We start from the raw sequence: 144,179 nt of genomic DNA, 5'->3' as shown, positions 1-144,179 counted from the left end.
GGATCCTTTAGGGCTGACACCTGACACAGGAGACGGAAGCACCACCTTTTTGGATAGACGCGACAGAGCTTTGTCTACCGTGGGGGTTGACTCCCACTTTTCCCATGTCCCCAAAAGGAAACGGATATGCCACTGGAATTCTTTTGGGAACCTGTATCTTCTTGTCAGGATATTCCCAAGCCTTTTCAAAAAGAGCGTACAGTTCATGAGAGGGAGGAAACGTTACCTCAGGTTTCTTTCCTTTATACATACAGACCCTAGTATCAGGAACAGCAGGGTCCTCTGTTATATGCAACACTTCTTTTATCGCCACAATCATGTACTGAATGCTCTTTGCCAGTTTAGGATTCAATCTGGCATCACTATAGTCGACACTGGAATCAGAGTCCGTGTCGGTATCCGTATCTGCTATCTGGGTAAATGCACGTTTCTGTGGCCCCGAAGGGGTCTGAGCTTGTGACAATGCATCCTCCATGGATTTCCTCCATGTCTGGTTCTTAGACTCTGATTTATCTAATCTCTCAGTCAACCGAGCCACATTTGCATTCAAAACACTTAACATATGTACCCAATCAGCCGTCGGTTGTGCCGACACGGTCACTCCCACAGCCTTTTCTGTCCCCACTCCAGCCTCCTTCTGGGAAGAGCACTCAGCCTCAGACATGTCGACACACACGTACCGACACCCACAACCACACTGGGGCTATAGGAGACAGACCCACAACAAAGCCTGTTAGAGAAACACAGAGGGAGTTCTGCCAGCTCACAACCCAGTGCCTATCCCGGTTCTGAAGCGAGTAATTTACTGCTCAGATCTGTTAGCGCTTTTACTTTCAAATAATTAGCACCAAATCTCTTGTGCCCCCCCCCCCGTTTTGCACCCTGTCACTTGTACAACAGTGTGGAAGGCCAGGCTCAGCGTCTCTGCAGCTTCTGTGAAGAGAAAATGGCACTGGTCAGAGCTGTGAGGGCTAAGCCACGCCCCCTTAATGGCGTGCTTCAGTCCCGCTTAATTTGATATATTTATACTGGGGGGGGTCTGTAATTAGTGCCCAGGCACTTTATACACTTCTGCCAGTTGCTTATTTGAGGATTTATGCTGCCCAGGGCACCCCCCTGCACCCTGCACCCTGCAGTGCCGTTCTTATGTGGGAACATGGCGCGCAGCACTGTACCTCAAAAGCCATCTTCTGCCGTCACTGAAGTCTTCTGATCTTCTTTTACTCCCCCGGCTTCTGTCTTCTGGCTCTGCAAGGGGGGTGACGGCGCGGCTCCGGGAACGAGCAGCTAGGCGTACCAAGTGATCGGACCCTCTGGAGCTAATGGTGTCCAGTAGCCGAAGAAGCAGAGCCTTTGAACTCACAGAAGTAGATCTGCTTCTCTCCCCTCAGTCCCATGATGCAGGGAGCCTGTTGCCAGCAGGTCTACCTGAAAATAATAAACCTAACAAAGTCTTTTTTCTGAGAAACTCTGGAGAGCTCCTCAGTGTGCATCCAGTCTCACTGGGCACAGAATCTAACTGGAGTCTGGAGGAGGGGCATAGAGGGAGGAGCCAGTTCACACCCCTTTTAAAGTCTTAAAGTGCCCATGTCTCCTGCAGATCCCGTCTATACCCCATGGTTTTTGAAGCATCCCCAGCATCCTCTAGAACGTATGAGAAATTCAACTTTCCACTAAATCAGAGTTTCCCAAATGCTGCCATTACTGTCCAGATTTTAAGAATATCCATGTTTGAGAACAGGTGACTTAATTATTTACAGAAGTCATATCCACATAGAAACAAAGAAAAAAGTAAAAAATGTTGGTACACTAGAACAAATCATGTACAATGTGTTATAGGAAAAATTACACAAATAACTTATCACGACACATAATCTTGAAAAAGATTCAGAGAGAAAGGGTTATGTCTTGTAAATTCATGCAAGTCTCATACCATAGAGGGGTATGGAAGCTACGGTGTATAGATTTTCTTGTGGGATAAGGGAAGTTATTACCCAAATTGCCTACACCAATCTTGCATTATGCTTGCTGTGCGCTCTAGGTTTTCTTTTTTATGTCTCTGTGACTTGTCTATTGCTGTATTGCTTCAATCTTCTAAAGCTTTCCTAGATAGCAAATACATTTTTGTATGAGTTTCCTTCTTGAGAGATTTCTCCAACCAATCCATATGAAATAGAAAAATATTTTTATCTTAAATAGCTCCAGAGAAGGTGTATTACTCAAGTACTATAGATAGAATCCCTGTGCGACAAAAGGATAGGACGCACTTGGAGGGGATATAATTATGGTGGCCAATCCCGGGATCGGGATCAGCGGGATCCCAGGATTTAGGGCCAAAAACGTCCGGGATTCAATCCTGGTATTGGAAGGTCCAATCCTGGGGATTGAGGGATCAGCATTGAGCGTTCTCAGGACGCTCAGACACTGCCCGGCTAACTCCTTCCGGCTTCGCCGGCGCAGTGTGATGTCACGCTGCGCCGTCAGCCGTGCACTGAGGGAGTGCAGGAAGAGATCCCCACCCGCCTGACCTCGGTATGTGGTTAGTAATGTGTGCAGGGCGGGGTGGGGCGAGGGGGCGGCCACACAGTTAAAAGCCAATCCCGGGATTGCCCATTTTTCAATCCTGATACCCGGGATTGAAAAAATGTCCCAGGATTGGCTTCCCTAGATATAATAGCTTCAGAAAGTAGACAATTGTCAAAAGGTTTGCCCATCCCAGATAATACAACCAGAGATGGCTCCATTCCCCAATGTCAAAGCCAATCCTAGTCCAAATTCTCCCAATATTACATCAATAATGGTTATGAATATTTGTTTGGGAAGAATAATACCTAAATAAGAAATCTGATTTGCCCATTTTATTGGTAGAGGTGATGCCTTAGAAAGATGAGTAAAAGCATGCTTTAAATATAGCTCCACTGATTTTTCAAAATTAATAAAAAATCCTGAAACAGGGCCAAAGCTTTCCAATGATGACAGACGATTTGAAATATGGATAAGCACATCATCAGCAAATGTCTTAAGTTTGACCTGAGTGTAACCAACGCCAATGCCCTCCAGTCTAGACCAGGACTGTAATAGCTAGAACAAAGGACCTACAGTGCATCCGGAAAATATTCACAGCGCTTCACTTTTTCCACATTTTGTTATGTTACAGCCTTATTCCAAAATGGAATAAATATTTTTTTTACCCTCAAAATTCTACACACAATACCCCATAATGACAACATGAAAAGTTTTTTTTTGAGATCTGTGCAAATTTATTAAAAATAAAATACTAAGAAATCACATGTACATAAGTATTCACAGTCTTTGCCATGAAGCTCAAAATTTAGCTCAGGTGCATCCTGTTTTCACTGATCATCCTTGGTGTCCACCTGTGGTAAATTCAGTTGATTGGACATGATTTGGAAAGGCACACACCTGTCTATATAAGGTCCCATGCTTGACAGCGCATGTCTGAGCACAAACCAAACATGAAGTCAAAGGAACTGTCTGTAGACCTCCAAGACAGGATTGTCTCGAGGCACAAATCTGGGGAAGGGTACAGAAAAATATCTGTTGCTTTGAAGGTACCAATGAGCACAGTGGCCTCCATCATCCGTAAATGGAAGAAGTTCGGTCCCACCAGGACTCTTCCTTGAGCTGGCCAGCCATCTAAACTGAGCGATAGGGGGAGAAGGGCCCTAGTCAGGGAGGTGACCAAGAACCCGATGGTCACTCTGTCAGAGCTACAGTATTCCTCTGTGGAGAGAGGAGAACCTTCCAGAAGGACAACCATCTCTGCAGCAATCCACCAATCAGACCTGTATGGTGGAGTGGCCAGACGGAAGCCACTCCTTAGTAAAAAGCACATGCAGCCCGCCTGGAGTTTGCCAAAATGCACCTGAAGGACTCTCAGACCATGAGAAACAAAATTCTCTGGTCTGATGAGACAAAGATTGAACTCTTTGGCGTGAATGCCAGATGTCATGTTTGGAGGAAACCAGGCACCGCTCATCACCAGGCCAATACCATCCCTACAGTGAAGCATGGTGGTGGCAGCATCATGCTGTGGGGATGTTTTTCAGCGGCGGGAACTGGGAGACTAGTCAGGATAGAGGGAAAGATGAATGCAGCAATGTACAGAGACATCCTGGATGAGACTAAGGCGACAGTTCTTCTTTCAGCAGGACAATGACCCTAATCGCAGCCAAGATATCAAAGGAGTTGCTTCAGGACAACTCTGTAAATGTCCTTGAGTGGCCCAGCCAGAGCTCAAACTTGAATCCGATTAAACATCTCTGGAGAGATCTGAAAATCGCTCTGCACCGATGCTTCCCATCCAACCTGATAGTGCTTGAGAGGTCCTGCAAAGAGGAATAGGCGAAACTGCCCAAAGATAGGTGTGCCAAGTTTGTGGCATCATATTTAAAAAGACTTGAGGCTGTAATTGCTGCCAAAGGTGCATCAAAAAAGTATTGAACAAAGGTTGTGAATACTTCTATACATGTGATTTCTTAGTGTTTTAGTTTTAACAAATTTGCACAAATCTAAAGAAAACTTTTTTCACGTTGTCATTATGGGGTATTGTGTGTAGATTAGAATAGAATTTTTAGAGGAAAATGAATTCATTCCATTATTGAATAAGGCTGTAACATAACAAAATGTTGAATACTTTCCGGATGCACTGTAAATAGATGTTGAACAACAAAGGGGAAATGGGACATCCCTGACGTGCGCCATGACTCATCACAATAGGACAATAGGATCACTCTGCGTTCCATTAATCAGGAGGGAGTTAGAGGGAGCTGTTGAGGTAGCAGGTTAAAAAAAAAATATTAAATGAATGAAGTCAGAACTAAATGCCTGAGATGTCAAAGTCTCAAAGAGAAGAAGAAACCAAGAAACCATGTCAAACGTCTTATGGGCATCTAGGCTCAGAAGCGCATAGTTTAAGGTTCGATGCCACTACTGATGCTATTGTGGCGCAGATCCCCCTAACTGAACTTAATGATGTTCGCTAATAAAATCTAACTGATGAGGAAACAAAATAGAAGAGAAGAAAGATTGCAATCTGGTGGCCATGTATTTAAAGAGCAACTTCAAATCAAAAGTGTGATGGGGCAATAGGAATCCATAGAAGCAGTATACCTTCCAGATTTAAGAATCAAGGTAGTAATTAAAGGTAGGGTAGATGAGGTGTTGAGTGTGAATAGTGCGATATAATTCCAATAGGGTAGGTAGGGTAATTTTAAAATATTCCCCAGATGAAACTAGTATTCACCCCCTTTCTTTATATATACTATGCAGTCTATTTACTTGGGTGGAGATAAAGTGGACCAAGATAAAGTACTCCTAACTGCCATGTTACAGGCTGGGTTTGAAAAATGACCGGAGCTGGTTGGTTGTTACTTTATCTCCACCCAAGGCTAAGTAAATAGACCTCTAGATTTCCTATGAAGTATCCAACTTTTTCAAAAGTCACATAAATAGTTTATTGGAGTTCACACGTGTGCAGGTAAGGTGTGTCACATAACTGCACCATAAAGACACCTGTTTCAGGTAACATCCCCAAGATAATTGGTACATTATAAGCAAAGACTGCAAATTGAAGACAAAAGAACATTATAAGCAGATCTGATCTGGAAAAGAGTAGAAGCATTTTTCCAAGCCATTGAATATACCCTGAAACCAGGGCCGGATTAAGACTATGGGGGGCCCAGGGCGCACTTCAGTCAGGGGGGCCCCTAATAAAGAGGCAGGCACACACATACACACACATATCCCCACACGGTGCAGCACTCTAGGCAGCTGAAATAAATACTATAACAGCAGCATATATTTGGTAACGTTTCAGTGCCGTTTATAGGTGACACTTTCTATGTGCTGCTGTTATAGTGTTTATTTTAGCCGCCTGGAGTGCTGCACTATGTGGGGATGTGTGTGATTCAGAGTCTGCGGGCACCCGGCGCTGATGGCTTTATTCTACAGAGAGAGCCAGACACCTTGCTGTGATGTGTGTGTGTGTGTGTGTGTGTGTGTGTGTGTGTGTGTGTGTGTGTGTGTGTATATATATATATATATATGAATATTGTGTATATATATATATATGAATATTGGTCAGTTGACCTCATATTTTTGCATATATTTAACTGGTCCTATGATCTTACCCGAATAAAGGTCTGCTGACCTTATACTTTTTTTCATGTACTAAATTGTCTACTTTACCTAGTATTTGTTGTGTAATACACAGTTTTAATTAAGTGATAATAAAAGTTAAATTTTAAAAATAATATAGAATAAAAGCGTGCCCCGGGTCAGGCTGTTTAGTCTTTTCTTGCCCTACTCTCTTGTAGGTCTATCCTTTTCATAGTTTATTGAACTAATTTCCGGGAGCACCACCAACCCAGTGCCATAGGTATTTTACTCAGAGCCTCTATGTTGGTTCAGACATCATAATACAACTCCTAGTGAGTTAAAATTGTCTGTGGTCACTTTCCACAGGTCTAGTGCGGTTTCACACTTTCTTTATATATATATATATATATATATATATATATATATATATATACACGTGTGTGTGTGTGTGTGTGTGTGTGTGTGTGTGTGTGTGTGTGTGTGTGTATTTATTATAATGGGTGGGTGGGTGCATGTTAGAGCTACTTACTGAGAGCATCTGCTCCAATCCACTGGATCCTCTTCTAGATACTTGGTTTTCGATGTCCGAGCCTTCAAATCTGTAGACATGTAAAAGTACAGAATCCTATGAATGTATGAACCCTAGCACTACAGTATGTCAAGTCGGGCCAATATAATATGTCCCAGTCGTTACCACCAGGAGACACATATCTGCATTGCATGGATAGCCATGCAATTTCGTTAGGTGTTCCTGGGAGGTGATTGGATAGTGGTTAATGGCGGTAGACGTGTCAATGTCAGGGACTGCGTCATAAAATGCAGTTCCATTGGCACTGGCAGCCATGATCCAATGGACATTCTGAGCACCAAAGGGATTCTATAATGTCTGATGGTGCAACCGATGTTTGATCGATGGCCCGTCTTCATGCACACATCGACAGATTTGCATTACAGCTGGTGGACGACACATAAGGGCGCCCACCGACTGCGGCATTAGCATAAAGACGTAGTAGCAGCTGCTGCAGCTACTTTAAATCTACCCACCTCCAAATCAGGCTCAAAGGGATATTCAATCACCCCCCGAAGAGACATCTGGAGTAAAACCCCCCGATGTTTCTTCGGGTGCTGCGGTTGGGCTATTTGATTTAGTCGGCTGGTAAAAAGTGCATTTTCACCCGAAAACACACAGGTTCAGTGAAACCTGTGTGTTTACGGGTTTACGGCAATACAGTGTTTACGGCAGTGTTTACGGCAATACAGTACACCCGACAGCAAGTCAGGGTAATTGAATATCCCTTTCAGTATTATATAACCCCACCCCACCACCCAGATAACAGTAATATACCCCCATATTATTAATACACCCCCATCCCCAACTCACCACCCAGATAACAGTAATATACCCCCATAATATTAATACACCCCCACCCCAACCCACCACCCAGATAACAGTAATATACACCCATAATATATATTAATACACCCCTACCCCAATAACAGTAATACTGTATAGTCCCCATAATGTTAATACACCCCCATCCTCTTAACATAACCCCCACATATAACATTAATACAACCCCAGACTGTATTAATATACCCCCCTACACTTCCCCATATACTTACCTCAGTAGGAAGTAGGCTGCCTGTTCTCAGCAGACTGCGGAGCTGGAGCTCATGGGGAGAAGGAGAGACAGTCACAGATAGGGTAGAAGAGAGGAGGAGAGGGAAGGGGTGGAGACTAGAGCAGGATAAGCAAAGACATAGGGTTAGAGGTGAGAAGGGGGCGGGGCTTCACGGAGCATAGGGGGCGGAGTCTCAGCAGGGGGGGGGGGGAGTGAGCAGAGGCATCCTCACCGCAGCCCATTGGTGGCAGTGGGAGATGACCAGTTCAGCAGCTGTGACTGGCTGCTGCACTCAGTGCTGGCCCCGATGACAGCAGCAATGCAGCAGCAGAAGCTGCATGATCTTGGAGCCTAAGTGAAAGATTCCTACGGATCCTCCAGGGGGCCCCTGAGATTTGGGGGGCCCAGGGTAACGTACCCCCTGGGCTCCCCCCTTAATCCGGCTCTGCCTGAAACACAGTCAGGTACATGATAAAGAAAAAAAATCAAATCCTGAAATACAGCGTGGTCATTACATAGCCCAAATAAATAAATACTAGAGAATATGGGTGTACCCTTTAATTGACAGAACAACAGAGAAATCAGTAGCAATGGATATTTATTGTTCATGTGAAAATGTTGGACTCTTGAGAGTCAGACTATAAAAAGGTAGACCAGGACCCCACAATTTGCTCTTCTGTAAGCTCCTGGCTGTGGGTGTGATTGTGCTCACCATCTCTTCCACATATACTGTAGGTTTAGAATTACCTTTCTATTATTCTAAAGATTTTCATATGGTTTTAGGTGAGTTATCAGTTGAATATTTGGGAGGTAATTCAATTGTTTTGTGGGTGCTCAAAACATAATGGGCACTCACCAGAGCTATTCAGTTGTTCCCCCATTGGGCGTGCATGCCCGTGTGATCGCCCATTAGTACTGGGTCTAGCCGTGCAAAGCGGCTGGGTGCAATCTAGTGGCAGCCGGGGGGAAAACAATTGAATTCCGCTCTTAGTGTCATTTTAATTTCCTCTAGATTGTAAATTATTTCATGAACAGGACCAACCCTATAGTTTTCTTAATGTATGTTTTTATGGAATGTGCTTTGTATATCCCTGTTGTACTGTATGTATTCTCAATTTCTCTGACGTCCTAGTGGATGCTGGGAACTCCGTAAGGACCATGGGGAATAGCGGGCTCCGAAGGAGACTGGGCACTCTAAGAAAGAATTAGGACTACCTGGTGTGCACTGGCTCCTCCCTCTATGCCCCTCCTCCAGACCTCAGTTAGAATCTGTGCCCGGCTCGAGCTGGTTGCACACTAGGAGCTCTCCTGAGCTTCTAGTAAAGAAAGTATTTATTAGGTTTTTTTTTTCAGTGAGATCTGCTGGCAACAGACTCACTGCAACGAGGGACTTAGGGGAGAGAAGCGAACCTACCTGCTTGCAGCTAGCTTGGGCTTCTAGGCTACTGGACACCATTAGCTCCAGAGGGATCGAACACAGGCCCAGCCTCGGTCGTCCGGTCCCGGAGCCGCGCCGCCGTCCCCCTTGCAGAGCCAGAAGCATGAAGATCTTCACGGAAATCGGCGGCTGAAGACTCCGGTCTTCATTAAGGTAGCGCACAGCACTGCAGCTGTGCGCCATTGCTCCCTGTGCACACCACATACTCCGGTCACTGATGGGTGCAGGGCGCTGGGGGGGGGGGGGGGGGCGCCCTGGGCAGCAATTAGAGTACCTTAAAGTGGCTAATCACACATAATATAGCCTAAGAAGCTATATATGTGTAAAATACCCCTGCCACATTATTATTATAAGAGCGGGAGAAGTCCGCCGAAAAAGGGGCGGGGCTATCTCCCTCAGCACACTGGCGCCATTTCCTCTCACAGCTCCGCTGGAAGGACGCTCCCCAGGCTCTCCCCTGCAGTTTCCATGCTCAATAGGGTAAAAAAGAGAGGGGGGGGGGCACTAAATTTAGGCGCAAATACTATATATATAGCGGCTATAGGGTAAATCACTTGTGTAGTGTAACTCCCTGCATTATATAGCGCTGTGGTGTGTGCTGGCATACTCTCTCTCTGTCTCCCCAAAGGTCTTTGTGGGGTCCTGTCCTCAGTCAGAGCATTCCCTGTGTGTGTGCGGTGTGTCGGTACGGCTGTGTCGACATGTTTGATGAGGAGGCTTATGTGAAGGCGGAGCAGGTGCCGATAAATGTGATGTCACCCCCTGCGGGGTCGACACCTGAGTGGATGGATATGTGGAAAGAATTACGCGACAGTGTCAACTCCTTACATAAAAGGTTTGACGACATAGCAGATGTGGGACAGCCGGCTTCTCAGCCCGTGCCTGCCCAGGCATCTCAAAAGCCATCAGGGGCTCAAAAACGCCCACTATCTCAGATGGCTGACACAGATGTCGACACGGATACTGACTCCAGTGTCGACGACGACGAGACTAGTGTACATTCCAACAGAGCCACCCGTTACATGATTACGGCAATGAAAAATGTGTTGCACATTTCTGACATTAACCCAGGTACCACAAAAAAGGGTATTATGTTTGGGGAGAAAAAGCAACCAGTGGTTTTTCCCCCATCTGATGAGTTGAATGATGTGTGTGAAGAAGCGTGGGCTTCCCCCGATAAGAAATTAGTGATTTCTAAAAAGTTGCTAATGGCGTACCCTTTCCCGCCAGAGGACAGGATACGTTGGGAGACATCCCCTAGGGTGGATAAAGCGCTCACACGCTTGTCAAAGAAGGTGGCACTACCGTCTCAGGATACGGCCGCCTTAAAGGAGCCTGCGGATAGAAAGCAGGAGGCTATCCTGAAGTCTGTATATACACACTCAGGTATTATACTGAGACCGGCTATTGCTTCAGCATGGATGTGCAGTGCTGCTGCTGCGTGGTCAGATTCCCTGTCTGATAACATTGATACCCTCGACAGGGACACTATATTGCTAACCATAGAGCATATTAAAGACGCAGTCTTATACATGAGAGATGCACAGAGGGATATTTGCCGGCTGGCATCTAGAATTAATGCAATGTCCATTTCTGCCAGGAGAGGATTGTGGACTCGGCAGTGGACAGGTGATGCAGATTCTAAAAGGCACATGGAGGTTTTGCCTTACAAAGGTGAGGAATTGTTTGGGGACGGTCTCTCGGACCTCGTTTCCACAGCAACAGCTGGGAAGTCGACATTTTTACCCCATGTTCCCTCACAGCCAAAGAAAGCACTGTATTATCAGGTACAGTCCTTTCGGCCCCAGAAAGGTAAGCGGGTTAAAGGCGCGTCCTTTCTGCCCAGAGGCAGAGGTAGAGGGAAAAAGCTGCACCATACAGCCACTTCACAAGAACAAAAGTCCTCTCCCGCTTCCTCTAAGTCCACCGCATGACGCTGGGGCTCCACAGGCGGAGCCAGGTGCGGTGGGGGCCCGTCTCCGGATCTTCAGCGACCAGTGGGCTTGCTCTCGGGTGGATCCCTGGGTTCTACAAGTGGTATCTCAGGGGTACAAGCTGGAATTCGAGACGTCTCCCCCTCGCCGTTTCCTCAAATCAGCCTTGCCAACAGCTCCCCCAGACAGGGAGGCAGTGCTGGAGGCGATTCACAAGCTGTATTCTCAGCAGGTGATAATCAAGGTACCCCTCCTTCAACAAGGACGGGGTTACTATTCCACAATGTTTGTGGTACCGAAACCGGATGGTTCGGTGAGACCCATTTTAAATTTGAAATCCTTGAACACTTATATAAGAAGGTTCAAGTTCAAAATGGAATCGCTCAGGGCGGTTATTGCAAGCCTGGACGAAGGGGATTACATGGTATCACTGGACATCAAGGATGCTTACCTGCATGTCCCCATTTACCCTCCTCACCAGGAGTACCTCAGATTTGTGGTACAGGACTGTCATTACCAATTCCAGACGTTGCCGTTTGGTCTGTCCACGGCACCGAGGGTATTTACCAAGGTAATGGCCGAAATGATGATACTCCTTCGGAAAAAAGGAGTTTTAATTATCCCGTACTTGGACGATCTCCTTATAAAGGCGAGGTCCAGGGAGCAGTTGTTGGTCGGCGTAGCACTATCTCGGGAAGTGCTACAACAGCACGGCTGGATTCTGAATATTCCAAAGTCGCAGCTGGTTCCTACAACGCGTCTACTGTTCCTGGGGATGGTTCTGGACACAGACCAGAAAAAAGTGTTTCTCCCGGAGGAGAAAGCCAAGGAGTTGTCATCTCTAGTCAGAGACCTCCTGAAACCAAAACAGGTGTCGGTGCATCACTGCACGCGAGTCCTGGGAAAGATGGTAGCTTCCTACGAAGCAATTCCATTTGGCAGGTTCCATGCAAGGATCTTTCAGTGGGATCTGTTGGACAAGTGGTCCGGATCGCATCTTCAGATGCATCGGCTGATAACCCTGTCTCCAAGGACCAGGGTGTCTCTGCTGTGGTGGCTGTAGAGTGCTCATCTTCTAGAGGGCCGCAGATTTGGCATACAGGACTGGGTCCTGGTGACCACGGATGCCAGCCTTCGAGGCTGGGGGGCAGTCACACAGGGAAGAAACTTCCAAGGACTATGGTCAAGCCAGGAGACTTCCCTACACATAAATATTCTGGAACTAAGGGCCATTTACAATGCCCTAAGTCAGGCAAGACCCCTGCTTCAACACCAGCCGATGCTGATCCAGTCAGACAACATCACGGCGGTAGCCCATGTAAACCGACAGGGCGGCACAAGAAGCAGGTTGGCAATGGCAGAAGCCACAAGGATTCTCCGATGGGCGGAAAATCACGTGATAGCACTGTCAGCAGTGTTCATTCCGGGAGTGGACAACTGGGAAGCAGACTTCCTCAGCAGACACGACCTCCACCCGGGAGAGTGGGGACTTCATCCAGAAGTCTTCAAAATGATTGTAAACCGTTGGGAAAGGCCACAGGTGGACATGATGGCGTCCCGCCTCAACAAAAAACTAAAAAGATATTGCGCCAGGTCAAGGGACCCTCAGGCGATAGCTGTGGACGCTCTAGTGACACCGTGGGTGTACCAGTCGGTTTATGTGTTCCCTCCTCTGCCTCTCATACCCAAGGTACTGAGAATAATAAGAAGGAGAGGAGTAAGAACTATACTCGTGGTTCCGGATTGGCCAAGAAGAGCTTGGTACCCAGAACTTCAAGAAATGATCTCAGAGGACCCATGGCCTCTGCCGCTCAGACAGGACCTGCTGCAGCAGGGGCCCTGTCTGTTCCAAGACTTACCGCGGCTGCGTTTGACGGCATGGCGGTTGAACACCGGATCCTAAAAGAAAAGAGCATTCCGGAGGAAGTCATTCCTACACTGATTAAAGCTAGGACAGATGTGACCGCAAAACATTATCACCGCATATGGCGGAAATATGTTGCTTGGTGTGAGGCCATGAAGGCCCCAACGGAGGAATTTCAGCTAGGTCGATTTCTGCACTTCCTACAGTCAGGGGTGACTATGGGCCTAAAATTGGGTTCCATTAAGGTCCAGATTTCGGCTCTGTCGATTTTCTTCCAAAAAGAACTGGCTTCACTGCCTGAAGTTCAGACTTTTGTAAAGGGAGAGCTGCATATTCAGCCCCCTTTTGTGCCCCCAGTGGCACCTTGGGATCTCAACGTGGTGTTGGATTTCCTAAAGTCGCATTGGTTTGAGCCACTTAAAACCGTGGAGATAAAGTACCTCACGTGGAAGGTGGTCATGCTGTTGGCCTTGGCGTCGGCCAGGCGTGTATCAGAATTGGCGGCTTTGTCTTGTAAAAGCCCTTATCTGATTTTTCATATGGATAGGGCGGAATTGAGGACTCGTTCCCAATTCCTTCCTAAGGTGGTATCAGCTTTTCATGTGAACCAACCTATTGTGGTGCCTGCGGCTACTCGGGACTTGGAGGATTCCAAGTTGCTGGACGTAGTCAGGGCCCTGAAAATATATGTTTCCAGGATGGCTAGAGTCAGAAAAACTGACTCGCTATTTATCCTGTATGCACCCAACAAGCTGGGTGCTCCTGCTTCAAAGCAGACTATTGCTCGCTGGATCTGTAGCACGATTCAACTTGCACATTCGGCGGCTGGACTGCCGCATCCTAAATCTGTAAAAGCCCATTCCACGAGGAAGGTGGGCTCTTCTTGGGCGGCTGCCCGAGGGGTCTCGGCTTTACAACTTTGCCGAGCTGCTACTTGGTCGGGTTCAAACACGTTTGCAAAATTCTACAAGTTTGATACCCTGGCTGAGGAGGACCTTGAGTTTGCTCATTCGGTGCTGCAGAGTCATCCGCACTCTCCCGCCCGTTTGGGAGCTTTGGTATAATCCCCATGGTCCTTACGGAGTTCCCAGCATCCACTAGGACGTCAGAGAAAATAAGAATTTACTCACCGGTAATTCTATTTCTCGTAGTCCGTAGTGGATGCTGGGCGCCCATCCCAAGTGCGGATTGTCTGCAATACTTGTATATAGTTATTGCCTAACTAAAGGGTTATTGTTTGGAGCCATCTATTCGAGAGGCTCAGTTGTTGTTCATACTGTTCACTGGGTATAGTATCACGAGTTGTACGGTGTGATTGGTGTGGCTGGTATGAGTCTTACCCGGGATTCCAAATCCTTTCCTTATTGTGTCAGCTCTTCCGGGCACAGTTTCCCTAACTGAGGTCTGGAGGAGGGGCATAGAGGGAGGAGCCAGTGCACACCAGGTAGTCCTAATTCTTTCTTAGAGTGCCCAGTCTCCTTCGGAGCCCGCTATTCCCCATGGTCCTAACGGAGTTCCCAGCATCCACTACGGACTACGAGAAATAGAATTACCGGTGAGTAAATTCTTATTTTTTCCCCTCTGTCCAACACTTTGCAAATCTATGTACCTATTAATAATAATGTTGGTTATTAGAAACAGTATAGGTGGTGGATAGAAACAATTGGTTATAAACAATTATATGTTTTTAGAAATTTCTGTAATTGTAATTTTGTCATAACATTTAATTACATGGTTTGGATAGCACACTTGGTAGTTTGGAAGCTTTTCTCTATCAAGCCGCTGTGGGTGGATTGGGTCTACTATTCAGTTAATATGCCCAATTCCTTGGGGTCTCTATTTCTGCTGCGGGGTACACTGGGCTCCACAAGGATAGATATTTGGATGTAGAGTAGGATCTTGATCCGAGGCACCAACAGGCTCAAAAGGTTTGACTGTTCCCAAGATGCATAGCGCCGCCTCCTCTATAACCCCGCCTCCCTGCACAGGAGCTCAGTTTTGTAGTTGGTGCCGCAGATAGCAGGAACTTAACAGAGGGGCTGCTCCTAGCAGCCCTAAAGAAGAGCTTTTTAAGAAGAAAAGTGAAGACTTCAAGGGCTGCAGCAGTGTGTAGATGTCAGGAGACATTCATTGCTGCAGCTCCATCTCTCCCTAGCGGCGCTGTACACTCCCGCGCCCTGGTTGCCGGGTAACTACAGCGGGAGGCTCTGGTTTTCTTCCTGTCAGGCACACACGGCTGGGGCTCTCCGGGATCGCGTGGCCGCGCTTCGGGAGGTGGTGAGTGGGTCCCACTCGCGGGACCCGTGCTGTATTGCGATCCGGCGCGGTCGGTGGGAGGCGGGCCGTGCGCGCTGGCGGTGGACACTGTGGCATACAGACGATCCCACTAGATCACCAGGGCATGGGTGCAGGTCAGGTTTTCTCTCTAAACCGTTTTACAAGTAGCCCGCAGTACCAGGTGGTTTTTCCAGCAGGGGGAAAAGGCTTAGACCTGGAGCCCCTCCCCCAGCCCCAGGGCGCCATTTACAGTAAATGTTCCCGCCCTGGAGCTGCATATCTGTCTTTCCCTCACTCCCTGTCAGTGTTTGGGCGCCATTTTTCTCAGCACTGTTCCTGGGACTGCTTGGGCAAATCCTCCTTTGTAAAGACCCCTTATAGTCAGCGCTGTGACTTTACAAGACACTTAAGTATTCTACATGTCATTTAGACAGTGATAGTTAAGAAAAAGTGCAGGGTTCTCTGGTACAAGTGCCCTGTGATATACATCCAGTTTTTTTTTTTACTGTGCAGTGTTATATCTATTGACTACATAGCTATATATAAGCTAGTCCAGTGCAGTATTATTGTTTGTAATAACCTCTGCATTGTACAACTGTGACTACATGTGTATGCATTAGCTTTGCTGGGTGAATTTAATTTCGTGTCTCTCACTCAACTTGCTATCCCTATATCCTATAACCTGAGGGGGCTTGGTGCGTCAGGTTTATAATACTGTAATATAGGATATTCACAAGATATACTGTAATTGTATTTTTCTCTGTGATTTAAGTCACCATATCTCTCCTATATCCCTGCTTGTGCTGACTACACTGCGCAGGGGTTTGGGCAAGAGGTATTGTGCTGCTGATAATTGTACTGTGTTACCTGATATTGCAAGTTATATCATCTCTGCTTCTGAGGGTAATGGTTCCGGGGCTGAACACACTACCGGTGTTGCTGACGCCACAGATCCCTATGAGGATAATATAGCAGCTGAGGGCTCTGGTACTGGGGGCTCTATGCCCCCCAGTGGGACTGTGGCAACGGGGCTCCATAATGATCCGCCGTGGGCTGCTTTCTCCACACTTCTGAATACGCTAGTTACTAAACTAACGCCCCCTATGGGACCTCCTATGCCAGTTCAACCGTATGTGGTCCCGGCGGCTAACCCGCCATGGGCAGATAACTTGTCTGCTCAATTGAAGAAATTGAACCAGTCTTTAACTACTAAAAAGTCTGACCCTCGCTCGCCTAAGACCAAGGGGTCCTCTAAGCGAGCTATTACCTCCTCACAATCCACTGCTGTCACTGACACCTTGTCTGATGAAGATGATGCTTACACTGACCCCACAGATTCTGACACAGATACTGCTGATGGGGAGGGTAGTTCGCAAGTGGATGTTCCTGATCTTTTGGAGGCTATTAAGTTGATTCTACAGATTACGGATGATCCCGAGCCATCCGTCCCTCCTAAGAAACCAGATAGGTTCAAGCGTCAGAAGGTGGTTAAACAAGTTTTACCTCATTCTGATCACCTGGTGGATATACATCAGGAATCCTGGGAAAATCCAGGGAAGAAGTTTGTGCCTTACAAGAAGATGCTGGCTCGCTATCCCCTCGCACCAGAGCTGTCAAAAAATTGGGAGACGCCTCCTCCAGTGGACTCGCATGTGTCAAGGATGGTAGTTTCCTCAGCTCTACCGGTCACTACCATCACATCTCTGAAAGAGCGTACGGATAAACGTGTGGAGGGTTGTCTGAAAGCGATTTACACCTTCACGGGTGCTGAGCAGAGGCCCACTATTGCAGCGACATGGGCTGGTGAAGCTATTGAAGCGTGGACCCTAGAGTTGGAAGCTGAAATCTCTTCTGACCATGCTAGACAGTGCTTGTCATATATTGTCACAGCTTCTCACTATATTAAAGAGGCGGCTTCTGATGCCGGTATTCTAGCAGCCAAGGCTTCTACTACGTCAGTCCTGGCCCGCCGGATATTGTGGCTGAGATCCTGGTCCGTGGATCTGGATTCTAGAAAAACCCTGGGAGGTACTCCCTTTTAAGGGAGATATTTTGTTTGGGGAGGACTTAAATAAGATAGTGGCTGATTTGGCTACTGCCAAAACTGCCTATCTGCCAAGTACCGCTCCTTCTGTGCCGAAGGCTAAAAGTGCTTCCTTTCATCCCTTTCGTCCTTCAGGTAAAGCAAAAGGTCAGGCGTACCACAAACAGGCCCGCACTTCCAAACCTGGTAAGCCGAAGCCCAAAAGAGCCTGGGCTGCCCGTCAGCCAGCTTCCAAGACCGATAAGCCTGCCGCATGACGGGGTGGGCCTCCCCTTGGGGGACCCCAGGGTGGGGGGCCGGCTATTAGGGTATACCCAGGAATGGTTGAAGACCACTTCAGATGCCTGGGTACGGGAAGTCGTCACTCGAGGTTACGCCATAGCCTTCAAAAACCGTCCCCCTCGACGATTTTGCCTGACAGATGTCCCTTCGGATCAGGTGAAGGCAAAGACTCTACATTCGATGGTACAGACCCTCCTGGACACAGGAGTGGTAGTACAGGTGCCTCATGCTCAGAGGGGCCAGGGGTACTATTCTCCGCTGTTTCTAGTCCCGAAACCGAATGGGTCCTCCCGGCCCATTCTCAACCTCAAGGCATTGAACAAGTTTGTGAGAATCTCCAAATTCCGTATGGAAGCCCTTCGCTCTATAGTTCTGGCCTTGGAACCTGGGGATTATATGGTCTTCCTGGATATACAGGATGCTTACCTGCATATTCCTATAGCAGCGTCGCATCAGCAATACCTGAGGTTTGCGGTTGGCAACCTCCATTATCAGTTTCGGGCGTTACCTTTTGGTTTAACCACAGCTCCGCGAGTCTTCATCAAAGTTATGGTGGTGATGACGGCGGAACTCCGCCGTCAAGGGGTCAGGATCCTACCGTATCTGGACGACTTGTTGATCCTGGCAAATTCCTCAGAAATTCTCCTACGTCAATTGGATCTGACTGTCCGGTTTCTGCAAGCCCACGGGTGGCTCATCAACTGGAAGAAGTCCTCCCTGGTCCCTGCTCAGAGCATGGTGCACCTGGGAGCGATATTGAACACTCACAACCAGCAGTTGTTCTTGTCTCAGGAGAAAGTCCTGAAGCTCCAGGACAAGATTCGTTGCTTCCTGTCTCGTCCGCAAGTGTCGATACATTCGGCGATGCAGGTGCTGGGCCTCATGGTGTCAGCATTCGACATGGTGGAGTATGCTCAATTCCATTCTCGCCCCCTCCAGAGGCTGATTCTGGTCAAGTGGGATGGCCTGTCTCACCGGATCAGGTCTCACATGATCTCATTGACTCCGGAGGTCCGTCTGTCGCTGTACTGGTGGCTCTAGGACCAACGATTGTGCAGGGGCCGTCCCTTCTGGATATCCGACTGGGTCCTGTTGACGACAGATGCCAGTCTAAGGGGATGGAGTGCGGTGTTGCAGCAACACTCCCTTCAGGGTTGATGGACCAAGGAAGAGTCTCTCCTCCCGATCAACGTTCTGGAATTGCGGTCGGTATTCAACTCGTTGAACCTGGCCCAGCATTTAATACAGAACCGACCTGTTCAAGTACAGGCGGACAACACCACAGCAGTGGCTTACATAAACCATCAAGGCGGCACTCGCAGCCGATTGGCAATGAAGGAAGTTTCACGGATTCTTCAATGGGCGGAACGCCATCTACTGGCCATATCGGCAATATTCATTCCGGGAGTCCTGAATTGGGAAGCGGATTTTCTCAGTCGTCAGGACGTACACGCCGGAGAGTGGGGCCTCCATCCAGATGTGTTTCAACTCATAGTGGAAAAGTGGGGCCTTCCAGATGTGGATCTGATGGCGTCTCGACACAATCACAAGGTTCCGGTCTTCGGAGCAAGGACAAGGGATCCTCAAGCAGCATTCGTGGATGCGCTGGCGGTGCCATGGAACTTTCGGCTGCCATATGTGTTCCCTCCGGTGTCACTCCTGCCCAGGTTAATTCGGAAGTTCAAGCAAGAAGGAGGAATCCTGCTTCTCATAGCTCCAGCGTGACCCAGACGGCATTGGTTCTCAGACCTGCAAGGCCTATCACCAGAGCATCCAATTCTACTTCCACAATGCCCAGATCTCCTCGTTCAGGGCCCCTGTGTCTACCAGGACCTGGCCCGACTGTATTTGATGGCATGGCTCTTGAAGCTTCCGTCTTGAGGGCTAAAGGTTTTTCTGAGGCGGTCATTAAAACTATGTTCCGGGCCCGGAAACCGGCTTCTGCTCGGATTTACCACAGGGTCTGGTATTCTTACTTTGGTGCGCATCTAACAATTATGACGCTTCCAAGTTTAGTACAGCCAAACTTTTGGCTTTTCTTCAGCAGGGCCTGGACTTAGGCCTGCGTCTGGTCTCCCTCAAGGTTCATATTTCTGCCTTGTCGGTGTGGTTTCAGAGAAAAATTGCGACCTTGCCTGATGTTCATACCTTTACTCAGGGTGGGTTGCCTGTGGCTCCTTGGGACTTGTGGGTGGTGTTGGAGGTGTTGCAAGAGTTTCCGTTTGAACCTCTGGGCTCAGCTGACCTTAAGTGGCTTTCCCTTAAGGTGGATTTGGGTGCCTTGTCCTGTTATTCACCGTGACCGGGCGGTTCTTCGAACTCGTCCCGGATATTTACGTAAGGTGGTATCTTCGTTCCACCTAAATCAGGAGATTGTGGTTTACGGCCCTGGTCTCTCCTGACTTGTCTCCCAAAGAGCGGTCTTTGGATGTGGTACGGGCTCTCCGTATCTATGTGAAGAGAACTGCTTCTATTAGGAAATCTGATTCTCTCTTTGTTTTGTTTGGTTTTCACAAACGTGGCTGGCCTGCTCACAAGCAGACTTTGGCCAGATGGATTAGAATGGGGATTGCACATGCTTATGTGAAGGCTGGTCTGTCAGCTCCTGCTCAAATTACTGCCCATTCTACTCGGTCTGTTGGACCTTCTTGGGCGGCCCACCGTGGTGCGACCCTTGAACAATTGTGCAAGGCGGCTACGTGGTCCTCAGTGAACACGTTCATAAGGTTCTATGCCTTCGATACTGCCCTTCCCAGGATGCTTCCTTTGGACGCCGGGTTCTTGTGCCCACTACAGTGCATCCCCTCCCATAAGGAACTGCATTAGGACATCCCCAATGTCTATCCTTGTGGAGCCCAGTGTACCCCGCAGCAGAAAACAAGTTTTATGGTAAGAACTTACCTTTATAAGATCAGTTCCCCAAAGAGAGGGGAAAGAAAAGAGAAATCAGTTACTAATGCGGTGCACACAACCCAATATACATATAATTTTAAAATAAATTCTTTATTGTAAATTCGTTAAAACCCCTGTCATATTCTCAAATATAGGCAGAATGCCACAATAGATGTTTATTTATCTTATATATAATTAAATTGATTTACCAGACTTATATTGTCCTTTATTCAGAGTCAAGCAAAGTATTAAAAAATAGTAAGGAAAGTGAATAAGAATGAAAATAAAGTGAATAAAGATTAAAAACAAGGCTAGTGTGTCATATTCATTATGTGTTATTGATATTAAATAGTCCCACATGTTGATTTCTTTCAGGGTTTTCCGCTCAGAGTCACTGAGATTGTTTCTTCTGTGGTTTCTTGTATTGTATACAGTGTCCAGTTCCTTGGACACTAGATCCATAGATATTTGGACTTGTGGACATATTTGTGGGTTGGGAAAAAAGGTAGATTTTTTTCGTAGAATGGGTCTCTGAGGATCAGCAGTATCCACATTCTGTTCCTCACATTCTTCTGCTAATTCCTGTAACATATTGATAGCATCATTTTCTTCATCATTCCAAATTACATCCCTTCCGGATTGGTCCCTTTGAGGGTACCCTTTACTGCGATTACTATGGAACTTTTTTAAGAGAATTTTTCTGGCAAATAATTGTAAATCTTTCTGAATTTCAAACCTATCCATATTTTTGTCCGGGGAAAAACTTAACCCTTTGGAAAGAACCGCAATATGAATGGGATCAAGTATACGTTTGGTAAGGTTAATGACCTGCAGATCTTCCTGAATCAATTCCTCTTGTATGGCCGTCTGGTTCTCTGCGGTCTTCTCTCCCACTCTCCTTTGGTCTTTTTTCTTTTTCCACCTCTTTCCTCCTCTTCTGATTTTCTTAAATCTGAATGGTCTAGATTGTTTTCTCTTGCTCTTGGACCAAATCCTAAAAAATGTGCCCTTTGCCATCTTAAAGAGGTGTTATCATTATTACCTTCACCTTCAGAAGACTCCAGTTCCGATGAACTGTAGTTGGATACACTGCCTGGTTCCATTCTTTTAGGTCTAGTGATCCATTTGTATACTGTATTGTGAATATAATCATTTTTGTCCCTAATAAATTTTCCCCGTTTGCGTTCCAATAGGTCTTTTTCAAATTTATCTAAATCTAGAACATATTTCTCATATGATCTTTGGAATTCTTCCTTTTCGTAGGATTTAAGCTTTTCCCCTAAGGCATCAATTTCATTAGTATATTGGTTAAGAAGTCTTGTATCATGTTTAATGAGTATTCCAATTAAGCTTTTGGAACATTTTAACAACTCTGTTTCCCATTCCTTTTTAATGTCATCTTCCAAATCAAAGGAAGGGAACAGTTTAGGTCTAAGACCTCTAGGGGTCATATCGAATTCAATATAATTATCGAACGTTGTCTTGTTCCAATAGACCTTAGTTTGTTTATACATCAGATTTTTTAGATCAATGAGATCCTCCATCCATCCACGAGATTTAGTACTTAGATTTTCCTCCCCAAATATATCTTTTTGTTCGTTATTCCATTTGTCACGCCTGTTACCAAGATCTTTGCTTAGGCTAAATCCAGCCATTGTGCCACTTAGTACCGTAATATAAGGGGATATTAACTGAACTAATATTGTCTGTATATATGTATAACTTTAATGTAATCTTGTGCTGGGTAAGAACAGAGAGGTTCCAAGACCGACTCTACACGATTTGCAAATTTCCAAACAATGGAGAGAGTACAGCTCTAATCCAAGTTGGAGGGTAACCCGCACCAAGATATGAGTAATCCAAATGTTTTATAAGCTTGGGATACCTTTTCAATAGTCAGTACCACTCTAACCAATGAGTGGATGAATCATAAAGAAATATCAAGGTCATTAAAGGTGCTACCAACTGATTTAGGTTGAAGTATAAGGTCAGTTCCCCAAAGAGAGGGGAAAGAAAAGAGAAATCAGTTACTAATGCGGTGCACACAACCTAATATACATATAATTTTAAAATAAATTCTTTATTGCAAATTCGTTAAAATCCCTGTCATATTCTCAAATATAGGCAGAATGCCACAATAGATGTTTATTTATCTTATATATAATTAAATTGATTTACCGGACTTATATTGTCCTTTATTCAGAGTCAAGCGAAGTATTAAAAAATAGTAAGGAAAGTGAATAAGAATGAAAATAAAGTGAATAAAAATTAAAAACAAGGCTAGTGTGTCATATTCATTATGTGTTATTGATATTAAATAGTCCTAATATGTATGGACCGTTTTGCTCTCTCTATAATATGCTAAAGCTTCTGCTCGGATTTACCACAGGGTCTGGTATTCTTACTTTGGTGCGCATCTAACAATTATGACGCTTCCAAGTTTAGTACAGCCAAACTTTTGGCTTTTCTTCAGCAGGGCCTGGACTTAGGCCTGCGTCTGGTCTCCCTCAAGGTTCATATTTCTGCCTTGTCGGTGTGGTTTCAGAGAAAAATTGCGACCTTGCCTGATGTTCATACCTTTACTCAGGGTGGGTTGCCTGTGGCTCCTTGGGACTTGTGGGTGGTGTTGGAGGTGTTGCAAGAGTTTCCGTTTGAACCTCTGGGCTCAGCTGACCTTAAGTGGCTTTCCCTTAAGGTGGATTTGGGTGCCTTGTCCTGTTATTCACCGTGACCGGGCGGTTCTTCGAACTCGTCCCGGATATTTACGTAAGGTGGTATCTTCGTTCCACCTAAATCAGGAGATTGTGGTTTACGGCCCTGGTCTCTCCTGACTTGTCTCCCAAAGAGCGGTCTTTGGATGTGGTACGGGCTCTCCGTATCTATGTGAAGAGAACTGCTTCTATTAGGAAATCTGATTCTCTCTTTGTTTTGTTTGGTTTTCACAAACGTGGCTGGCCTGCTCACAAGCAGACTTTGGCCAGATGGATTAGAATGGGGATTGCACATGCTTATGTGAAGGCTGGTCTGTCAGCTCCTGCTCAAATTACTGCCCATTCTACTCGGTCTGTTGGACCTTCTTGGGCGGCCCACCGTGGTGCGACCCTTGAACAATTGTGCAAGGCGGCTACGTGGTCCTCAGTGAACACGTTCATAAGGTTCTATGCCTTCGATACTGCCCTTCCCAGGATGCTTCCTTTGGACGCCGGGTTCTTGTGCCCACTACAGTGCATTCCCTCCCATAAGGAACTGCATTAGGACATCCCCAATGTCTATCCTTGTGGAGCCCAGTGTACCCCGCAGCAGAAAACAAGTTTTATGGTAAGAACTTACCTTTATAAGATCAGTTCCCCAAAGAGAGGGGAAAGAAAAGAGAAATCAGTTACTAATGCGGTGCACACAACCCAATATACATATAATTTTAAAATAAATTCTTTATTGTAAATTCGTTAAAACCCCTGTCATATTCTCAAATATAGGCAGAATGCCACAATAGATGTTTATTTATCTTATATATAATTAAATTGATTTACCAGACTTATATTGTCCTTTATTCAGAGTCAAGCAAAGTATTAAAAAATAGTAAGGAAAGTGAATAAGAATGAAAATAAAGTGAATAAAGATTAAAAACAAGGCTAGTGTGTCATATTCATTATGTGTTATTGATATTAAATAGTCCCACATGTTGATTTCTTTCAGGGTTTTCCGCTCAGAGTCACTGAGATTGTTTCTTCTGTGGTTTCTTGTATTGTATACAGTGTCCAGTTCCTTGGACACTAGATCCATAGATATTTGGACTTGTGGACATATTTGTGGGTTGGGAAAAAAGGTAGATTTTTTTCGTAGAATGGGTCTCTGAGGATCAGCAGTATCCACATTCTGTTCCTCACATTCTTCTGCTAATTCCTGTAACATATTGATAGCATCATTTTCTTCATCATTCCAAATTACATCCCTTCCGGATTGGTCCCTTTGAGGGTACCCTTTACTGCGATTACTATGGAACTTTTTTAAGAGAATTTTTCTGGCAAATAATTGTAAATCTTTCTGAATTTCAAACCTATCCATATTTTTGTCCGGGGAAAAACTTAACCCTTTGGAAAGAACCGCAATATGAATGGGATCAAGTATACGTTTGGTAAGGTTAATGACCTGCAGATCTTCCTGAATCAATTCCTCTTGTATGGCCGTCTGGTTCTCTGCGGTCTTCTCTCCCACTCTCCTTTGGTCTTTTTTCTTTTTCCACCTCTTTCCTCCTCTTCTGATTTTCTTAAATCTGAATGGTCTAGATTGTTTTCTCTTGCTCTTGGACCAAATCCTAAAAAATGTGCCCTTTGCCATCTTAAAGAGGTGTTATCATTATTACCTTCACCTTCAGAAGACTCCAGTTCCGATGAACTGTAGTTGGATACACTGCCTGGTTCCATTCTTTTAGGTCTAGTGATCCATTTGTATACTGTATTGTGAATATAATCATTTTTGTCCCTAATAAATTTTCCCCGTTTGCGTTCCAATAGGTCTTTTTCAAATTTATCTAAATCTAGAACATATTTCTCATATGATCTTTGGAATTCTTCCTTTTCGTAGGATTTAAGCTTTTCCCCTAAGGCATCAATTTCATTAGTATATTGGTTAAGAAGTCTTGTATCATGTTTAATGAGTATTCCAATTAAGCTTTTGGAACATTTTAACAACTCTGTTTCCCATTCCTTTTTAATGTCATCTTCCAAATCAAAGGAAGGGAACAGTTTAGGTCTAAGACCTCTAGGGGTCATATCGAATTCAATATAATTATCGAACGTTGTCTTGTTCCAATAGACCTTAGTTTGTTTATACATCAGATTTTTTAGATCAATGAGATCCTCCATCCATCCACGAGATTTAGTACTTAGATTTTCCTCCCCAAATATATCTTTTTGTTCGTTATTCCATTTGTCACGCCTGTTACCAAGATCTTTGCTTAGGCTAAATCCAGCCATTGTGCCACTTAGTACCGTAATATAAGGGGATATTAACTGAACTAATATTGTCTGTATATATGTATAACTTTAATGTAATCTTGTGCTGGGTAAGAACAGAGAGGTTCCAAGACCGACTCTACACGATTTGCAAATTTCCAAACAATGGAGAGAGTACAGCTCTAATCCAAGTTGGAGGGTAACCCGCACCAAGATATGAGTAATCCAAATGTTTTATAAGCTTGGGATACCTTTTCAATAGTCAGTACCACTCTAACCAATGAGTGGATGAATCATAAAGAAATATCAAGGTCATTAAAGGTGCTACCAACTGATTTAGGTTGAAGTATAAGGTCAGTTCCCCAAAGAGAGGGGAAAGAAAAGAGAAATCAGTTACTAATGCGGTGCACACAACCTAATATACATATAATTTTAAAATAAATTCTTTATTGCAAATTCGTTAAAATCCCTGTCATATTCTCAAATATAGGCAGAATGCCACAATAGATGTTTATTTATCTTATATATAATTAAATTGATTTACCGGACTTATATTGTCCTTTATTCAGAGTCAAGCGAAGTATTAAAAAATAGTAAGGAAAGTGAATAAGAATGAAAATAAAGTGAATAAAAATTAAAAACAAGGCTAGTGTGTCATATTCATTATGTGTTATTGATATTAAATAGTCCTAATATGTATGGACCGTTTTGCTCTCTCTATAATATGCTAAAGCTAAATGTTTGCTAAGAGAGATCTATGGGTAATCAAATCAATATGAGACTTTCAAGAGAATGTAATCCAAGAATACAGCATGATAAGATGATAAATATAGTAATAGGTATAAACGTTTAATATTTTATATCGTCTTTTAGATAGCTTAACAGATGATGGTTACTGTATTCCGAGATGTTATCTGGTATCTCTGGTAATCCTACCCATAGGATGTTAAGTACTATGCCTGCATTATTATAATGCTTAAAATAAACACGTGTTTTGCTGCTATAAATTAATCACATATGATGTGAGCAAGAGAACACTAGACATGCCATCTTATGCTGTATTCTTGGATTACATTCTCTTGAAAGTCTCATATTGATTTGATTACCCATAGATTTCTCTTAGCGAACATTTAGCTTTAGCATATTATAGAGAGAGCAAAACGGTCCATACATATTAGGACTATTTAATATCAATAACACATAATGAATATGACACACTAGCCTTGTTTTTAATCTTTATTCACTTTATTTTCATTCTTATTCACTTTCCTTACTATTTTTTAATACTTCGCTTGACTCTGAATAAAGGACAATATAAGTCCGGTAAATCAATTTAATTATATATAAGATAAATAAACATCTATTGTGGCATTCTGCCTATATTTGAGAATATGACAGGGGTTTTAACGAATTTACAATAAAGAATTTATTTTAGAATTATATGTATATTGGGTTGTGTGCACCGCATTAGTAACTGATTTCTCTTTTCTTTCCCCTCTCTTTGGGGAACTGACCTTATACTTCAACCTAAATCAGTTGGTAGCACCTTTAATGACCTTGATATTTCTTTATGATTCATCCACTCATTGGTTAGAGTGGTACTCACTATTGAAAAGGTATCCCAAGCTTATAGAACATTTGGATTACTCATATCTTGGTGCGGGTTACCCTTCAACTTGGATTAGAGCTGTACTCTCTCCATTGTTTGGAAATTTGCAAGTACTTACCTTTGTTAAAACTCTTTCTGCGAGGTACACTGGGCTCCACAAGGCGCCCACCCTGACGCACTTAGCTTCTTTGGGTTGGTATGGCATTACCCGCTGACACTTCTCCTGTCATGAGAATGTGGTGTTTGTGGCTACTAACTGTTGTCGTCTCTTTTCCTGCTACTGCATTGGGCTGGTGTCATGACTGTGGTTTTGTGAACCCGGTGTTAGTGAAGTCTGTGCGGGCGACTGGAGGATTATATGAATACTACCACTGACCTGGTTGGGAGTGTTGTGAACTCGGGGTTTCTTCCGGTGACTGGGAAGAGGAACCGCAGCAGAGATGGCCGAATCTAGGTTCTCCTCATGCAGGATTAGGTCGGCAGACAGGAGGCACGTGTGGACGCTGAAGGTCTCCTGAAAGACAGAACTGGAAAGGTGCTGATGAATCAGTGAAGATACCAGGTACAACTGTGCTAAAGTGCACTGTTGCTTGGAGACACTGAGATGCTTGGAGAAACTAAGGTGCTAGGAGGCGCTTGGAGACACTGAGGTACTTGGAGGTACTGGGGTGCGTAGAGACACTGGGGTGCGTAGAGACGCTGGGGTGCGTAGAGACACGGAGGTGTTGGAGGCACGAGGTGCTGAGGCACGGGATGCTGAAAGCACAGAGGCACTGGAGGCACGGAAGTGCTTGGACGCACTGAGGTGCTTGGAGGTACTGGGGTGCGTAGAGACACTGGGGTGCGTAGAGACACTGGGGTGCGTAGAGACACGGAGGTGCTGGAGGCACGAGGTGCTGAGGCACGGGATGCTGAAAGCACAGATGTACTGGAGGCGCGGAAGTGCTTGGACGCACTGAGGTGCTTGGAGGTACTGGGGTGCGTAGAGACACTGGGGTGCGAAGAGACACTGGGGTGCGAAGAGACACGGGTGCGTAGAGACACTGGGGTGCGTAGAGACACTGGGGTGCGTAGAGACACTGGGGTGCGTAGAGACACGGAGGTGCTGGAGGCACGAGGTACTGGAGGCACGAGGTGCTGGAGGCACGAAGATGCTGGGGGGAAACGGAGGTGCTGAGGCACGGGGTGCTGAAAGCACGGAGGTACTGAGTCACGGAGATGCTGGAAGCACGGAGGTGCTGAGGCACGGGATGCCGAAAGCACAGAGGTACTGGAAGCACGAGGTGCTGAGTCACGGAGATGCTGGAAACACGGAGGTACTGAGGCACGGAGGTACTGAGTCACGGAGATGCTGGAAGCACGGAGGTGCTGAGGCACGGGATGCCGAAAGCACAGAGGTACTGGAAGCACGAGGTGCTGAGTCACGGAGATGCTGGAAACACGGAGGTACTGAGGCACGGAGGTACTGAGGCACGGAGGTGCTGAGACACAGAAGCCACAGGGATATGGGAGCTCTGGAGATCACAACTACAACAGCAGTAAAACTGAAACACGACAGCTGTGGTTTTCAGTGGAGAATACGGAATTCAGTACTGTGCCTTTAAGACGAACCACTGCAGCTGTGCCTTTACATTGAGACTCATGGAAATGGTGAAATCAATGGCAACACAAAAGTAAACCAAACGGTAACAAGGGAACAGAGTTTCCACAGGAACTTAGGTACAAAGATTACCTTTAGGGAGCTCAGCTTGAAGACTCACACAAAGCTGTGTGTGACACGAGGAACTGGCCCAGTTTCTAACTCAGCCTCCTGATTTATACTTCCTGGTCCTTGGTGATTGGTGAGCAGGATTAGGTGATGCAGAGAGTCTCAGGCTGGCAGAGGATTGAACAACTCTGGGTCAGGTGAACAGTCACTGTCATGTGACTACTCTAGCCAAGGCTGTGATGTAGAATGAGGCCTAGCAGGCCGAGAGAACACTGAAGCCTGAACTTCTGCAAAACACAGGATGCTTGCTTTTAGACCTAAAGTTCAGATTACTGAATTCAGCCTCACACAGGAGATCACCACAGGTGGAGCTAATTAACTATTACCTCTCAGGCAGAGAACTCAGGAAAACTCATAGTGCTGACAAGCTGTTTAACTCCGTGAGTGAAAAGACACAGGATCCAGGACAGATGGCAGGGGTAAGTCACCAAATATAAAACCTACAGTCAGGATTGTGACAGCTGGTTAACTTAAAACTGAGCTCCTGTGCAGGGAGGCGGGGTTATAGAGGAGGCATCTTGGGAACAGTCAAAGCTTTTGAGCCTGTTGGTGCCTCGGATCAAGATTCTACTCTACACCCCAATGTCTATCCTTGTGGAGCCCAGTGTACCTCGCAGAAAGAGTTTTAACAAAGGTAAGTTCTTACCATAAAACTCGTTTTTGGTACATGGACACCTCTCAGAATTTTGGATATGGTGAACATTGATCCACTGGCTGTTATGTAATTCCAAAGATGAGCAATGCTTCCGCTCCTGTTATAACATTGCCAGTATATGTTCCCACTCTTTATAACTGTCAGGTGCTGAAACGTTGTGGAGCATTTATGGTGGTATACCCTGACGTCTCAGTTGCGTCCATGGGTGACTTAAGTAACGTGCTTGTTTCCCAGATTTGTTAATTGTGAAAAATGAGAACACTAAGTCCTCTCAGAGCTTTAGATTCTGTGATGTCAGAGTAAGGGTCTGTGTATGTGGGGAGGCTGAAACTTCTGGACCAGATTCAGTTTTCATGTTTCATGCATTCTCATAGGGTATTTTCCCCTATAGACTTGGCAAACCTTTTGATTGATTTGGCTCTATTGGTTGTGAATGTATACATTAAGTCCCACAGCATTTCTCGCCATGCTACCTCCCGCATTGCCGACACTGCCAGCACCCCCGCACTGAGGACACTGCCGGCATTCCTGCATTGAGGACACCTCTGGCACTCCCGCAATTTCTGACAATGCAGGCACCCCTGCACTGAGGACACCTCCGGCACTCTCGCATTGCCGACACTACCACCACCCCTGCACTGAGGACACCTCCGGCACTCCCGCAATTGCCAACACTGCAGGCACCTCTGCACTGCCAATACTGCTGGCACCACCACACTGAGGATACAGCTGGCACCCCTGCACTGCCAGCACCACCGCACTGAGGACACTGCTGGCACCATTACACTGCTGACACTGACAGTACCACTGCACTGAGGATATCGCTGGTACCCTTGCACTGCTGACACTGCCGGCACCACCACACTGAGGACACAGCTGACACTGTCGGCACCACCACTCTGAGGACACCGCTGGCACCCTTGCACTACCGACACTGACGGCACCACAGCATTGAGGACACCACTGGCACCCCTGCACTACAGACACTGCCAGCACCACAGCATTGAAGACACCGGTGGCTCCCTGCACTGCTGGCACCAGCACACTGAAGACACCGATGACAACCCTGCACTGAGGATCCTCTGTCACACTGTTGGTGTATCTAACCTGCACTGTATCAGACCTGTACTGTAACCCATGCTGTATCTGACCCACACTGTATCCAACCCATATTGTATTTGACCTGCGCTGTATCCAACCTACACTGCATCCGACCCGCATTGTATTTGATCCGCAGTATATCCAACCCACACTGTATTTGAATTGCACTGTATCCAACCCAGACTGTATCCAACCCACATTGTATCTGAACCGCACAGTGTCAGACCTGCGCTGTATCCAACCCACGCTGTATTTGAGCCGCACTGTAGCCTGCACTTTATCCGGCCCACGATGTATCTGACCCACAATAAATACAATTCACAGCGTATGCGGCCCCTACTATATCTGACCTGCACTGTATCTCGCACTATATCCGACGCACACTGTATCTGACCTTGCACTGTAGACAACCCTCACTGTATGCAACACGCACTATATCCAGCCTGCACTGTAGCCTACACTGTATCCAACCCACACTGTATCAAACCCACACTCTGACCTGCACTGTATCCGACCGAACTGTATCCCGCACTGTATCCGTTCTGCACTGTATCTCACACTGTATCCGACCTTGCGCTGTAGCCAACGCGCACTGTATCCAACCCGCACTCCGACCTGCACTGTATCCAACTCACACTGTATCCGACCCGCACTGTGTCCGATCTGCACTATTTACAACCCGCAATGAATTCCACGTACACTGTATCCAACCTGCCTTGTATCCACATGCACTGTATCTGACCCACACTGTAACCTGCATTGTATCCGACCCGCTTTTTATCCAACCTGCGCTGTAACCGGGTCAATATTTAACTGTGTGTCCCAAAGTATTCCGCAGGTACGGAATGCTGTTTTTTGTGATTGGGGAGAATTTGGGGAGCTGCTCGACAAAATGGCTGATTGATCGGGGCTTTACATGGGCACAGAGTGCCAGTCATCAGTGACCCAGGGCCCCCAGGAGGGAGGTACAGAGAATAGGCATGTGCACTGGTGTAGGGGGCATAAATATCTGCTATTGCTATTTTACACATGGTTTCATTTTTTTTCTTTGCTGTTTGATAACTACTTTAGAGCAGTGATATTGTACACACGATTCTCAGGAAATTTCTATGTTGGATTGTTTTCTATTGATAGTACTTGTGAGTTGGTTAGATTGGTTATTGCTAATACAGTACTAATTTGTAAAAAATTTTTAAACAGAAATAACTGCCGTCTGTTTGTGCTGCTGATTAGTTTAGCCAGCCAGGCTTTGGCCTACTGTATGTTGGGTGAACAATATTGTGAGGTGTGAGGTGGTCAAAATTGACTGGAAATGAGTGGAAATTAATGTTATTGAGGTTAATAATACTGTAGGAACAAAAATACCCCCAAACTCTGTTATTTTATCTGTTTTGATGATTTTTTCTAAAAACTCCAGATCCAAAACCAAAGCCTGAAAGGGCTGTTTTGGAAAAACCAATCCAGATACAAAACACGAAAGGAGATCCAAATCCAAAACTAAAACAGAAAACCCAAAAAGTGTCCGGTGCACATCTCTATAAAAAAGGGGCAGACTGGATGGGCCAAATGGTTCTTATCTGCCGTCAAATTCTATGTTTCTATCTGTGTTTTAGAAGTGGAGATGTTGCGCATAGCAACCAATCAGAGTCTACTTATCATTTATCAAGTTCCTTCTAGATAATAGCTAGAATGTGATTGGTTGCTTTGTGCAACATCTCTACGTCTAAAACACACACTTTAGTAAATATACCCCTTAGTCTTACGTGTTGCTTATAACTAGAGATGTGCACCGGACATTTTTCGGGTTTTGTGTTTTGGTTTTGGATTCGGTTCCGCTGCCGTGTTTTGGATTCGGACGCGTTTTGGCAAAACCTCCCTGAAATTTTTTTGTCGGATTCGGGTGTGTTTTGGATTCGGGTGTTTTTTTACAAAAAACCCTCAAAAACAGCTTAAATCATAGAATTTGGGGGTCATTTTGATCCCATAGTATTATTAACCTCAAAACCCATAATTTCCACTCATTTCCAGTCTATTCTGAACACCTCACACCTCACAATATTATTTTTAGTCTTAAAATTTGCACCGAGGTCGCTGGATGACTAAGCTAAGCGACCAAGTGGCCAACACAAACACCTGGCCCATCTAGGAGTGGCACTGCAGTGTCAGACAGGATGGCACTTCAAAAAATAGTCCCCAAACAGCACATGATGCAAAGAAAAAAAGAGGTGCACCAAGGTCGCTGTGTGACTAAGCTAAGCGACCCAAGTGGCCGACACAAACACCTGGCCCATCTAGGAGTGGCACCGCAGTGTCAGACAGGATGGCAGATTAAAGAAATAGTCCCCAAACAGCACATGATGCAAAGAAAAAAAGAGGTGCACCAAGGTCGCTGGATGGTTAAGCTAAGCGACCCAAGTGGCCGACACAAACAACTGGCCCATCTAGGAGTGGCACTGCAGTGTCAGACAGTATGGCACTTCAAAAGATAGTCCCCAAACAGCACATGATGCAAAGATAATTTAAAGAAAAAAAGAGGTGCAAGATGGAATTGTCCTTGGGCCCTCCCACCCACCCTTATGTTGTATAAACAGGCATTTAACAAACCCATCATTTCAGCGACAGGGTCTGCCACATGACTGTGACTGAAATGACTGGTTGGTTTGGGCCCCCACCAAAAAAGAAGCAATCAATCTCTCCTTGCACAAACTGGCTCTACAGAGGCAAGATGTCCACCTCCTCCTCATCGTCCGATTCCTCACCCCTTTCACTGTATAGATCCCCCTCATCACAGATTATTAATTCGTCCCCACTGGAATCCACCATCTCAGGTCCCTGTGTACTTTCTGGAGACAATTGCTGGTGAATGTCTCCACGGAGGAATTGATTATAATTCATTTTGATGAACATCATCTTCTCCACATTTTCTGGAAGTAACCTCGTACGCCGATTGCTGACAAGGTGAGCGGCTGCACTAAACACTCTTTCGGAGTACACACTGGAGGGGGAGCATCTTAGGTAAAATAAAGCCAGTTTGTGCAAGGGCCTCCAAATTGCCTCTTTTTCCTGCCAGTATACATACGGACTGTCTGACGTGCCTGCTTGGATGCGGTCACTCATATAATCCTCCAGCATTCTTTCAATGGTGACAGAATCATATGTAGTGACAGTAGACGACATGTCAGTATTCGTTGGCAGGTCCTTCAGTCCGGACCAGATGTTAGCACTCTCTCCAGACTGCCCTGCATCACCGCCAGCGGGTGGGCTCGGAATTCTTAGCCTTTTCCTCGCAGCCCCAGTTGCGTGAGAATGTGAAGGAGGAGCTGTTGACGGGTCACGTTCCGCTTGACTTAACAATTTTCTCACCAGCAGGTCTTTGAACCTCTGCAGACTTGTGTCTGCCGGAAAGACAGATACAACTTAGGTTTTAAATCTAGAATCGAGCACGGTGGCCAAAATGTAGTGCTCTGATTTCAACAGATTGACCACCCGTGAATCCTGGTTAAGCGAATTAAGGGCTCCATCCACAAGTCCCACATGCCTAGCGGAATCGCTCTGTTTTAGCTCCTCCTTCAATCTTCCAGCTACTTCTGCAAAAGCCTGATGAGGGAATGACCTGACTCAGGCTGGCAGTGTCTGAACTGACTTCACGTGTGGCAAGTTCAAAGGGTTGCAGAACCTTGCACAACGTTGAAATCATTCTCCACTGCGCTTGAGTCAGGTGCATTCCCCCTCCTTTGCCTATATCGTAGGTAGCTATATAGGCTTGAATGGCCTTTTGCTGCTCCTCCATCCTCTGAAGCATATAGAGGGTTGAATTCCACCTCGTTACCACCTCTTGCTTCAGATGATGGCGGGGCAGGTTCAGGAGTGTTTGCTGGTGCTCCAGTCTTCAGCACGCGGTGGCTGAATGCCGAAAGTGGCCCGCAATTCTTCGGGCCACCGACAGCATCTCTTGCACGCCCCTGACGTTTTTTAAATAATTCTGCACCACCAAATTCAATGTATGTGCATAACATGGGACGTGCAGGAATTTGCCCACATGCAATGCACGCACAATATTGGTGGTGTTGTCCGATGTCACAAATCCCCAGGAGAGTCCAATTGGGGTAAGCCATTCTGCGATGATGTTCCTCAGTTTCCATAAGAGGTTGTCAGCTGTGTGCCTCTTATGGAAAGCGGTGATACAAAGCGTAGCCTGCCTAGGAACGAGTTTGCATTTGCGAGATGCTGCTACTGGTGCCGACGCTGCTGTTCTTGCTGCGGGAGGCAATACATCTACCCAGTGGGCTGTCACAGTCATATAGTCCTTAGTCTGCCCTGCTCCACTTGTCCACATGTCCGTGGTTAAGTGGACATTGGGTACAACTGCATTTTTTAGGACACTGGTGACTCTTTTTCTGAGGTCTGTGTACATTCTCTCGGTATCGCCTGCCTAGAGAAATGGAACCTAGATGGTATTTGGTACCGGGGACACAGTACCTCAAGCAAATATATGTTTCCTGTGAATTAACGGTGGATACCGGAAACACGTTTAACACCACCCAGGCTGCCAAGGCCTGAGTTTTTCGCTTTGCAGCAGGATGACTGCTGTGATATTTCATCTTCCTCGCAAAGGACTGTTGGACAGTCAATTGCTTACTGGAAGAAGTACAAGTGGTCTTCCGACTTCTCCTCTGGGATGACGATCGACTCCCAGCAGCAACAACAGCAGCGCCAGCAGCAGTAGGCGTTACACTCAAGGATGCATCGGAGGAATCCCAGGCAGGAGAGGACTCGTCAGACTTGACAGTGACATGGCCTGCAGGACTATTGGCTTTCCTGTCTAAGGAGGAAATTGACACTGAGGGAGTTGGTGGTGTGGTTTGCAGGAGCTTGGTTACAAGAGGAAGGGATTTAGTTGGCAGTGGACTGCTTCCGCTGTCACCCAAAGTTTTTGAACTTGTCAATGACTTCTGATGAATGCGCTCCAGGTGACGTATAAGGGAGGATGTTCCTAGGTGGTTAACGTCCTTACCCCTACTTATTACAGCTTGACAAAGGCAACACACGGCTTGACACCAGTTGTCCGCATTTCTGTTGAAATAATTCCACACCGAAGAGGTGATTTTTTTTGTAATTTGACCAAGCATGTCAATGGCCATATTCGACCCACGGACAACAGGTGTCTCCCCGGGTGCCTGACTTAAACAAACCACCTCACCATCAGAATCCTCCTTGTCAATTTCCTCCTCAGCGCCAGCAACACCCATATCCTCATCCTGGTGTACTTCAACAGTGACATCTTCAATTTGACTATCAGGAACTGGACTGCGGGTGCTCCTTCCAGCACTTGCAGGGGGCGTGCAAATGGTGGAAGGCGCCACCTCTTCCCGTCCAGTGTTGGGAAGGTCAGGCATCGCAACCGACACAATTGGACTCTACTTGGGGATTTGTGATTTAGAAGAATGCACAGTTCTTTGTTGTGCTTTTGCCAGCTTAAGTCTTTTCATTTTTCTAGCGAGAGGATGATTGCTTCCATCCTCATGTGAATCTGAACCACTAGCCATGAACATAGACCAGGGTCTCAGCCATTCCTTGCCACTCCGTGTCGTAAATGGCATATTGGCAAGTTTACGCTTCTCCTCAGACGCTTTTAATTTAGATTTTTGGGTCATTTTACTGAACTTTAGTTTTTTGGATTTTAAATGCTCTCTTCTATGACATTGGGCATCGGCCTTGTCAGACGACGTTGATGGCATTTCATCGTCTCGGCCATGACTAGTGGCAGCAGCTTCAGCACAAGGTGGATGTGGATCTTGATCTTTCCCTATTTTACCCTCCACATTTTTGTTCTCCATTTTTTAATGTGTGGAATTATATGCCAGTAATATATCAATAGCAATGGCCTACTGTACCGTACTGCTATATATTATATACTAGTGGTCAGCAAAATTATGCACTGTCCTCCTACTTTATATACTGCGCACAACAACTAAAATGCACCACAGGTATGGATGGATAGTATACTTGACGACACAGAGGTAGGTAGAGCAGTGGACTACTGTACCGTACTGCTATATATTATATACTGGTGGCCAGCAAAATTATGCACTGTCCTCCTACTACTGCGCAAAACTTCAATGCACCACAGGTATGGATGGATAGTATACTTGACGACACAGAGGTAGGTAGAGCAGTGGACTACTGTACCGTACTGCCAAATATTATATACTGGTGGTCAGCAAAATTATACACTATCCTCCTACTACTGCGCAAAACTTAAATGCACCACAGGTATGGATGGATAGTATACTTGACGACACAGAGGTAGGTAGAGCAGTGGACTACTGTACCGTAATGCTATATATTATATACTGGTGGTCAGCAAAATTATGCACTGTCCTCCTACTACTGCGCACAACAACTAAAATGCACCACAGGTATGGATGGATAGTATACTTGACGACACAGAGGTAGGTAGAGCAGTGGACTACTGTACCGTACTGCTATATATTATATACTGGTGGTCAGCAAGATTATGCACTGTCCTCCTACTACTGCGCAAAACTTAAATGCACCACAGGTATGGATGAATAGTATACTTGACGACACAGAGGTAGGTAGAGCAGTGGACTACTGTACCGTACTGCTATATATTATATACTGGTGGTCAGCAAAATTCTGCACTGTCCTCCTACTACTGCGCAAAACTTAAATGCACCACAGGTATGGATGGATAGTATACTTGACGACACAGGTAGGTAGAGCAGTGGACTACTGTACCATACTGATATAATACTGGTGGTCACTGGTCAGCAAAATTCTGCACTGTCCTCCTACTATATACTACAATGCAGCACAGATATGGAGCGTTTTTCAGGCAGAGAACGTAGATATTTTCAGCACACTGAGCACAGATATTTGCAAGCACACTGAGCACAGATATTTGCAGCACACTGAGCACAGATATTTGCAGCACACTGAACACAACTGAGAGAACACTGCACACGTCCTCTCCCTATCATCTCCAATGCACGAGTGAAAATGGCGGCGACGAGCGGTTCCTTATATAGAATACGAATCTCGCGAGAATCCGACAGCGGGATGATGATGTTCGGGCGCGCTCGGGTTAACCGAGCAAGGCGGGAAGATTCGAGTCCGCCTCGGAACCGTGTAAAATGGGTGAAGTTCGGGGGGGTTCGGATTCCGAGGAACCGAACCCGCTCATCACTACTTATAACATTCCTAAGGGTCAGTCATATTGGAAACATAATCCATTTTGGCTGACTAAAATGATATTGAGTTGGAGATGGTTGCTCAGTGGGAGGCATACTTTGCAGTAAATGTGGATATGGCTTGCCCTCCAATACTATAGGATGCCTTTATGGCCTTTATAGTTAAACTGTAATTAAACGAGTGTTTCAGCTTTAGAGATCTTCATCTTGTGAGGAGAGGAACCTGGAGCTTCTTGGTAGGGATCAGGAGGAGGTATATATATATACTGTTGTTATGCACACCAGTGCCTGCAGGAATGTACTGGTGTCTGAACTGTTATGCACACCAGTGCCTGCAGGAATGTACTGGTGTCTGAACTGTTATGCACACCAGTGCCTGCAGGAATGTACTGGTGTCTGAACGGATAGGGATGCAAAACAAATGAACTCACAGACAGACTGGGGAATATGACATTACATACACAGAAGGTGATAGGGTAACAAAATAAACACAAAGTGAACAGAGAAGCCCAGAGGCTAAGAAACTAGGTGTCTCCCTAGTATTAGGAATGCTCAGATGGAAAAAGCAAGATGTTGTGTTTTAATACGTAGAGAACCCGAAATGCTGTTGCTAAGGGCAACAGCAAAACCCTAAAGGGTTACCAACGGGTGTGGCAGTAAACTCCTTGGTCAGAGATGGAATGATAGACACAAGGAGAGTCTCCACAATCCTAATCCTCACTTGCAGTGCACAGGTTCAGCTTACTGCCACTAAACTGACACCTGAACACATTGCACAGTGAGAAAGGATTTAGGCAGGCAAGTCTGAGAATACAGCCGCAAACTTGCTAAGTTCACCGAGTAGCAAAAGAACCTCAGCAAGTTAAACGACTGACTCCAGTTTTACTGCTAGGTCTGGATTGGCAGAGTGTAGTACCAAACCCCAAGGCCTATTTGCAGTAAGCAACAACAAATACAAAGCTACACAGTACTGGCTAACTTTCAGGAACTGACTAACCAACAAAGATTCAGCAGCATCTGCTTAACCTGAGAAGTGGCCTTATATAGCAGGTGCTGTCCACGCCCCACTCAGACCTCACAGACTGTGAGCACAAAAACCAGCACCGGATCCCCTGCCGTGCACAAAGCCTGTAACCACTGCACAGCAAAAGACCCGAACCGGAGTATCAGCTGCGCTCAGGCCACTCCGCTAGCACTTGTCTCCCGGTTGCCATGACGACGTGGCAGCACAGGGCAGGAGACCCTAACAGTACCCCCCCTCTGACGAGGGGTCAAAGAACCCCTACCACCGGGTTTATCGGGGAACTGCGAGAAGAAAGAGCGTATCAGTCTGGGGGCATGAAGATCACAACTGCGCACCCACGACCGCTCCTCCGGGCCATACCCCTTCCAGTGCACCAAAAATGACAGCCGACCCCGAACCATCCTGGAGTCAAGAATCCTTTCAACAACAAACTCCCTCTGGCCACGTATCAGAAGAGGGGAAGGTCTTCCACTGGAAGAAGGATTACTAATCGCCCGTTTTAAAAGGGAACAATGAAATGTTTTATTGATACCCAAAGAACGGGGCAGATCTAACTGAAATGCCACCGGATTGATAACCCTGGTGATCGTATAAGGGCCGATGAACCGGGGGCCTAACTTATGAGATGGCTGTCTCAACTTCAAATTCTTGGTAGACAACCAGACGAAGTCTCCTAATTTGAAGCTGCAGGGTCTTTTCCGCTTATCAAAAACCCTTTTGGTCACTAATGACACAGACACAAGGGCTTTCTTCACTTTCCTCCAAATACCTCTAAGGACCGAAACCACAGAGGAACCACCAGGCGTGGAGTCCAGGGGGTCAAAAGAATTGGCCTTAGGATGATGCCCATACACACAAAGGAAGGGAGAGATCCCTGTAGCAGAGTGAGCCGCGTTGTTATAGGCAAACTCCGCCATGGACAGATGAGCAACCCAGTCGGTCTGACACTTGGAGACATAACACCTGAGGAACTGCTCCAAGGACTGGTTCACCCTTTCAGTCTGCCCATTAGACTGCGGATGGTAGCCTGACGACAAGCTGACAGAAATCTGGAGATCGGAACAAAATGCCCTCCAGAATTTGGCCACAAACTGGGATCCGCGGTCAGAGACCACATCAAGTGGCAACCCGTGGAGACGCACAACATGCAGCATAAATAATTCAGACAGGCGTCTGCCCGATGGCAGCCCAACCAGTGGAACGAAGTGCGCCATCTTCGAAAACCTGTCAACGACAACCCAGATGGCTGTCATCCCCGAGGATTTGGGCAAGTCCACCACAAAATCCATTGAAATGTGGGTCCATGGCTTAGATGGAATAGAGAGTGGATGTAATGGGCCAACAGGAACCCCTCTAGGAGTCTTATTTCGGGCACAGATGTCACATGCCCGAACCCACTGATCCACATCCTTAGCCACCGAGGGCCACCACACCACCCTAGATAGCAACTCCCGAGTTCTGGCAATACCCGGGTGACCTGCCGACTTCTTGGCATGGAATTCCAGGAACACTCGCTGTCTTAACCTAGGAGGCACAAACAAAAGACCTACCGGAAGGTCAGGAGGAGCCTGCTCCTGTGCTCTAAGGACTAATGACAAGAGGTCCTGGGTAATGCCCACTTTAATACATGATGGGGACACAATGGGCAACGGCTCCTCGGTGGTCTCTGGATTGGAGCAAAACTCCGCGAGAGCGCATCAGCCATGATGTTTTTTGACCCAGGGCGATATGTTATCAAAAAATTAAAGCGAGCAAAAAACAAAGCCCATCGTGCCTGCCTGGCATTGAGACGCTTCGCTGACTCTAAATATGCCAGATTCTTATGGTCGGTGAGAATTGAGACCACAAACTTAGCCCCCTCAAGCCAGTGTCTCCATTCCTCGAGTGCATCCTTAATAGCCAACAATTCCCGGTTACCCACGTCATAATTCATCTCGGCAGGCGAAAATTTACGGGAAAAGTAAGCACAGGGATGAAGGCGATTATCAGACACTCCCATCTGAGAGAGCACTGCCCCAATACCCATCTCAGAGGCATCCACCTCCACCACAAAAGGACGCTCTGGATCTGGGTGTCGCAGCACCTTGGCCGAGACAAATGCCCTTTTGAGACGGGCAAAAGCCGCTTTAGCCTCACAAGACCAGTGAGCAACATCCGCCCCTTTCTTAGTGAGTGCCACCAAGGGCGCCACTATAGATGAAAATCCAGCGATAAATCGTCTATAAAAATTCGCAAAGCCCAGGAAACGCTGAAGCGCCTTCAAACTAGTGGGCTGCACCCAATCCAGGACTGCCTGTACCTTGGAACCCTCCATTTGGAAACCTTCTGGGGAGATAATATATCCTAGAAATGCGATTTGCTGAACTTCAAATTCGCACTTCTCCAGCTTCGCCCCAAGCCGGTGGTCTCTGAGTTTCTGGAGGACTAAGCGTACATGCTTCCGATGTTCCTCCAGGGAATGGGAGAAGATTAGGATGTCATCTAAGTAAACAACTAAGAATCTATCCAAATATTCCCTGAGTACATCGTTCATGAAATCCTGGAAGACTGCCGGGGCATTACAGAGCCCAAAAGGCATCACCAAATATTCATAATGCCCTGAGTGGGTATTAAAGGCAGTCTTCCATTCATCCCCCTCTCTTATTCGGATTAGATTGTACGCCCCGCGTAGGTCAATCTTAGAAAAAATGGTGGCAGTACGAAGCTGGTCAAACAAGACCGAAATGAGAGGCAGTGGGTATGAGTTTTTAATCGTGATACGGTTCAATTCCCTGAAGTCGATGCAGGGTCGCAACGAACCGTCCTTTTTACCCACGAAGAAGAACCCCGACCCAACTGGAGACTGTGAAGGTCTGATAAATCCCTTAGCCAAGGTCTCCTGAATGTACTCTGCCATAGCCTGAGTCTCAGGACGTGACAGGGAGTACAACCTGCACTTGGGAAGCTTAGCATTCGGCAACAAATCAATGGCACAGTCATAGGGGCGATGGGGAGGTAGTACCTCTGCAACTTTTTTGGAGAACACGTCCGCAAAATCTGCATAACACCCTGGCAATCCTGGCAAACTTAGCTGCGAGAGCCTGACTGGAAGGCTCAAGCAACTCCTGAAACAATCAGTACCCCAACTAAGAATCTCCCCAGAGACCCAGTCAAATTGAGGATTGTGGGCCCTTAACCAGGGTAACCCCAACACCAATGGGGCAAAAGTACAGACAGTCACATAAAAGGACAATTTTTCAGAGTGTGTGGCTCCAATAAACAAAGAAATCTGGCTAGTGCAAGAGGTAATTTTACCTTGGGATAATGGTTCCCCGTTTAACCCACAAATCTCAATTTCCAATGCCAAGGGTACTAAGGGAACAGAGTGTTTCAGGGCGAATTGGCGATCCATAAAAACCCCGTCGGCCCCACTGTCCACAAAGGCCTCAGTCTTGACAGTTTGACCGAGGATCTTCAAGGTCACCGGAATGATAAAAGTCTTCTTGGGAAATTCTGACTTCTGGCCTGACAGGATATTTCCCATCACCCTCAGGCCCTGAAGTTTTCTGGCTTTTCTGGGCATGATACTACCACATGACCTTTATTCCCACAGTACAAACACAACCCCTGCTGTCTCCTCCGCGTCTTCTCACGCGAGGAGAGGCGGGTAGCCCCAATCTGCATAGGCTCCTCGGAAAATTCCTCAGAGTCTGAGGTTCCCTTGGGAAAGAAGGAAACCTCGGTCTCCCTTTCAAGCCTACGCTCTCTCAGCCGTCTATCCACCCGGATGGATAACTGCATGAGCTGATCCAAGCTATCAGGCAAGGGATATTGTACCAGTTGGTCTTTTATCTGGTTAGAAAGACCTCTTCGGTACTGGTGTCTCAGGGCTGGGTCATTCCACTGGGTATCATGGGCTAACCTCCGAAACTCCGTACAGTAAACCTCAACTGGCCTTCGCCCTTGCTTAAGAATCGAAATCTGAGCCTCGGCTGAGGCCGTCTTGTCAGGGTCATCATACAACATGCCCAGTGCCGTAAAAAAAAGCATCAACACTTTTAAGCGACGGACAGTCAGGCTGCAACCCATATGCCCAGACCTGTGGGTCTCCTTGAAGCAAGGAAATCACTATGCCCACCCGCTGAATCTCCGACCCAGAAGACTGAGGCCTAAGCCGGAAGTATAGCTTGCAGCTCTCCTTGAAACAAAAGAACTGCGAGCGATCTCCAGAAAAACGATCCGGGAGATTTACTTTCGGCTCCTTAACCCCTGAAGGTGCTGCTGCTGCGGGAGCTCCGCCAGCGGCCTGGGAGGTGTGCATTTTAATGGATAAATCATTAAATTGTCGAGTCAGGACCTGCACCTGATCGACCACCTGTTGCAACGTATTTTGAGGGGTATGCTCCATATTCCCACAAAATTTCAACAGGAGTATTGGGCTGCTGAATATGTTATGCACACCAGTGCCTGCAGGAATGTACTGGTGTCTGAACTGTTATGCACACCAGTGCCTGCAGGAATGTACTTGTGTCTGAACTGTTATGCACACCAGTGCCTGCAGGAATGTACTGGTGTCTGAACGGATAGGGATGCAAAACAAATGAACTCACAGACAGACTGGGGAATATGACATTACATACACAGAAGGTGATAGGGTAACAAAATAAACACAAAGTGAACAGAGAAGCCCAGAGGCTAAGAAACTGGGTGTCTCCCTAGTATTAGGAATGCTCAGATGGAAAAAGCAAGATGTTGTGTTTTAATACGTAGAGAACCCGAAATGCTGTTGCTAAGGGCAACAGCAAAACCCTAAAGGGTTACCAACGGGTGTGGCAGTAAACTCCTTGGTCAGAGATGGAATGATAGACACAAGGAGAGTCTCCACAATCCTAATCCTCACTTGCAGTGCACAGGTTCAGCTTACTGCCACTAAACTGACACCTGAACACATTGCACAGTGAGAAAGGATTTAGGCAGGCAAGTCTGAGAATACAGCCGCAAACTTGCTAAGTTCACAGAGTAGCAAAAGAACCTCAGCAAGTTAAACGACTGACTCCAGTTTTACTGCTAGGTCTGGATTGGCAGAGTGTAGTACCAAACCCCAAGGCCTATTTGCAGTAAGCAACAACAAATACAAAGCTACACAGTACTGGCTAACTTTCAGGAACTGACTAACCAACAAAGATTCAGCAGCATCTGCTTAACCTGAGAAGAGGCCTTATATAGCAGGTGCTGTCCACGCCCCACTCAGACCTCACAGACTGTGAGCACAAAAACCAGCACCGGATCCCCTGCCGTGCACAAAGCCTGTAACCACTGCACAGCAAAAGACCCGAACCGGAGTATCAGCTGCGCTCAGGCCACTCCGCTAGCACTTGTCTCCCGGTTGCCATGACGACGTGGCAGCACAGGGCAGGAGACCCTAACAACTGTATGCTCTAATGATATGTCTGATGGGGGTTGTGGATGCGGGTTTATTTATTTATTGGCAAAAAGAAATTGTTAGTCCAGACCAATTGCGCTTGTGTATATGAGCAGCCCACACCCAGTGAATAGGTATCACCTTTTACTTCCAAATACTCTCTCACAAACAAAAACCACTGAGTACTTTAGGCACTATGTACTTTAGAATCACCATATGTTTCCTTTCTGTATGCCGAATTTTGCCTTATTCAAAGACATAGATATAAAAAAGCATCATAGTGTACATATGATTCTTTCTTATTAAAATGGATAACCCATCTTGGACTCTTACCAATATAAAAGTCTTCCAAAAGTAGACTATTCAATCATTCAGTGGGAGCGAACACTGCCGATTCTGGATCAATCCTCCAAAGTGGATCAGATGTACCATGTAAGAGAGGGAAATGCTCCAATAGTGTAATACTGAAATTTCCACCTTTATTTGTTTCAGAAATTTAAAATTATAGACCCTTACCCTATTGGGTGGTCTACGATTAATGTAGACAACTTCGCAAATTTAGGAGCGGTCAGTGCCAGCCACGATATCCAATAATTACCATCCGTAAAAATATGCAATGCTCCCAATAGTGTATTACAGAATTAATAAGTAAAAACATACATAAAATATCTTTAAAACAGTGGGTTTAAATGGACTCTCACCAAAGTTTTTGGTCTACATGCAAGCAGAGCTGGCCCTAGGCATAGGCAAAGTAGGCAAATGCTTAGGGTATTTGGTATGCCTTGGGGCACAAGCAGCTTCTGCTGATTAAAATGATATGCAGCATGCATATATTCTGTGTGTGACTGCACCTGTATCTGCATATGAAATGCTATGTTACAGTGTATTCCTGGAAATCACTGTAACGTAGCATTTCATATGCAGATACAGTCACAGTTGCACACAGAATATAGCCATGCCGCATATAATTTTAATCATCAAAAGCTGCTGGTGCATCCTAGACACATAGCAATGCAAATAAGACGCATTTTCATCAAAAAAAAGGTGCCAACGTTAGCAGAGCTGCCAGCTGACTCATGCCAGGCATCTCCTGCTGCATGGCATATTGAGGCAAGATGTATGAGGACACAACTGTACCCAAGCAAAGGCAGAAGTCACAGTGTTAGCTGCTGTGTGACTGTGGGTGCGCTGGGTCTCCCGGCGGTCGTCGCCGTCGGTGGGCTCCGGGTCGTCGCGTCTTGCTGGCGCTGCCTCCGGCGGGTTCCCGGGGTGTGGGCGCCGCCATTGCGCCCGGCATCTACGAGAGCGTGGTGAGCGGGTGACGTCATCGGCCCCTTCCGCCAATCAGGAGAGGGCGGGAAGTTCAAAGGCAGACGCCGTACAGAGCCCCGGCGCCTGAGTATCATCTTTTCCAATGATCACCAGTGCTAGCAGCGTTCAGCGTGTTCTCAAGCTGAACGTCTCCTGTGTTCCAGCGTTACAGAGTATCTTTTAGTGGGACATTCCCTGTGCTACCAGCGTTACAGAGTATCTCTCAGTGGGACATTCCCTGTGCTACCAGCGTTACAGTGTATCACTCAGTGGAACCTTCCCCGTGCTACCAGCGTTACAGTGTATCACTCAGTGGAACCTACCCTGTGCTACCAGCGTTACAGTGTATCACTCAGTGGGACATTCTCTGCGTTACCAGCGTTACAGTGTATCTCTCAGAGGGACACCTCCTGTGCTTCCAGTATTACAGGGTATCCCTAAGTGGAACGCCTCCCAAACTTCCAGAGTTACACTGAATCTCAAATCCTCATTTATTTCTTCAGCATCGCTCACAAGTTCTTCATTCTTCTGTGTGCTTCAACATCGTTCTCAAATCTTCATTCATCTCTTCAGCATCGCTCACAAGTTCTTCATTCTTCTGTGTGCTTCAACATCGTTCTCAAATCTTCATTCATCTCTTCAGCATCGCTCACAAATTCTTCATTCTTCTGTGTGCTTCAACATCGTTCTCAAATCTTCATTCATTTCTTCAACATCGCTCACAAGTTCTTCATTCTTCTGTGTACTTCAGCATCGCACCCAAGCCTTGGCCACAACTAATTCTTTAGCATTACACGTCGGTTACAACGGCTAAGTTCTGCATGAGGAAAACCTACATCCAGCCATCCCTGCTCCGGACCAGCTGTGGTTCCTCTTCCCTATCATCGGAAGAACCCCCGAGTTCTCAACACTCCCAACCCAGGTCAGTGACAGTATACTCAGGCCACATGGACCCGGGGAATCGGAACCCAGAGTCAAGCGCCATCCAAAACTTGGCTTCCCGAGTTCAGAGTCAGAGGAGGCGGCACAGAGCCAGGTGATGCAGTATCTCCAGGAATTATCCGGCTGGCTGGATCAAATTCAGGCCTCCCTGGCTTCAGCAGTTCCGGCTCCTGCTCCAGTACCCGCTCCAGTAGTCGTCTCCAGTAATGTTCAATCCTCGTCTGGAACCAGGTCACGCCTTCAGCTTCCCACTCCCTCTCGCTATAATGGGAATCCAAAGAATTGCCGTGGTTTTCTCAACCAATGCGAGGTGCATTTTTAACTTCTCTCACACAATTTCCCCACGGATCGGTCCAAAGTGGCATACATTATTTCCTTGCTTGAAGGTTCACCGTTGGATTGGGTGTCTCCGTTGTGGGAACGATCTGACCCATTGGTTTCCAGTTACACTAATTTCATCGCGTCATTCCGAAGGATTTTTGATGAGCCCGGCAGAACAACCGCTGCTTCCTCGGACCTGCTCCGAGTCCGTCAAGGCTCCCGTTCTGTGGGACAGTATGTGGTTCACTTCCAGACCATTGCCTCAGAACTACGCTGGAATAATGATACTCTCAGGGCCGCTTTCTGGAACGGGCTCTCTGACCGTCTGAAGGACGAGCTGGTCACTAGGGATCTGCCGGATCCCTAGAAGAGTTGACTCTCACTCACTTCTTCCCGTTAGAAGAGTTGATCTCACTCTGTGTCAAGGTGGATCTTCGCATGCAGGAACGAGGTGGCGAACGTAGTTGGTCGGATCGATCCAGATTCCGGCTTCTCCCGCCTAAGCAAACAGTTACCCCGAGTCCGGACGAACCCATGCAAATCAACCGATCCCGGCTGTCCCCGGAGGAACGACAGCGCCGTCGTGAGGGTAAACTCTGCCTCTACTGTGGAGCCGCGGATCACTTTATCAAGTTCTGCAAGTCCCGTCTGGGAAACGGGCAGGCCTAGCTTGTTCCGGAGGAGTCAAGTTAGGGGTTACATCTAAATCTTCTCCGACAGTGGATTGTTTACTCTCTGTGTCTCTGTTTTCTGAGTCTATAGCCAAACCTGTTAAGGCCCTGCTGGACTCTGGGCCTGCAGGAAATTTTGTTTCTCTTTCTTGTGTTCAGAGTCTGGGTTTACAGTTACAGTCTGTCAAACGACCAATAATGTTAACTGCCGTCAATGGTACCAAAATATCTAATGGTCTTATTACAAGTCGCACAGAGCCAATCAAGCTGCAGGTCGGAGCTCTGCATCAAGAACATTTGGAGTTCTAGTAATTCCGGAGATGCCTCACGATCTTGTTCTTGGTCTACCTTGGCTTAAAATTCACAACCCTCACGTCAACTGGAAGTCGTCACAAATATTGTCCTGGAGTTCGTTTTGTCACTCTAGTTGTCTCACTCCTGTTTACCCGCTCCGTGCATCTTCCAAGTCGGATGAGGAGCTCATTCCGGAGGCCTATCGGGAGTTCACAGATGTGTTCTCGGAACAGGCGGCCGATCAGTTACCACCCCATAGACCCTGGGACTGTCTCATTGAGCTTATCCCAGGGAAAATGCCACCCCGGGGACCCACATATCCCTTGTCATTACCCGAGACCCAAGCTATGTCGGACTATATCAAATCTAATCTACTGAAAGGATTCATTCGCCCCTCTACCTCCCCGGCTGTAGCAGGTTTCTTTTTCGTGAAGAAGAAAGATGGGGGTTAAGACCATGTATTGATTATCGTGGCTTAAACGATATCACCGTTAAGAACAAATACCCTTTGCCGCTAATTACTGAGCTATTTGATAGGGTTTGTGAAGCCCACTTCTTCACTAAGCTCGACTTAAGAGGAGCCTATAATCTGATACGTATCCGACAGGGGGACGAATGGAAGACGGCCTTCAATACCAGGGACGGGCATTACGAATATCTGGTAATGCTGTTTGGCCTCAGCAATGCCCCTGCCGTTTTCAGGGATTTGTAAATGAAATCTTCCGAGATATGTTATACCAAAGCGTAGTGGTGTACTTGGATGACATTCTGATATTTTCTAAGAATCTTGCAGAGCACAGAGTACAGGTCAAAGAAGTACTTCTTCGCTTACGAAGGAATCGTCTCTACGGCAAGATTTCCAAATGTATCTTTGAGGTCCCTTCGATTCTGTTCCTCGGTTATGTCATCTCGGGTACGGAGCTTCGTATGGGTTCGGAAAAACTCACTGCCATTCGGGACTGGACTCAGCCTCTCTCCTTGAAAGCGGTACAAAGATTCCTGGGCTTTGCAAATTACTACCGGAAATTCATTAAGGGATTTTCTACCATCGTTGCACCCATTACTGCCCTAACCAAAAAGGGGTCTGACCCAAGTCTCTGGTCTTCCGAAGCTGTAGAAGCGTTTGCCCGGTTGAAATCAGCCTTTATGTCTGCTCCGGTACTCCAACAACCGAATTTCTCAAAACCATTCTTCTTGGAAGTTGATGCTTCCTCAGTAGGCATCGGTGCCGTCCTTTCACAGTACTCTTCTGATGGGAAGTTACATCCATGTGGTTTCCATTCTCGTAAGTTCTCTCCTGCTGAACGAAACTACACCATTGAAGATCAGGAACTTTTAGCAATAAAATCTGCCCTAGAAGAATGGAGGTACTTATTGGAAGGTGCTAAACACCTAATTACTATTTACACCAATCACAAGAACTTGTTGTATATCAAGACGGCCCAGTGCTTGAATCCCCGTCAAGCTAGATGGGCGTTCTTCTTCACTCGGTTCTCGTTCGTTATTAAGTACCGGGCCGGGACTCTTAACGCTAAGGATGATGCTCTGTCTCGTTCTTTAATGGCCTCGGATGAGGAGAATTCCTTTGAAAAGAGTTTAATTCTCAGTCCAGTCTCTATTTCAGCAGCTCCCACCTCTCTGGGTCCTCCTCTTGGGAGAATGTCTGTACCAGTTGAATTTCGACCAAAGTTACTGCAGTGGGCTCATATCTCCAAGTTTTCTGGTCATCCTGGAGTTCAAAAAATGTGTGAATTTCTACGTTCATATTGGTGGGACACCATGAAGAAGGATATACAAGATTATGCCAATTCATGTCCTCAATGTGCTCAGCACAAAACTCTTCGTCTGCCTCCTGCGGGGTTGCTTCGTCCACTGTCCATTCCTAAGAAACCCTGGACCCATATTTCTATGGACTTTATTACCAAATGACCCCTTTTCAAGGGTTACAATACCATCTGGGTGATTATTGACCGCTTTTCAAAAATGGCACATTTTGTTCCATTGACCGGTTTACCAACGGCTCTCAAGTTGGCTTTACTATTTATTCGTGAACACTTCCGCCTGCACGGGTTACCTCGGGAGATAGTCTCTGATCGAGGGGTACAGTTCACTGCAAGATTTTGAAGGGCCCTCTGCTCAGCCTTACAAATAAAACTCAAGTTCTCATCTGCTTACCATCCACAAACCAATGGGCAAACTGAACGTGTCAATCAAGATTTAGAGACTTTTCTCCGCGTTTATCTCTCTCCTTCACAGGACGATTGGGTGGAACTGTTACCCTGGGCCGAGTTTGCCCATAATCATCTGTACCGCTCTTCCACTGGTGAGTCCCTATTCTTCATTAATTACGGATTCTATCCACGAGTCCCAGAATTATCAATTTTTCCTTCGGAGGATGTTCCTGCTGCAGCTTCCACTCTCCGGCACTTCATTCAAATCTGGAGTAGGGTTCATGCTAATCTCAAGAAAATCTCTGGCCGCTACAAATTCTTTGCGGATAGAAAACGGCGAGCAGCTCCTCAATACAAAGTTGGTGACAGGGTATGGCTCTCTACCCGCAATCTTCGTTTAAGAGTACCCGCTATGAAGTTTGCTCCGAGGTTCATCGTTCCTTACCCCGTTTTGCAAGTCCTGAACCCTGTTGTCTGCAAATTGGGATTGCCTTCTCACTTTCGGGTACCAAATTCTTTCCATGTTTCTCTCCTTCATCCCCTCATTTTAAATCGGTTTCATTCGGAGTCTCCTAGCCCAACCTCGGTAGAGACTGAAGCTGGAACAGAATTTGAAATCAAAACTATTCTTGACTCTCGTTATCTTCACAAGAATTTACAGTATCTGGTAGAATGGATAGGTTATGGTCCTGAGGAGAGGAGCTGGGTCAAAGCTTCTGAAGTCACTGCTCCCCGACTAGTCCGGATCTTTCATTCTAAACATCCAACAAAACCAGGAAAGTGTCCAGGGACCACTCCTAGAGGAGGGGGTACTGTCACACTCGCGGCACTGTGGCTGCCGCGCTTACCGCTCCGGGTGCGCTGGGTCTCCCGGCGGTCGTTGCCCCCGGTGGGCTCCGGGTCGTCGCGTCTTGCTGGCGCTGCCTCCGGCGGGTTCCTGGGGTGTGGGCGCCACCATTGTGCCCGGCATCCACGAGAGCGTGGTGAGCGGGTGACGTCATCGGCCCCTTCCGCCAATCAGGAGAGGGCGGGAAGTTCAAAGGCAGATGCCGTACAGAGCCCCGGCGCCTGAGTATCGTCTTTTCCAATGAACACCAGTGCTAGCAGCGTTCAGCGTGTTATCAAGCTGAACGTCTCCTGTGTTCCAGCGTTACAGAGTATCTTTCGGTGGGACATTCCCTGTGCTACCAGTGTTACAGAGTATCTCTCAGTGGGACATTCCCTGTGCTACCAGCGTTACAGTGTATCACTCAGTGGAACCTTCCCCGTGCTACCAGCGTTACAGTGTATCACTCAGTGGAACCTACCCTGTGCTACCAGCGTTACAGTGTATCACTCAGTGGGACATTCTCTGCGTTACCAGCGTTACAGTGTATCTCTCAGAGGGACACCTCCTGTGCTTCCAGTATTACAGGTATCCCTAAGTGGAACGCCTCCCAAACTTCCAGAGTTACACTGAATCTCAAATCCTCATTTATTTCTTCAGCATCGCTCACAAGTTCTTCATTCTTCTGTGTGCTTCAACATCGTTCTCAAATCTTCATTCATCTCTTCAGCATCGCTCACAAGTTCTTCATTCTTCTGTGTGCTTCAACATCATTCTCAAATCTTCATTCATCTCTTCAGCATCGCTCATAAGTTCTTCATTCTTCTGTGTGCTTCAACATCGTTCTCAAATCTTCATTCATTTCTTCAACATCGCTCACAAGTTCTTCATTCTTCTGTGTACTTCAGCATCGCCCCCAAGCCTTGGCCACAACTAATTCTTTAGCATTACACGTCGGTTACAACGGCTAAGTTCTGCATGAGGAAAACCTACATCCGGCCATCCCTGCTCCAGCCCAGCTGTGGTTCCTCTTCCCTATCATCGGAAGAACCCCCGAGTTCTCAACACTCCCAACCTAGGTCAGTGACAGTGTGCTGTGTGTGGTGGGTTGGTTGTGCAGTAATGTTCGGCATATGTGTAAGGGGCATTATGTGTGCTATGAGTATAAATTCATTAATAATGTGCGGCAAATATGTCAGGGGCACTATGTGTGTCATTATGTGTATAAGTGCACTAATAACGTGTGGCATATGTGAAAGGGACATTATGTGTGTCGTGTATAAGGGCATTAATAATGTGCGGCATATGTGTAAGGTGCATTATGTTTATAAGGACATTAATAATGTGTGTCATATGTGTAAGGGGAATTACTGTGTGGTATTATGTGTATAAATGCATTAATAATATGTGGCATTATGTGTATAAGGTGCTCTACTGTGTGGCGTAATGCATAGAAAGGGCACTGCTGTGTGGTCTCATGTGACTAAAGCGCAATATAGTGTGTTATGTGAATAAGGAGCAATTCAGTGTGATGTAATGTGAATAAGGGGCACTACTGTGAGGAGTAACGTAAATATAAGGTAAAGTGATACTACTGTGTGATGTAACGTGAATAAGGGACACTATCGCATGATAAAATGTGAATAAAGTTGCACTGCTGTGTGGCGTAATTTCAATTGGGGGTACTATTGTGTGGCCGTGCTCCTTCCCAGCAAGAACACACCCCTTTTTGGACTGTGCGCCGAATGCATCCCAAAATGAGGACTGTTGTAGGTGAGAGGTGATGATGCTGGGAAAGGGGTGCAGTGTCAGAGATGGAACTAGCGGCGGTGCTAGGGAGCACCAGCCAAAATCTTGCTTAGGGCATCATATTGGTTAGGGCCGTCTCTGCATGCAAGCAGACAAAAACACATGAATACAGTCTCACAGGCATCCCCGGATAGATGGTAAGTATTCCAGCAAGAGTCCAGAGAGTCCCCACTCTTTCTCACCGATGCGTTTAAAAACCAATTAAGTTTCTTTGTCAAGGTATGAGGAGGATGTGTGTCCATGCAGGTATATGTACCCATAACAATTAGCAATACAGTAAAATATATTTCCAGACCTGAACTTCCTGTCCTTCTAATATCCTATCCGGCCACTCTCTGGAGTTTCTAATCCCATATCCATACATTCATGGTATCCGTTTGGTCCCTGTTAGTGTGTTGATAATAGCATGACAAACAGCCACAGCTTCCCACGGACCGGAAATGTCTGCTCCGTCATGCGTTCCGCCGGCCGGAAATGACGGCACTGTTAATCTCACATCTCGTGACGTAGTTCCACCCCCGGCCGATCCGAGCGCATTGCCGCTGTCAGGCTCGTAAACTCCTTAGTATGGAAGCGTCCCTCATTACACCAGGCAGTCATTTTGTCTTAGTTTTCTCAATCCATTATGTAATAACATCCATGATGTTGTAGTCCAGGATTTACAGTTCATAAAATACATGAAACATAGAATACATAATTAGATACAATAATAACAAAAAAGAAATCACCAGGTAAATCACTTTGACATCAAGTCCTATTTACAGCCAGGGTGCAATTTATTATTTTTAAAAGTTCACCATTGAAGAAACCATTTAGTTTCAAAATCCTTGTTTAATCCACAGGGTAAAAGTGTGTTAAAATTATAAATCATTTGCATCTCATTTCTAGCAAGTTTAGAAGTGATATCATTACTTCTCATGTCCTTCTCAATTTTCTTTAGGCTGTAGAAGTTTTTTATGTGTTTAATATTGCACTGATGAACCATTTTAAAATGCATGGATAAGGCATGGGGTTCTAGCCCTTTACGGATATTACAGAGGTGCTCACTTAATCTTACTTTAAGTGGGCGTGTGGTACGTCCAATGTAAAATTTGTTACAAGTACACTCAATCCCATATACGATATTAAATGAATGGAAAGTAATAAAATCTTTGATGGTGATTTTTTTACCATTTATATCCATCTCAACTTTTTTATTTCCAAAATTATTTTGAATATTTTTACACCCCATGCATATTCCACATCTGTGAAACTTTTCTGTGAGGACTTGAGTCTTTTTTGGTGATCCTGGATGAAAACATTTTACCAATTTTGTTTGTAAATTGGACGCTCTCCTAAAAATATAGGTAGGTACGGCTTGTAGATCATTCCCTATTACTGGATCTTTCAGTAACAAGGACCAGTCCTTTTTGATAATTTTCTGTATATCATGATGTTGTGTTGAATAACCAGTAGTGAAGGCTCATTTAAAACTATCTGTGTTTTTTTTGTTTTCAGGATGTGTATTACTAATTCAATTCTCCCTTTTAAGGGCTTTAACTTTATCCAAAGATACAGTTAATTCTCCTTCACTATACCCACTGGCCCTAAAACTTCTACTCATATCTTTTGCTTGAATATTAAATACTGATTTATCAGAACAGTTTTTCTTTAATCTGGGATTCAATTAGGGTTAGGCTCCGGGGGGTTAGTATCAAAATATAGAATAATGAGAATGCGCTATTCAATCTGAAGTAGAGTTTTAATTCACAAATAAAAATCAACAAATGCCTACATTATTGATACTGGGCAGCATCACAATAAAAAATAATAATGTAATATAAAAGCTACTCTATTAAAAAAGCTCCTCTATAAAAACTCACACTTTATATATCTGTATTGCTTCTCATGCATGTAAATAATATTTGAGATAAGCTGGATAACACAAGCATATATGAATACACACTGCCCGATCCGTTGGGACCAAAAGTCACAAAGTGGGCAGGCATTTACATGTGTCTGCCCAGTTGTGTTGTCAATCAGCTTCGGCTCTTGCAGAGAGTGTACGGGCAGTCGCATACCTCCCAACTGTCCCGATTTTCTCGGGACAGTCCCATTTTTTTGGGACTGTCCCGCTGTCCCAACCGCGGGCAGCAGTGTCCCGTGGTGGCGGGAGGCAGTTGGGAGGCTCCTGCACTCACTGCCCTGCTTAGCAGAGCAGCGGTGAATAGACACTGTGCGCATGCGCACACATCGTCTTTTCATGGAGACAGAGATACTGGGGGCATGCCAGCAGCTCACTGAGCGCTGGCCATGCCCCAATAGTGATGAGAAACGGGGGCAGTGGCTCGGCATTACCGCAAAGCCACACCCTTTCACTGAAGCCATGCCCCTTCCCAAAGCCACACCCCTTTCCTGGCAGGCGTGGCTTCGCCATGCAGGAGTCCCTCTAAGTACTACGGTAAAGTTGGGAGGTATGCGGTCGGCTGATACATACACAACGATGTACCACTATATCTGTAGATATATTGGTCATCCTGTGTGCTGCAGGGACAATGCGATATGTCTGTGAACGACGGCATTCACAGACATATCTTTGGTACACACTGGCCGACCAGCCAATGATATATCGGCCGTTCAATAGAACGGCCGATATATCGGCCAATGTGTACCCAGCATTAGAGTTATGCTGTGGGGGGAAGGTTAGGATTAGGCTGTGGGGAAGGAGGGTTAGGAGGCCTGGGAGGGAATGTAAGTACATTGTGATTCAAAAGTCGCAGTACACCCTTGTCAAAGTCGCAGTACACCCTTTTGTTTCAAAAACTGTGCAGTAAATGGGAAAATTGACTTAGATTCAAAATGGACGATTTCAAGATGGCACCCATGTTTGGTACATACCCTAAAAGATAGCCCACCTCACCCATACCTTACTGGGGTATTATGTTTTCCCATTTCCTGCACAGTTTTTAAAACAAAAGGGTGTACTGCGACTTTTAAATCACCCTGTATACTTACCTTCCCCTGTCGGGATTCTGATCGTCTGGATCCTGCAGTTGGTATTCTGATTGCCGGCATTCCCACCGAACCCCTGTAATACCTATATTTTTAAGTTGGTTAAATGTTTTATCTGTCTCCCGTTACCACATGTTTATATTTTGTGTTTATAGCCATATTCTTCTATATAAGCCATTTTGTATGGTAGTATATGTTATACAAGATGAAACTCTCAATAAAAATGATCAAATTAAAATAAAGAATAGAAAATAATATGTTTTGGATAGATTGGGTCATGAGGTTATAATCTTTTGATTTCCAAATTTGGAATATTGAGAGTTATGCAGGTTCCTCCATTCCCTTTGCTTAATCCAAGAAGCCAGCTGTGTTGTTGACATCCCTTTGCCTGGGATTTTCCATTTATACAACACTGTTGGAGTAGTAATAGGAGAGAAAATCGCAGCACCGTATGGTTGGAGCTGTCATGGGGAATTGCCAAATCAGGTAAACACCAGATTGTACCACTTGTACCTGAGCCTGCACCCAGGATTGGACTGGCCCACAGGGGTGTAGGGAAAACCCCGGTGGGCCCCAGTGCCTGAGGGGCCCCACCTCCTCCTCTAAGGATCAGGTTCCAGACTGTGCACTTGAATTATACATTATACATGTTACCTTATACTGCACAGGACTATAGTGTATTTCTACAGTGTATTGCTGTTATTAATCTGGTGCATTATTATGCATGCACCAGTAGTATTTACTATATTTATCAAGGAGCCCAGCCGATGCACTCTCTAATGGTTAGACAAACTTCTGTCGATGGGCTGGCCACACACCCTCTGGAGAGTGGCCACACGCCTAAGCACGGGCCCTTACCACTGCATTCCCCCTTTCTCTAACGTCCTAGTGGATGCTGGGGACTCCGTAAGGACCATGGGGAATAGACGGGCTCCGCAGGAGACAGGGCACTTTAAGAAAGAATTTGGATTCTGGTGTGTTCTGGCTCCTCCCTCTATGTCCCTCCTCCAGACCTCAGTTTGAATCTGTGCCCGGACGAGCTGGGTGCTACTTAGTGAGCTCTCCTGAGCTTGCTATAAGAAAGTATTTTGTTAGGTTTTTTATTTTCAGGGAGATCTGCTGGCAACAGACTCCCTGCATCATGGGACTGAGGGGAGAGAAGCAGCCCTACTCTCTGAAGATAGGTCCTGCTTCTTAGGCTACTGGACACCATTAGCTCCAGAGGGATCGTACACAGGATCTCACCCTTTGTCGTCCGATCCCGGAGCCGCGCCGCCGTCCCCCTCGCAGAGCCGGAAGACAGAAGCCGGGTGAAAGAAGCAAGAAGACTTTGAAATCGGCGGCAGAAGACTCCAGTCTTCAAACTGAGGCAGCGCACAGCACTGCAGCTGTGCGCCATTGCTCCCACAGTACACCCACATACTCCGGTCACTGTAGGGTGCAGGGCGCAGGGGGGGGGGGGCGCCCTGGGCAGCAATTAGGACCTCTTGGCAAAAGTGGGCATATATACAGTTGGGCACTGTATATATGCATGAGCCCCCGCCAAAAATTGTACATGAAAGCGGGACAGAAGCCCACCGTCGAGGGGGCGGGGCTTCTTCCTCAGCACTCACCAGCGCCATGTTTTTTCTCCACAGCACCGCTGAGAGGAAGCTCCCCAGCCTCTCCCCTGCAGTTACACGGTAGAAGAGGGTAGAAAGAGAGGGGGGGCACATAATTAGGCGCAAAAATCAATATAAACAGCAGCTACTGGGTTAACATTAAGTTACTGTGTTATTCCTGGGTCATATAGCGCTGGGGTATGTGCTGGCATACTCTCTCTCTGTCTCTCCAAAGGGCCTTGTGGGGGAATTGTCTTCAGATGAGCATTCCCTGAGTGTGTGGTGTGTCGGTACGTGTGTGTCGACATGTCTGAGGTAAAAGGCTCCCCTAAGGAGGAGATGGAGCAAATATGTGTGTGAGAGGGTGTCTCCGTCGACAACGCCGACACCTGTTTGGATATGTGTAATTAAGTGCTGAGGTGAATTTATTGCACAAAAGATTAGAGAACAGACAGGGAATCTACCCATGTCTGTCCCTATGTCGCAGAGACCTTCAGAGTCTCTCGATGCTCACTATCCAAAATAATAGACACTGATATCGACACGGAGTCTGACTCCAGTGTCGACTACGATAATGCAAAGTTACAGCCAAAATGGCAGAAAAGTATTCAATATATGATTATTGTAATAAAAGATGATTTGCATATCACTGATGACTCATCTGTCCCTGACGCAAGGGTACACATGTTTAAGGGGAAGAAAGCTGAGGTAAATTTCCCTCCTCTCATGAGGAAAAAGAGCGGGAATCTCCAGACAAGAGACTGCAGTTTCCCACAAAGAATTTTCAGGGAGTATCCTTTCCCCACTAGGGCCAGGATACGATGGGAATCTTCCCCTAGGGTGTCACGTTTGCCCAAAAGGTAGCCCTGATGTAACAGCTATTCTCAGGGATCCTGCAGATAGCGTGCGCATTCTGGTACACTACTCAGACCGGCGATTGTGTCGGCATGGGTTTATAGCACTGTGAGATTGAGACCCTAGTATGTATATATATATATATATATGTATATATAGAGATATATATATTAAAGATGTTGTCTTAAGAGATATATATATATATATATAAAACATGCCCAAAGAGACATGAGTCTACTGGGTCCTAGAGACAAAAGCTATGTCGATTTCTGCTTGACGTGTCCTGTAGAATATGCAATGGACAGATGATGCCGACTTAAGAGGCTTATGGAAGGCTGAGGATTGTGTGGAGAAGGGTTCTCGGACCTGGTCTCCACAGCTATAGCTGGTAAGTCTGATATTTTGCCTTATATTCCTGCACAGCCTAGGAAAGCACGACATTATCAAATGCAGCCTTTCGAACAAAGAAACAAGAAAGTCCGAGGTGCGTCCTTTCTTGCCAGAGGCGGGGGCAGAGGAAAGAAGCTGCACAACACAGCTAGTTCCCAGGAACAGAAGTCCTCCCCGGCCTCTACAAAATCCACCGCATGTCGCTGGGGCTCCACAGGCGGAGCTAGGCCCGGTGGGGGCACGCCTACGTAAGTTCAGCCACAAGTGGGTTCACTCCCTGTTAGATCCCTGGGCAATAGATATTGTGTCTCAGGGATACAAGCTGGACTTTGAGGAGATGCCCCCTCACCGACGGCCCTGCCTGCTTCCCCCCACGAGAGGGAAACAGTGTTAACTGCAATTCACAAATTGTATCTTCAACAGGTGGTGGTCAAGGTTTCCCTCCTTCAACAAGGATGGGGTTATTATTCGACCATGTTGTAGTCCCGAAACCAGACGGTTCGGTCAGACCCATATTGAATTTAAAATCCCTGAACATATACCTGAAAAGGTTCAAGTTCAAGATGGAATCGCTAAGAGCGGTCATTGCAAGCCTGAAAGGGGGAGATTTATGGTGACTCTGGACATAAAGGATGCATACCTTCATGTCCCCATTTATCCACCTCATCAGGCGTACCTCAGAATTGCGGTACGGGATTGTCATTACCAATTTCAGACATTGCCGTTTGGTCTCTCCACGGCCCCGAGAATATTCACCAAGATAATGGCGGAAATGATGGTGCTCCTGCGGAAGCAAGGTGTCACTATTATCACGTACTTGGACGATCTCCTCATAAAAGCGAGATCAAGAGAGCAGTTGCTGAACAGCGTATCACTTTCTCTGGAAGTGTAACGGAAGCACGGCTGGAGTCTATATATTCCAAAGTCGCAGTTGGTTCCTACAGCTCATCTGCCTCTCCTAGGCATGATCCTAGACACAGACCAGAAAAGGGTTTATCTCCCGATAGAGAAAGCTCAGGAGCTCGTGACACTGGTCAGGAATCTATTAAAACCAAAACAGGTGTCAGTGCATCACTGCACTCGAGTCCTGGGAAGGATGGTGGCATCATACGAGGCCATTCCCTTCGGCAGGTTCCATGCGAGGACCTTCCAATGGGACTTACTGGACAAATGGTCCGGATCACAACTTCAGATGCATCGGTTAATCACCCTATCCCCCAGGGCCAGGGTGTCTCTCCTGTGGTGGCTGCAGAGTGCTCACCTTCTCGAAGGTCGCAGATTCGGCATTCAGGACTGGGTCCTGGTGACCACGGATGCAAGCCTCCGAGGGTGGGGGGCAGTCACACAGGGAAGAAATTTCCAAGGGCTGTGGTCAAGTCAGGAGACTTGCCTTCACATCAACATCCTGGAACTAAGGGCCATATACAATGCCCTACGTCAAGCGGAGTCCCTGCTTCGCGACCAACCGGTTCTGATTCAGTCAGACAACATCACCGCAGTGGCTCATGTAAACCGCCAAGGTGGCACAAGGAGCAGGGTGGCGATGGTAGAAGCCACCAGAATTCTTCGCTGGGCGGAGAATCACGTAAGTGCACTGTCAGCAGTGTTCATTCCGGGAGTGGACAACTGGGAAGCAGACTTCCTCAGCAGGCACAACCTCAACCCGGGAGAGTGGGGACTTCATCAAGAAGTCTTCACGCAGATTGCAAGTCGGTGGGAACTGCCACAGGTGGACATGATGGCACCTCGCCTCAACAAAAAGCTGCAGAGATATTGCGCCAGGTCAAGAGACCCTCAGGCGATAACTGTGGAAGCACTGGTGACACCGTGGGTGTTCCCATCGGTCTATGTATTTCCTTCTCTTCCTCTCATACCCAAGGTGCTGAGAATCATAAGGAAACGAGGAGTGAGAACAATACTCATTGTTCCGGATTGGCCAAAAAGGACTTGGTATCCAGATCTGCAAGAAATGCTTACAGAGGACCCGTGGCCTCTGCCTCTAGGACAGGACTTGTGCAACAGGGGCCCTGTCTGTTCCAAGACTTACCACGGCTGCGTTTGACGGCATGGCGGTTGAACGCCGGATCCTAGCAGAAAAGGGCATTCCGGATGAGGTCATTCCTACGCTGATAGAGGCTAGGAAGGATGTGACGGCTCAACATTATCACCGTATATGGCGAAAATATGTGGCTTGGTGTGAGGCCAGGAATGCCCCTACGGAGGAATTCCAGCTGGGCCTTTTCCTTCACTTCCTACAGTCGGGAGTGACTTTGGGCCTTAAATTGGGTTCCATTAAGGTTCAGATTTCGGCCTTATCCATTTTCTTTCAAAAAGAACTGGCTTCTCTGCCTGAAGTTCAAACGTTTGTAAAGGGAGTGCTGCATATTCAGCCCCCTTTTGTGCCTCCAGTGGCACCTTGGGATCTTAACGTGGTGTTGAGTTTCCTGAAATTACACTGGTTTGAACCACTCAAAACGATGGAAGTAAAATATCTCACGTGGAAGGTGGTCATGTTATTAGCCTTGGCTTCGGCTAGGCGTGTGTCAGAATTGGCAGCTTTGTCACATAAAAGCCCTTATCTGGTTTTCCATGCGGATAGAGCAGAATTGCGGACCGCCCACAATTTCTGCCGAAAGTGGTTTCATCCTTTCATATAAACCAACCTATTGTGGTGCCTGTGGCTACTACTGACTTGGAGGATTCCGAGTCACTGGATGTAGTCGGGGCTTTGAAGGTTTATGTAGCCAGAACGGCTAAGGTCAGGAAAACAGAATCTTTGTTTATCCTGTATGCTTCCAACAAGCTTGGGGCGCCTGCTTTAAAGCAAACTATTGCTCGCTGGATCTGTAACACGATTCAGCAGGCTCATTCTGCGGCTGGGTTGCCGCTGCCTAAATCAGTTAAGGCCCATTCCACAAGGAAGGTGGGCTCTTCTTGGGCGGCTGTCCGAGGGGTCTCGACATTACAGCTTTGCTGAGCAGCTACTTGGTCAGGTTCAAACACCTTTGCAAAGTTCTACAAGTTTGATACCCTGGCTGAGGAGGACCTTGTGTTTGCTCATTCGGTGCTGCAGAGTCATCCGCACTCTCCTGCCCGTTTGGGAGCTTTGGTATAATCCCCATGGTCCTTACGGAGTCCCCAGCGTCCACTAGGACGTTAGAGAAAATAAGATTTTACTTACCGGTAAATCTATTTCTCGTAGTCCGTAGTGGATGCTGGGCGCCCGTCCCAAGTGCGGACTTCTTCTGCAATACTTGTATATAGTTATTGCTTAAATAAGGGTTATGTTATGGTTGCATCAGGGTTGATCTGATGCTCCGTTGTTGTTCATACTGTTAACTGGGTATGTTTATCACAAGTTATACGGTGTGATTGGTGTGACTGGTATGAGTCTTGCCCTGGATTCCAAAATCCTTTCCTTGTACTTTCAGCTCTTCCGGGCACAGTTTCTCTAACTGAGGTCTGGAGGAGGGACATAGAGGGAGGAGCCAGAACACACCAGAATCCAAATTCTTTCTTAAAGTGCCCTGTCTCCTGCGGAGCCCGTCTATTCCCCATGGTCCTTACGGAGTCCCCAGCATCCACTACGGACTACGAGAAATAGATTTACCGGTAAGTAAAATCTTATTTTTTGTCCCAGTCCGACACTGCCTACACCTCTACCTTTCCTGCTGTCGAGAAGATCTCTAGTTAGAGTTATCACAGTGTACAAAGAATGGACAAAATATCGCGCTCAAGCGCTCACATATGGACACTTCCCTTAATTTCTTAAATGAGATGCGTCTCGAAATTCTCTCTTTTCGGATTCCTCACAGGATCTCCTCATACATGTAAAAGATAAAACAGATATACACCGAGATCCTCGTGTATTACTTCCAAACGATTCTGATAATCCCTCTTCCTTTTAGTGTTATTAGACCAAAAAAGGGGAAGGTATGTCATCTATCGGGGAAATCCCCCTTCCCATGAACTTACACAACTATGCAGTGAGAAAGCACATAATCTCATAAATAATGACGTCTCGTTCTACATGAATATTCAATGGTGTATCAATTTAAATGGGGGAAACTCCCCCTTCCCATACACTTACACAAATGTGGGAAACAAGAGGCATGCACAACTGTAATTCCCTGTGAAGGAAGCTCCGTCACCAAGTGATAAAAAATATCGGGGTTGCCCCCTGCGTATGGCACTCACAATAAAAATGGTTTGTCACAAGCATGTAGGGTGGGTCTTTCCTATCCACTTGTAGTCTCCAACCTTGCACTTTTTCTCTCAAGGAAAACCAGAGAAAAGGTTGGGATAAAAGACTTTTTAATAAAACAAAACAAGAATAAAAACAATGGTAATCATACCCGGAAGGGTCAAGGAAGATAGATGGTTTAACAGAAAAAACGGGGCTCCGTTAATCTGGTCTCCTCCAAGGTCCTCCACGGGTAGATATTTCCAGTATAGATCTCTCCACCAACGCGTTTCGGCCCGTTCTAGGGTCTTTGTCAAGATCCAACGGAGAGGATCCGACAATGCAGTATTCACTGTGTGGGCAAATCCAACTAGTTTTGCCCGTTTTCGACAATGTCAATCTGACTTTTTTAAAGTCGGATTAACATTGTCAAAAACGGGACTAAAACCTGCAAGTCAGAAAAATGGCAGCCCCTTTGAATAGGTTGAATCATGATTCGACCTAAAAAAGTCGGAAACTTCAATTGAATAGACCTCATAAGATATATTAGAGCAGTGATTTTCAACCTTTTTTTACTCGCGGCACACCGAACAATATTTTAAAATTGCCAAGGCACACCATCTGTTCCCCACAGAAAAAAAAACAAACAAACCACACATTGGCCCTCACAGTAATAAAAAAATCCACACATACATTGGCCTACGCAGAAAAAACAATCACATTGCTACCCACATAAATCATGTTGCTCCTTACATAAATCCAATTGCTCCCCACATAAATCAGTCACATTGCTCCCCACATAAATCATGTTGCTCACACATAAATCAATCACATTTCTCACCACATAAATCCTATTGCTCCCCACATGAATTATTCACATTGTTCCCCCCATAAATCCATAAATCCTATTGCTCCCCAAAGGAGAAATAACATAACAAATATTAGCCCCTACCGGTCAGCTGTCCTCCTCCCTGTCCCCATTAGTGGCGGAGGTTGTTCATAGTGAATTGCTGCGAATACTGAGCAGCGGGAGGTCGGGCAGGTGTGGATGTGGGTGGGCAAGGAAAGCTGTGGATGCAGGTGGGAACTGGAAGATGTGTATGCGGGTGGGCTGGCTGGGTGGTGAGATGCGGCGGCCGTGACCTATGATATCACACTGCCGTGTCATCAAGGCACAGGTCACAGCCGGAGCATGAATTATCCTATAAGAAGAGCCCGGGCCAACAGTTCACTGTGAAGGTGCAGGTAGCTGCTCTGGCTCCGCGGCACACCTTGCAACTGGTCGCTGCACACTTGTGTGCCACAGCACACTGGTTGAAAAAGCCTGTATTAGAGTAACAAAATTAACATTACTTCTTCAGTTTTTAACCCGTATGGTTTTTGGGATAGCAGAATCCCTTGAGCAGCTGCAGTGTTAGTCTGTTGTAAACCTAAGTGTTTTTGTAGTTGTTTATGTTTTCCATGTGATTGCATTGACACAGAGGGGTATATTTACTAAGGTCTCGATTTTGACCGAGATGCCGTTTTTTCTTCAAAGTGTCATCACGGTAATTTACTAAGCAAAAATCACGGCAGTGATGAGGGCATTCGTAATATTTTGGAAGTCCTAGGAAAAAATCACGAATCAATACACCATCGGTCAAATACGCCTGCAATTTGGTAGAAATCGGGAGTTTACTAAAAAGTGCAAATCACAAACACTGCCGACAATAGCCAAACACTGCCGTGCAGAAATACAATTCGTAAAAAAGTGCTAAAAAAAAACAGACCTGCTTTTTTATCCCGTGTTTGGATAGGCATGCAGGGATCCATGAGATCCGTGCATGTTTATCAGTGGGAAGGGGATGGGAAAGTGTTCATTTTTAGAAAAAAAATTGCGTGGGGTCCCCCCTCCTAAGCAAAACCAGCCTCGGGCTCTTTGAGCCGGTCCTGGTTGCAAAAATATGGGGGGAAAATTGACAGGGGTTCCCCCATATTTAAACAACCGGCACCGGGCTCTGCTCCTGGTCCTGGTTCCAAAAATACGGGGGACAAAAAGCGTAGGGGTCCCCCATATTTTTTAAACCAGCACCGGGCTCCACTAGCTGGACAGATAATGCCACAGCCGGGGGTCACTTTTATACAGCGCCCTGCGGCATTAAATACCCAACTAGTCACCCCTGGCCGGGGTACCCTGGAGGAGTGGGAACCCCTTCAATCAAGGGGTCCCCCCCCTCCAGCCACCCAAGGGCCAGGGGTGAAGCCCGAGGCTGTCCCCCCCATCCAAGGGCTGCGGATGGGGGGCTGATAGCCTTTGTTGAAAGTGTTGAATATTGTTTTTAGTAGCAGTACTACAAGTCCCAGCAAGCCTCCCCGCAAGCTGGTACTTGGAGAACCACAAGTACCAGCATGCGGCGGAAAACCGGGCCCGCTGGTACCTGTAGTACTACTACTAAAAAAATACCCCAATAAAAACATAAGACACACACCTTGAAAGTATAACTTTAATACATACATCCACACCACCATATACACATACTTACCTTATGTTCACAAGAGGGTCGGTCCTCTTCTCCATGTAGAATCCATGGTGTACCTGTTGAAAAAATTATACTCACAAAATCCAGGGTAGAAGGCTCTTCTGCTTGTAATCCAGTTGTAATCCACGTACTTGTCAAAATAAAAAAACGGACATCCGACCTCGAACTGAAAGGGGCCCCATGTTTTCACATGGGACCCCTTTCCCCGAATGCCAGAAACCCCCTCTGACTTATGTCTAAGTGGGTTTCTTCAGCCAATCAGGGAGCGCCACGTTGTGGCACCCTCCTGATCGGCTGTGTGCTCCTGTACTGTCTGACAGGCGGCACACGGCAGTGTTACAATGTAGCGCCTATGCGCTCCATTGTAACCAATGGTGGGAACTTTGTGGTCAGCGGTTGACCGAAAGTAACCTCACCGCTGACCACAAAGTTCCCACCATTGGTTATAATGGAGCGCATAGGCGCTACATTGTAACACTGCCGTGTGCCGCCTGTCAGACAGTACAGGAGCACACAGCCGATCAGGAGGATGCCACAACGTGGCGTTCCCTGATTGGCTGATGGAACCCACTTAGACATAAGTCAGAGGGGGTTCCTGGCATTCGGGAAAGGGGTCCCATGTGAAAACATGGGGCCCCTTTCAGTTCGAGGTCGGGTGTCCGTTTTTTTATTTTGACAAGTACGTGGATTACAACTGGATTACAAGCAGAAGAGCCTTCTACCCTGGATTTTGTGAGTATAATTTTTTCAACAGGTACACCATGGATTCTACATGGAGAAGAGGACTGACCCTCGTGTGAACATAAGGTAAGTATGTGTATATGGTGGTGTGGATGTATGTATTAAAGTTATACTTTCAAGGTGTGTGTCTTATGTTTTTATTGGGGTATTTTTTTAGTAGTAGTACTACAGGTACCAGCGGGCCCGGTTTTCCGCCGCATGCTGGTACTTGTGGTTCTCCAAGTACCAGCTTGCGGGGAGGCTAGCTGGGACTTGTAGTACTGCTACTAAAAACAATATTCAACACTTTCAACAAAGGCTATCAGCCCCCCATCCGCAGCCCTTGGATGGGGGGGACAGCCTCGGGCTTCACCCCTGGCCCTTGGGTGGCTGGAGGGGGGGGACCCCTTGATTGAAGGGGTTACCACTCCTCCAGGGTACCCCGGCCAGGGGTGACTAGTTGGGTATTTAATGCCACGGCCGCAGGGCGCTGTATAAAAGTGACCCCCGGCTGTGGCATTATCTGTCCAGCTAGTGGAGCCCGGTGCTGGTTTCAAAAATACGGGGGACCCCTACGCTTTTTGTCCCCCGTATTTTTGGAACCAGGACCAGGCGCAGAGCCCGGTGCTGGTTGTTTAAATATGGGGGAACCCCTGTCAATTTTTTTCCCATATTTTTGCAACCAGGACCGGCTCAAAGAGCCCGAGGCTGGTTTTGCTTAGGAGGGGGGACCCCACGCAATTTTTTTTTAAAGTTTAAACATTTTTTTTTTTTTTTTACAAGGTGCACAATGAAGCCCAGCACGGATCTCTCAGATCCGGCCGAGATTCATTGTATTAAAGTCGGCAGTGTTTTACAAGTCACTCACGTAAAGCACTGCCTAAAAAAACGAATGACATCGACATCGGAAAAACCGAAAATGCAGAATACGGCAGCTTAGTAAATTAGTCGTAATAAATTCAAAAAGTTGCATATTTACACTTTCGATGTCATTCGTGATTGAACTTTGACCTCAAACGGAAAATTACGAATGTTAGTAAATTTACCCCAGAGTGCAACATAATTTGTATTCGAATTGCTAATGATAGTCATAAATTATTGTTTAATACAACAATATATAATTTTTTTATATAAAGGTTTACACATACAGTACATAGCAAATACAGTGAAATGACTCCACAAACAATATGACATACAGTAACAAGTGAATTAATGCAGCTAATACATGAGAAAATGGGGCCTATATCAAATAATATTTGCAGCATATTCCCCAAAAATACCAGTTCACAAATATTTAGGATTCCCCGAATGTATGAAAGAAGAACAGCAGCAGCAGCAGATATCTCCATATCTGCCTCATTCCCTCCATTTCTGACAGCAGCAGCACTCATAAGTTTCTATGGGGATGTAAAGCTGTCAGATTTACCAAGCTTCGGATTGCTAAGCATTCCAGAATTTGTCTCAGTAGCTGTAGCCTATGGCCTGCAGATCACAGAACTCCCCCAAGCAATCCCCCCCAGCAATGGCCGCCATGATATGTGATCAGCAGACCACTCATGTGCAGAACCCTGAAGGAGAAGTAAAATAACCCCTTTTGCTATCATTTCACTTCCTACACATTACAGGGATTGGCTCCTTTTGGAGCCTACAACTGCAGGTGATGAACAGTACATTTGGGCAATGTATAATGTCTTATAGCCATGAATATCGGCAATAAGAAATTATATTTAAAAACCCCATAATCAGTAAATATGTTCTATTGTCCCATTTGGTTCAGGACCTGGCTCAGAATTTATTTTACATACAGTACATTCATGTTTACATTAGAATAAGATAACTTTAGCAAGTGGAGTATGTTCCCTTTAATATGTATTTATAGGACCTTTTTATCAAAGGCCATTTTTACAGGATTCGTGATTCTATGTATTTACTGTCTCTCACAGCCCTTGATGGCCATGCTGGGTATGGCCTGTAGAGGCTATTGTAGGGGCTCTCAGGCCATTAGCTTCCCCACTCAGAGCTACTTACCATAAATGTATTAAGGACAGCATCTCAGGATAGTGATAGCAGATGTTGCGCATAGAAGAATGCTTTGTTATTCATATAAAGCATTTTGTTCTGGGAAAAATGGTATTTAATTTTTTTTTCTCTTTTTTTTACATTTTTCAGTTTGTTATTTATATTTTCATTTCTGAAGAACCTGCCCCTGGAAGACCAAGACAGGTCCAGGCCAGGTTCACACATGCCCAGAAGGGAGCCTGACTGCTTGGCAATACAGCAAGTAACTGCTGCATGGCAACTTTTCGTTGTAAGTATCCTCCCCCCCCCCAAATATATATAAATAGACCTCTGTGTCCCCTAAATGTCCTGCCCAATAATACCAAAACTGACTTGAGACCCAGGTAAATCTTTGAGGTCACAACTTGGTAGATATCACATAGACTTCTAGGTGACATTTAATGCTACATTGGCTCCTGGTGTTGTATTTGTTAAAGTCCTCACTGATTTCCAGCCATGATTTTCCTTTTGTTTCAGGGAGGTAAAAGTATAGAAAAACCCCACAGATGGCTGTGATGATGAGGAAGACAAGGAAACAATACTGCTTCATAGTAGCCTGGAGAGACACAGAAAAACAAGGTTTGTGTGTTGAATGCAGTAGAAACTGTTCTACTACTCTCACTCTGCACAACATCCTCAAACAAGAAGATAAGAGGCATTCATACAGCATACACTCATCATTAATTGCATTAGTAGGCAGCAGAGTAGCTCATTGCATTCTCTTACCACTAAGAAGGGAAAGACCATGCCGATAACAGACAGGCCTAACCAGTTTATTACTCCCACAATCACCATTGCTGCCGCTCGAGCCTCCTGAGAAAATATTTCCAGATTGATAGTCATGGTGGTAGCACCTGAGAAACAAAAGACATGCAGGAGTTATTATTATTATTATTACATTTTATTTATAAGGCGCCACATGTGTTTCGCAGCGCCGTACAAAGGACAGTACAGGGAGACAAAACATAGCATTACAGTAAATAAATAACAGAAATAGAGTACAGGTAACAGAGCACCACACGTTCTCAAGACATAATACAGCTAAGATGTAAGTATTGATGGAGTGATCATCGTACTACTAGAGGCTGGTGGCCATAGATGGAGATGAGCCTATACTTGCAGGATAAAGATGGTCATTGAGTAGGGGAGAGCTGCGAGTGAAATGTGTCGAGACGAGGGCTTAGATAACAAGAGGAAAGAGGGCCCTGCTCTGAAGAGCTAACAATCTAGTGGGGAGGGGCGACAGACAGATGACAAGAGGTGCAGGCAAGTGGGAGGTAGCCAGAGGGCAGTATGCAAGCAAAGCTGAGGTGTTCACGGCATGAGGCAGGGGGGTGGAGGCGCGGCTTCAGCACTGGGTTATGCATCGGGAGGGTATGCTTTGATGAATAGGTGGGTTTTTAGTGCCCGTTTGAAGCTTTGCAAGGTCGGGGAGAGTCTAATGGAGCGGGGGAGTGCGTTCCACTGAAGGGGTGCAGCACGGGCAAAATCCTGAACTCGTGCATGGGAAGCAGTGACCAGGGCGGTGGAGAGGCGACGGTCATTAGTCGACTGTAGGGGGCGGGAGGGAGTATGAAGGGAAAGGAGATTGGAGATGTAGGGAGCAGTGGAATTAGAGATGGCCTTGTATGTGAGGGTGAGGAGTTTGAAGAGGATTCTGTAGGGGAATGGGAGCCAGTGTAGATTTTGTCGAAGGGGAGTGGCAGATGTGGTGCGGCGGGAGAGGAAGATTAGCCTAGCTGCGGAGTTCAGGACAGATTGGAGGGGAGCAAGATGGGAGCAAGCGAGGCCAGTGAGGAGAACATTGCAGTAGTCAAGTCGTGAGATGACCAGTGAGTGGATCATGAGTTTAGTTGCACTCTGGGAGAGATATGGCCTGATACGAGCAATGTTGCGTAGCTGGAAACGACAGGATTGTGCCAGAGCTTGGATGTGGGGTGCAAAGGAGATGGAGGAGTCAAGAGTGACACCCAAGCAGCGGAGTTGGGGAATGGGGCAGATGGTGGTGTTGTCAACAATGATGGAGATATTGGTCGGGGGTGTTGCTCTGGATGGGGGGAAGATGATGAGTTCAGTTTTGTCCATGTTGAGCTTTAGAGAGCGTTCAGACATCCAGGAGGAGATTGCAGAGAGGCAGCTGGAAACCTGGCAGAGGACAGATGAGGACAGATCAGGAGATGAGAGGTAGAGTTGTGTGTCATCGGCATAGAGGTGTTATTGAAGGCCAAATGAGTTAATGAGCGCACCCAGGGAAGAGGTGTACAGGGAGAACAGAAGGGGTCCAAGGACAGAACCCTGAGGGACACCAACAGGAAGGATGGAAGGGTGTGAGGTGGTGCTGGAGGCAGACACAGAGAAGGAGCGGTTAGTTAGGTAAGAAGAAAACCAGTCAAGGACAGTGCTAGAGAGGCCAGCGTTTTGGAGTGTGCGGAGGAGGAGAGGATGATCTACGGTGTCAAAGGCAGCAGAGTTACCTGTGATGTAGAATCACTCTACACCAACATACCGCATGATCTGGGTCTTAAAGTTATAGAGAAGTATTTATCTCAGGATTCCACACTGTCACGTGAGCACTGTCACTTTATTTTGGATTCTATCTGGTATATTCTTAAACACAATTATTTTTTGTTTAATGATGAATTTTTCCTGCAGATTCATGGTACCGCCATGGGCACCAGGTTCGCTCCGAGCTTTGCCAACTTATATATGGGGAACCTTGAAAATCAGTACATATGGGGGGGCCCCTTCGGAGCGAACCTGGTGCTCTATGGTAGGTACATAGATGATTTGTTTATTATTTGGAAAGGGGACACAACATCTGTTTCACATTTTATTGATTTTCTTAATTCAAACACTTTTGGTCTTTTTTTCACAAGCACAGTTCATAAGACGGATATGACGTTCCTGGATATCGCACTACACGCTGGGGCAATTAATCAACCTATTCAAACTAAAACATTTAGAAAAAAGGTTGACTGTAACACTTTCTTGGGATACACAAGCTGCCACTATAAACCTTGGGTCAATAATATCCCCAAAAGCCAGTATCTGAGGATTAAAAGAAACTGTTCCAATGAGAATGATTTTATTATCCAAAGTAGGGAACTGACACAATCTCTTTTGGATCAAGGCTATCCGAAATTTCTCCTAGATTTGGCTTATGAGGAGGTATCAAAACAATGTAGGCAGGAGACTCTACTAGATAAATCTGAAAAAAAGAAGATCAGTTATATATCAGAAAATAATGAACCACTCTTTATTTCAAGATTTAATAATTCATCAAATAAGATTAGAGATATCCTGACAAAAAACTTCTCTGTGTTAAAGATGGACAAGGTGCTATCAGGGTGTTTGAATGATAAACCTAGAATAGTTTTCAAAAGAGCTAATAACCTACAAAACCATCTTTCACCCAGTTATTTCAAACCCATTTCTACTTACTGCACTAAGAAGCCTCATATATCTCAGGCACAGAGAGGACAATGTAAGAAATGTTTTAAACCCAGATGTATCACCTGTAGATTCATTGATTCAGAGAGCCATGACTTTTCAGCCCCGAAAGACACTGGGAATTATAAATTTAGTATTATCGGATCCATTACCTGTCAGACCACATATGTTATATATGTAATAACTTGCATATGTGGCCTGCAGTATGTAGGTCGTACTACCCGGTCACTCAACACACGGTTCTTAGAACATAGAAGACTAATTAACAAGAAGTCACTCACGCACAGTGTGCCCAGACATGTGGTTCAATCACATGAGGGGGACATTAAGGTTATCTCTATTAAGGGCATTGAGCACATAGAAGAGACCCCAAGAGGTGGCGATAGGTTCAATCGCCTCTGCAAGCGAGAGGCGTATTGGATCTGTTCGCTCAATACCCTTGTTCCAATGGGTTTGAACGAAAACATTGAAATGAACAACATATGACAAATTAGTCTATGGCCCAATATTGTATGACTATGTATCTATAGAATACTATTACTTTTTTCTTGTGGGTGTCTGGTTATATATATATATATTTTATAATATATTTTATAAAAATTTTTTTTATATATATATATAAAAAAACTTTATTAGTCTAGGTCTGGCAATGTTGAAATATTGTCTACTTAAAAAAGCTAAAGTAAATAACTATATAAATTAAGGTTGTGATCTGATTTTGTTGTGGGTCTCGCTGTGGCTCGATCCTGTGACCTTGGGAGCTGGAGTCCTAGAACTTACCTGATGAGCTATTGAGAATTATGCTTAAACCAAAGCTCTTAGTAATATTAGGAGTGCTATAGGCATTTTCTGTTTAAATGATACTTATGTTCTCTGTGATGCCATAAATTAAATAATAATGAAATAAGGAAATGTTGTTATGTAGAATACTATAATTTATATACCTGTATGCAATTATTGATGTGTCAACAAAGAATTTAGATACATGTAATCTCCCTTAAGCATGTTTTATCGATTGATAGAGTTTTCCCTATAAAGATAGATAGGTTTATTTCCTCTGAATGAATTAAGCTGGTGCATCAATTAAATACAGGTGTAGTCCAAACGAATGAGACTTTCTTATTGGCTGAATGGACTTTATAAGCATACCTGCTATGGACACCTGTATTAACCTCCTGAGGAAACCGCTTACCACTAGAGCGGAGAAACGCGTAGAGGACGCTCCATTGTGCACCGTGTATGCTACAGTCAGCCTGGTTCCCTGCCACTCGTTTCCTCCGTGTGCAAACCTTTCAGTGCGTCTACCAGTTGTGAGGAACGAACGCCGTGACCGCCATATCCGGCAAGCCCTCCCGGGACATCCTGACCGCTGGGTCCAACACCGTTAAGTATCCATGCAGTGTCAGCTTGAAAAATACTAGCAATTTGGTGGAGAAATTTCCGTGACAGCCTGGTCTGGTAATTCCATCTTCTGCATTGTCTGTGTGATTATACTAAACGGATAATTGAACTGCTATAGAGCTCTAATCTGAATTATCATAAAACCATTCTATGCTCTCTAATCATCTGCGCACTTGGAGGACATAATTACAACTGAAAGGCAGATAAAAGGAACCCTGGATTGCTAATTAAGCTTTGACCGACAATTACCAGCTGATTTCTGTTGCTGTAGATCATGATTGGAATCTATCTTTGAACTTTTAAATACAGTTATGTGCACTTTTATGAGCTTATTGAAGCGTCAGCTTATATAGATACTCAATTGAGTTTTTATTATACTATGTGTGTTTAAATTGATATTAAATTTATGAATTGAATTTTAAACCAGCGCTCCTTATGTTTGTCTCTAGTTTATCAGAGATTTATATATTTATCTTGTGTTGTCAACAATGATGGAGATATTGGTCGGGGGTGTTGCTCTGGATGGGGGGAAGATGATGAGTTCAGTTTTGTCCATGTTGAGCTTTAGAGAGCGTTCAGACATCCAGGAGGAGATTGCAGAGAGGCAGCTGGAAACCTGGCAGAGGACAGATGAGGACAGATCAGGAGATGAGAGGTAGAGTTGTGTGTCATCGGCATAGAGGTGTTATTGAAGGCCAAATGAGTTAATGAGCGCACCCAGGGAAGAGGTGTACAGGGAGAACAGAAGGGGTCCAAGGACAGAACCCTGAGGGACACCAACAGGAAGGATGGAAGGGTGTGAGGTGGTGCTGGAGGCAGACACAGAGAAGGAGCGGTTAGTTAGGTAAGAAGAAAACCAGTCAAGGACAGTGCTAGAGAGGCCAGCGTTTTGGAGTGTGCGGAGGAGGAGAGGATGATCTACGGTGTCAAAGGCAGCAGAGAGGTCCAGAAGGATGAGCAGAGAGAAGTGGCCCCTGGATTTGGCTGAAAGCAGGTCATTGGTGACTTTCACCAGGGCAGTCTCAGTTGAGTGGAGTGGGCGAAAGCCAGATTGTAGTGGATCGAGGATGGAGTTGTCAGAGAGGTAGCTTGTGAGACGGCTGTAGACTAGTCGTTCAAGTAATTTGTAGACTAGTCGTTCAAGTAATTTGGAGGCGAAGGGGAGAAGAGAGATGGGGCGGTAGTTAGTGGGTGATGAGGGGTCGAGGTTGGGTTTTTTGAGAATAGGTGAGACCAGAGCATGTTTGAATGGCGAGGGGAAGATGCCGGTAGAGAGGGACAGGTTAAAGAGGTGAGCAAGGTGGGAGCAGGCAGTGGGGGAGAGGGAGCGGAGAAGACGGGAGGGAAGGAGGTCCTGGGGGCAGGTGGAGGGGGGGAGGATAAGATGAGGGAGTGGACTTCCTTTTCTGAAATGGGACGGAAGGAGGACAGGGTGGGATTGATGGAGGGGAGGGATAAAGGGGGCAGGGGGGTAGCAGAGGGGTGACGGAGGGAGATGTCGTGTTGGATGTCCTCAATTTTGGAGATGAAGAAGGAGGCAAAGTCAGTGGCAGTGAGGGAGGATGGGAAGGGAGGAGGAGGGGGGCGAAGGAGAGTGTTGAAAGTTTCAAAGAGACGGCGTGGACAGGAGGACTGAGAAGAGATGAGTGCTTGGAAAAAGGATTGCTTGGCGAGGGAAAGAGCAGAGCTGTAGGAGGAGAGATCAGTGCTCCAACTTATAAACTTAATAAAGGACTTTATATTGGTTACAGTGGAAGACAATGACACAGTAATTGATCAACGCAAAATCTTGGTAATTAAAAAACAATGCTTTTATGGTATGTCTTTGTGTGTGATTTCTCTGAGACATTGTGATATTATGCAGCATGACCCAGCAGTCTATAGTGAGAACCAGCGTAGTAATAATAATAATAATAATAATAATAATGTTAAACTTACCTGGTCCTGACCCAAATGAAACAGAGTACAGGAAGATAAGAATTATACTGCAGAAAGGCATCCATGTGTATTTGTCCTGAGGAACGTAGATATAAGCAAGATCTTTATGTCAATATTTTCTTATCAGTTTAGTAATCATCTTATGCCTGTGATGAATCCACAAGTTTATAAAATAAGTATCCTTAAATAGATTATTACAGGTTTATGCTGAAATGTTATTATAATATAAAATCTCATACAGTTAGCCTCATCAAAGTCTGGAAACCATTTAATATGTCCACTAAATAAGCAGAATAATAAAACACACTGGACAGTGGTGGAGGATACTGCAGCCTTAGGACCACATGCTTCCCATGAAGAGTTCTGTATCACGCTACTGATATAAATAATTTCATAACTGAGATTATGGGTTATTTGTGAGGCCCTTGAAAAGTCAACTTGCCTATCACTATGACATGGGCACAGGGACGTCACAACCTTTTTCGTTGGGAAGTGGGGGGGGGGGGGGCAAGATATAATTTCATATGCATACATTTTTGAAAAAAAATAGCATAGAGGACACTATGGGGAATGCAGATAATAGTGTATTTAAAGAAAAATACAACTTTAAGGGGTCCCATTTACAGTTTATTGAGATTCAATAAATAAAATGTCTTAATGACGCTATTCGTGCAATAAGAAAATAATTTCTGCCATGATGTATTAAAAATCACATCCATGGGACATTCACTTCTATAGGAGCCCATCCCAGCAATGTGCAAGCTAAAGTGATTGCACCAGGGATCACTTTATTTTATGCTACGGACTTACTGGGCACGCATGGTCATTAGACATTGGATGCACCAGTGGCTGTTACTGGAGTGTGATCCGGACAGTTCCTCTCACGGTAAATTGTGTTATGTAGCTCATAAACTACAATGGCTAACACCATCACTATTGCAATGGGAAACAGAGAAAGTGCAGAAGATCTTCCAGGGGATACGTACTGTACATTTTAAGGGTATCCTAATTTTTCAGGTGATTTCTCACAAAATGTGTATAATTACCCCCAAAACATAACTGTAATATGTGAATGACTACAGCAGGGCCGTCTTAACAGCAGTGTAGGCCCTTGGGCAAAGCAATGCATTGGGGCCCCTACCCATCCTCCAGCAGTATGGGTGGGGGGTGCTATCAGCAGCAGCTATGATGTCCCACAGGCGATAGGCGGTGTTCTATCTTCCGCTCAGCATGTAGGGCCTGGAGCAGTCATTTCTGCTAGTTACTCCTTTACTGCACAGATGGTGGGAGATGGGGCAGGAGGGAGAACACTTAACTGTAGAAGGGGCATTGGGCTGAATTAAGGGGCCCCCGGTACATGACTTCCAGGGTGGTAGGGGGTATGTAATACGCCGGGGAGGGGTGAATAGTGGAGTGGTTAATAGTCAAACTTTTCCGGTGGGAGGGCAGCTTGCTTGACTGCAGATATATCCAGTTCCTGGAAATAGATTTCTTAGCTTTCAATGGGATAAAAAACAAGAGTCCCACTTTTTACAAAGGATTGGGGACTTGGGGATCAGAGTTCAGGAGCCAGAGCAATCCACTGATGAAAATATAAAACTGCATGCCAGGCGTGTGGAGCTGGAGTAGGGACCAGCTGCTGGAAGGCTGATATCTCTGGTTCTGGGCATAGTAGAGACAACCTGCCAGTATCCATCAAACGGGGAGAGTCCCAGCTTTTGGAGTATACCCTCAGAAAAACACTAAGTCAGACAGAACATGAGATATCTGGCTGGGAAAAGCAAATAATATGCTCGGATAGGAACCACTGCTTTGAAGTCGGATATCTCCTGGGCAGATTTTCAAAAATCTGGTACCCCTGGAAAAAGGGGACCTCAGCTATCAGCCTGGGACCCTTATACTCCTGCGGTACATTTTCAGCTGAAATGGGAGGAGGTCAGAGGTGCTGAGATGGATGGGGTGGAGGACAAAGGAGAGCTGTGGGGGAAGAGGTGAGGAACATATGAAGTGGGAGGTGAGAAGGGCACAGGGATGGTCCCAGAGGAGGGGCCAGCCCACAGTATCTATCCATACACTGTAGGGGTTAGAGCTGGGTGCAGGGGGTGGTAGGCCCAGGGAGGTGGGCGGAGAAGGACTGTGGGGAGGGAGGTGATGGAGCAGACAGACAGGATATTATCTCTGTCCTGACACTGCCTGTATTAACTGTAGATGGCGGCCGTACTGCACCCCATGACCGCTGGCGTATTTATAAGGGGTGCATTGTGTGCAGTGAACACAGGCCCCCCTGATCCAGGGGGTTCACACTGCACACCCTGTACCCATTATTTTTAATACGTAGCCTACAGAGTCCCGTGTGCAGCAGCAATGCTGCAGAAATCACTGAAAAAATGGCGTGTTACATGCATGTGCAGTAGGTGAATCACTTGAAAAATGGCTGCGACGCCATTCTTCTGGAGATTTGCGCATGTGTTCTAGACCCTGGGACAGCGCTAGTGACGCTATTGCCCAGAGCTCTACAGCGCTGCCGCCTAGAGGGGAGGAGGCCCAGATGGAGCCTGCACATGGGCCTCCTCCTCTCTAGATACTGCCCACGACCCAGTACTTCAACTGGCGCCTCTCAAATGCCCCCCCATTCCAGTGCCTATGCATGGGCATGCCATCAGCATGCTTTGTGGCCACACCGCCACCCTGATTACATACTCTCCAATGTTGGAAAGGTATGTGAAAATTAAGCTGAAGATTATTCCTACATACAGTATATGCTGCAGTTACAGTATCTGTGTATCTAGTTCCTCTGATTATACATTTTCTACTTCATGTTCCATTGCGATGTAGTTACTGCTAGTTTAGCATACAGGACCCTGTTCAGTATCAGTAGCAGATTCTGCTAAAAAGCCGAATCTGCTACTGCTGACGATCGTATGCGGGGGGCTACCCAGCACAGGACATGGCCGCAGAGCATGCTAATCTCTGTCATGTGATGCGATCACAAATCAATTGCGATGGCATCGCAGAATCAGGAATTAAGGTCGACCCCTGCATACACAGCCAGGCTGCGAATGCAGGCGCAGCTCTGCCATTTTCTTTGTTGCAGTGGCCACGTGTGACACCACCCTAAAATGGTCCGGACATATCTGCGTTGTCCAGACCACACCCCTGCAACGCCGTGTTGATGCCGTCCCTGTCAGTCAAAGTGCGATCACATCCTTCCGGTTTGCGATCGCACTGTGAAGGTCCACGCGTGGCAGCCTGCGTTTTTCGCAGTTTAACAACTGCTACTGAATAGGGTCCATAGAGCCAACGTAGGGCCTAAATCAGACAGCGTTCACAGGGTGAAGGCCAGTGCAGTCTGCGTACGCGCAGTAGCCATACTGCACATGCACACACAGTGAGATGTGCGTGTGCACACTTGTGCGATCGCCTCTGCCTGATTGACAGGCAGAGGCGGTAGGGGGCATTGTCAGTGGCATTCGGACGGCGTTGCGGCAGCGTTGGGGGAGGGCACAGTCTGGATAACGGAGGCGTCTCCGGACCATTGCTGGGGCGGGTCGCGGCGGCTGGGTGACGTCACATGCAGCTGCTGCAGCCACAAAGATGGAGGGTAGCCAGACTGCATAGGCAGAGAGTTACTCGGCAGGTGCGAAAGCATTGCCACCATGAAATGCTTTCGCATGTCTCTGGGGGGAAGGCAGGACTCGGTTTGTGGGACGGACTTGCCCTGTGCTGGGCGTTCCTCTGCATGTCAAAGATTTTGATCGTAGATGTGCGTTTTTTTCACATCTACGATCAGGTCTGAATTAGGCCGATATTCTGCAGCATTGCACAAATCAGGTGATATCATTTCTGTTTTTGTAGGAGTGGTACAAAGAGTTACCTGCAGTGAGATTGTCAGAATCAGTAGCCCCAAAGTTAGAACCATGGATGCATATCCGGTCAGCAAAGCAAGTCTTCTGCCAAAGCGATCAACTACCAGACTCTGAGACGAGAATATATATACACAATAAGGTTACTTTTAATGAGACAGCAGAAGTGCACTCCAGTGCTATTTATCTGCGCAAAGATGCCCTTTTTTACAGGGCTACCGAGAACAGCCATGGCCTGGGTACTGAGAAAGGAGGATGGCACTAAAAAAAAATGTTTTTACAGGGGGATGCCGGTGGCTGTACGGGAACTGTTGCTTTTTTTTTTTTTTCAGCAGCACTGCATAAGGGGATTCATATATCACCTTCTGGTTACTATTTTCTTGAAAAGTGCAGCCCTAGGCACACTTCTAACAGCGTGAGAAAACACGTTCCAGCCCACAAAAGTGACATGTGCAAATTAGAGACCTGATATCCCCTTACTTGCAGTATTTCTTTAAGTAATAAGGTTATAACAGGCAGAATTTTAGAAGAAAAATGGAAAGTGTTTCAATTTTGGGTGTGGTATGACATGTCAATAATCATAATGTCAACATTCACCGTGTAGACAGTGATGAAATGTCGAACATGTTAGAATATCGACATATCATCCCTGATGGGAATACATATGTTTTATTGGAGGCTTCTCCCGGAGAGGAGAATTAGAAGTAGGTAAGTATGGGTATGTGTCAGGCGGCCGGGAGACAGATGGAAGGCGCTTCCTATCTGCGGTGTATTTATAACACAAATGTGCCTGTATTTTGGGGGAGGGGGCAGGAGATGCCTACCTGCCCCCTCCCCCCCATGAAGATGCCTCACTCCCAGCCCACCCCTGTTGTTCTTAATCTTAGATCTGTCATCTAACAAATAGATTAGAATTGATCTCAGTAAAATACATGCCATTCTTAGCTACAAGTAGCTGACAGCAAGTTGTGCCTAGAAAGTTATAAATGTTGGCAGCTGTGGGTATTGCTTAAACTCATATGTTTGTTACTGAAAAGTAGGAACTGTACACAGGAAAGTGTTGTGGTCACTTACACAGAGGATCACTGATGAGGACTCACACACTCCCACCCCCACTGTCAGGTACGGAATTGTGGTGTCTGAAAAGCCGGCAGCTCTGAACACTTCAGCAGCATAGAAATAAATCTAAAAACAAAAAACATTAGATGTGTGTATAGCTTACACAATACTGTATTTATACTATATGCAGTTATTTTAGGAGATCTGACAGAATCAAGCAATAATAGCACACGTTATTTTCGAGTCGTATCAAGAGAAAAATTGTCCAACCCCCAGATCACAATTACAATTTATATATACAGATCTATCTATCTATCTCAGTTCTGAATCCGTGCATTATGCAATGAGGGGGTGGGGCCTAATAACACAATTTGTGGGATCCTTCTGCCAGCCATGTTCCGCATAGCAGAAAACAGGAGCTGCCCTGCTTGGTAAGTGGGGTAAATTTTAGAGATGTGTGGTGGACACTTATCGGGTTTTACACAAAAACAAATTATCTCTGGCTTATTTGTGCTCCCAAACAAATTAAATAACAAATGAGAGAAAATATGTACTCCCCTGATTAATGTGATTCTGGAGGTATTCCACTTGTCTCTTAAGATGATGTAAAGCATAAAAGAAAACAGAAAAACACAAAAATCCTTGTGTAGTACTGTTGGTCAGAATTGCACATTCAAAGAATAGAGGAATAACACTTCACTAATAGTGATATATATCGGGGTCTGATACCCCTACATCAAATCACTCACAATCGTGAATAGAAAACTGAGCTTCTCATATATATTATTAACAGAGAACAGTCACCATATGAATTTCAGGGGATGCCCCCTTAAGTGAAGACTCACAAGTAAAGAACTTGCATTCAGGCACATATAATACTCAATCACGTGGATCCAACACCAGATATAGATACCAGGGGATGCCCCCTTCACCAAGACACTCACAGACTAAACCTTGTATAGATGCACAGTAGATGGGTCTTTCCTCTTCCTTTTAATCCACATTCATTTCCCAAATGTAAATCCTCAGGAAAGAGTATATAAGTGAACCAGTTTTTCACTCATAAAAACACTTTATTAAAAAAGAACAACTTCTTAAAAACTTTAAGGAGCATACCCGGATTGGAAATAGCCCAGGGATAGGATGATGACTTTGAAAAAAACGGGGCCTCGTTTAATCAATTCCGGAATTCTCTCCTCACCAGATAGCGTCCTCTCCGTAACACAGGTACGCCCACCTACGCGTTTTGATCCTCTGGAGATCTTTGTCAAGGTGTATGGGGTGACCTGTGATATGTGCAATATATAACCATTATAATTAACAACAAGATTTAGGTGTGTACAATTACAAACACAACCCCCTCCTTTGCATATTAAAGAACAATTCCCTTTAATATAATGTTCCTGTGTTAAATAACACATGGTCCCGGTCATAAAACAGTCCTTTGCCTCTCCTAATGTGGCCGCCAGCTAACTTCCGTCCAAAACAAGATGGCGTCTGTCTCACTTCCGTCGACGCTCCGTCCCACCTGACTTAAGTGTTGCTGCAAAGTTCTATCTATCGGAGGTGCTGTGTCCGCCCCACTTCCACCGGAACTCGACGCCGTAATCTTCTTCCCTCAATCTTTGCAGCGTCAGCCGTACATCCGCCGGAAGTGTGCACCACAAACTCGCTCCCTCAGTATCACACTCTTCTAATAATTGTTCCACTCGATGTATAAGTTCCTAAGTCCATTTTGTATTGTGAAGACTCCTATTACTCGTAGCCTTGGTGATCTGAAAAGTTGATAAATATCTTAAAAAAGAAAAAATGTATGTAACCTCTGCAGAATCCTTAATCAAATCCAAAAAAGAGCCACAATATATATAGGAAAAGCTGTTTTTTTAAAATGCATTAAAAAAATAATAATAAAAAAATATAAAAATCAAAACCTCATTAAAGAAACCATTGTAACTCGAAATCACTGTTAAGACCAGACGGGAGCAAAGTTTTATACTTATGTATATATGTCATTTCCATTTTGGCAAGAACACCTAAAATGCCTTTCGATCTTTCAGTGGTCTTAACTAATTTCAAGCCATAGAAATTTTTTACTTAATGTAGGGAACATTTATGTTTTTCTTTAAAATGGCTTGACAGTGCATGACTGTCTAAGCCTTTTTTAATATTTCTACAATGTTCAGCTATTCGAACCTTTAGCGGTCTTGTAGTGCGACCAATATAGAATTTATTACATCTACATTCCACCGCATAAATAATGTTGGCCGTGTTACAAGCTATAAATTCTAAGTTATAATTTATAACTTGTAACACGGCCAACGTTATTTATGCGCGTGGAATGTAGATGTAATAAATTCTATATTGGTCGCACTACAAGACCGCTAAAGGTTCGAATAGCTGAACATTGTAGAAATATTAAAAAAGGCTTAGACAGTCATGCACTGTCAAGCCATTTTAAAGAAAAACATAAATGTTCCCTACATGAAGTAAAAAATTTCTATGGCTTGAAATTAGTTAAGACCTATGAAAGATCGAAAGACATTTTAGGTATTCTTGCCAAAATGGAAATGACATATATATATATATATATATATATATATATATAAGAAAACAACAGTAGCCGGCACTCGTGGAGACTCATATAATAACTTGACACAGCACAGCAGCTTAAGTCAACGTTTCAGGAATGACTCCTTTTATCAAGACCAACAGCAAACTGAGAATACAAACATATAAATAGCTTACCTATCACCACGTGCAAACCACCCGCCTCCGCTCTCCGGGACTCACAGTGACGTCATGGGCGCGCGCCGGCGCCGGCGACCTGCATCCACAGGGGGCGGAGCTGATGTGTATTGAACCCATCACCATGGAAACCCGCTGTAAATGTCAAACGAATGAAATACAGTTCATGTGTATACATGATATGTGGGTGCTAGAGATCACAAATGCAGCAACATAGTGAATAATACCGAAGGTAGTAAACTGGTCTAGAAATATCACAAAACACAATTGGATCAAATATGAAAAAGCGAGTAACAAGTGACAGATATACAAGTTAAAGTTACTTGCAAAGTGAGGCATTGCTAAAGTCCCAGACTCTAAGACTAAATATGTAAGTAGGTGAATAATATTAAATAGAACACCATACTAAGGGACAACTAGCAAAAGGCACTGTACTAATTACAAGTGTGCCGCACTGAAGTTGACAGTGCCCGGACTAGAAAGTAATGAATATAAATTACATAATTACAGGAAGCACGTATAAGAGAGAATGTCATTGAGACCCAGCAGTTTGACTGTCTGTAAAATATAAATCCAGCGTGCTTCTTTCTGTAATAGAATTTTTCCTCGGTCCCCGCCTCTTTTGGATTCTGGTACACCATCAATGATTTTGTAGCGAATTGATGCTAAATTATGATGGCAGTCTTTGAAATAGCGAGCAACCGGTTGGTCGGAACCTTTCCCCTCCAGAGCGGCTCTAATACTGGAACGATGGAGAGCTATCCGTTCTTTAAATTGGCGAATCGTTTTACCAATGTAGAGGAGTCCGCATGGGCATTTGATGTAATAGATGACAAACCGACTGGAACACGTATATGGAGCTGTGATCGTATACTTCTTGCCTGATCTGGGATGATGGAAAAACTGTCCCGTTTCTAGACAGCTGCAAGTGGTGCAGCCCAGACACCTATAATTGCCCGGTTTACGTGTTAGAAAATGTGTAGTAATGGTTTTATTAAAGTTGGAGATGTCATTGTGAACAATGATGTCTTTAATGTTTTTGCCCCTGCGGAATGCTGGAAGGATGGACGTTGCTTTGAAAGTTGGCAAGGCTTTGTCATTTGATACAATAGGCCAAATCCGCTTAGCAGAATTGACCGTATGGGCACTGTTAGTGCAAAAGTCCTGTGGCCACACTATTCGATCCCTAGAGTCCTTGGGGGCTCTTTTACTTAGTAGATCGATACGGTTTTTAGAAAGAACCTTTTCTTTCGCTTTTTTAAGGAGTTTCAATTTGTACCCCCTAGCCAGGAACTTACGTATCATGGTATCTATCTGGAAGCTTGCATCCATGCTGTCACTGCAGATGCGATGAATCCTGAGGAATTGGGAATAGGGTAGACCCCACTTCATTGCTGGGGGGTGATGACTATTAGCGTGTAAGGTAGTGTTCCTATCCGTGTCTTTAACGTAAAGTGTCGTATGTAAACAGTGATTCCGGTCTTGTGTGACTGTTACATCGAGGTAATGGATGGTATTATAACTCGAGGAAAAGGTAAATTTAATAGAAGTATCAAGTGAATTCACTTGATGCATAGCGCTACTGAAGTCCTCTGCTGTACCAGACCACAGGATGAAAATATCATCGATGTAGCGATGGTAAGACTTGATCTTATTTGACATCATAGGATTAGTAAGGAACAGATCTTTCTCTACCTCACACATGAAAAGATTGGCCAGGCTGGGAGCTACACAAGAACCCATCGCACACCCTGACTGTTGTTGATAGTTTGCCATCAAAAATAAAATAATTACGTTTCAAAGTGAGCTCCAAAAGCTTGATGAAAAAATTGACATCAGGCCCAGTGTAACTCACATTGCCAGTGATACAGCGCCTGATAGCCTCTATTCCCCGATGATGGGGAATATTGGTGTAAAGGCTAACGACGTCAACTGTGCACATAAGATATTTATCCGGCAATGGAGTGAGAGCCAGAATATGTGTCAAAAAAGCGGTAGTGTCTTTAAGACACGTTACTTGCTCACTAACAATCGGTTGGAGAAACATGTCCAAATACTTGGATATTGTGTAGTATAATGAATCCTGTGCCGCGATGATAGGGCGGCCGGGAGGGCATGTAGGGTTCTTGTGTAGCTTCGGGATCGTATACAGCACCGGAGTAACCGGCCAATCTTGAGTCAGGACAGTTTGTGTCTTGTGGTCAATCACACTTGTGCTAACCGCTTCCTTCAATAATGTATCTATTTCAGCCTTATATTTGACAGTCGGATCCTCAAGCAGCAGATGATACGCACGTGTGTCCGCAAGTTGAGTGTAAATTTCTGATTTATAGGCCCGCAGATCTTGTACTACAATTCCTCCACCCTTATCCGCCGGGCGGATTACTATATAGGTATATGAACCTAAAGCTTTTAATGCTTTTTGTTCTACAGCGGAGAGATTCACGCCGCCTGTAGAATTTATAGGTAGGTTTTCATCGTAAATATTGTTCATATAACTGATAAAGCATTTGATATTGGGATTGTGGGAGACTGGATCAAAGGTAGACGGTTTAAAGAGTGTAGGTACTTCAGGGATCTGTTGTAGGCTACCTGCGAAATGTTCCTTCCAACGTAGTCTACGTCCAAACTTGTAAAGGTCAATTTTATTACGGAAAGAGTCTGGATTAAGAGTTGGGACATACGAAATAACGAAAGCCCCTTATTCAGTACTGCAACTTCATCCTGAGTGAGGCTCCTAGATGACAGATTGAATACTAGGTTTTCTTGTTCGCCGTCCTTTTGGATTTGGCGCGCCCACTGTCCACCGCGCCGGGTGTAACTCCTTTCTTGGGATTTCGCTGGCCCCTTGTAGTCACCCCCGCCGGGGGTTTTGAGGGGTTTTTTGAATGTTGGACGCCTGCACATTCCGCTTCACTAGATGAAATTGCACTGGAATTTTCTGTATCCTGATTGGATTTTTTATGTCGTCTGAATCTCGTTTTTTTTTGTGTACCGCTGGTATAGCAATTATACGCCCAGCTGTATACTAGGTTTTCCTGGTAATCTCTGTCAACCGTGTTACGTTTTGCTTTTTTAAACTCTATAAGGTCTGTCCTGTATTTTGACAGGTCAGCCGTGAGTTTATCAACAAGTGGTCGTGACGTATCCGTGCGAATCAAGTCACTGTGTGTCTGTTCAAAAGCATTAATTTTTTCTTTTGCACAGTTCAATTCCCGACGAGATTCCTCTATCACCAGTGGATGCAGGTCGCCGGCGCTGGCGCGCGCCCATGACGTCACTGTGAGTCCCGGAGAGCGGAGGCCGGTGGTTTGCACGTGGTAATAGGTAAGCTATTTATATGTTTGTATTCTCAGTTTGCTGTTGGTCTTGATAAAAGGAGTCATTCCTGAAACGTTGACTTAAGCTGCTGTGCTGTGTCAAGTTATTATATGAGTCTCCACGAGTGCCGGCTACTGTTGTTTTCCTATATCTGCTATCTGCAAGCAGGGCACCGGAGCAAGCTGTCTTTATTTACTGGACTCGAGTGCCGAATACTTCTCTTTGCTCTACATTTACAATACAGCGGATTGCATCCTAGTATGTGTTATTAAGGCACCCTTTTCTTTTTTATTAACTGTGGTGACCATCATTGGTTTTAGCCTGTGGATAAAAGCTGTTGGAATATGTCAAATACGGATGTGGTGCCTGGTTTCCATAACGTTATTTTACCTGTCGGAGAAGCTCTCAGCTTGACCGATTCAGAGGCAGACACTATCTTGTTTTCGGACAAATTCCAGGATTCCTGCGGGGGAGACACAGCAGAACAAGTCTTTTTCCAATTGGACAAACTTAAGAAACGTGAAATAGATTTTTATTTTCATGGTGTTACCTTATCGGACTATTATCGTGACAAAAAAATCTCACGAGGATTTCGTATCCGTAATACCCCCACGATTGGCCGCCACAATCCTGAATTTTGCAGACGGTGGGCGGCAGTGCTAAATAAGTGCTCATACGATCTTATCCTCCTGGTGATAGAGGAATCTCATCGGGAATTGAACTGTGCAAAAGAAAAAATTACTGCTTTTGAACAGACACACAGTGACTTGATTCGCACGGATACGTCACGACCACTTGTTGATAAACTCACGGCTGACCTGTCAAAATACAGGACAGACCTTATAGAGTTTAAAAAAGCAAAACGTAACACGGTTGACAGAGATTACCAGGAAAACCTAGTATACAGCTGGGCGTATAATCGTTATACCAGCGGTACACAATAAAAAAAACGAGATTCAGACGACATAAAAAATCCAATCAGGATACAGAAAATTCCAGTGCAATTTCATCTAGTGAAGCGGAATGTGCAGGCGTCCAACATTCAAAAAACCCCTCAAAACCCCCGGCGGGGGTGACTACAAGGGGCCAGCGAAATCCCAAGAAAGGAGTTACACCCGGCGCGGTGGACAGTGGGCGCGCCAAATCCAAAAGGACGGCGAACAAGAAAACCTAGTATTCAATCTGTCATCTAGGAGCCTCACTCAGGATGAAGTTGCAGTACTGAATAAGGGGCTTTCGTATGTCCCAACTCTTAATCCAGACTCTTTCCGTAATAAAATTGACCTTTACAAGTTTGGACGTAGACTACGTTTGAAGGAACATTTCGCAGGTAGCCTACAACAGATCCCTGAAGTACCTACACTCTTTAAACCGTCTACCTTTGATCCAGTCTCCCACAATCCCAATATCAAATGCTTTATCAGTTATATGAACAATATTTACGATGAAAACTTACCTATAAATTCTACAGGCGGCGTGAATCTCTCAGCTGTAGAACAAAAAGCATTAAAAGCTTTAGGTTCATATACTGATATAGCAATCCGCCCAGCGGATAAGGGTGGGGGAATTGTAGTACAAGATCTGCGGGCCTATAAATCAGAAATTTACACTCAACTTGCGGACACACGTGCGTATCATCTGCTGCTTGAGGATCCGACTGTCAAATATAAGGCTGAAATAGATGCATTATTGAAGGAAGCGGTTAGCACAAGTGTGATTGACCACAAGACACAAACTGTCCTGACTCAAGATTGGCCGGTTACTCCGGTGCTGTATACGATCCCGAAGCTACACAAGAACCCTACATGCACTCCCGGCCGCCCTATCATCGCGGCACAGGATTCATTATACTACACAATATCCAAGTATTTGGACATGTTTCTCCAACCGATTGTTAGTGAGCAAGTAACGTGTCTTAAAGACACTACCGCTTTTTTGACACATATTCTGGCTCTCACTCCATTGCCGGATAAATATCTTATGTGCACAGTTGACGTCGTTAGCCTTTACACCAATATTCCCCATCATCGGGGAATAGAGGCTATCAGGCGCTGTATCACTGGCAATGTGAGTTACACTGGGCCTGATGTCAATTTTTTCATCAAGCTTTTGGAGCTCACTTTAAACGTAATTATTTTATTTTTGATGGCAAACTGTATCAACAACAGTCAGGGTGTGCGATGGGTTCTTGTGTAGCTCCCAGCCTGGCCAATCTTTTCATGTGTGAGGTAGAGAAAGATCTGATTCTTACTAATCCTATGATGTCAAATAAGATCAAGTCTTACCATCGCTACATCGATGATATTTTCATCCTGTGGTCTGGTACAGCAGAGGACTTCAGTAGCGCTATGCATCAAGTGAATTCACTTGATACTTCTATTAAATTTACCTTTTCCTTGAGTTATAATACCATCCATTACCTCGATGTAACAGTCACACAAGACCGGAATCACTGTTTACATACGACACTTTACATTAAAGACACGGATAGGAACACTACCTTACACGCTAATAGTCATCACCCCCCAGCAATGAAGTGGGGTCTACCCTATTCCCAATTCCTCAGGATTCATCGCATCTGCAGTGACAGCATGGATGCAAGCTTCCAGATAGTGTCAAAGTCAGAAAAATGTCTCTATGCACGTTGCCATATTTGCACCGCACACTGGTCCGTGCTGCGCATGCGTACGCTCTCCCGTGAAGGCGCATACCCGCAATAGCGTGCACTCGCAGGCGCGGTATGCGTATTTACGGTAGAGTTTATGTAGTCGTAGCGTGCGACTCATTCGTTACATATTTTCACAATTAATGTAGTTTATAGATCATGGTCCCTTTGATAGTTTCTGAAAGTTTGGTTAATATAGAAGGTCCCTGAGCTAAGGAATCCCTCTTTGTATCGTACGAAGGGTCTAACAGGAATCATACAGCAGTGTTTGGTACCCATCGGAAGAGTATTTAATTAGCAATATTCCGGTGTTGGTTTGGAGCGTATTAATCGCTCGTGCGAATAGTTATGGACATAAGAAGTTTATGTCCATTTCTACTATTTACTCATACTCAGGTATGCGGCGGGAAACCTAGTTCCCCACCCACCTGAGCTGTTTGAAATCGTCACAGCCCACCTGTATGAATCAACCTATGACCTTTTGTTATGATGCAGGGCCGAATTCCGACGTCCAATGGACAATGGGATTGTAGGGACTGTAGGATTGCATTGTGTGTGGGGCATAAATAGGCAGGCCGACCACATCCAGCTCTCACTCTTCAACGGTTCTCATTGCTGAAAATCGGGTGCTGGATGTCCAGGCGCATGCGATCGTTTACCCTGTGCGTAAGTTTCTCTCCGTTATCATTGTCTTTCTGTGAGCCAATTTCTCTCATCTCTCTCTCTCTCTCTCTCTCCCTGTTCTGTTCTCTCATATCTCCCCTAGACTAGGCTAGTATTGTATTGTATTAGATAGTATTGTATTGTATTGCATTTAGGTCAGTGTAGTATTGTCTTTTTGTATTTATTGTTTAGTTCTGTGGTTAGGAAGTCTCTGTTATATTGTAGTGTATCATTTGTACTGTGATCCCCTTTTACGAATATACTAGATATAATACAGTTAATAGGCTTTGGAACCTAAACCAGTATCTGTGTATTTTCTATAGTGTTAAGTGTTCACTTGAGCGTCGGTGACGCTCAAGCAGCTTTGTAGTTAGTCAGGTTACACAAGGTTGCACTTACACCCTGTATTCACATTAAGGTATTCCGTGTATTTCATTGGTATAAGGTTTAGACATAAAGGTATAGCGTTGTGAGCGTCTGCGCCGCTGGTGATCTCCTCGTGGTCTCGAGCGTCCGCTACGCCATAGCGAATCATTACTCTAGTCATAGCCAATAACGTGTCCTGTGATCGCTGGGCCGTGAGCGAACGTGACGCTTGAGCGTCTCGCCTACGGCTGAGCGATCGTTACGCAACTAGCGTACCATTACGGTACTTCTTAAGTAAACAGCGTACAGTGTTCTTAGCTTCATAAAGGGTTGTTTATACGACAAGGGAATTTAGCATTGTCAATTGGGGACTCGTCCTATCCTTCTCATATCTGCACTAGGTAGATCAGCAGACATTATCCATCAGCAAAGGGCGGGATCATATTCCTTGCAGTGCTGATTGGATAAGCGTCTGTTTCGCTTAGATAAAGAGTGCTGAAGGAATCCGGGAACCGGAAGTAAGAACAAAACACTTGTGTCTTTTAAAACTGTTTTATTTTTCTTCTGTCTTGCGTATACACGCACGCATACATTTATCTGTATTTCTTTTTCAAATTTCGTATATCACTATTCCTGTTTGCCAAGTTTTATAGTTGATAGAAAGTGCAAAAAGAGATTTGCTGTTATTTCATAGTAGAGGTAATAGTTAAAGTATAGACCAACACACGGCTTGTCTGGGAGATAAGACAGTCAGTGTGGTGTGCGGTAGATGATCAGGGATCATCTACATTGATAAAGGTAGAAATTGTGTTACAGTGGATCTTTGTTTTGCGTACACGTGTCCCTAACAAAAGACTTGCGTACGCAATCCAAACGGCAGACGCACGCAGCGTACATTACGCAACGTAGCGTCTGGTTACGCCCACGTAGCTCAAGTCACGAAAAGTTGAATTAGCGCAAAGCGATAATTAGCGCAAAGGCGATAAGTAACGCACAGCGGTAAATAACGCGACGCGGTAAATAACGCAAATCTATTTTTGGAAAATCTGAAATTTAGTTTAACAGATCCTGCTCCTAATTAGTAACACTGTTGGACTGAAGACAATTTCTGCGCAGAAATAGATATAGAAACAAAAGTGTACATGTGTTGAGTGAGTGTGGTTTTGTATACAAAAGTTTATATAACTTTAAGGTGGAACCAAAAGGAAAGTCGGGTACTCGTCAAGGGACACACGTGTAAGTGACATATACGGTGGCTAGGGAGGCATCCCTGGTTAAATAATATTTGAGCATTAGAGTATAGCGGACCATAAGGTAACAGACCAGGAGGTCATTAACAGAAGGTAACAAGACCAGGAGGTCGTAAGGTACTAAAGAGGTCCGCTATAAAAGTCCAGTGGCACAACGCCTGGGGTGTTGGTGCAGAACCCATATAGGCCATAAGCTCTTGCTGAAGGAATCGCGGCCGGAAACATCGATTCCATTGATCTCTCAGTACATAACAAGTAGTGCTTGTGTACTGAACGATTGGACCACACGTAATTGTGTGCAGTAGTTAAGTAATCTGACCTAATACCATTAGAGTAAAGTGGTCACAAACGCTATCTGTACATTCTGACGTGATTTGTGTAATTTTTTATTTTTGGAAGGGAAGTTCGCTGGTCACTCAGGAACTATCTAACAACCCCACCTTTACTGGAAAGAGTAAGTGTCCTGCGGGTAACCCTCATATGTTCCAGTAAACTGAAGGTTCCATAGGGGCCCTGTATCGAGTACGCCAGCACCATATCGGTGTGATCAGGTCGTATTGGTCGAGGTGGGCGAGTGAGTGGGGTACTCGGTAAACCGCCACCGCCGGCCTACTGTGGAGTAATTTGGTTGTCTGAAAAGGCTTGCTGAAAACCTTGATACAGAGATCCAAGGAGGACTAAGCAACACCTGCAGACTATGGGGGCCAGTTGCTCAGGTAGGGGGCGATCAACCCTGGTTCAGGTTGATTCTGTGAACCGACCAGTTGGGTCGGCACGATATGTAATGTGTGAAAAATATGGAAGTCACACCGAATCTTTATGTGATGAATGGGAGAGAATGACTGTACAAGACAGGGACAAATTCCCAAGAATAGGTAGCTTCAGTCCAGACGTGTTACAAAATTTAAGGAGGAGGATATGTCTCGTAAAATCAACAAAGAGACGAATTCAGCATCATGATTACTTACAGTTATGGCACCAGGAAGGTGAGATACAGAGAGGTTTGGCTCTGGCGGCGGGATCTGGGGCAGTCAGGAAGCTGATAGCCACAGCTCCTCCTCCACCATACATTGCAGGAGAGAAGTTGATTGCGGAGAGAAACGCACTGGGTTGTAAAACACAAACTCTTAGTAACCCTGTAAATGTTAATGATGTTAACCAAATAACTCATGCAAGTATTAACCCGTGCAAGATGTACCCTGTTTTAAACCTTCCTCAGGAGTGTGATCAAGAAGAAGATTCGGCAACAATTTCAGCGCTCTCTCTAGCGGCCACCATATCAGAAACCACAGTAGGAACTGCACCACCCACGAGATTAGTTAAGGCCCCTAGCGGAGGGATAGGTGAGGTCGTGTCAACGGGTAAGTACGGCACCATGCACTACACTGAAACAATTGTACCACAAGTTGTAGAGCCTACGCAGAATGAGGCTGTTAGAATTGCTCCTGTAAAGGTGATAGTAGTTCCCAATGGGAAAACAGATGCATCAGGAGCCACACCCGTCAGGAACATTGCCATGTATTGCCCGTTCACTAGAATGGAATTGAGGACCATAGTGTCTGAATTCCCAGACCCCAGAAAAGATTTAGTGGCAAGCCAAAAATACATCAGGGATCTAGGAAACACTTTAGAGCCCAATAATAAGGATTGGCAGATAGTGCTAAGAGCTTGCTTACCTTCCAATGTCAACTCAGTTAAATTCTTGGCTGATTGTGGACTAGATAAAGATGTACCGCTTACAGATGTGTACGACCAGGATAATGTAAAAAGGATAAATTTACAGCTAAAGGAGTATTTCCCAGCCGTTGTTAAATGGAATAAAATATTTTCCATTAAGCAAAAGGAGTCCGAAACGGCAGCAGAATATTTCCACCGGGCACTATCAGAAATGGCAAAATACACTGGTATAGAAGACATTAAGACCAACCCAAACCATCGAGAAGTAGCAGTATCTGTACTGATGGATGGTTTGAAAGAAACATTAAAAGCTAGGGTACAGACCACACAACCATGTTGGCGAGGTCTGTCAGTGTCCACCTTGAGAGAGGCTGCTGTTGATCACGACAAAAACATCACTAGACACAGGGAGTCGCAAAGTGATAAGTTGATGTCCGTAAGTATACAGGCGCTGACCACAAGGCAGCCTGCGTATGTACCACCGAATCCTGTGGGTAAGGCAAGTGTAATAACATGTTTTTCTTGTAACAGACCGGGACACTTTGCACGAGAATGTAGAACAAAGAATGTACAAAGATCTTTTCAACCCCCTAGACAACAACACAACACACGACATTGGGAGCAGGGTCCACAGAGGCGGAGTTTTGAGCCACATACAGGGGAAACAAAAAGATATCCCCCGAACAGAGACTGGCAGGCCTCTGGTAGTTCCCAGCTAACTCCCCCACAAGTAGTTGCTGCCAATGGGATTCAGGGAGGTCAGCATACCCAATAGGGGTGTGGCCACACCTGTAATCTGCAGCCAGTTAAATTGATTGCCAGTCTTGGAAGCGAACCAGAGATTGCAATCAATGTAGCTGGTAAAACTTTAAACTTTCTTGTAGACACAGGGGCGGCCAAGTCAGTGATAAATTCGACAGTGGGCATGAGAACCACTGGTAGGACAGTTCCAGCCATGGGAGTAACAGGAGTAGTCCAGCACTACCCTGTTAGCAAACCAGCCGAGATTACAATAGGGCCTTTGCATACCAAGCATTCCTTTTTGCTGGCTGCATCGGCACCAACTAATCTCCTGGGTAGAGACTTACTATGTAAAATGGGTTGCGTCATTTATTGTACTCCTGAAGGTGTATTCTTGGACATACCTGAGAATCACGCTCAGGAGGTACGAGACATGTTAGACTCCCCATCAAAATTAATGTCACATTCCATTATGACAAATAGGAACCCATCCCAAGTAGAAGAGATGACATCTCAGATACCAGAGTCACTTTGGACAAAAGATGGACAGGACACTGGATTAATGGCAAATGTAGCTCCAGTAGTTGTACAAGTAAAAGATGGTAGGATAGCTCCAAAAATCCCACAGTATCCTCTGAAGCCAGAGGTGGAGTTAGGAGTTTTCCCAGTAATAGAGCGCTTGCTGCAACAGGGCATTCTAGTAAGAACGTCCAGCACAGCCAATAGTCCCATCTTCCCTGTTAAAAAGAGTGGGGGGAGGGGTTACAGGCTAGTGCAGGATCTAAGGGGGATTAACAAAATAGTTGAGAGTCAGTTCCCCGTAGTGCCTAATCCAGCTGTCATCCTAATGCAAGTTCCTCCCACTGCCAAATTTTTCACTGTTATTGACCTCTGCTCCGCTTTCTTTTCGGTACCTCTGCACCCTGACAGCCAATATTTGTTTGCATTCACATACAGAGGAGTCCAATACACGTGGACTCGGTTACCCCAAGGTTTCATAGATAGTCCAAGTATATTTTCTCAGGCTTTGCATGATTGTTTACAGTCTTTCCAACCAGACAGTGGATCAGTATTGATACAGTATGTGGACGATTTATTACTGTGTTCAGATTCACTGGAAGCATCTCTGAAGGATACGAAACAGCTCCTGTTTCATCTTTCAGACACAGGTCACAAGGTTTCCAAGGACAAGTTACAATTATGCCAAACTAAGGTAAAATATTTGGGACACTGTCTAACACAAGGACTGAGACACCTGACCGCTGATAGAATCCAAGCCATTAGAGACATGACACTGCCACAAACCCAGCAACAGATCAGGACGTTTTTAGGAATGTGTGGGTATTGCCGTAATTGGATCCCAGGGTTTTCCATATTGGCGTTACCTTTGCAGGAAATGGTCTCCTCAAACAAACCTGATCGGATTTCGCATACAGACGAATCTGAAACAGCATTTGAGAGACTCAAACAGTGCCTAACGCAGGCACCAGCACTAGGTATGCCAGACTATGGGAAACCCTTTGAACTATACGGAACAGAAAGTGCTGGGTGCGCAGCAGGTGTACTAACCCAAAAACATGGTGACGCCAGCAGGCCAGTCGCATACTACAGCGCTCAGCTAGACACGGTAGCGCGATCCCTCCCCACATGCTTGCGTAGCGTTGCGGCGATAGCATTGCTAGTGACGAAAAGCGAAGATGTCGTGCTAGGCCACAACCTCACAATCCATACACCACATGCGGTATCTGCCTTATTGAATTCTGCCCAAACCAGACACGTCTCATCTGCAAGGTTTACAAGATGGGAATTGGCATTAATGGCCCCAGTAAACATCACCATAAGGAGATGCAGTGCATTAAATCCTGCAACATTTCTCCCAGGTGTGCCTGGTCAGACACAAAGGGTGGAAGGTGAGAGTGATGGGGAAGGAGGATTTAATGCAAAGGGAGATAAACATGATTGTATGGAATATTTGACCCAAAATTTTACCGCAAGGCCTGACATCAGTGACAACCCACTGGAAGATGCAGAACTAACGTTCTACACGGACGGTAGTTGTCATAGACAGTCAGACTCGGGAGACTTGTGTACTGGATACGCAGTCGTAGATGACCAAGACACCATAGAAGCGGAACCGCTAGGCCCACCTCACTCAGCCCAGGTTGCTGAACTGGTCGCCCTAACCAGAGCATGTGAATTGGCTAAGGGTAAGTCAGCCAATATCTACACCGATTCTAGATACGCCTTCGGGGTAGTACATGATTTCGGAGCCCTATGGCGGCTCAGAAATTTCATGACGGCAGCTGGTACACCGATAGCGCATGCAGCTCACATAAAAAGGCTTCTAACAGCGATACAGGAACCCGACAGAGTGGCTGTTATCAAATGTAAAGCACATACATATAGTCAAGACCCAGTGTCACTTGGTAACAGCCGAGCAGACGAAGCCGCAAAGCTTGCAGCTGCTACCCCCATACAGACAGACACCACACAACTGATGGTATTTAACACCATCAACACACAAAAGTTGTGTGAGATGCAGAATTTGTGTTCCACACAGGAAAGAGCAGTCTGGAAGGCAAAGGGATATGGCCAGGAGTCCTCAGGGCTCTGGACGGATGGACATGGTAAACCAGTGGCCCCCAGGGCATACCTTCCATGTCTGGCTGAAGCAGCTCACGGGCTGACTCATCTAGGCAAGGAGGGGATGTGCAAATTGGTAAGAGCATACTGGTGCGCCCCAGGATTCTCCTCTCATGCGAGTAAAAGAGCAATGTCATGCCTTACCTGTCTGAGAAAGAATATTGGAAAAGCAATACCTACAGAACCATCCCATATCCCACCTGCCGGCGGCCCTTTCCAGGTAATACAAATTGACTTCATCCAATTACCCCCATGTCGAAATTTGAAATATGTACTTGTTTGTATAGATGTTTTCTCGAATTGGGTCGAAGCTTTCCCAGCAGCTACAAATACCGCTATGTTTACAGCTAAGAAAATTGTGCAGGAATTTGTATGTAGATATGGTATCCCTAGAATCATTGAAAGTGATAGGGGTACCCATTTTACAGGTGATGTCTTTCAAGGAATGTGTAAGTTGATGGGAATTGATAGTAAGCTGCACACTCCGTACCGTCCACAGGCGAGCGCGAAGGTCGAAAGAGTGAACAGCACTATTAAAAATAAATTGAGTAAAGTAATGGCAGAGACAGGATTGACGTGGCCAGAAGCTTTACCCATTGTTTTGTATAGCATCAGAACCACTCCCAGGTCCCCTCTTAATCTGTCTCCTTTTGAAATCTTGTTTGGTCGACAACCGCATGTCATGATTAACCCCCAGGATGATTTGAAATGTAACAATGAAGTAACTGTAAAGTACTTGATTAACATGAGTAAGCAGTTGAGGAATCAAAATGATAATCTGAAGTTGGTGATTCCTGATTTACCAGATAGTAATTGTCATGACATTGAACCTGGGGATTATGTAATGATACGAAATTTTCTACGCTCAGGTTGTCTTATTGATAGATGGGAAGGACCATACCAGGTCTTATTGACTAGCACCACAGCATTGAAAGTGGCTGAGAGAGAGACTTGGGTCCATTCATCCCACTGCAAAAAGGTTGCTAATCCAGAGAAGTCCCGTGATAAGGAACAGACGGTAGAGGTTGTATCACTAGAGTGTCTGTTCCAGGAGGACTGAGGCGGCACCTGAGCCTTGAAGACCGAAAGCAGTTGTCGACTCCCTTCTCCCTTTTATTGTTTTTCTCCACTTCCCATCCCCTCTTCCTTGAAATTTCTTTTTTCCCCCTTCTCATTCTTCTCTATTTCCTCCTCAAAGATGGACTTGCCCCAAGAGACTGTGATCCAGATTTTGATGTTAACCATGATGTTGACCAGAGCAGTCCGTTCCGGCGAGAGTACCATAGAGGTCGAGAGAGGTTCTGGAATGGGTTCCGACTATGATGATGGAGGCGTAGTTTTCCAAGATCAACCAAACCAACAAGCAAAGGCGAGTATCAGAAAACGATCCGATAGAAGAAATTGTGATGGATTGTTAGCTGAAGAAAATTGTATCTGTAGGCTCTGTGATAATCTGGTTGAAGATGGATGCATAAAGAAATGCCAATCCAGTTTTAATATCCATATAGACCGGCATCCATTGAGTGACTATCACTCTTTAGTGGGTAACGTGTTAAACCAAACAGATTGTTGGGTATGCTCTCAAGTACCTCAGGGTCACAGCAAATCAGGGCTAGTACCATTTCCTTTAACGTTAGGGGAGGTACTTGAGCTAAATGGTGGGAGACCGGTGGACCGGAGGTTTAATATCTCCAGCCCTCCTAGTTTGAAGCTCCACCAATACCATGTGGATAGGTCCCTCTTATGTTTCAACATCTCCAATCCCAGAAAACCGGGAAATTGGGAAGTGTCATGGAGCAACCATACCATGACCTTTTCACACAGAGCAGATAGAATGCCTACAGATACAGAGCTGGTACGCCACATAGCCAGTAGAGGAAAATCTTTCCGGTATCGATATACCTTAGGAAATAGGATTACTAGAGTTGGAGAGGTATCACCAGGATACTGTGCACATATCGTACAAACTGATACGTGCATTAGGCAGATGGAAGAATTAGGGTCAGGAGATTTCACCTGGAAGGTTTGTAACATGGTCATGTCCTTCTCCGTCCCATATGTTCTCCCCGATGACGCATATTTCATATGCGGGAGAAAGGCGTACAAGTGGCTTGCCCCAAATTCTGAAGGATTGTGTTATATTGGAAAAGTATTGCCTGAAGTGATGACTGTTACACATGACAAAATGAAGGACATACACCGTGGTGCCCAAGCTCCTTATACTCACACTCATTACGAGCACCGAGTTAAACGACAACTGTCAGAAAGGTTAGAGCATCCGGCCTCTGATCTTATCCATGAATCCACCGGGATTCAGGTCCTGGTAGCGTTAGATTTCACTCGCACCGCTCGAGGAGTGATGAATTATAGATACATTTCCGCACTCGCCAATTTGTTAGATAATATCACTGAAATGTATGATGACACGTTTAGATACACTGGAAGAGAACTTCAAGCTTATAAAACAGAACTAGTTCAGCATAGGATGGTTCTTAATTATCTTACAGCAGTAACAGGCGGATATTGTGTTACATTGGCAACACAGTACGGCATAAAGTGTTGCACTTATATCACGAATAGCACCGAGGATCCGGTAGAGGTCATAGACCAAAAGATGGACGATATTCTCCAATTGAAGTGGGAATTTCGTCGAAAACACAATCTCACCCTTGCTGCTGTAGGTAATGAGCTGACTGGTTGGGTGTCATGGTTGAACCCGCGAAATTGGTTCTCCGGTTTGGGGGACTGGGCTCAAGGAGTCATAATGGATGTTGGAAAGTTTCTACTATGTATCTTGGGTGTCGTTATATCGATTGGATTGATATTTAGATGCGGGCAGGCTTTAATGAGGTGCAAACAAAGTACAAAAGTGATGAGCCTGAGGAGTGAGGAAACTGTAATTAACCTGGATTTGATTTATGACCCAATGATAGAAACCAGGATGTGATGAAAATGCGATTATACGGTCCGTTTCTTTCACCTGTTTTTCTGCTTTTCTCCAAGATACAAAGACCCCCTTGGACGAGGAAGCTGACGAGACGAGATGTATACAGACAACGGATTGACCAAAGAAGAAGATTTGACAACTTTAAATATGGACACTTGATGAACTTTGCCATGGATCCCCAGTTTCCCTAGTACTTTTAAACTCACACTAGCCCAACATTTTTTTTGTAAATCTGATGGCTCAGACAAAGCTATTTGCTCATGCCCAAGGAGCAATACAGCGCAAAGAAGACGACTCTCAACAGATACCGGACACAACTTCGACGACAGATGTACATTTCCCTGACATAGAATATCATTGCATTTTCCATAAGTGTTCTTTATCTTCATCTCTACAACCCTCAGGTAATGACACACATAGACGATAGGGAATACAGGCACAGATATCAGCAACCACATACCTCCCCCATTCATGTATCATCAACTAAAATGTGCTCCCCATTTTGTTCAAAATCCGAAAAGAGCTCGGTAAAGTTTGACAGCCCATCCACAGACCTGTACCACAGGATAAGAAGGAATTCAAATGTATACTTCGCAATACCTCGAAGCTTGATTTACAACACGTACGGCACGATGATACATGACCCTCCAAACATGGACTCATACACACATGCTTCTGCTATCACACTAGGTCATACCCTCTTCACACCTACTCCTCTCTCCTCCCTCACCCAACCATGGAAATGAATTAAACCCTGACATATATTTTTCTCCTTAAATGTTTTGTGGCAGTTATTATTGACTGCCAAAGGGTGGACTGTCAAAGTCAGAAAAATGTCTCTATGCACGTTGCCATATTTGCACCGCACACTGGTCCGTGCTGCGCATGCGTACGCTCTCCCGTGAAGGCGCATACCCGCAATAGCGTGCACTCGCAGGCGCGGTATGCGTATTTACGGTAGAGTTTATGTAGTCGTAGCGTGCGACTCATTCGTTACATATTTTCACAATTAATGTAGTTTATAGATCATGGTCCCTTTGATAGTTTCTGAAAGTTTGGTTAATATAGAAGGTCCCTGAGCTAAGGAATCCCTCTTTGTATCGTACGAAGGGTCTAACAGGAATCATACAGCAGTGTTTGGTACCCATCGGAAGAGTATTTAATTAGCAATATTCCGGTGTTGGTTTGGAGCGTATTAATCGCTCGTGCGAATAGTTATGGACATAAGAAGTTTATGTCCATTTCTACTATTTACTCATACTCAGGTATGCGGCGGGAAACCTAGTTCCCCACCCACCTGAGCTGTTTGAAATCGTCACAGCCCACCTGTATGAATCAACCTATGACCTTTTGTTATGATGCAGGGCCGAATTCCGACGTCCAATGGACAATGGGATTGTAGGGACTGTAGGATTGCATTGTGTGTGGGGCATAAATAGGCAGGCCGACCACATCCAGCTCTCACTCTTCAACGGTTCTCATTGCTGAAAATCGGGTGCTGGATGTCCAGGCGCATGCGATCGTTTACCCTGTGCGTAAGTTTCTCTCCGTTATCATTGTCTTTCTGTGAGCCAATTTCTCTCATCTCTCTCTCTCTCTCTCTCTCCCTGTTCTGTTCTCTCATATCTCCCCTAGACTAGGCTAGTATTGTATTGTATTAGATAGTATTGTATTGTATTGCATTTAGGTCAGTGTAGTATTGTCTTTTTGTATTTATTGTTTAGTTCTGTGGTTAGGAAGTCTCTGTTATATTGTAGTGTATCATTTGTACTGTGATCCCCTTTAACGAATATACTAGATATAATACAGTTAATAGGCTTTGGAACCTAAACCAGTATCTGTGTATTTTCTATAGTGTTAAGTGTTCACTTGAGCGTCGGTGACGCTCAAGCAGCTTTGTAGTTAGTCAGGTTACACAAGGTTGCACTTACACCCTGTATTCACATTAAGGTATTCCGTGTATTTCATTGGTATAAGGTTTAGACATAAAGGTATAGCGTTGTGAGCGTCTGCGCCGCTGGTGATCTCCTCGTGGTCTCGAGCGTCCGCTACGCCATAGCGAATCATTACTCTAGTCATAGCCAATAACGTGTCCTGTGATCGCTGGGCCGTGAGCGAACGTGACGCTTGAGCGTCTCGCCTACGGCTGAGCGATCGTTACGCAACTAGCGTACCATTACGGTACTTCTTAAGTAAACAGCGTACAGTGTTCTTAGCTTCATAAAGGGTTGTTTATACGACAAGGGAATTTAGCATTGTCAATAGATACCATGATACGTAAGTTCCTGGCTAGGGGGTACAAATTGAAACTCCTTAAAAAAGCGAAAGAAAAGGTTCTTTCTAAAAACCGTATCGATCTACTAAGTAAAAGAGCCCCCAAGGACTCTAGGGATCGAATAGTGTGGCCACAGGACTTTTGCACTAACAGTGCCCATACGGTCAATTCTGCTAAGCGGGTTTGGCCTATTGTATCAAATGACAAAGCCTTGCCAACTTTCAAAGCAACGTCCATCCTTCCAGCATTCCGCAGGGGCAAAAACATTAAAGACATCATTGTTCACAATGACATCTCCAACTTTAATAAAACCATTACTACACATTTTCTAACACGTAAACCGGGCAATTATAGGTGTCTGGGCTGCACCACTTGCAGCTGTCTAGAAACGGGACAGTTTTTCCATCATCCCAGATCAGGCAAGAAGTATACGATCACAGCTCCATATACGTGTTCCAGTCGGTTTGTCATCTATTACATCAAATGCCCATGCGGACTCCTCTACATTGATAAAACGATTCGCCAATTTAAAGAACGGATAGCTCTCCATCGTTCCAGTATTAGAGCCGCTCTGGAGGTGAAAGGTTCCGACCAACCGGTTGCTCGCCATTTCAAAGACTGCCATCATAATTTAGCATCAATTCGCAACAAAATCATTGATGGTGTACCAGAATCCAAAAGAGGCGGGGACCGAGGAAAAATTCTATTACAGAAAGAAGCACGCTAGATTTATATTTTACAGACAGTCAAACCGCTGGGTCTCAATGACATTCTCTCTTATACGTGCTTCCTGTAATTATGTAATTTATATTCATTACTTTCTAGTCCGGGCACTGTCAACTTCAGTGCGGCACACTTGTAATTAGTACAGTGCCTTTTGCTAGTTGTCCCTTAGTATGGTGTTCTATTTAATATTATTCACCTACTTACATATTTAGTCTTAGAGTCTGGGACTTTAGCAATGCCTCACTTTGCAAGTAACTTTAACTTGTATATCTGTCACTTGTTACTCGCTTTTTCATATTTGATCCAATTGTGTTTTGTGATATTTCTAGACCAGTTTACTACCTTCGGTATTATTCACTATGTTGCTGCATTTGTGATCTCTAGCACCCACATATCATGTATACACATGAACTGTATTTAATTCGTTTGACATCTACAGCGGGTTTCCATGGTGATGGGTTCAATACACATCAGCTCCGCCCCCTGTGGATGCAGGTCGCCGGCGCCGGCGCGCGCCCATGAGTCCTCACTGTGAGTCCTGGAGAGCGGAGGCCGGTGGTTTGCACGTGGTGATAGGTAAGCTATTTATATGTTTGTATTCTCAGTTTGCTGTTGGTCTTGATAAAAGGAGTCATTCCTGAAACGTTGACTTAAGCTGCTGTGCTGTGTCAAGTTATTATATGAGTCTCCACGAGTGCCGGCTACTGTTGTTTTCCTATATCTGCTATCTGCAAGCAGTGCACCGGAGTAAGCTGTCTTTATTTACTGGACTCGAGTGCCGAATACTTCTCTTTGCTCTATATATATATATAAGTATAAAACTTTGCTCCCGTCTGGTCTTAACAGTGATTTCGAGTTTCAATGGTTTGTTTAATGAGGTTTTGATTTTTATATTTTTTTAATATTTTATATTTTTTTATTATTATTTTTTTGTATGCATTTAAAAAAAACAGCTTTTCCTATATATATTGTGGCTCTTTTTTGGATTTGATTAAGGATTCTGCAGAGGTTACATACATTTTTTCTTTTTTAAGATATTTATCAACTTTGCGGATCACCATGGCTACGAGTAATAGGAGTCTTCACAATACAAAATGGCCTTAGGAACTTATACATTGAGTGGAACAATTATTAGAAGAGTGTGATACTGAGGGAGCGAGTTTGCGGTGCACACTTCTGGCGGATGTACGGCAGACGCTGCAAAGATTGAGGGAAGAAGATTACGGCGTCGACTTCCGGTGGAAGTGGGGCGGACACAGCACCTCCGATAGATAGAACTTTGCAGCAACACTTAAGTCAGGTGGGACGGAGCGTCGATGGAAGTGAGACGGACGCCATCTTGTTTTGGACGGAAGTTAGCTGGCGGCCACATTAGGAGAGGCAAAGGACTGTTTTATGGCCGGGACCATGTGTTATTTAACACAGGAACATTAAATTAAAGGGAATTGTTCTTTAATATGCAAAGGACAGGGTTGTGTTTGTAATTGTACACACCTGAATCTTGTTGTTAATTATAATGGGTATATATTGCACATATCACAGGTCACCCCATACACCTTGACAAAGATCTCCAGAGGATCAAAACGCGTAGGTGGGCGTACCTGTGTTACGGAAAGGACGCTATCTGGTGAGGAGAGAATTCAGGGATTGATTAAACGAGGCCCCGTTTTTTTCAAAGTCATCATCCTATCCCTGGGCTATTTCCAATCCGGGTATGCTCCTTAAAGTTTTTAAGAAGTTGTTCTTTTTTAATAAAGTGTTTTTATGAGTGAAAAACTGGTTCACTTATATACTCTTTCCTGAGGATTTACATTTGGGAGATGAATGTGGATTAAAAGGAAGAGGAAAGACCCACCTACTGTGCATCTATACAAGGTTTAGTCTGTGAGTGTCTTGGTGAAGGGGGCATCCCCTGGTATCTATATCTGGTGTTGGATCCACGTGATTGAGTATTATATGTGCCTGAATGCAAGTTCTTTACTTGTGAGTCTTCACTTAAGGGGGCATCCCCTGAAATTCATATGGTGACTGTTCTCTGTTAATAATATATATGAGAAGCTCAGTTTTCTATTCACGATTGTGAGTGATTTGATGTAGGGGTATCAGACCCCGATATATATCACTATTAGTGAAGTGTTATTCCTCTATTCTTTGAATGTGCAATTCTGACCAACAGTACTACACAAGGATTTTTGTGTTTTTGTGTTTTCTTTTATGCTTTACATCATCTTAAGAGACAAGTGGAATACCTCTATAATCACATTAATCAGGGGAGTACATCTTTTCTCTCATTTGTTATTTAATTTGTTTGGGAGCACAAATAAGCCAGAGATAATTTGTTTTTCTGTATTACTATTTGGGTTCCAGGGTGTGATCCCCTATCTCAGGGTTTATTAGAGCTGCCTAATTGTGCGCACAAGGGTCCTCATTCTGAGTTGTTCGCTCGCTAGCCGCTTTTCGCAGCATTACACACGCTAAGCTGCCGCCCTCTGGGAGTGTATCTTAGCTTAGCAGAATTGCGAACGAAGTATTCGCAATGTTGCGAAAAGATTTTTCTGTGCAGTTTCTGAGTAGCTCGAGACTTAATCTTCCAGTGCGATCAGTTCAGTGCTTGTCGTTTCTGGTTTGACGTCACAAACACACCCAGCGTTCGCCCAGACACTCCCCCGTTTCTTCAGCCACTCCCGCGTTTTTCCCAGAAACGGCAGCGTTTTTTCACACACTCCCATAAAACGGCCAGTTTCCGCCCAGAAACACCCACTTCCTGTCAATCACACTACGATCACCAGAACGAAGAAAAAACCTCGTAATGCCGTGAGTAAAATACCAAACTTCTTAGCAAATTTACTTGGCGCAGTCACAGTGCGAACATTGCGCATGCGCAATTAGCGGAAAATCGCTGCGATGCGAAGAAAATTACAGAGCGAACAACTCGGAATGAGGGCCAAGGACTTTATCATCCTATTTCTGTACTTATCGGGTTTTGTGTTTTGGTTTTGGATCTGGATCCCCACTCGTGTTTTGGATCTGGTTTGGTTTTGCCAAAACCATCCTTGCGGGTTTTGGATCTGGATTATTTTTGGGGAAAAAAACATAAAAACAGCTAAAATCACAGAATTTTGGGGTAATTTTGATCCTACGGTATTACTACCCTCAATAACATTCATTTCCACTCATTCCCAGTCTATTCTGAACACCTCATAATATTTTTTTAGGCCAAAAGGTTGCATCGAGGTAGCTGGATGACTAAGCTAAGCGACACAAGTGAGTGGCACAAACACCCGGCCCATCTAGGAGTGGCACTGCAGTGGCAGACAGGATGGCAGTTTTAAAAACTAGGCCCTAAAGAGCATATAATGCAAAGGAAAAAAAAAGAGGTGCAAGAGGGAATTGTCCTTGGGCCCCCCCACCCACCCTTATGTTGTATAAACAGGACATGCACACTTTAACAAACCAATCAATTCAGCGACAGGGTCTGCCACACGACTGTGGCTGAAATGATTGGTTTGTTTAGGCCCCCACCAAAAAAGAAGCAATTAATCTCTCCTTGCACAAACTGGCTCTACAGTGGCAAGATGTCGTCCTCATCCTCAGATTCCCCCCCTCCCCTCAGTGTTTACATCCTCATCCTCACAGAGAAATAATATTCAAACAAAGAAAACATCATTTAGCTGTCAGTGGACTGCTTACGCTATTACCCAAAGTTTTTGAACTTGTCAATGACTTATGATGAATGTGCTGCAGGTGACGTATAAGGGAAGATGTTCTAGGTGGTTAACGTCCTTACCCCTACTTATTATGGATTGACAAAGGCAACAGATGGCTTGACACCTGTTGTCCGGATTTGTGGAGAAATAATTCCACACCGAAGAGGTGGCTTTTTTGGTATTTTGCCCAGGCATAACAATGGGCTTTTTCATCCCATAGCCAACAACTGTCTCCACTGGTGACTTATACAAACAAACCACATAATCAGAATCCTCATCATCAACTTCCTCCACAGTGCCAGCTACACCCATATCCTCCTTATCTTGGTGTACTTCTACAGTGACATCCTCAATCTCAATATCAGCAAACGCAGACAGTGCCAGCACCCCTGTATTTTTACAACACCCCTGTAATTTTACAGCATACAAGACAGGGCCAGTGTACATTGATTTTCACTGCACCCTAGAATTATTACAACATACAAGACAGGGCCAGTGTACATTGATTTTCACTGCACCCTAGAATTATTACAGCATACAAGACAGGGCCAGTGTACATTAATTTTCAATGCACCCTAGAATTATTTCAGCATACAAGACAGGGCCAGTGTACATTGATTTTCACTGCACCCCTGAATTTTTATAGCATACAGGGTCAGTGTAATGTTATTTGAACAGCAACACCCCTATATTTTACAGCATACAGCAGTGTGCTCTTAATTTTTAACAGCTGCACTCCTGAATTTTTATAGCATACAGAGCCAGTGTAATGTTATTTGAACTGCAACACCCCTATATTTTACAGCATACAACAGTCTGCTTTTAATTTTTAACAACTGCACCCCTGAATTTTTATAGCAAACAGGGCCAGTGTAATGTTATTTGAACAGCAACACCGCTATATTTTACAGCATACAAGAGCAGTGTGCTTTTAATTTTTAGCAACTGCACCTATGAATTTTTACAACATACAGGACCAGCTGCACCCTTATAATTTACAGCATACAACACTGTGCTTTTAATTTTTAACAACTGCACCCCTGAATTTTTACAGCATACAGAGCCAGTGTAATATTATTTGAACAGCAACACCCCTATATTTTACAGCATACAGGAGCAGTGTGCTTTTAATTTTTAACAACTGCACTTCTGAATTTTTACAAAATACAGGACCAGCAGCACCCCTATATTTTAAAGCATACAGGAGCAGTGTGCTTTTAATTTTTAACAACCGCACCTCTGAATTTTTACAACATACAGGGCCAGCAGCACCCCTATATTTTAAAGCATACAGGAGCAGTGTGCTTTTAATTTTTAACAACTGCACCTCTGGATTTTTACAACATACAGGGCCAGCAGCACCCCTATATTTTAAAGCATACAGGAGCAGTGTGTTTTTAATTTTTAACAACTGCACCTCTGAATTTTTACAACATACAGGGCCAGCAGCACCCAAATATTTTACAGCATACAAGTGCAGTGTGCTTTTAATTTTTAATAACTGCACCCCTGAATTTTTACAACATACAGGGCCAGTGTAATGTTATTTGAACAGCAACACCCCTATATTTTACAGCATACAGCAGTGTGCTTTTAATTTTTAACAACTGCACCCCTGAATTTTTATAGCATACAGAACTAGTGTAATATTATTTGAACAGCAACACCCCTATATTTTACAACATACAGGAGCAGTGTGCTTTTAATTTTTAACAACTGCACCTCTGAATTTTTACAACATACAGGGCCAGCAGCACCCCTATATTTTAAAGAATACAGGAGCAGTGTGCTTTTAATTTTTACCAACTGCACCTCTGAATTTTTACAACATACAGGGCCAGCAGCACCCCTATATTTTACAGCATACAGGAGCAGTGTGCTTTTATTTTTTAACAACTGCACCCCTGAATTTTTACAACATACAGGGCCAGCAGCACCCCTATATTTTGCAGCATACTGGAGGACAGTGCCCCTGCACCCCGTACAACACAGTGACAGCCAGGACAGCAACACCCATGCACAGCTGCAGCACATGAAACACCAGTGACAGCCAGGACAGCACCCCTAACACAGTACAGGTACACCACAGTGACTGCAGCAGAACCCCTACAGAGCACAGACTGACCCCACCCGACACCACGACCCACAGAGAGACAGAGGTCTGTCTCCCTCACTCTCCATGACCAGAGTGAAAATGGCGGTGACGCATGGCTGTTTATATGGGATCCAAAACCCGCAAGAATCCGACAGCGGAATGAAGGTGCTTTGCCTCGTTCTGGTTTCTGAGTCTGGCAGGAAGTCCCAAGCCGGACTCGGATCCGGGCTCGGGATGGGATGTCCAGGGGGTTCTGTTCTCAGGTAACCGAACCTGCTCATTTCTGATCAATTTATTTACAAGTATGTTTCAGTGTGTTGCATTGTTAAGTGTGGGTGTGGTGCAGTTACCTGTGCACAAGACACTAAACAGAAGTTTCTGTGCAAATTCAGTTAAAGGGGAAGTTGTTTGGGGGGTTTGTTGTTTTGTTGTTCCTCTCCAAGAGGTAATATGTAGCAGCCACTGGCAGCTAAGACTCTACAAGTGTCATAAATTGTCTTGACGGTGTATATTAAGGGAGGCCTAATTTTGCTGTCACATCACCTCAGATAGCAAGATGAAGGACATCCTCTGGGCATTAACTAATGTGGCTACTACACAATAGGCCCAGCAAGACCAAATGCTAGATATTACTGAGACTCAAGTGGAGAGCAACAGACTGTAGCAGCAGAGCTCAGTCAGCTCCAACAGGGTGAGCATAGACCTGCTGTCATGCAAAACAAGACAACCTCGGATGATGTGGAGGCATTACTGCTGTCATTTGAAAGGACGACAACTCAGCTTAATAGGCTAACAGAGGAGTGGATGGCAAAATTGTCTCTTTACTTGATGGGCAAAGCACAGTGGGCCTACGGGGATATGCCCAAAGACCAGGCAACGAATTATCAGCAACTAAAGACTGCGCAAATAGGGGTGACAATGCCTAGGAAGGCACAATTATTTTATGACTGGAGATTTAGGCCATGGTCTGTAATGCATGCACAGCTGACTGACCTGGTAAAGTTAACAAAGAGCTGGTTATTGTCCAACCAAAATTTTCAGATCAGAATCATCGATATCCAGCACTTTAGTTCTCAGAAGCCTGATTGCCCAACTACAGGCAGTAACAGTCCCATGCATACATGGGGTCACCGAGGAATATGACCGGGTCTGTATTCCTAGTGCTGCCATACCCCCTTATTCTGGGTTGAGACTTTCCCCTGTTTCAAAAAATTAGAGTCAACCGGATTGGTCTGGGCATGCTGGCAAAATGTGGAGCCTGAGTACCAGGCTTTGGCTGTAACAAGGCTGGCGTTGCGTTACAGAAGAAAGGAAGAACTTCTGGCCAGAGAATTACAGGAGGAAACAGAAACCTTACCTGCTGGGAAGAAGATAGGTCCCCAGTATCCCGGATTGTTTAACTCCAGGACTTTGTTCAAGACCAGCTTAATGTGGTGAAAATTAATGGAGTGTGGAAGGCTGAGAGATCAGCCCGAGAGAGAACTATACTTCATATCTGAAGAGGATCTGCTATATAGGGTTGCTGTGGTACAGGAGAAAATAATTAAACAGCTCTTGGTGCCACAGATACACATCCCTTTGGTATTGGCAGTGGCTTATACACACCTTATGGGCAAGCATTTGGGAGAGGATAAAACTTTAAATCGGGTGCTTCAGAGATTTTGCTGGCCTAGAATCCCCATGGCAGTCAAGAGATACTACCAAGCCTGAGCAGTCTGCCAGTGGACTGCCCCTAAACCTGATTACCGAGCTCCCCTGGTACCTCTTCTTATAATTCCAGTTCCGATCATAGCCATGGACCTAGTGGGCCTCTTAGAGAAGTTGGCCTGAGGACATTAATATGTCCTGGTGATTCTGGATTATGCTACACGATATCCTGAGATGATACCGCTATGGAATATTAAATCAAATACAGTTGCAAGAGTTACTACTGATGTACACTTGACTAGGAGTCCAAAATAAATACTAATGGATCAGGACACTCCCTTCATGTTGAGCTTAATGAAGGAGTTGTGTAAATTGCTAAGGGTACAGAGGCTACAGACCTTGGTTTATCACCCGCAAACCAATGGATTGGTTGAGCGTTTTAATAGGACCCTTATGCAAATGATTAGGCAAGCTGAGGCTCAAGATAATAGAGACTGGGATACCTTGTTGCCTTACCTTATTTTTGAGGTACGGGAGGTGGCTCAGGTATCAAGAGGGTCCCTTTGAGCTTTGTTTGAAAGACAACCCCTGTGGAATTCTGGATATTCTCAGAGAAGTGTGGGGAAAAACAGGGACCCAAGGAACCAAATGTGGTACAATTTGTGGCTCAATTGTACAGTTGATTACAACAGGTCAGTCTGTTGGTAAAGCAACACCTAAAGGAAGCACTGGGGTGGCAAAAGAAGGGTTGCGACACCTGTGTAACCATGCGCAACTTTAATCCAGGTGACAAGATGCTTGGTGTCCACGCAAGAGAGCATATTGTATGTGCATTGGCAATGCCCTTATGAAGTAATAGAGGCCATAGAACCTGTAAAATATTGAGTGTGGCAGCTGGGTAGATGACGGATAGAGCAAATCTATCACACCAAACTTTTAAAGTTGTGGGTGTGAGCGATGAAAACTGAAGACTGTTTGGTCTTCTCTGATATTTTCTTGGCTATTCCATGGCGTACCAAGATAATTGAATATGATATTATCACTCTACCATGAGTTGTAGTGAAGCAACGGTCTTGTAAGACTACCTGAGGCAAGAAGGGCCCCAGTGAAGCTAGTGGTGGAGGACATGTTACAACTCTGGTTAGTGAAGGAATCCCTTGCGAGTGGACTAATTCCATAGTCCTCGTACCAAAACACTTGGGAGCCATTCACTTCTTTAACGATTTTAGGAAGTTAAGCACAGGGAACAAACTCGACACCTATCCTATGGTGCGTGTGGATGAGCTAGTGGAGAATCTGGCCAGTATTCAGTATTTGACTACCTTAGATTTAACGGTTCCTGATAAGAGCTGTCCTTTGCAATCATCCACCGGCACCCTAGCAGCTGTCCCTGCAGCTCAAACAGTGCAGCCTGGGGGGGTGGAAGCAGAGGGACGGGCCTCTGCGTGTATGGTCTCCTCTTCCCCTGCAGCCAAAGGTGGGCACAGGAATCAGCCTAGAGGCTGGCAGCAGGAGGTGAGGGGGCACGGTGTGCAGTGCTGGGTGGGCTCTGTTTTGGAGATGTGAAAAGAAACCCATAGGCTTCTATGGGGTATTGCCAGCAAAAGCTGGCTTTACCCTCCGCTCCGAAGCCCGGCATAGCCAGGCTTTGTACATATAGGAATGCACTAAAAACCTTGTAAATGGGGGGTTTTACCACATTTTCTCTTTAGTACATCCTGCCCTCACAGTGATGTCACAGGCACAGCACCTCTGCAAGGCCAGGCAGAGCAGCAGAGGTTCAACTTGGGGTGCAGGGTGATGGTGCTCTGTGGGGTGGCCTGGTCATCCTGCTCCTTGAGCTGCCCCTGATTTACATTACAGGGTTCTGAACAAGGCCCACAATCAGTTCTGTATAAACTGTACTTTGTGTATTGTGTGTATACAGTGCATCCGGAAAGTATTCACAGCGCTTCACTTTTTCCACATTTTGTTATGTTACAGCCTTATTCCAAAATGGAATACATTTATTTTTTTACCTCTAAATTCTACACACAATACCGCATAATGACGTGAAAAAAGTTTTTTTGAGATTTTTGCTAATTTATTAAAAATAAAAAACTAAGAAATCACATGTACCTAAGTATTCACAGCCTTTGATCAATACTTTGTTGATGCTCCTTTGGCAGCAATTACAACCTCAAGTCTTTTTGAATATGATGCCACAAGCTTGGCACACCTATCTTTGTGCAGTTTCGCCCATTCCTCTTTGCAGCACCTCTCAAGCTCCATCAGGTTGGAAGGGAAGCGTCGGTGCACAGCCATTTTCAGATCTCTCCTGAGATGTTCAATCGGATTCAAGTCTGGGCTATGGCTGGGCCACTCAAGGACATTCACAGAGTTGTCCTGAAGCCACTCCTTTGATATCTTGGCTGTGTGCTTAAGGTCATTATCCTGCTGAAAGATGAACCATCGCCCCAGTCTGAGGTCAAAGGTGCTCTGAAGCAGGTTTCCATCCAGGATGTTAATGAACATTGCTGCCTTCATCTCTCCCTCTATCTGGACTAGTCTCCCAGTTCCTGCTGGTGAAAAATATCCCCACAGCATGATGCTGCCACCACCATGGTATGGTATTGGCCTGGTGATGAGTGGTTCCTGGTTTCCTCCAAACATGACGCCTAGCAGTCATGCCAAAGAGTTCAATCTTTGTCTCATCAGACCAGAGAATTTTGTTTCTCATGGTCTGAGAGTACTTCAGGTGCATTTTGTCAAACTCCAGGTGGGCTGCCATGTGCTTTTTTACTAAGGAGTAGCTTCCGTCTGGCCACTCTACAATACAGGCCTGATTGGTGGATTGCTGCAGAGATGGTTGTCCTTCTGGAAGGTTCTCCTCTCTCCACAGAGGAATGCTGTAGCTCTGACAGAGTGATCATCAGGTTCTTGGTTACCTCCTTGACTAGGGCCCTTCTCCCCCGATCATTCAGTTTAGACGGCTGGCCAGCTCCATGAAGAGGCCTGGTGGTTCCGAACTTCTTCCATTTACGGATGATGGAGGCCACTGTGCTCATTGGGACCTTTAAAGCAGCAGATGTTTTTCGGTACCCTTCCCCAGATTTGTGCCTTGAGACAATCCTGTTTTGGAGGTCTACAGACAATTCCTTTGACTTCATGCTTGGTTTGTGCTCAGATATGCATTGTCAAGTGTGGGACCTTATATAGACAGGTGTGTGCCTTTCCAAATCATGTCCAATCAACTGAATTTACCACAGGTGGACTCCAATTAAGCTGTAGGAACATCTCAAGGATGATCAGTGGAAACAAGATACACCTGAGCTCAATTTTGAGCTTCACGGCAAAGGCTGTGAATACTTACACGTGATTTCTTAGTTTTTTTATTTTTAATAAATTTGCACAAATTACAAAAAAACTTTTTTCATGTCGTCATTATGGGGTATTGTGTGTAGAATCTTGAGGGACAAAAATAATTTATTCCACTTTGGAATAAGGTTGTAACATAACAAAATGTGGAAAAAGTGAAGTGCTGTGACTACTTTCCGGATGCACTGTATGTGTGTGTGTGTGTGTGTGTGTGTGTGTGTGTGTGTGTATGTGTATATATATATATATATATATATATATATATTTATTTTTATTTTTTTCCTGATTACAGCAATCTTTAAAAGAGTTGAGAAACATGCATGATTACATCCTTAGTCCTTATAAGGCACACAAGACTCACTGCATTGATTCCGCACAACTGCAAAGCCGTCGTTAAGGTGAGGAGCATATACATCTGCCAGCGTAGGGAAGGCTCTCTCAGCAGCTCAAGGACACTCAGACTTCGGACACTTTTGCGGGTTGCTTGTTCTCTAAGCATTTCGTTAAATTCATTCTGGTGGTCTCTGTCTCCCCACAACTGTTTCAGTGCTAAGCAGATGAAGTATAATAATACGACATTACCAAGATTTGTGGTACACAGGAATAAAGAGATCACATTGCCAAAGAAGATCATGCAAGATCTCATTAACAGACAGATATTATGGCAGGAATGTAATAGGAGCCGATAACTGCAAAATGTCCGTTGTTTGCGGCTATTGCCGCAAACATCGGGCATTTTGCAAAGTTCGCTAATGTATTATCGTCCGCAAAGTGGCTTTTTTGGATGCTTTGGGTTCAATAAAGTAGGGAGCCTGATAAAAAATCAGATCCAAATGCTTTGGCCATGTTAAGTATACAACTCAGCCAATGTAATGGAGTCTGATATTGCAAGTCGGACACAAAATAGCTCTAAAACTCTCAAAGAATTAAAAAGTGTTTTTTTTTTTGCCTAGTTGGTTATTAAAATGTTAGAAATCAATTATAAGTACACTTTTCAAGCACATGTGCAATTAAAAAAATACTTTTAAATACATTTTGACAATTTCAACCCCCTCCCTCCCAAAAAAAAAATCCCTGATCTGTAAAAATGCACCACGTACTGTACATGTCATTTTAACATTATTTTCCTCATAAAATGTGTATTAGAGGCATATAAATGTATACTAAGTTGCACAAGCAGTTCCAGCTAAATCCAATAATATGTGTCATGCCTATATTATGTGTGTAATTTCCAAATACTCTACGTACTGGGGTGGTAGTCATGTGACCGCCGGTCGGCTGACCGACAGTCACATGACCTCCTCCGTGAGCCCGACGGCTCACTATCCCGATGGTCGGCATGCCGACCAACAGGGACTATTTCCACTCGTGGGTGTCCACGACACCCATAGAGTGGGAATAGAACCCGTGGCGACCGCAGGTCGCCACCGAGCCCGCAGCATGGCGAGCGCAGCGAGGCCGCAAGGGGCTTGCTGCACTCGCCCCTCCCCGCCGGGATCCCGGCGTCGGTATGCTGCCGGGATCCCGGCGTCGGTAAGGTGACCGGCGGTCAGGAGACCGCCGATCACGCGTACTACACCCACGTACTGTACTTGTTGTTTTTTTTTTTTTTTATAAACACAAATGCGTCATAAACACAAATTAATGTACTAAATCACACAAACACATCCAGCTGAATACAGTGATATGCAGCATGGCTATATTCAGTGTGGAATTGAAACTGTATCTAATTATGTTACAATGTTTGGCTGGAATACACTGTAGCATAACATTTTCTATGCAAATACAGTTGCTATTACACACAGACTATAGGAATGCTGCATTTCATTTTAAACAGCAGGAGCTGCTTGTGTATCATATTGTCATCATTTAGCTTCTTAAACGAAGTGCTGTGAATAGGACCGACGCACAAGCAGGTCCTATTGTTTAAAATGAAATGCAGCATTCCTATATTCTGTGTGTAATAGCAACTGCATTTGCATAGAAAATGTTATGCTACAGTGTATTCCAGTCAAACACTGTAACATAATTATATACAGTCGCAATTACACACTGAATATAGCCAAGGCACATATCATTGGATTCAGCATAAGCTGCTTGGGCGTCCTGGAGGACTGGGGAATATTTAGGGTGTGGGTTGCTTTAAACATTTAACTGACTAATTAATTATTTTCTGAAAAACCGCTCAGAAAATGTTGTTGTTTTTTTGAGTGAATTAGTTGTAGAATGTGTATTCAAAATGACTTTAGTAAAAAAAAATTTTATTTTTTTGATATTTGAAAAAATAAATAAATCGGGTTTTAAACATCGGACCATCGGTCACCACCATTGGAACATCTTGACTATTGGAAACATTGTGACCATCGCGGCCTTAATTTTGAAAGCCGGGACAGCCACCAGGTACACGGGGGGAAGGGAGGGGGGGGGCTTGGGGGGTTCATTTACACTTCCCCAGCGGCTGCAATTGTCTGCGGCTGCTGGGTGGGGGGTCCTGCCGTGCTGACCGATCAGCAGTGATCGGCAGCACAGCAAACATTGGGGAGGGTGCAGGGAGGCAGAGGGACCTTTCTCTTCCCTGCCGCTGCAAACATTCTCTGTCTGACTGGTCGCATCCTGTGCGACCAGGTCAGATAAGACACTTGCTGGTATGGTCGCATCTGATGCCAGGCAAGTGGTTAATCATGGGACTTTTGGGGGACAATTGGGTGACTTTCTCTGACACTGTGGTCCTCCTATACTAAAAGACACATTTCGGTTAGTCCGAAAATATCGGACTTATTCTAGTCTATGTAAATACCTCAACACCTAGGATCTGAGACGCTGAAGAAGGGAAATAGTTGCACGCCATTACATTGCATGAGTTCCGAAGAATAGATGCACATTTGTAATGTCCGATGTGGTGCTTTAATGTCCCGGGTGGCATTATCGGCTCCCATTACATCCCAGCCTATGTCACAAAACCTAAAATATTAATAGTTGCCTATAAGTGATTCAAGCACAGAAGTAAAGTAGTTGCTATGTAATGTGTTACTTGTGGCCTTATATTTGTTTGCTTCAAGGCCTTAAGCTTGTGTTATGGCTACTTGTTTCTCAGTATTGATTTGCTACTTATGTCTTTATATTGTGTTTGTCCTGTGTATTGTGACTATAGTTGAGTTCCTGTGTGTCCTCAGTTGTAACGTGTTTTGCTTTTACTATACTAGCTGTTAGTATACTTTTTCATTTTGTTTTTTGAGTTCAGTTTTTTTTTCAATTTCACCCTGTTTTTTCCCACAAAGTAAATATGTTTATTTATGTCTACAATTGTACATGCTTATATGTTACTACTTTATTTGCTTTTCGGTAAATAATACATATGCATATAAAATAAGTGTAAATTGTCTTGTTGCGAGATGAGCCTTACCTAAAGTGATGCTTATTAGCTCCCCATAAGCAGTTGGTGAACCACCTTTGATGATCCACATAATGGGGGTCATTCCGAGTTGTTCGTTCGTTATATTTTTCTCGCAACGGAGCGATTAATCTATAATGCGCATGCGCAATGTCCGCAGTGCGACTGCGCCAAGTAAATTTGCTATGCAGTTAGGTTTTTTACTCACGGCATTACGAGGTTTTTTCTTCGTTCTGGTGATCGTAATGTGATTGACAGGAAGTGGGTGTTTCTGGGCGGAAACTGGCCGTTTTATGGGTGTGTGCGAAAAAACGCTACCGTTTCTGGGAAAAACGCGGGAGTGGCTGGAGAAACGGAGGAGTGTCTGGCCGAACGCTGGGTGTGTTTGTGACGTCAAACCAGGAACGAAACTGACTGAACTGATCGCAGTTGCCGAGTAAGTGTGGAGCTACTCAGAAACTGCTAAGAAGTGTCTATTCGCAATTTTGCTAATCTTTCGTTCGCAATTTTGATAAGCTAAGATTCACTCCCAGTAGGCGGCGGCTTAGCGTGTGCAAAGCTGCTAAAAGCAGCTTGCGAGCGAACAACTTGGAATGAGGGCCATTGTTCTGAACTTAAATAGGATCCACTGATTATGTTACCATTTTTGCTTCTCTGAAGTTGATTTAGTAGAGAGCAGCAGTTTATTTCTTACCTCGTATACAGCCATCCTTATCTTTTTTCTCCATCAGGAGATATGGTGGGGACTCAGGGAAGAATGGCAATATGACCAGCTGGACCAGTGCCCATAATCCACTGATGGCCAGGAGAAGAGGCCACTGAGATTCAATACCTAGCATCTCCCTTGTGGAAAAAAACCCAAAAAGTAAATGAGTTAAAGATCTGCTGTCCGGCCCAGTAAAGTCAGAACTACAAGGACATCCACAATTATCTGCCAAGTTTTATTGGTGACCAATTGGTTTAATAAAGACTATAAGACAAAATTATGCTTGAACAATATTGTTTCATGACATTTAATTCTGGCATCACAGTGACATTATAATAGGAAAGCCAATCCCAGGAAACTCACCTTAGACCGAGAATCTGACCGACCAGTTTCCCAGATGTCACAAATATGGCAATACTGGTGTTGGTAAAACCACGTAGTTTTTTATCTGCAATTTCTCCTGCATACTGAGAGTGGATGTTAAGTCCTAATCCTAAAAATGAATAAATATAAATCAAATAGGAAACAAGTGGATATTTATGTGTTATTTAGCATGACCTGTGTAATCTCCGTACCATACCTGCATTAACTCCATACAGAAAACGGGAAATTAGTATCATCTCAAAGGACTTAGCAGTGACACTGAGACCAACCAGCAGAGCTGCAGCTATGGGGATCAAGTCACTGCACAGCAGACTTCTCTTTCTGGAACAAGCAAAGCCTGATTATCCTTTCTTTACTAACGGATAGATTTGAGTCTATTCAATAAAACTGATGGCTGTGACTAATATATAATGCAGTAATAGTAAAAAATGATTTATGGTATTAAAGGAAAAAGAAATTTATTATTATTATCTTTTATTTCTCTAACGTCCTAGTGGATGCTGGGACTCCGTCAGGACCATGGGGAATAGCGGGCTCCGCAGGAGACAGGGCACATCTAAAAAAGCTTTTAGGTCACATGGTGCGTACTGGCTCCTCCCCCTATGACCCTCCTCCAAGCCTCAGTTAGGTTTTTGTGCCCGTCCGAGAGGGTGCAATCTAGGTGGCTCTCCTAAAGAGCTGTTTAGAAAAGTTTTTTTTTAGGTTTCAATCTCAGTGATTCCTGCTGGCAACAGGATCACTGCATCGAGGGACTTAGGGGAGAGATTTCCAACTCACCTGCGTGCAGGATGGATTGGAGTCTTAGGCTACTGGACACTTAGCTCCAGAGGGAGTCGGAACACAGGTCAGCCTGGGGTTCGTCCCGGAGCCGCGCCGCCGATCCCCCTTACAGACGCTGAAGAGACGGCAGAACGGAGGTCCGGAAAGCAGGCGGCAGAAGACTCCTCAGTCTTCTTGAAGGTAGCGCACAGCACGGCAGCTGTGCGCCATTGTTGTCACACGGCTCACTGACTCAGTCACGGAGGGTGCAGGGCGCTGCTGGGGGCGCCCTGGGCAGCAATATAATTACCTTTAGTGGCAAAATAAATACATCACATATAGCCATTAAGGCTATATGTATGTATTTTAACCCAGGCCAGTTTCTTAAAAACCGGGGAAAAGCCCGCCGAAAAAGGGGCGGAGCTTATTCTCCTCAGCACTCAGCGCCATTTTCCTGCTCAGCTCCGCTGGTGAGGAAGGCTCCCAGGTCTCTCCCCTGCACTGCACTACAGAAACAGGGTAACAAAGAGAAGGGGGGCATAAATTGGCGATATTTATATATTAAGAGCGCATATATAGTAAACAACACCTTCTAGGGTTGTTTATATACATTTATAGCGCTTTTGGTGTGTGCTGGCAAACTCTCCCTCTGTCTCCCCAAAGGGCTAGGGGGTCCTGTCTTCGATTAGAGCATTCCCTGTGTGGCTGCTGTGTGTCGGTACGTATGTGTCGACATGTATGAGGACGATGTTGGTGTGGAGGCAGAGCAATTGCCGATGATGGTAATGTCACCCCCTAGGGAGTCGACACCGGAATGGATGGCTTTAGTTATGGAATTACGTGATAATGTCAGCACATTACAAAAGTCAGTTGACGAAATAAGACGCCCGGCAAACCAGTTAGTACCGGTTCAGGCGTCTCAGACACCGTCAGGGGCTGTAAAACGTCCTTTACCTCAGTCAGTCGACACGGGTACCGACACAGATGAATCTAGTGTCGACGGTGAAGAAACAAACGTATTTTCCAATAGGGCCACACGTTATATGATCACGGCAATGAAGGAGGCTTTGCAGATCTCTGATACTGCTGGTACCTCAAAAAGGGGTATTATGTGGGGGGTGAAAAAACTACCTGTATTTTTTCCAGAATCAGAGGAATTGAATGACGTGTGTGATGAAGCGTGGGTTAACCCCGATAGAAAACTGCTAATTTCCAAGAAGTTATTGGCATTATACCCTTTCCCACCAGAGGTTAGGGCGCGCTGGGAAACACCCCCTAGGGTGGATAAGGCGCTCACACGTTTATCAAAGCAAGTGGCGTTGCCGTCTCCTGATACGGCCGCCCTCAAGGATCCAGCAGATAGGAGGCTGGAAACTACACTGAAGAGTATATACACACATACTGGTGTTATACTGCGACCGGCAATCGCCTCAGCCTGGATGTGCAGTGCTGGGGTAGTGTGGTTGGATTCTCTGACTGAAAATATTGATACCCTGGATAGGGACAGTATTTTATTGACTCTAGAGCAATTAAAGGATGCTTTCCTTTATATGCGAGATGCTCAGAGGGATGTTTGTACTCTAGCATCAAGAGTAAGCGCGATGTCCATATCTGCCAGAAGAAGTTTATGGACGCGACAGTGGTCAGGTGATGCGGATTCCAAGAGGCATATGGAAGTATTGCCATATAAAGGAGAGGAATTGTTTGGGGTCGGTCTTTCGGACCTGGTGGCCACGGCAACTGCCGGCAAATCCACTTTTTTACCTCAGACCCCCTCCCAACAGAAAAAGACACCGTCTTTTCAGCCGCAGTCCTTTCGCTCCTATAAAAAGCGACCAAAAGGACAGTCTTATCTGCCGCGAGGCAGAGGAAAGGGTAAGAAAGGGCAGCAAGCAGCCCCTGCCCAGGAACAGAAGCCCGCCCCGGCTTCTACAAAGCCATCAGCATGACGCTGGGGCTTTACAAGCGGACTCAGGAACGGTGGGGGGTCGACTCAAGATTTTCAGCAATCAATGGGTTCACTCACAAGTGGACCCGTGGGTCCTGCAGATAGTATCTCAGGGTTACATGCTGGAGTTCGAAAGGTCTCCCCCTCGCCGGTTCCTAAAGTCTGCTTTACCAACGTCTCCCTCAGAAAGGACGTCGGTTTTGGAAGCCATTCACAAGCTGTATTCTCAGCAGGTGATAGTCAAGGTACCCCTCCTACAACAGGGAAAGGGGTATTATTCCACACTATTTGTGGTACCGAAACCGGACGGTTCGGTAAGGCCTATTCTAAATCTGAAATCCTTGAACCTGTACATAAAGAAATTCAAGTTCAAGATGGAGTCACTCAGAGCAGTGATAGCGAATCTGGAAGAAGGAGACTTCATGGTGTCCTTGGACATAAAAGATGCTTATCTACATGTCCCGATTTACCCCTCACACCAAGGGTATCTCAGGTTCGTGATACAAGACTGTCATTATCAGTTTCAAACGCTGCCGTTTGGGTTGTCCACGGCCCCTCGGGTCTTTACCAAGGTAATGACCGAAATGATGGTTCTTCTACGAAGAAAAGGCGTATTAATTATCCCTTACTTGGACGATCTCCTGATAAGGGCAAAGTCCAGAGAACAGCTGGAAGTCGGTGTAGCGCTAACACAAGTAGTGCTTCAGCAACACGGGTGGATTTTAAATCTTCCAAAATCTCAATTGACCCCGACAACACATCTGCTGTTCCTGGGCATGATTCTGGACACGGTTCAGAAAAAGGTATTTCTCCCGGAAGAGAAAGCAAGGGAGTTATCCGAACTTGTCAAGAACCTCCTAAAACCAGGAACTGTGTCAGTACATCAATGCACAAGAGTCCTGGGAAAGATGGTGGCTTCGTACGAAGCGATTCCATTCGGCAGATTCCATGCACGAACATTTCAGTGGGATCTGCTGGACAAATGGTCCGGATCGCACCTGCACATGCATCAGCGGATAACACTGTCACCGAGAACAAGGTTGTCTCTCCTGTGGTGGTTGCAGACTGCCCATCTGTTAGTGGGCCGCAGATTCGGCATACAGGACTGGGTCCTGGTGACTACGGATGCCAGCCTACGAGGTTGGGGAGCAGTCACAAAGGGAAGAAACTTCCAGGGCGTGTGGTCAAACCTGGAGACGTCTCTTCACATAAATATACTGGAGCTAAGAGCGATCTACAATGCTCTAAGCCTGGCAAAATCGCTGCTTCAGGGTCAGCCGGTGTTGATCCAGTCCGACAACATCACGGCAGTCGCCCACGTAAACCGACAAGGCGGCACGAGAAGCAGGAGTGCAATGGCAGAAGCTGCAAGGATTCTGCGCTGGGCGGAGAATCATGTCGTAGCACTGTCAGCAGTGTTCATCCCGGGAGTGGACAACTGGGAAGCAGATTTCCTCAGCAGACACGACCTTCACCCGGGAGAGTGGGGACTTCATCCAGAAGTTTTCCACATGATTGTGAACCGTTGGGAAAAACCAAAGGTGGACATGATGGCGTCTCGCCTCAACAAAAAATTGGACAGGTATTGCGCCAGGTCAAGAGACCCTCAGGCAATAGCTGTGGACGCTCTGGTAACACCGTGGGTGTACCAGTCAGTGTATGTGTTCCCTCCTCTGCCTCTCATACCAAAGGTACTGAGAATTATACGGAAAAGAGGAGTAAGAACAATACTGGTAGCTCCGGACTGGCCAAGAAGAACTTGGTATCCGGAACTTCAAGAGATGCTCACGGAGGATCCGTGGCCTCTACCTCTAAGAAGGGATCTGCTTCAGCAGGGACCTTGTATGTTCCAAGACTTACCGCGGCTGCGTTTGACGGCATGGCGGTTGAACGCCGGATTCTAAAAGAGAAGGGCATTCCTGAGGAAGTTATTCCTACTTTAATTAAAGCCAGGAAAGAAGTGACCGCACAACATTATCACCGCATTTGGAGAAAATATGTTGCGTGGTGTGAGGCCAAGAAGGCTCCAACGGAAGAATTTCAATTGGGTCGATTCTTACATTTCCTGCAAGCAGGATTGTCTATGGGCCTCAAATTGGGGTCCATTAAAGTTCAAATTTCGGCCTTATCAATTTTCTTCCAGAAGGAATTGGCGTCAGTGCCTGAAGTACAAACTTTTGTCAAAGGTGTACTACATATACAACCCCCAATAGTGCCTCCAGTGGCACCGTGGGATTTGAACGTGGTTCTAAATTTTCTCAAATCTCATTGGTTTGAGCCTTTAAAATCGGTAGATTTAAAATACCTTACATGGAAGGTAACCATGCTGTTGGCCCTGGCTTCAGCCAGGAGAGTTTCGGAGTTGGCAGCTTTGTCATACAAAAGCCCATATCTGATATTCCATTCGGACTAGCGACTTGGAGGACTCCAAGTTACTGGACGTTGTCAGAGCATTAAAAATATATATTTCAAGGACAGCTGGAGTCAGAAAATCTGACTCGTTGTTTACATTGTATGCACCCAACAAGTTGGGTGCTCCTGCGTCTAAACAGACGATTGCACGTTGGATATGTAGTACAATCCAACTTGCACATTCTGTGGCAGGCCTGCCACAGCCTAAATCTGTAAAGGCCCATTCCACAAGGAAAGTGGGCTCATCCTGGGCGGCTGCCCGAGGAGTCTCGGCATTACAACTTTGCCGAGCAGCTACGTGGTCAGGGGAGAACACGTTTGTAAAATTTTACAAATTTGATACTCTGGCTAAAGAGGACCTGGAGTTCTCTCATTCGGTGCTGCAGAGTCATCCGCACTCTCCCGCCCGTTTGGGAGCTTTGGTATAATCCCCATGGTCCTGACGGAGTCCCAGCATCCACTAGGACGTTAGAGAAAATAAGAATTTACTTACCGATAATTCTATTTCTCATAGTCCGTAGTGGATGCTGGGCGCCCATCCCAAGTGCGGATTGTCTGCAATGCTTGTACATAGTTATTGTTACAAAAATCGGGTTATTACTGTTGTTGTGAGCCATCTGTTCAGAGGCTACTTCGTTTGTGTTATCATACTGTTAACTGGGTTCAGATCACAAGTTGTACGGTGTGATTGGTGTGGCTGGTATGAGTCTTACCCGGGATTCAAGATCCCTCCTTATTGTGTACGCTCGTCCGGGCACAGTACCTAACTGAGGCTTGGAGGAGGGTCATAGGGGGAGGAGCCAGTACGCACCATGTGACCTAAAAGCTTTTTTAGATGTGCCCTGTCTCCTGCGGAGCCCGCTATTCCCCATGGTCCTGACGGAGTCCCAGCATCCACTACGGACTATGAGAAATATAATTATCGGTAAGTAAATTCTTATTTTATATGGCGCCACAAGGGTTCCGCAGCGCCCAATTACAGAGTACATAAGCAAATAATCAAACAGGAAAACAGTGACTTACAGTTGAAGACAATATAGGAAAAGTACAGGGTAACGAAACATAACTACATCAGCAGATGACACTGAGATAAGTATCTATCAGGGTGGCCAACAACTGCAGGATTTAGGGCAGTTGAGGATTATTAAAGTAAGAAAAGGATAAGCACATGAGGGAAGAGGGCCCTACTCGTGAGAGCTTACATTCTAAATGGGAGGGTCACGCAGACAGGGGTGACACAGATGGGGTAGACCAAGTATGGGACAGAGGGTTAGGATGAAATTTGGCTGGGTTTGGTAAAGAAGTGGGTCTTAAAAGCCTGTTTGAAGTTCTGTAGAGAGGTGGAGAGTCTGAGAGGGAGAGGTAGAGAATTCCAGAGAAAGGGAGCAGCACGTGAAAAATCTTGGAGGTAGGAGTTGGAGGAAGTAATCAGAAGACAGGAGAGTCAGCGTGCATTAGCAGAGCGAAGAGGACGGGTGGGAGAGTAAAGGGAGATAAGGTCAGAGATGTAGATGGGAGAGGAGTGGGTGAGTGCTTTGTAAGTGAGTGTGAGAAGTTTGAATTGGATTCTGAAAGGGAAGGGAAGTCAGTGAAGGGCTTGTAGGAGAGGGGAGGTGGACGTTAAGATGTTAAGAAAATTATTATTATGATAGTTTACTTTGTCACCGCAAGGTTCCATAGTGGCATACATAGGGCCTGATTCAGAGGTGTACACCATCTGTATTGCGCATTTGGATGCAGCAGCGATGCGAAAATATGGGGACCAGCCACATGCAAAACTATGCGGACGGCTGCTGCAGGTGCTGGTGGACAGAAAGCATAAGATATCTCCGTTATCTCCAGCTATCCTATATGGTACATTTAAGGGATACTTGATTCTTTCTTTAAACATGTGGACACAGTAGTCCCTGCATATTTTAAGGGCAGAATTAATTAATAGTCCCCTAAATATATACTAAAACTCCATATTGGGATTCTCAAACACAGGGTTGTCTCAGGTTTAGGGAACAGGAATATTAGCTGTACTCATAATCCAGACTATAAGAGTAAAGGGCACTGTCTAGCTTTGGGTCTCTACTAATGTTCTAGGTATGATGTTTTTAATGTAAAACTCGTTCGCATTGCGCATGTGCTAGCAAAAACAGTGACTAAATATGCGTACACATTGTGATCGCAAAGCAGCCGCTGTTTGACTGACAGGAAGCCAGCGTTTCTGGACGGTAACCTGCCGTTTTCTGGGTGTGTCTGAAAAAATGCAGGCGTGCCCAGGCGTTTTTAAGACGGGTCTCTGACGTCAACGATGACCACTTCCATCCTCTTGTTTAGCAAAAATTGTGGACGACCTCGCCTGGCGCAGATAGGAAAAATCTTCAATGTCCTGGTAATTGCATATGATTTTGCGATCAGACCGCATATTGGCCCTCATTCCGAGTTGTTCGCTCGCAAGTGAATTTTAGCAGATTTGCTCATGCTAAGCCGCCGCCTACTGGGAGTGAATCTTAGCATCTTAAAATTGCGAACGATGTATTTGCAATATTGCGATTACACACCTCGTAGCAGTTTCTGAGTAGCTTCAGACTTACTCGGCATCTGCGATCATTTCACTGCTTGTCGTTCCTGGTTTGACGTCACAAACACACCCAGCGTTCGCCCAGACACTCCCCCGTTTCTCCGGCCACTCCTGCGTTTTTTCCGGAAACGGTAGCGTTTTTTCCCACACGCCCATAAAACGGCCTGTTTCCGCCCAGTAACACCCATTTCCTGCCAATCACATTACGATCGCCAGAACGATGAAAAAGCAGTGAGTAAAAATCCTAACTGCATAGCAAATTTACTTGGCCCAGTCGCAGTGCGGACATTGCACATGCGCATTAAGCGGAAAATCGCTGCGATGCGAAGATTTTTACCGAGCGAACAACTCGGAATGAGGGCCATTGCGATGCATTCACAATTTTTACGATGGGCATTTTTTCACTATTTCTGGGCAGCAAGTATTTGATTGCAGAAACTGTATTTTAGCAGAAACGGCAATCTTTACTGAATTAGGCCCTAAATCTGATGTCTTTTGCATACATGTCTTGTGAAGTGTTTACTTACTTGCCATATCTGGAAGATAAGTATCCTGATCCCAGAGACCCCATAAGCCCTCCAATGCAATAACTGGAAACAATGAATGACCATAATAATGTGAGGCTACTATCAGCAATAGGCAGACGGTAGCGATGTATCCATGTGTCATTGATAAAGGTCTTTACAAACTGGAAGAGAAGGGCTGGACAGTCATTATGCATATCCGTTATAATTGCTTTTCTTACATCTCATTTATGGATTACATACCACAAGCATGATTCATCTGGTGGCCACTGGCCACATACTGCCCACTAAGGTTCTCTATGACCTGCACCCTTCAGTTCCATTACATGATATGCGTTGGGCAATCCCTGCAGTAACATGACAGTCACACAGTCCTACATATCAGCCAGTTGATCTTGTTTATTGGGGTGGAAATGTCAGCAGTCTCTCACATGCATGGTTTACTGTCTTTGTGGTTTGTCCCAAAATCCTGTGGGCATATAGTCAATAAGCACATGTAAAAAAATTATTGCATCATTTATACCAGGGGTAGGCAACCCTTGACACTAGTGCTTACAAGTGTCACTAGTGTCAATCCCTCTTCTAATAAGTTCACTGGTGTCCATAGAGTCAAACCCTCTCCTACTAGACACGTTGCTTCTCACCTCCTACTCCACCTCTCACAAAGAACACTTTTATGGTGAGCGACAACTCTCCAAACAGAAGAAACCAAGCCACAATTAATCCTACTAAGTGGCATATCTACAATTGATGCAGGATGTGTGGTGCACATGGGCCCCATTGATGCAGAGGAGCCACAGCGCACATCCTGCACCCATTTAGTATACTTAGCTCTACAGTCCTGTGTCAGCACTGCACAAATAATGGTATATTTACACAGTTACAGTACAGAAATCACCATGAATATATTGTGGGCATCATATGGACGCATATGGGTTAATTTATGGCAGCAACGCCCAGATTATGGTGTATAATAGAGGAACCAGAAAAAAAACATTCAGCTTCTGGCAGGACCTAAAGAACTGCAGTATATGATGCCCGCGTGTATGTGGACTGATCTCAACTTCAACAGATGACAGTGCCCCTTACATGTGAACTATGGGCCTAATTCAGACCTGATCACTGCTGTGCGTTTTCAGGTCTGAACTGCACATGCACCGGCGCCGATGGCCATCTCAGCCCAGCGATCGCCTCTGCCTGATTGATAGGCAGAGGCGGTCGCTGGTAGGGAGCTACTCGTCAAGTACAAAAGCATCGCCGCTATGCGATGCTTTTGTTTTGTGCGGGGGGGGGGGGGGAGGGGTTGGGCCAGACATGCAGGGTGGACTACTCCTGTGCTGGGCGTCCCCCCGCGTGTCTGAGTAACTGATCCGAATTGGGCCCTATAGCTTATGTTAAGAAGATGGATAATTTGTGGTGGTAGATAAAAGTTGAGTATTAGTATGTTGTGGTTTGGTTGTTACTTTTATAATAACATGTAAGTTGAATTTGTACTCACTCAGTTGGTCACCTGAAGTACTATTTCATTTAGATCAGACCGAAATCATACAGTACAAAGCCAGTGACATTTTCAGGCTAATCTGTTACATTTGTAAATGTTTGTATGTGTTGTAATGGTAGTGACACTCTGAAAATATTGTGGCTTGTAGCAGGGCCACAACTAGGGAGGCTAGGGGAACACCTGACCTGACCATTGGACTTAATGGGGTGCTGTCCTGCAAAGTCTATAACTGCTCACAGTGTGCAAAGTGTGTTTTAGCACCATGCCCCTGGGCTCACTGAAAGGAGGTACTGCAGAGACAGCAGCAGCACCTGTCACACGGGGGAGGGGCTTGTGTCACCAGAGGATTCCATGGGGCGGGAATTGTTAGACAGTGATATCTGCCCTCACTCCTTTTTGCCCCTTTCTCCCCTTACCTGCAGCAGCCGGAGGTGGTGGAGGCGGGAATCCCCTCTCTCCTGTCTCTCCTCCTCGCCCGCCCTTTTCTGCCTCTCCCTCCTCTGTGGATGGGACAGGAAGTTTGTAGTTGCCCCCTTCCCCCTCATACTCCCTCCCAATCAGCCTAGCCAAGCATCATAGCTCCGGCCCTGGCTTGTAATGTTGAACGCCTATCACCCCCTGATTTGTTTTTTTTTTGCTTACCTCTGATTCATACAAAAGCAGCTGAAGTTGTGATTCTGTGCAGAAAGAAGCAGAACACTGGGGGGATTCATTATATTAAATAAATAATTAATACTACCAGAATTTATGCAACAGTCTTCACCCAGCAAAGCTGCCCCTGGAATATATACAGTATTTTGACACAGAAATATAGCAAGCCACCTTGTACAGCTGCATCTGTTGCCTGCATTGATGCAGGTAGTTATTATTTAGGTTATAACAACAGCCAGAACTTTCATTACAAGAGGCTGCTCACCTGTTATTAAGGAGCAGTCTCCTGACTTCATGTGATATTGGAAAGCTGAGACAGACTCTTTTGTAATCATTTCTCAATTAGGCTTTATTACTATATACTGTAGGCTTGTCTTGGTGGAAAGAGCACTCACCTGAGAGGGAGAGTTCAGGACTGATATATGGAACCCATACTGGAAAGAGCCTCCGATTCCTAGCACAAATATCAGGATGAGAAGGCCACGATATTGCAGCTGATCAACAGAATAAAACAGCATTAAATATAATTATTGTGATGCACAGATGTTTTAGAAAATGTGAATATCTGCAGTGTACCACGTATTGTGTGGGGATGTAATCACATTGCTGGCGGTCAGGATACCGATGCCAGAATCCTGACCGCTAGAAATGCCGACTTACTGGGGTTATTCCCATTCGTGGTTATCCACAACACCCATAGAGTGGAAATAGAACCTAAGGCGAGCCACCAAGCCCGCAGCATGGTGAGCGCACCAAGCCCGCAAGGAGCTTTGTTGCGCTCCTCCCCCCGCTGGCATTCTGGCAGCTGGGATCAGCCCGGCGTCGGTATGCTGACCGCTTGGATACTGGCCACAGCATACTATACCGAACCCATTGTGTGTATGCCATTGCATAAACTTGCAGATGGGTGACCGTCAATAGATGCTGTGTTCGCTTTTGCGTACAACTCAGAATCAGGCCCATTGTGTTAGAAATCCTCAGTGTCAGTTTAGGCCCCTAACATTAGATACTCTGGCGGGCCCTGAACCCAGATAGGTTCCTATAGAATTTTTAATACAACAAAAACATTAGGAAAGCTACTTATTTGCCCTGTGATATTACAAAATCATGATTTAACCCCATATATACTTCTGATGTGCTAAGGAAGAGACCCACTTGTGCTCCAAAGCTGTACACATAATACTGTTGCTGTACTGCCAGATCAGTGAGCATTACTTACTGGTGATCGATGTAGAGTCGCTAAATTCTGACATTATTGTTATAGTGCATGATGATATCACAGAGTGAATAGTATAAATCCATTATACAGAAAGAAATATTGACTAGTCCTTTCATTCAAATGGAGTACCACCTCATTAGTTATTGTCTTGCTATCACCCTCTTCATCACCCCCACTTCCCGCTTCCCCCCTACCCACATGTCTGTTTTCAGATGTTAGTGTAAATGTGATTTTGTTTTCTTTCTGAATCCAGCAAAATTATCTTTATGTTTTTATTTCATAAGGATTCTTGTTTAAAGTTTCTAATGAAAACACTATGATCAGAGTTCTTTTTACAAAGTCAGTTTGGTTATTGTCAATCTGTTAAATTGAATTGAAATTCATAGCCATGAAAAAATATATCAGTAGTATTAGTAACAAGTTCATTTACCACATCCTTTTGTATGGAGTTGATAACATATTTCTACAAGCAGGTGCTCCCGGCCACTATTGCAGTATTGTTATGTAGCCATATCTGGAGAAATAACGTCCCATGCTTTTTATTAAGAAACTCCTCAGGACTGTTGTCCATCACCAGCTGGTATTTAAAGTGGTTGTAAACGCATTTATCTGCCTCCACATCTCAGCGGCTTCCTAAGATTGTGTATGTTACTAACCCAAGATTGAACATTCGTTTTCAGAAGTAGGCACAATATAGCGGAAAAAATGGCCACTATAAACTCCTCTCACCCTGCCTCTGGCCTATTTTTGTATTGTAGTAAGCTTTGCACATAGTGTTACAGCATATAGAACAAATACAGTGTGATTATAAATTATTGAGTAAAACATAACTAAAAGTATATAAATAAACAATCCGTGATAATTCCCTTTCAGATATAGGGGGATATTCAATTAGAGTCGGAAGTTTCGACATGTCAGAAAGATGTCACTTTTCAATATCCCCCACAGGCACAGATTTATCAAGCCTCGGAGAGTGATTAATTTGCATGGTGACAAAGTACCAAGAAATCAGCTCCTGTCATTTTTCAGACACAGCCTGTAACATGGCAGTTAGGAGCTGATTGGTTAGTACTTTATCACTGTGCAATGTATCACTCTCCAAGGTTTGATAAATCTGGGCCATAAATTGCAATATACTCTTTTGTTTTTTAAATGAGAAAATGCAACACTATATTATACATACTACAGGAATTGCTTTCTGCTAATAACAACCTGGCCAGTGCAACAATCTATCTAATTTGACAGCCTTTTGCTACTAAGAAACTAACTACTGCAACAATCTATTTCATTTCACAGCTGCTTGCTTTTAACTGTTAACATCAGCCTCACATTTGTTCCCTTAACTTCAGTGGTGACTTTATTTTTACAATGTCACACCTCCCAGGGTGGGTTTTTAAATGAATTACCTGCTGGTTGCCAGGGGTTTCATGCGCTGGGTGTCATGCTCATTGCCAGGGGTTTTATGCGCTGTGTCATGCTCATTACCAGGGGTTTCACACACTTGGTGTCATGCTCGTTGCCAGAGGTTCCATGCTCTGGGATCCATGCTCGTTCCCAAGAGCAATGATCATTGCCAAGTGGATGTATATTCATGCCTGCCAGCACTGAAATCCCTCCCCTACTCCTCCCTCTTATCTAGTACTCCACTCAGGGGGTGGAGTTTTGTGGACTGACGCTGTTGCCTCGTGACGTCACAATGCAACCGCGTCATTCTGCAGAACTCCGCCCCCTGAGCGGAGTACTAGTGAAGAGGGAGGAGGTAGAGCAGAACCAAAGAGCACCGCTGGATATGCCCTGGAAATCTTCTGGGATAGCCAATCTCTCAATTGCAGCTGAAGGAGTTAAGTTAGCAAGGCGAGTTTATTTAAGGGTGGGTACACACAAGGCTATGTGTGTACAAGGCTCTATGAGCACCTAGTGTTTCCCCTCCTGGACCGATGATATCGCACAGTGACGTCATGCCATGGCCAGGCCGTGTATGCAGTTTTGGACGATGAGTCCAAAGTTAGCTGTATGCACGTCCGACACCAACGGTTGTTAATGACCTGAGGGGCCACACATCGCTCGGCAGCATACACACTTAGCGAGAAAGTGAACAACATCGCTCAAGAAGGGTCAAATGAGCATGTCGTTTAATTTATCACTAAGTGTGTATCCACCTTACCTTAAGCCTTAAATGTAAAGTGGATATCTTAATATGTGTTGTCATAACCAGCAGATATGATATATATCTTCCTTTTATAAGAAAAGTTTTTATGTCTACACACACACACACACACACACACACACACACACACACACACACACACACACACACACACACACTTTGCAATTTGCTAGCACTTTCTTATTGCATTTTTTAAAGTTTTTTTTCTGGGAGGGGTAATTAATCTCTCTAATTAGAGAGCTGCCAGCAATCAGAAGTTTGCACTGGCGCCAGGTATTTTATTTGTGTTAGTAAGGGTAGTGATCTCTGATTTCATGCTGCTGCTTCCCTAGCTATCAGATTGATACTGTATGCTAGTCTAACACATTTTATGAAATTTATTCCAAATACATAAAAAATTATAATTTTATGGAAAGGTGGATGTAGATTCCTTTTTTGCACAATTTTGTTAGTTTTTCCTTGCTGTGCATAAATAAGGCAGACACTGGGGTGAGAAAAGCCTTAGCAGTGGCAATGTACATTATTTTATGTTTTTGATATAAAATAGGACCTTAAGCTAAATGTATCCTACAGTATATATCCTATATACTACAAACTGACACTGCTTTGCCTCTTACTATATCTATTCTCTGTGCTGATTGCGTCATTTGGTCATGTTACAGACAGTATAAATGTAAATATAGTGGTAATTTATTTCCCAGGGAAAACATCAGCTCCTATTATTATTATCCTTTATTTATATGGCGCTACACAAGGGTTCCGCAGCACCCGATTACAGCGTACATAAACAAATAATCAAACAGGAAAACAGCAACTTACAGTTGATGACAGTATAGGACAAGTACAGGGTAAATAAACATAGCTACATCAGCAGATGACACTGGAATAAGTATCAGGTGGCAGAAGACTGCTGGATTTGGTGCAGTTGAAGATTATTAAAGTAAGAAAAAGGATAAGCACATGAGGGAAGAGGGCACTATTCGTGAGAGCTTACATTCTAAATAATAAAGGCTAGATTTCTGGTATAATATCTTTTATATTCCTTAAAAATAATTAACTAGGAATTGTTATAATACAGACTATACTAAAAAAAGTATTTTGTCAAGTTTCTGCAGTGTTATATTAGGGATCACTATGGAAAACTGGTGGTCGCATCCCTTAAATTACTATATGTCAAAAGCAATAAATAAACTATTATGGATGATAGTTTTGCTTTCCAGGTTATCCTCCTCGGACCCTGTATACGTGGGTGTAGCAGAACAGTATAAATTGGATACTCACCAGATCCATTTGCCAATTTGATTTTTTTAGAAGGATTAAAGAGGCTCACAGTCCAGTGTAATTCTTGAGTCCTGGTGAGTTTGGGTAGAAGAGACAAGTGTTCAATAGCGTAAAGTTAAATTTTTACATAGGCTGTTTATCTTAGGTTATAATGAACATTTGGATTAGATATTTCAGAGATGTGATTTGGGTCCTTTCACCCACTGCGTGGCATGACTTCTATAATGAGTTGCATATTTTTTTGAAATGGAGAACACTGAGCTAAAGGCAAGTGGTGATTTCACAATATTGAGGGAAATTCATCAAAGTGCAGTTTTGTAAAACTGACATTTTTTTCTTTAATTGGCATCTTTAAAATTCAAAATTTATCAAAAGTAAAATTACTGTGAAATCGCTAAATTAGAAATCATCATTAATTTTTTGCATGCTTTGTCAAACTGTGCGCAAAAGGTTAAAAAAAAGTACAGAAAAGAGATGGTTGCGAAAGGTGAGATATCTCATAACGTGCCATTTCAGTTATGTGTCAGCGGAATTTATTATTAAATGTTCAGGAACACTATAATTTCTTATTAAACATACTGGAGCACTGTAATTATTATTAATAATAATAATAATAATAATAATAATAATTATTATTATTATTATTACTATTATTATTAATAATAATAATAAGAATAATAAGAATAATAATTAATAATAAAAATCATTTGAGGGCACTATTATGTATTATTAAACATATAGGTGTGTTGTTATTTATTATTAAACATAATGGGGCACTGTTTTATATTATTATACATATGAGGGAGCTATTATGTATTATTAAACATACAGGTGCACTAATATTTATCATATAGGTTATGTGTTGTTACATTCTGTATCGGAACATTTACTAAACGAAAGGAAAAATAATGTAGAAGATGAGACCCAAAATAGACATTTTGAAAGGTATAACAGATTACATTGTAAGATATTGTATGGTGTTAATCAGGCAATCATGTAACATATAATTAAAAATCAAGGGGTAGCCTTACTAAAGCATCTAAAATTGAAAAGTAGTGTTGTTCTGTCTAGAATTTTGCAAGATGCAATACAACAATGATAGCTAGAATCCAGTTGCTATAGGCAATACTACCACTTTTCATTTTTAGAAGCTTTAGTAAATCTGCCCCCAAGTCACTCACTAATTAAATAAATAAAATTGCAATATTTAATTCTTATCATCAACTAAACACAACCTAAACAAGTAAAAATAGATGAGTATGGCGTCTACAGATTGCCAACAAGGGGAGTGGATGAAGTTGATATGTTATGTTTAGAAGAAACTGAGATATTTAGAGTTAACTATACATTATATGAACTTTTTAAATTGAACATAGCACTTTTATCCACAAAATATGTAAGTACACACATGATCTATAGGCACACACAAAAAATAGGAAATATATGTTACTTCCATACAGCGCTTAAAGTGGTCCTAGAGGAGTGGTGGAACCCCCCACCCTGTGCTTAATTAGTAAAGGGACTACTAGCACCTTAGACGCGTGACACCTAAAGGGGTGGGGTCTAAAAAAGAAATGGGCATGGCCACGCAATAGTATCCCCAATTCAAATTACGCTGCACAGCAGCACAATCTTATTCACATTACAACACATAGTAGTGTCCCTTATTCATGTTATGATGCACAGTAGTGCCCCTTTTACACAATGCCCACAGTAGTAGTGCCCCTAATACACATAATGCCCACAGCAGTGTGCCCCTTGTAAAATGCCCACTGCAGTAGTGCCTAATATGCAATACCCACTGTAGTAGTAGTGCCCCTTATGCAGTGCCCACAGTCGTAGTGCCCATTATGCAGACCCCTTCTGCCCTTATGCACATCTTATCCCTCACATATCTTATCACTTACACAGCAAACTTCTTAAAGGAATTTTAGAGAATCCATTTTCTGTATCGTTAAACTGTTTGCAAAAGTTATGACTAAAACATTGACTAAGAGCCTAATTAAGACCTGATCACAGTTGTGTGAAATTGCAAGGCGAGCGATTATCGAATGACTGCGCATGCGTACAGATCATAATACGCACACATGAGTCCAAACTGCGGAAAAATCCTGCAACTTTTTTGATCGCTAGGTGTTTGCAGATTGATTGACGGGAAGCAGGCGTTTGAGGGCAGTAGCTTTACTGTAAATTTCAATTCACCACCACTGCACCACTGACCAGATGAAGTTAGGAACAATCCCTATTTTAAGATAAAAATGTCAGAATTTAGTGCAGAACTGCTGGGACATGACATGTCATTTTTGGGGTGAAAAAGTGCAAAATTATGGAAACTGGGTTACAAGGCATGGCATTGGGGTGCTTGTTGAATGGGACAAGTGTTTTTAAATGTGTAGGTGGGAGTAAACAGCCTGTTTAAACTTTTTATTAATAGTCCCCTAAAATGAACCAAATATATACTTATACTAGAGATGTGCGGCACGCACTTTTCATGTTTTGTGTTTTGGTTTTGGTTCTGGTTCCATGCTCGTCTTTTGGATCTGGATTGGTTTTGCCAAAACCACCCTTTCGTGTTTTGGTTTTGGATCTGGATGATTTTTGGAAAAAAAACATAAAAACAGCTAAAAGCACATAATTTGGGGGTCATTTTGATCCTACAGTATTATTAACCTCAATAACATTAATTTCCACTCATTTCTAGTCTATTCTGAACACCTCACACCTCACAATATTGTTTTTAGGCCAAAGGGTTGCACCGAGGTAGCTGGATGGCTAAGCTAAGCGACACAAGTGTGCGGCACAAACACCTGGCCCATCTAGGAGTGGCACTACAGTGTCAGACAGGATGGCACTTAAAAAAAATAGTCCCCAAACAGCACATCATGCAAAGAAGAAAAAGAGGTGCAATGAGGTAGCTATATGACTAAGCTAAGCGACACAAGTGTGTGGCACAAACAACATGGGACGTGCTGGAATTTGCCCAGATGTAATACACGCACAATATTGGTGGCACAGGAGAGCGTACACCTAAATCACACACACACGGCAAAGCCTGTAAAATTAATTTGGATAATAATAACCCTTTTATTTGGAGCTATTATAATAATATGCAGCACAGGTGAGCGTACCCCTATACCACACAGGGCCAACCCTGTAAAAATAATTTGTATAATAATATAAGTAATGTATATAACCCTTTTATTTGGAATAAATAATATACAACACAGGACACCACCACTGGAATTATGGCAGCACAAGACATCACCACTGGACTTATGCAGCACAAGACAGCACCACTGGACTGGACTTATACGGCAGTACCCCTGGACTTATACGGCAGTACCCCTGGAGATGTACGGCAGTATCAGACAGGATGGCACTTTAAAAAACTAGTCCCCAAACAGCACATGATGCAAAGAAGAAAAAGAGGTGCAAGATGGAATTGTCCTTGGGCCCTCCCACCCACCCTATGTTGTATAAACAGGACATGCACACTTTAACAAACCCATCATTTCACCGACAGGGTCTGCCACACAACTGTGGCTGAAATGACTGGTTTGTTTGGGCCCCCACCAAAAAAGAAGCAATCAATTTCTCCTTACACAAGCTGGCTCCACAGAGGCAAGATGTCGACCTCATCCTCATCCTCTGATTTCTCACCCCTTTCAGTGTGTACATCCTCCTCCTTACAGAGTATTAATTCGTCCCCACTGGAATCCACCATCTCAGGTCCCTGTGTAGTTTCTGGAGGCAATTGCTGGTAAATGTCTTCCTGGAGGAATTTATAATTCATTTTGATGAACATCATCTTCTCCACATTTTGTGGAAGTAACCTCATACACTGATCGCTGACAAGGTTACCGGCTGCACTAAACACTCTTTCGGAGTACACACTGGAGGGGGGGAACTTAGGTAAAATAAAGCCAGTTTGTGCAAGGGCATCCAAATTGCCTCTTTTTCCTGCCAGTATACATACGGACTGTCTGACATGCCTACTTGGATGCTGTCACTCATATAATCCTCCACCATTCTTTCAATGGTGACAGAATCATATGCAGTGACAGTAGACATGTCAGTAATCGTTGGCAGGTCCTTCAGTCCGGACCAGATGTCAGCACTCGCTGCTGACTGCCCTGCATCACTGCCAGCGGGTGGGCTAGGAAATTTTATCCTTTTTCTTGCAGCCCCAGTTGCGGGAGAAAAAGAAGGAGGAGCTGTTGACGGGTCATGTTCCGCTTGAGTTGACAATTTTCTCACCAGCAGGTCTTTGAACCTCTGCAGACTTGTGTCTGCCTTAAAGAGAGATACAACATAGGCTTTAAACCTAGGATCGAGCACGGTGGCCAAAATGTAGCGCTCTGATTTCAACAGATTAACCACCCTTGAATCTTGGCAAAGCGAATGAAGGGCTCCATCCACATACTCTGGAGAATCGCTCTGTCTTAGCTCCTCCTTTAATTTCTCCTGCTGCTTCTGCAAATGCCTGATGAGGGGAATGACCTGACTCAAGCTGGCAGTTTCTGAACTGACTTCACATGTGGCAAGTTCGAAGGGTTGGAGAACCTTGCACAAGATGGAAATCATTCTCCACTGCACTTGAGTCAGGTGCATTCTCCCTCCTTTGCTATATCGTAGGTGGATGTATAGGCTTGAATGGCCTTTTGCTGCTCCTCCATCCTCTGAAGCATATAGAGTGTTGATTTCCACCTCGTTATCACCTCTTGCTTCAGGTGATGGCAGGGCAGGTTCAGAAGTGTTTGCTGGTGCTCCAGTCTTCAGCACACGGTGGCTGAATGTCGAAAGTGGCCACCAATTTTTCGGGCCACCGACAGCATCTCCTGCACACCCCTGTCATTTTTCAAAAAATTCTGCACCACCGGCAGCAGCGGCAGCAGCAGTAGGCGTACCACTTAAGGATCCTCCGGAGGAATCCTGGTTAGGAGAGGACTCCTCAGTCTTGCCAGTGATATGGCCTACAGGACTACTGACGTTCCTGACTGAGGAGGAAGTTGACATTGAGAGAGTTGGCGTTGTGGATTGCAGGAGCTTAGGTACAAGAGGAAGAAGGGATTTAGGTGTTAGTGGACTGCTTAAGCTCATCCAAAGTTTCACAACTTGACACTGACTTCTGATGAATGCGCATCAGGTGACGTACAGTATAAGGGAGGATGTTCCTAGGTGGTTAACGTCCTTACCCCTACTTACTACAGATTGACAGAGGCAAGACACCTGTTGTCCAGATTTGTGGAGAAATAATTCCACACCGAAGAGGTGGATTTTTTTGTATTTTGCCCAGGCATCACAATGGGCTTAATCATCCCACGGACAACAGGTGTCTACCCCGGTGCCTGATTTAAACAAACCACATCACCATCAGAATCCTCCTCGTCAACTTCCTCATCAGCGCCAGCAACACCCATATCCTCATCATGGTGTACTTCAACAGTGACATCTTCAATTTGAATATCAGAAACTGGACTGTGGTGCTCCTTCCAGCACTTGCAGAGGGCGTGCAAATGGTGGAAGGAGCCACCTCTTCCCATCCAGTGTTGGGATGGTCAGGCATCGCAACCGCCGACACACTTGGACTCTCCTTGGGGATTTGTGATACCATCTTAGAACGCAGAGTTCCAGCTTAACTCTTTTAATTTTTCTAGTGGGAGTATGAGGGCTTCCATCGTCATGTGAAGCTGAACCACTAGTCATGAACATAGGCCAGGGCCTTAGACGTTCCTTGCCACTCCATGTCGTAAATGGCATATTGGCAAGTTTACGTTTCTCCTCAGACCATTTAAATTAATTTTTTTGGGTAATTTTACTAAACTTTTGCTTTTTAGATTTGACATGCCCTCTACTATGACATTGGGAATCGGCCTTGGCAGACGACGCATTTCATCATCTATGTCATGACTAGTGGCAGCAGCTTCAGCACTTGGAGGAAGTGGTTCTTGATCTTTCCCTATTTTATTCTCCAAATTTTTGTTCTCCATTATTTTTTGGGAGTTATATAACACAATATGCGGCACAAGAGAGCGTACCCCTATACCACACAGGGCAAACCCTGTAAAATTATATTTGGATTAAATGTTAATAACCCATTTATTTGGAGTAAATAATATACAGCACAGGACACTACGACTGGTCTGATGCAGGACAACACAGCGACACTGTAAGGGACTTATTATATAGCAGCATTGGACATATTGCAGCAAAGGACACCACCACTGTGACTGATCGCTGAACTGACTGATGCGCAGGACACTACCACTGGTCTGATGCAGGACAACACAGTGACACTATAAGGGACTTATTATACAGCAGCACTGGACATATGGCAGCAGAGGACACCACCACTGTGACTGATCGCTGAACTGACTGATGCACAGGACACTACCACTGGTCTGATGCAGGACAACACAGTGACACTATAAGGGACTTATTATACAGCAGCACTGGACATATGGCAGCAGAGGACACCACCACTGTGACTGATCACTGGGCTGACTGATGCACAGGACACTACCACTGGTCTGATGCAGGACAACACAGCAACACTGTAAGGGACTATACAGCAGCACTGGACATATGGCAGCAGAGGACACCACCACTGTGACTGGTCACTGGACTGATCTATGCAGCATAAGACACTACCACTGGACTGAGCAGCACAAGACAGCACTATAATCGCGGGGGATGGGGAGGGGGGGGGGGGGGGCGCTGAACACCCTTGCACCAGCCCTGGGCCCAGATTCAGCCTTATATTATGCCAAGAACAGTACCAGAGGATTCACACTGAACACCTGCACCATCTATTTAACAATCTACTTAGACAACAGTGTGCTTGATTGTGTTGTAGTTTCTCAGAAAACATTTTCTGGAGCAACTGTTGAAATTCTTGGCATCAATTAATGATTATTAAAAGATTTCTTGGCTATGATTCAACATTTTTCAAGCAGTAAACTAGGAGACTCAAGACATGTTCTGTGCTCAGTCATTAGAAGCAAGCCACGTTTCTCTTTCAATGGCTATTTTCAGCTGCCCAGGCCTCATGATTCTAGGTGCTTTCAAGCAGGCTTAGCAAGCCGCCCTGCGACAAGTAGTCTGAGTAAACTCAGGTTTTCCCAGCCTGCCGATGGTTCTGATGTTCCAGGCTGTGAACGCATCGCATTCTTGCTATTGCAAATGCACCATGAATTTGCATTGCTATGGATTGCATTTACAAAGCTACTGTGAGCTGCTTTGCAATTGCAATCCATGCTGAATATACGCTATTAAGTGACCAAAACAGCATATATTGTATCATATAGAGTATTGCATTTCTTTTTTGATCTATAATGTAAATTTTCATGGAAACTTCCAGGGCAATGATAAATGGACTTAGTGTGAGTGCAGATGTACACACCACAGGACCCAACCATTGTTTTTCTCTGTGGGTGCTTCATGGCTGCTCAAATACCCAAGCATAAGGGACCTGATGGGATTGGATTTGATTAGGTGTTGCTGAATGATTCTTATCAATGCGTTAGAGGGGTCAAACTGGAAGTACAGGAAAAAAACATACACGGGCGTAGCTATAGTGGGTGCTAATGGTGTCACTGCTATGGGGCCCAGAGGCTTAGGGGAGCCTGGACTCAGGTTATAAAGTTGCATACCAACTTCCCAGATTTGCCTGCTAAGTAATTATATCTGATCCATTGCCCAGACTGAATTGTGTGACATTACATTTTCAGTGAGAGGAGTGTCCAGAGTAGAGATGTGCACCGGAAATTTTTCGGGTTTTGTGTTTTGGTTTTGGATTCGGTTCCGTGGCCGTGTTTTGGATTTGGAAGCGTTTTGGCAAAACCTCCCTGAAATTTTTTTGGCGGATACGGGTGTGTTTTGGATTCGGGTGTTTTTTTTTCAAAACCCCCTCAAAAACAGCTTAAATCATAGAATTTGGGGGTAATTTTGATCCTATAGTATTATTAACCTCAATAACCATAATTTCCCCTAATTTCCAGTCTATTCTGAACACCTCACACCTCACAATATTATTTTTAGTCCTAAAATTTGCACCGAGGTCGCTAGATGACTAAGTTAAGCGACCCAAGAGGGCGGCACAAACACTTGGCCCATCTAGGAGTGGCACTGCAGTGGCAGACAGGATGGTACTTAAAAAATAGTCCCCAAACAGCACATGATGCAAGAAAAGAGAAAAAGAGGTGCACTGTGGTCGCTGGACGGCTAAGCTAAGCGACACAAACACCTCAATATCAAAGGAATTATTTGTTATAATCAATGATATTATTGGTCCAAATCAATGGAAGAAAATGACAAAATCACAGGAATTATTCATTCTAATCAATGGTATTATTGGTCCAAATCACTGGAAGAAAATTACAAAATCACTGGAATTAAATGGCAGTAATATCGGGAATTATATCAAATGGCAGTACCACTGGACATATACGGAAGTGTCAGACAGGATTGCACTTTAAAAAATAGTCCCCAAACAGCACATGATGCAAAGAAAAGAGAAAAAGAGGTGCACTGTGGTCGCTGGACGGCTAAGCTAAGCGACACAAACACCTCAATATCACAGGAATTATTTGTTCTAATCGATGGTATTATTGGTCCAAATCACTGGAAGAAAATGACAAAATCACAGGAATTATTCGTTCTAATCAATGGTATTATTGGTCCAAATCACTGGAAGAAAATGACAAAATCATAGGAATTATTCGTGCTAATCAATGGTATTATTGGTCCAATCACTGGAAGAAAATGACAAACTAATGAACCCCCCTGAACTTCACCCATTTTATACGGGTCCGAGGCAGACTCGGATCTTCCCGCCTTGCTCGGTTAACCCGAATGCGCCCGAACGCCATCATCCCACTGTCGGATTCTCGCAAGATTCGTATCTATATAAGGAGCCGCGCGTCGCCGCCATTTTCACTCGTGCATTGGAGATGATAGGGAGAGGATGTGCAGCGTTCTCTCAGTTTCTGTGTTCAGTGTGCTGCAAATATCTGTGCTCAGTGTGCTGCAAATATCTGTGCTCCGTGTGCTTGCAAATATCTGTGCTCAGTGTGCTGAAAATATCTACGTTCTCTGCCTGAAAAACGCTCCATATCTGTGCTGCATTGTAGCATATAGTAGGAGGACAGTGCAGAATTTTGCTGACCACCAGTATATATATAGCAGTACGGTACAGTAGTCCACTGCTCTACCTACCTCTGTGTCATCAAGTATACTATCCATCCATACCTGTGCTGCATTTTAGTTGTGCGCAGTATTATATAGTAGGAGGACAGTGCAGAATGTTGCTGACCACCAGTATATATATAGCAGTACGGCACAGTAGTCCATTGCTCTACCTCTGTGTCATCAAGTATACTAGAAAAGTTCAGTAAAATGACCCAAAAATCAAAATTAAAAGCATCTGATGAGAAGCGTAAACTTGCCAATATGCCATTTACGACACGGAGTGGCAAGGAACGGCTGAGGCCCTGGCCTATGTTCATGGCTAGTGGTTCAGATTCACATGAGGATGGAAGCACTCATCCTCTCGCTAGAAAACTGCAGTGCCACTCCTAGGTGGGCCAGGTGTTTGTGTCGGCCACTTGGGTCGCTTAGCTTAGCCATCCAGCGACCTTGGTACACCTTTTTCTTTCTTTGCATCATGTGCTGTTTGGGGACTATTTTTTAAATCGGCCATCCTGTCTGACACTGCAGTGCCACTCCAAGATGGGCCAGGTGTTTGTGTTGGCCACTTGGGTCACTTAGCTTAGCCATCCAGCGATCTTGGTGCACCTCTTTTTTTCTTTGAATCATGTGCTGTTTGGGGACTATTTTTTAAATCGGACATCCTGTCTGACACTGCAGTGCCACTCCAAGATGGGCCAGGTGTTTGTGTTGGCCACTTGGGTCACTTAGCTTAGCCATCCAGCGATCTTGGTGCACCTCTTTTTTTCTTTGAATCATGTGCTGTTTGGGGACTATTTTTTAAATCGGACATCCTGTCTGACACTGCAGTGCCACTCCTAGATGGGCCAGGCGTTTGTGTCGGCCACTTGGGTCGCTTAGGTTAGTCATCCAGTGACCTCGGTGCAAATTTTAGGACTAAAAATAATATTGTGAGGTGTGAGGTGTTCAGAATAGACTGGAAATGAGTGGAAATTATGGTTATTGAGGTTAATAATACCATGGGATCAAAAATGACCCCCAAATTCTATGATTGAAGCTGTTTTTGATGGGTTTTTGTAAAAAAAAACCTGAATCCGAAACACACCCGAATCCGACAAAAAATTTTCAGGGAGGTTTTGCCAAAATGCGTCCGAATCCAAAACATGGCCAGCCATGGAACCGAATCCAAAACCAAAACACAAAACCCGAAAAATTTCCGGTGCACATCACTAGTTCTAATTAATGGTATTATTGGTCCAAATCACTGGAAGAAAATGACAAAATCACTGGAATTAAATGGCAGTAATGTCGGGAATTATATCAAATGGCAGTACCACTGGAAATATACGGCAGTGTCAGACAGGATGGCACTTAAAAACATAGTCCCCAAACAGCACATGATGTAAAGAAAAGAGAAAAAGAGGTGCACTGTGGTCGCTGGACGGCTAAGCTAAGCGACACAAACACCTCAATATCACAGGAATTATTTGTTCTAATCAATGGTATTATTGGTCAAAATCACTGGAAGAAAATGACAAAATCACTGGAATCATTTGGCAAGATCACTGTAATTAATAATTAATTATAAATCACTGATAGTAATTGGTAGAATCTCGCTATCACCTGCCTAGTGAAGTGGAATCTAGATGGGATTTTGTACCGGGGACACAATAACTTCATCAATTGTCTAAATCCCAATGCACTAATGGCGGAAAACGGGCGCATGTCTAACAGCTCACTGATTATACTGAGAACTGATTATACTGATCAATCACTGATTATACTGAGCACTGATTTTACTGAGCACTGATGATACTACGGAGAACTGACACTGAGCAGCGAGAACAGCACTGGACTATTGTACTGTAGTATACTGGTCACCACAATGCTGCACTGTACTACTATATATATATACTGCTCACAACAATGCAGCACAGATATGGATACTTGAAGTGACACGGAGCTGCAAGATACAGCAATGGACTACTGTACTGTACAACTATATACTGTTGGTCACCAAAATGCTGCATTGTACTACTATATATACTGCTCACAACAATGCAGCACAGATATGGATGGATACTTGCAGTGACACGGAGCTGCAAGATACAGCAATGGACTACTGTACTGTACAACTATATACTGTTGGTCACCAAAATGCTGCACTGTACTACTATATATACTGCCCACAACAATGCAGCACAGATATGGATGGATACTTGCAGTGATACGGAGCTGCAAGATACAGCAATGGACTACTGTACTGTACTGTACTGTACTACTATACTGGTGGTCACCAAAATGCTGCACTGTACTACTATATAATATATATATATACTGGTCACACAACAATGCAGCAGATATTGAGCCAGATGATCAGTATACTGTCTAGAACTGAGTCTGACACGGAGCTGCAAGATACAGCAATGGCCTACTGTACTGGTGGTCCCCACAATGCAGCACACTGAGCACAGATATTTGCAGCACACTGAGCACAGATATGGAGCTTTTCAGGCAGAGAACGTAGATATTTGCAGCACACTGAGCACAGATATTTGCAGCACACTGAGCACAGATATTTGCAGCACACTGAGCACAGATATGGAGCTTTTCAGGGAGAGAACGTAGCCACGTCCTCTCCGTTCAATCTCCAATGCACGAGTGAAAATGGCGGCGACGCGCGGCTCTTTATATAGAATACGAATCTCGTGAGAATCTGACAGCGGGATGATGACAATCGGCATCGTTCGGGTTAACCGAGCAAGGCGGGAAGATCCGAGGCTGCCTCGGACCCGTGTAAAATAGGTGAAGTTCGGGGGGGTTCGGATCTAAACGAACCGAACCCGCTCATCTCTAGTCCAGAGGATATTATAATAACGGTAAGGGGGCACTGTATTGTGGCACAACATGAACTAGAGAGCACTGTAACGTGTCATAATCTTAGCTGCTCACTGTAATGTGGAGGACACTATAATGTTACATAATAAGAACTGGGGCACTTCAATTTGGCACAATATGAAATGGAGGCACTATAGTGTGGCATGATATGAACTGGGGACACAATGTCATAATGTGAATTGGGGATACTGTGTGGCAGGTAT

At 44.9% G+C, this 144,179-nt stretch overlaps 1 protein-coding gene across 1 annotated transcript; it reads right to left on the bottom strand.

Annotated features, from left to right (window-relative positions):
- Positions 1 to 66,951: 66,951 nt before the first annotated feature.
- On the bottom strand, positions 66,952 to 127,761 carry LOC134945665 (solute carrier family 2, facilitated glucose transporter member 9-like). The gene is made up of 11 exons (XM_063935136.1): positions 127,639 to 127,761; positions 125,095 to 125,255; positions 117,076 to 117,200; positions 116,859 to 116,988; positions 116,484 to 116,632; positions 112,760 to 112,947; positions 79,589 to 79,699; positions 78,526 to 78,627; positions 74,652 to 74,727; positions 68,589 to 68,716; positions 66,952 to 68,418 (listed from the first exon to the last, which is right to left on the bottom strand). The coding sequence occupies exons 1-11, from the start codon at positions 127,759 to 127,761 to the stop codon at positions 68,221 to 68,223; spliced, it is 1,491 nt and encodes a 496-aa protein (XP_063791206.1). The 3' UTR covers positions 66,952 to 68,220.
- Between the last annotated feature and the right edge of the window lie 16,418 nt (positions 127,762 to 144,179).

This window comes from Pseudophryne corroboree, chromosome 1 (assembly GCF_028390025.1).
Source record: "Pseudophryne corroboree isolate aPseCor3 chromosome 1, aPseCor3.hap2, whole genome shotgun sequence".
Taxonomy (NCBI): Eukaryota; Metazoa; Chordata; class Amphibia; order Anura; family Myobatrachidae; genus Pseudophryne; species Pseudophryne corroboree.
This window is presented reverse-complemented; position numbering and strand designations above follow the sequence as displayed.

What these genes read in the sequence shown, in the direction of transcription:
- LOC134945665 (XM_063935136.1), bottom strand. Translation starts at nt 127,761, where the DNA reads ATGCTGTTTTATTCTGTTGATCAGCTGCAATATCGTGGCCTTCTCATC. An exon ending in TTATCTTCCAGATATGGCAA is followed by an intron (nt 117,201 to 125,094) that starts GTAAGTAAACAC and finishes TGCTTGTTCCAG; the next exon opens with AAAGAGAAGTCTGCTGTGCA. An exon ending in AGTTGTGCGGAATCAATGCA is followed by an intron (nt 79,700 to 112,759) that starts GTGAGTCTTGTG and finishes TTTTGTTTTTAG; the next exon opens with ATTTATTTCTATGCTGCTGA.